The sequence below is a fragment of the Colias croceus genome, chromosome Z, assembly GCF_905220415.1.
Source record: "Colias croceus chromosome Z, ilColCroc2.1".
NCBI lineage: Eukaryota > Metazoa > Arthropoda > Insecta > Lepidoptera > Pieridae > Colias > Colias croceus.
The window spans coordinates 11,590,565-11,715,379 of record NC_059568.1 but is presented as its reverse complement, the minus strand read 5'-3'; the positions used below and the strand labels follow the sequence as shown (position 1 = coordinate 11,715,379).

At 33.9% G+C, this 124,815-nt stretch overlaps 3 protein-coding genes and 1 pseudogene across 3 annotated transcripts; 3 read left to right on the top strand and 1 right to left on the bottom strand.

Annotated features, from left to right (window-relative positions):
• Positions 1-8,805: 8,805 nt before the first annotated feature.
• Positions 8,806-9,974, bottom strand: LOC123705541 (annotated as a pseudogene).
• A 13,538-nt stretch (positions 9,975-23,512) lies between these two features.
• On the top strand, positions 23,513-24,576 carry LOC123705076 (CRISP/Allergen/PR-1-like). Its single transcript, XM_045653672.1, has one exon. The coding sequence runs from the start codon at positions 23,517-23,519 to the stop codon at positions 24,549-24,551; it is 1,035 nt and encodes a 344-aa protein (XP_045509628.1). The 5' UTR covers positions 23,513-23,516; the 3' UTR covers positions 24,552-24,576.
• Positions 24,577-26,116: 1,540 nt separating this feature from the next.
• LOC123705074 lies at positions 26,117-54,222 on the top strand. Its single transcript, XM_045653669.1, has 11 exons — positions 26,117-26,238; positions 27,087-27,286; positions 31,645-31,749; positions 32,608-32,778; positions 32,903-33,151; positions 34,149-34,294; positions 37,724-37,870; positions 46,343-46,494; positions 49,765-49,863; positions 50,258-50,425; positions 53,931-54,222. Exons 1-11 carry the CDS (start codon positions 26,139-26,141, stop codon positions 54,056-54,058), a joined length of 1,665 nt encoding a protein of 554 aa, XP_045509625.1. The 5' UTR covers positions 26,117-26,138; the 3' UTR covers positions 54,059-54,222.
• Positions 54,223-58,756: 4,534 nt separating this feature from the next.
• LOC123705174 lies at positions 58,757-121,387 on the top strand. Its single transcript, XM_045653837.1, has 23 exons — positions 58,757-59,745; positions 65,203-65,389; positions 67,089-67,203; positions 71,988-72,249; positions 94,743-94,899; positions 102,197-102,291; positions 107,874-108,037; positions 108,764-108,937; positions 109,018-109,138; positions 110,218-110,325; positions 110,586-110,732; positions 110,909-110,997; positions 111,308-111,473; positions 111,647-111,775; positions 112,211-112,337; positions 112,735-112,837; positions 113,228-113,313; positions 114,065-114,129; positions 114,482-114,630; positions 115,098-115,232; positions 116,670-116,784; positions 118,741-118,811; positions 119,899-121,387. The coding sequence occupies exons 1-23, from the start codon at positions 58,906-58,908 to the stop codon at positions 120,023-120,025; spliced, it is 3,732 nt and encodes a 1,243-aa protein (XP_045509793.1). The 5' UTR covers positions 58,757-58,905; the 3' UTR covers positions 120,026-121,387.
• Positions 121,388-124,815: the final 3,428 nt, after the last annotated feature.

Sequence of the window (124,815 nt, the reverse complement as noted above, 5' to 3'; positions counted from 1 at the left end):
AAGGTTGAAAGTAGGTAGATCTACCTAAAAGTTGGTAGAGTTGGTAACACTGACTGTCAGTTGCAAGTTGTAGTGTTGCCAACTCGAACTTTGAAAAATAACAATAAACATATTGTACATATTAAAACAAAAGGTTTTTTGAAGTGAAACTTCTTTATCGGGGTTGGGAAAAAATTTAGTGTTACATTTTTTCGTTACGCGTGACATTTTTCCGTTATGCGCCATCTTTTTCTTATCCTTACCACGCGTCCATTCCAGCCTTTCAAGACGTCCACTGCAGGACATAGGCCTCCCCCAAAGATTTCCAAAACGACCGATCACCAGCGGCCTGACTCCAGCGGCTCCCCGCCACTTTGATCAGGTCGTCTGTCCACCTCGTTGAAGGCCGTCCCACACTGCGACGTCCTGTACGTGGTCGCCACTCAAGAACCTTTTTGCCCCAACGGCCATCGGTTCTGCGGGCTATATGCCCAGCCCAGCGCCACTTCAACTTACTAATACGGTGGGCTATGTCGGTGACTTTAGTTCTTTTACGGATCTCCTCATTTCTGATTCGATCACGCAAAGAAACCCCGAGCATAGCCCGTTCCATAGCTCGTTGAGCGACGCGAAGCTTGTGCACCATGCCCGCGGTTAGGGACCACGTCTCAGATCCATAAGTCAACACCGGTAACACACACTACTCGAAGACTTTCGTCTTCAGGCACTGAGGGATTTTGGACGAAAAGATGTTGCGTAGTTTCCCGAACGCTGCCCAGCCGAGTCGGATTCGTCGATTGACCTCTTTCCCGAAATTGGACTTACCTAATTGGACGCTTTGCCCCAGGTAAACATATTCGTCAACAACTTCGAGAATAGAGTTTCCAACTGATACCGGAGTGGGCACAACATGGACATTTGACATGATTTTCGTCTTGTCCATGTTCATGCTAAGGCCCACTTGTTGTGAAACTCTGTAGAGGCCACCGAGCATTGTATTGAGGTCTTCCAGGGATTCTGCCATGACTACGATATCGTCGGCAAATCGAAGGTGAGTGATGTACTCGCCATTAACATTGATGCCAAGTCCTTGCCAGTCCAGAAGCTTGAAGACATCTTCCAAAACAGCGGTAAACAGTTTTGGAGAAATAACATCTCCTTGTCGGACCCCGCGCTGCAGAGGAATTGCCTTTGTGCAATGCTCCTGAACCCGGACTGACATAGTGGCGTTTTCATACACACTTCTCAACACTTCGATATACCGATAGTCAATGCGGCAACGCTGAAGAGACCTCAATACGGCCCAAGTCTCGATCGAATCAAAGGCTTTTTCATAGTCCACAAACGCCAAGCATAATGGCAGATTATACTCCTCCGTCTTCTGTATAATCTGCCGCAGCGTATGTATGTGGTCCATGGTGCTAAAGCCTCTTCGGAAACCGGCTTGTTCGGGAGGCTGGAAGTCATCAAGCCTGCGTTCGAGACGATTCGTGATGACTCTCGAGAACAGCTTATAGACATGGCTCAGCAGTGATATTGGCCTGTAGTTCTTCAACAGGGTTTTGTCTCCCTTTTTGAAGAAGAGGACAACCATACTGCTGCTCCATGCTTTTGGCGCAGTGCCCTCGAGTAAGGTGGAAGTGAATAACCTCTGTAGCACTCTGAGGATTGGTTTGCCACCCGCTCTCAGAAGCTCAGATGTGATTCCATCCTCACCCGGCGCCTTGTTGTTCTTAAGCTGTTTGAGAGCCATCCTAATCTCGTACAGGCTGATGTCCGGGATATCTTCGGTGTAATGTCGGGTTAGTCGGGCTCTAGGATCTTTCGCCGGACTCGCAACAGGCTTAGCCACGGAGGTGTAAAGGTGTCCATAGAACTTCTCGACCTCGCCTAGTAGCTCCGGTTGAGACGACACAATTTTGCCCACAGAACATATATACTCAGGGGATTTTGCCACTATCCGTCTTCAGCTTAGTCAACCGGCTTTGCTCAATAGATCCATCTCTTGCGAACAGTTTCGAGCCTTTATTTCACTGTATCGCTTCTTCAATGTTTTTCGTATTGAAGGAGCGGATATCGTGTCGCAAGGACTTTGTAATTCGTCTATTGAGCAGCCTATATGACTTTATTGGGGTCACCAATGTAGGGGCTTGTTATGTGCGGGTGTAATAAAAGATGATTAACTACGCAAAGGTTATAATATTTCGTTAACTACATATATAGACCGGGAGATACTGACACTGTTCTACAGGGTTCTTAGTACACAATGACACAAAGAAAAATGATGGTGTGAACGCTGGTACCGGCGGCTTAGTCGCGTGGGCGTTAGTCAAACTCGTCGGAAAATAGCGAAAGTCAAACGATTTGTAACACATAAATTTTAGAATTTACCGATAGCCCATCCGTGGGGTGCCGGTTTAAGAATAGCACCTCCCCATCTCCTCCCATGGGTGTCGTAAAAGTCGACTAAGGGATACATCATACCGGAACGGGCAGCAGCGTTCCGCGATCCATTACCTACCACCAACTGCGCTCGCCAACCCGCCTGCCAAGCGTGGCGAGTACTGGCATTATCCCCTCATGGATAGCACACCATCAACCAGGCCCCTAGTACCCGGCAGCCCCGCTATTCCTGGCTACGGTAGCGGCCATGGTAACGGCGGGGCAAGGGGTGCTAAGAATCACCGGATGAGATCCGGCTACCACTCCACACGACCCCTGGCCCTGGTAACATACAATGCACGCACATTGAGAACGGACGAAAAGATTGTTGAGCTGGAAGAAGAATTGAACAAATTACGATGGGATGTCATAGGGTTATCAGAAGTCCGAAGAGAGGGGGAGGACACGATAACGTTGACGTCTGGTAATTTGTTCTTCAACCGGGAGGGCGACCAACAGTCCCAAGGTGGAGTCGGGTTTATCGTCCACAAATCTCTCGTCAAAAACATCGTAAGCATTGAGAGTGTGTCGAGCAGGGTAGCGTGCCTTATACTCAGAATATCTCAAAGATATTCGCTGAAGGTCATACAGGTTTACGCACCGACCTCGGCTCACTCCGATGAAGAAGTGGAGATTATGTATGAGGACGTAAGTAGAGCCATACATACCTCGAAAACACACTTCAATGTTGTGATGGGAGATTTCAACGCAAAGTTGGGGAAGAGAGGCGATGACGAGTTGAGAGTGGGGCAATTTGGGTTTGGGCAACGTAATCCGAGGGGCCAGAAGCTTGCTGATTTTCTGGAGAAGGAAGGACTCTTTATGATGAATTCCTTCTTCCAGAAACCGAATCACAGGAAGTGGCCCTGGTTGAGCCCGGATGGAAGGACGAAAAATGAGATAGACTTCATTATGACCACGAAGAGACAAATATTCAAAGATGTCTCTGTGATCCATAGGGTGAAAACCGGAAGCGATCACCGAATGGTACGAGGCATCTTGAATATTAATGTCAAACGTGAAAGATCACGTCTAATGAAGTCTACGCTCCGCCCTTGCCATGCCCAGATCCAAGATCCGAAAGCTTTCAACTGGAGCTCCAAAATCGCTTCGCTTGCCTCGACAGTAGCGTCTCTGTGGACGATCTAAATAACAGGCTGGTAGAAACTATCCGCGCGGTTGGGTCCCACTTTAAAACCCGTAGAGTAAATCCGCAAAAACTCTCGGACCAAACTCTGAAACTAATGGCAGACCGGCGCTCTATGCCACTGCGCACATCTGAAGATGCTAAGTCATATAGGCAGCTCAGTAGACGGATATCTAAATCTCTACGGCACGACATTCGCTCCTTTAATGCTTCAAGCATTGAGGAAGCGATTAAGCGAAACCAAGGCTCGAAAGTGTTTGCAAGAGATATGTCTATTGTGCAGAGCCAGCTGACGAAGCTGAAGACAGATCATGGCGTAGTAGTGTCGGCCAAGCCAGAGGTATTAGGAGAGGTCGAGAGGTTCTACCGGCAACTTTACACCTCAGTTGCCAAGCCTATTTCTAGTCCGGCGAAAGACCCAAGAGCCCGACTAACCCGACATTTCACCGAAGATATCCCGGACATCAGCCTGTACGAGATTAGGATAGCTCTGAAACAGCTTAAGAACAACAAGGCGCCGGGTGAGGACGGAATCACCTCTGAGCTTCTGAGAGCGGGTGGAAAACCAATCCTCAGAATGCTACAGAGGCTATTTAATTCCGCCTTACTCGAGGGCACAACGCCTGAAGCATGGAGCAGGAGTGTGGTTGTTCTGTTCTTCAAAAAGGGAGACAAGACCCTATTGAAGAACTACAGACCGATATCACTCTTGAGCCATGTTTATAAGCTGTTCTCAAGGGTTATCACGAATCGTCTCGAACGCAGGTTAGATGACTTCCAGCCTCCCGAACAAGCCGGTTTCCGTAAAGGCTTTAGCACCATAGACCACATCCACACGCTGCGGCAAATTATACAGAAAACCGAGGAGTATAATTTGCCACTATGCTTAGCGTTTGTGGACTATGAAAAAGCCTTCGATTCGATCGAGACCTGGGCCGTGTTAAGGTCTCTCCAGCGGTGCCGTATTGACTATCGGTACATCGAAGTATTGAGAAGCTTGTACGAACACGCCACCATGTCAGTCCCATTGCAGCGCGGTGTAAGACAAGGCGATGTGATCTCGCCCAAACTTTTTACCGCTGCTTTGGAAGATGCCTTCAAACTGTTGGAATGGAAAGGACTTGGCATCAATATTAATGGCGAGTACATCTCTCATCTTCGATTTGCCGATGATATCGTAGTCATGGCAGAATCCATGGAAGACCTTAATGCAATGCTCGATGACCTCTACAGAGTTTCACAACAAGTGGGCCTTAGCATGAACATGGACAAGACGAAAATCATGTCGAATGTCCATGTTGTGCCCACTCCAGTCTCTGTTGGAAACTCTACTCTCGAAGTTGTTGACGAATATGTCTACCTAGGACAAACCGTCCAATTAGGCAGGTCCAACTTTGGGAAGGAGGTCAATCGTCGAATCCGACTCGGATGGGCAGCGTTCGGGAAGTTAAAGAACATCTTTTCGTCCAAAATCCCTCAGTGCCTGAAGACTAAAGTCTTCGAGCAGTGTGTGTTACCAGTGATGACCTACGGAACAGAGACGTGGCCTCTAACCCTGGGCCTTGTGCACAAGCTCAGCGTCGCCCAACGTGCTATGGAAAGGGCTATGCTCGGAGTTTCCCTACGAGATCGAATCAGAAATGAGGAAATCCGTAGGAGAACCGGAGTCACCGACATAGCTCGCCGGATTAGCACGTTGAAGTGGCAATGGGCGGGGCATATAGCCCGTAGAACCGATGGCCGTTGGGGCAGAAAGGTTCTGGAATGGAGGCCACGAACTGGACGACGAAGCGTGGGACGACCTCCCACAAGATGGACGGACGACCTGGTCCGAGTGGCAGGGAGCCGCTGGATGCAGGCCGCCGGTGACCGGTCGTACTGGAAATCCTTGAGAGAGGCCTTTGTCCAGCAGTGGACGTCCCACGGCTGGAACGACGACTATGAAGTCTTATATGAATACTTATAATCATCGTAATTCTAATAAATTTAAAATAGTTGAAACAATTACAAATACAATACTATTACCTAAATCGTACCGGTAATCGTATAGCTCTTCCACTACGCGTGGTATGTGTATTAGGCAATTCGCTACTTGGAATTTGTAATGGAACCTCAGTATCTGCCCCAGATGTCGTTTCACTATCATCATTGAAATAATATGCAGGTTTTAGACGGTCTACAGATATTCTAACTTTCCTGCCAGTCATTTGAATGTAAAATACCTTTTCCTCTCGACTCAACACACGATAAGGACCGTCGTATGTTGGTTGTAAAGGCTTACGCACTGCGTCGTTTCTTACAAAAACATAATCGCACTTTTCTAAATCGGGGTGTATAAATATGTTCCGTCTTTCATTCTGCCTAATAGCTACTTACTGATATTTCCTAATAGAGTCTCGTAATTTACTTACATACTCAAGATTGCTATCTATTTCTAAACTCGATTTTTTATCGTAATAATCACCTGGTAATCGTAAAGTTGTTCCGTACGTTATTTCTGCTGCGCTTATGCCGGTATCACTTCTTACTGCTTGCTGTTCTAAGTCCTAGCAACACAGTTGGTAATTCCTTAACCCAAGATGATGATATATTGCATAAGCGACCCGTTAATGCCGCTAAGCGACCTATGCCAACGCTCTACCGCCCCGTTACTCTGTGGGTGGTAAGGTGTCGTACGCAACTTATTAATACCTAATAACTTCATTAGTGTAGCAAATAATTGACTTTCGAATTGGCGTCCTTGATCGCTTGTTAGCCTTTTCGGACAACCAAAGCGAGAGATCCATCCTTCATATATTACACGCGAAATCGTTTCAGCAGTTATATCTCTCGTAGGAAAACATTCTGGCCATCGCGTCCCCCTATCAACTATGGTTAGGCAATACCTAAAACCTTCGGGTGAAGTGGGTAAAGATCCAATTGTATCAACATGAACATGTTCAAACCTATCGCACTGCGGAAACGATCCTAAGGGTTCATACGCACTATGCGGGTAGCCGCATTGCGGGTAGCCGTCCGGCTGACCGCAGGATGCGGTTGCGAATGCGGCCAGCCGGACGGCTACCCGCAATGCGGCTACCCGCATAGTGCGGTTGAAGAACCGTTGCGATTTGCGGTCATGTCGATCCATTTCAAAGATGGAAATGGAAGAAGTTGCAGCTATTTACTACATTTACACACGTTACGTATAGAAGAAAAGCAAAGAAAGAAGTACTGGGTGCATCCTTATTTGCAAACACGAGATGAGAGCAAGCATTTTGCAACCACGTGCACACACTCACTCAATGGCGGGCAGTCGCAGACTGAACCGCACAGTGCGTATAGCAACCGTCCGGCTGGCCGTCACTCGGGCCGCAGCTCTCCGAGCAACCGGAGCGGTCTGCGGGTAGCCGCATCGCAGTGCGCATAGAAATGAATATTACGTACATAATTGTGCTTGCGGTCAGCCGGACGGCTACCCGCAACGCGGCTACCCGCATAGTGCGTATGAACCCTTAACCTGACATTGTATGTCGATTAACCTTCGATCGTTGACATTCAATGCATGTTTTAGCCCATTGGCCAACGTGACGATTCATATTTGGCCAATAAAAACGATTTTGAATCAATTTGCGTGTAGTCCTTATTCCGGGATGACATAAATTATGTACACTATCAAATGCAATACGTCGAAATTTATCAGTCAAGTAGGGTCTAATTTTATTATAAATTACAATAAATAAAATATGTACCGCTTTCAGGTAACATAATTTTCTTTAACCTATTATTAGCGTCTTTCGAATTAGATAATTGCAACAAATAAGAATCCTGTTGTTGATCCTTAGCAAGTTCCGCGTAATCTATTACAGTGGGACAACTTATTGTTGCGACTCGTGATAACGAATCTGCAACGACATTATCTTTCCCACCAACGTGACTCAAATCCGTTGTGAACTCACTAATGAATATCAAGTGTCGTGTACGTCTGGGTAACTCTTTCTCGCTATTTACTTTAGAAAATGCGTAAATTAACGGTTTATGATCCGTATACACTGTTAATTGTCGTCCTTCGACCATATTTCGAAAATGACGAATAGCCAAGTAAATTGCTACTTAATAACTCCCTATCGTACGTACTATACTTGCGTTCAGTCTTAGATAGATTCTTAGAAAAATAATCTAAAGGTAACCATTCATTATATGCACGTTGTTGTAAAACTGCACCTACATGAGTATTCGATGCGTCCGTCATAAGTGCGAGCGATGCATCGGCCCTAGGGTGCTAAAAAATCTGCACCTTAAAAATACCTTATAAACCAAAACATAGGTTGAGTTACCTCGGCGATAATAAATACGGTCGCCGTAAACTAAGATCTAAAGTCATTAATTTAGTACCAAATGTCTTAATTACACTACCGTTTGCCGCGTATGGTTTATAATCACTACACAGTACACTCACTCGCGGATCGGTTATTTTTCGACACTGGTAAAATTAAAACATTGCGCAGCCCGGTGTCCACTAAAAACTTAATTTTACTCTTCCTGTCATAATATATGCACAGGCGTTTATTTACGGTGGAACAGACATCCGCCTCTGTCTGTACCGTATTTAGTTTTTTGGTCTGCTCTCCTGCTGCTTCTGCCACGTACACGGTTGAATGCACTTGCTGGCATTGTTCTTACAGCGGTAATGGTAATAATATACCTAACCAATTTGGTCTTCTCTGTTTTGATATTCCTGCACGATCGTGATTTTGAGATGCGGAACGATGCGTGCTATTACCATACCTTCGACCGCTAAACGATTTGCCTCTCAAGCCTGCACATTCCAGCTGGTTTATCCGCTGTTTTAGTTGTGCTAACTGCTCGAGAAGGTTTAACTGTACCGACGAAACTGCTCTAACTGGAACTGCCGGATACATTTTTAATTGTTAACAAACGATATCTATGCAATTCACTACAATAATGTTCACTTTTCGTCGGGAGTCACCAATATTGGAGTCACCAATATAGGGGCTTGTTATGTGCGGGTGTAATAAAAGATGATTAACTACGCAAAAGGTTATATTTCGTTAACTACATATATTTATCCGTATGTAATTAATATTCGACCTAATGCGACCCACCCGCGTCCCGACAAGCCCGTGACTGTCTGTGCATAGCGCACGAACTGTTTATATACGAGTTACTTACCGTGTGAACTTTCTTAGCGTTACACTTGAAATTCGATAGGTAACTCATAAATTGACTTGTCGACGCTACAACTTTGCTTCATCGGAAGTATTCAGTAGCAAAGAGCGTCGCTCTGCCAGGAGCTTGAGGGTATGGTCGGAAAGTTTTTGTGTTCGATTCTTACGGGGAATCTTGCAGTGATGCAACCCTACCGTACGAATCGTTTCTATGAGCCTGTTGTTCAGATCGTCCACAGATACGTCATCGCCTAGGCAAGCGAAGCGATTTTGGAGCTCGAGTTGAAAGCTTTCGGGGTTCTGAATTTGGGTGCGGAACGGTCGAAGAGTTGTCTTAATCAAGCGAGACCTTTCGAGTTTCACATCTATATTCAATGTGCCTCTAACCATACGGTGATCGCTGCCGGTTTTAACCCTGTTGATCACAGAAACATCATTGAATATATATGCCTCTTTGTTGTCATGATAAAGTCAATCTCATTCCTCGTTTTACCGTCGGGGCTTATCCAGGTCCACTTCCTATGCGGAGATTTCTGGAAAAAGGAATTCATCATGAAGAGTCCTTCTTTCTCCAGAAACTCAGCGAGCCTCTGGCCCCTCGGGTTGCGCTGCCCAAATCCAAATTGCCCCACTCTCAACTCATCATCGCCTCTTTTGCCCAGTTTCGCGTTGAAATCCCCCATCACAACATTGAAATGTGTTTTCGAGGTGTGTATGGCTCTACTGATGTCCTCATACATTACCTCCACATCTTCATCTGAATGTGCCGAGGTCGGAGCGTAGACCTGAATCACCTTTAAAGAATATCTATCAGATATTTTGAGGATCAGGTACGCTACCCTGCTCGACACACTTTCGATTGATATGATGTTGTTAATGAGGGGTCTGCGAACGATAAACCCTATTCCACCTTGGGACTGTTGGTCGCCCTCCCGGTAGAAGAATATATTACCGGATATCAACGTTATCGTGTCCTCCCCTTGTCTTCGGACTTCTGATAACCCTATGACATCCCAGCGTAACTTACTCAATTCTTCTTCCAGCTCAACAATCTTTTCGTCCGTCCTCAACGTGCGTGCGTTGTATGTTACCAGGGCCAGGGGTCGTCGGGAGTGGTAGCCGGATCTCTTCCGGTGATTCTTAGCACCCCCCGCCCCGCCGTTACCATGGCCGCTACCGTAGCCAGGAATAGCGGAGCTGCCGGGTACTAGGGGCCTGGTTGTTGTTGCACTATTCATGTGTATTTTTATGTGAATCTATTTGGGGGGAAAAATGCCAATACTCGCCACGCTTGGCAGGCGGGTTGGCGAGCGCAGTTGATGGTGGAGGAGATGATGCATAACGCTGCTGCCCGTTTGCATGACGTAGTTAACCCTTAGTCGCCTTTTACGACACCCACGGGTAGAGATGGGGTAGTGCTATTCTAGGCCGGCACCACACGGCAACCACGCGTGATTCGACGTATTTCTGATAAGTTGCATATACCTAGTAAATTATTTTTTGAAAAATAAGGTCATAAAGAAGTTTCACTCCTTACGTGTGTACACTAGTATACACGCACACATTTTTTTTTTAAATAAGGTCATAAAGAAGTTTCACTTCATACGTGTGTACGTGTACACTAGTCAAGAAGCTTATATCTAATACACTGGAGATTGCACTATGGACGTTGACTGACCCGGACGCCCATAGTCTGTACTGAACTACGTCGCGCTCATTGAAAATTGGAGCAAAGTATATACGAGCTCAGACCAATCTGAGTAGGTATGCACTTTGCTCGCTTGTATGTAAAGCAAACTGTGACATGCGAATATCTGTAATTGGATTGGCTTTAGTTAACTGCCGCACGAATTTGTTGGAAATATTTATATTTTTAGTTAGCTAGGTAATGTAAGATTGTAATTCCAAAATATTATCGTTTCAACCCCCCCTGTGAAGGGGGGGCGCGGAGCCCCCCCCTTTATTTTATATTAATTTTTTTAGTTTGAGGTTAATTTCACACTTTAAAGTACCAATTTAGTGTAGGTTACACCTCAAAAGTATAAACCTACGTAGTTTTTTTTTTGTTTGAGTGGGAATCGCCCTAAAGTCGCTTCTGGCACTCGCCGTTAGGTTAACTCTTGAACTTGACTCCAGAAGCGTGTTTAGGGCGATTCCCACTCAAACAATAAAAAAATGTGTGCGTGTACTAGTGTACACACGTAAGAAGTGAAACTTCTTTATGACCTTATTTTTCAAAAAATAATTTACTATATGCAACTTTACAGAAATACGTTGAATCACGCGTGGTAGGGATAAGAAAAAGATGGCGCGTAACGGAAAAATGTCACGCGAAACGAACAAATGTTACACTAATTTTTTATCCGGCCCGTTAAAGAAGTTTCACATGGACGTCTGGACTCGTATGTATTTTGCTCAAGTATTTTAAAGCAAAATGTATTTCGATTCAGACACGCTCTGAATGGGTATACAGTTTGCTCTTCAACTATAAAGGCAAACTGCGATCGAACTCAGAGCAACCCCGGTCTGGGTCAGTATACAGTTTGGCAATACGCCTCCGGGTCCGCACCATGTGAACCTTTTAAAAGGTACTTGGGCTGCAAGCCAATGTTTGGTAAAAATAGCCTGGGCGTTACGAGGATACGCTAGATGCACAGGCAATACGGTTTTAGCACTGGCGCAGAAAAAAACACGAAACTAACCAAACCCACCCCAACAAACTTAGCCAAACCAACAATTAAGGTAAAGGCGGGTTACTTCGGGCTAGTGGGGTATTTCGTGTGTTTTGCTTTTCGATTCTAAATTAAGAAATTCTGACAAGATATTTTAAAACTAAACTTTATTGTGTGTTCTATAAACATTACCCTACCAAAAAAACAAAATACCTAATTTTTCACGGCAAAACGGAACGCAACAAAACACACGAAACGACAGTCGGCCTCAAACAGCTGTGATAGCCGCGCGTGCTTACTGAGAGCGTAAGGTCGTACACGAAACTTTATAAGACCCCTACAAGATACAGGTAAGTCTATTTATCAAGATATTAAGTTAATTCTGTTCTGTATTTTGTTGCTATTGATCTTATATCAAGTTCGGGTAGTTTAATAGCATAGATTTCCTAAAATTAGCGAAATTTCGACTGCCGAATTAGCCAGCAGATTATTATTCCTTAGTAGGCTACTTCGTGTTATTCCCGAATTTGCAGTATTTTACTGATTAGTTTATAACGCGTTTGTTGTTCAGATAAACGTTTTATAATAAAACTAACCTAAAAATTAAATAGTAGAATAGTTAATTGTTCGTCCAGGGGAAATTCGGTATATAATTTTGTGAACAGATTTATTACAATATGACATTGAAGTTTCCCTTAACTTGGACGTTCCAGGCAAATTCGTCTCACTGAACATTTATGCAAAAACGCTTTTTTTTTGCTTTGTATTTTTAGTAAGTTAAAGTTGTTTGGTGTATAAGGTACTCATTAGTGTATTTATATTTTCTGATAATGATTTGCAGTTAATAAGTTCGCAAATATGTAAAATCGACTAACACGAAATAACCTACACAGTTTTTGGACGTTGCTGGTAAATTCGTGGGTGCTAAATTAAGTTTGTTTGTTTTTATTTTGAGCAGGTATTAACTTAAGTATAACTCCCGGCATCTAACTTTAGCGCTGACCGATTAGGAGAGGGGATGCGCAGAACGTAGGGAAAAGAGTAGTGAATTTTGACATCCCCCACCTAATCGGTCAGCACTAAAGTTAGATGCCGGGAATTGTAAGTAGGTATTGACACTTCTGCAGATCTAGGTACTTACACGAGACCAGGCACGTGCACTGCTAGATCATAGAGCATAGTATTTTTTTTTAGTCAGGAGACCTAAGGGAACGAATATCCTGAAATGTGTTTGTTTTTAATTACTTCTCAATGAAAATGGTCTTAATATAGGATAAACTATTTGGGCGTTATGGGCATTTCGCTTATTCTGTTTACACTTTGTACTGGCTAGGGCAGTTTTTGACATGGGATTTACTTTTAAAGAGCGGTTTAAAATTATCTACGTTACCCACTTGCTAAAAAACTTTTTAGTTAATATAAGATAATATTATAGGATACTTCTTAAAATTATCGTTTCATTTCAGAAACATGCAATATGGCAAAGGTGTACAAGAAATATTATACAGATGAAGAGTTGCAAAATGCTTTGCTTAAAACTATAAGCGGTGAATTAACTGCCTATAAAGCTTCCAAGCTGTATAAAGTTCCATATCAAACGTTACTAGATAAATTGAAGAATAAGCATACCAATCCTGCTGGACATGCAACAGTTCTCACAAAAGATGAAGAAGAATTAATAGTGAAATGGGTCCTCCATATGGCAGATATTGGGTTCCCAGTATCGAAGGAACAGCTGCTTCTATCGGTAGGGAAGCTCGTCCGGGAATTAAATAGAGCAAATCCGTTCAAAGACGGCATTCCCGGACGAGACTGGTATGAAAGATTCCTGAAAAGGAACCCAACTATCTCAATGCGAATGAGCCAGGCCCTCACTAACGCCAGAGTAGGTGCCACGGAGGAGCCATCCATACTAATATTATAAATGCGAAAGTAACTCTGTCTGTCTGTCTGTCTGTTACTCAATCACGCCTAAACTACTGAACCAATTTTCATGAAATTTGGTATGGAGATATTTTGATACCCGAGAAAGGACATAGGCTACTTTTTATCCCGGGAAAATGACGCAATCCCGGAAATCCTACGGGAACGGGAACTATGCGGTTTCGTTGGTTTTTCTTTGAATGCGCGGGCGAAGCCGCGGGCGGAAAGCTAGTATTAATATAAGTTTTAACCCTAAATAAAACTAAATGCTACTTAATATAATACTACCACAGCAGAGTTAGTAATTAGTAATCCATGTGATTGTATGTTACCTACCAATATTAATAAAACATACCTATTTATTATTATTTCTCTTAATTTCATTTTAAGCCCCTTATTTAAGTTAATTAAAATAAAGATTTTTCACAATCAATGCCTACAATAAACGTTTATAATACTATCACGAAATAGCCAACACGAATTCACGAATTTAGACGCAAGGCAAAATTTTAACACGAAATAGCACGCAAATGAAGGGTGGACAAGAAAATTCATTAAAAAAAAACCAATGGCTTTTTGATCGTAAAAATAACACGATTCTTTTCTCAAAGAACTATACGTTCTTAAATAAAAGCTTTCGTTCCGATACCGAACCCTGAAAAATTACAAATCCACCTGAAACTTGCAAGACCCTTAACATGCCGAAAATACCCACGCTTACGTTACTAACTTCAGTTCACCTATTTTATTACATAGGCCAAAATAGGGTGGGCTTTATTCATAAGGATTAAATGATTAATCATGCTATTTTAATCACCTAGCCCAATCGAGTAGGGCTATATAAATACAAACCAGCCATTGTCGGATGGCCCGAATTTTACAAATTGCCTGTAACATATACAATAATAATATATGACAATAAACATAGAATAGGCCTTGCCACGAAAGGAGTCCCGCAGATATGGCGCTGTCGGTGTTTAATAATGTTGCCAATTATTATCTAATTGTCACGAGAGTTGGGGAAAAAAAAATTGAAAAGGGTTAAGGAGAATTCTGCTTTATTGTTTGTGCATAGCTTCTATCGCGGGCCTTGAGCGCGGGGACCGAATCGAGAAATTCCGTAACGAAAAAACCTCATGCTCCCTACTCCAACGGGCGCGGAGGAGTGGCTTGAAGGCATGCTATGCCATAGCTTTACCGCGGCAGTCACAGAGTGCCACACGTCTTTTTTTAAATTTATTTATTAATAATTTAAACTTTATTCTATTTAGTGTAAAGGTTTACTATTTATACGCCATAATTATTATATAGCTGTCGATGTCGTGACCATATCGTAGATTTGATCATTTCATGAAATGGCCAATTTAGTTTGGCCAGATCGTTAAATCGTCAACGTTTCACGATTTGGTCATCCACATTTGGTCAGATCGTCGATCTGGCCAAACGTGGATGGCCATTTCACGAAATGCGACCATTTTTGTTTCTTTTTTAAAAAGCGATTCGCTTCTGGCACTTGCCGGCCGCTGCCGCGTCACGCTCGCTTTGCTCGATCGGCTCGTGCGTTGTTTATTAAAGTCTAACCCAACCTACCCTAACCTAACTGTTTTCTATTAAAAAAAACCATTCACTTCGGGTATTCGCCGGCTACCGCGGCACTAACTTAAATGACAATAAACAAGTTCTTAAAATATTTTGAATTTTTTAAATTTTAATGTTTTATGGACTCTAAGATATTTTATACGATCTGGCCAAATGTCGTTGACCAAATCGTGAAACGTTGACGATTTAACGATCTGATCAAACTATGTTGGCCATTTCATGAAATGAGCAAATCTACGATATGACCACGAAATAGCCATAGTAATTTCAGTGTGCGAAATGTGAATTGTCTACACACATTAATTATAATATATTATAACACAATCCTGCGATTCATTGGAGCCCATATTTATCTTTAGAGATCAAATCATATGGTGGCAACTTGTGACCTTTTTCCACTACATGACTGCCAAATTTTATTCATATGAAAGAAGTCCCCACGGCCCTGTCGCCTAAGGTAAGGTTGCCAATTTTATCTAATTAATATATCCCCAGAGTTCGTTTTTCGATCAGAGGTCGATTTGAAAAGGGTTACACAAAATGCCGGTTCATAGTTTGTCTTGAGTACGGATGATTAATTAATTACCAATGCATATGTCGTGGTCATATCGTAGATTTGATCATTTCATGATATGAGTGGCCATTTCACGAAATGGTCGCATATCGTGAAATGGCCAATTTAGTTTGGCCACATCATGATGTGGTTTGGGCAGATCAATGATAAGAAATCGTTTCACGATATGGCCAATTAACGCACGGTTTTTTCATGAAATGATCAAAATTATTTGATCATATCGTAAAATAGTTACATTAATCGTTGGTAGAGGCGCTGCAAGCTCTGTGTTTATGTGATAAGATGGCGGCCGCTGGCGAAAATTAAATTATTCGCAGTTAAAAACTTCATGATTCGTTTAATAACAATATTATGAAGAAAGTCATAGCAAAGAATTTACGACGAAGAGGTACGAGTACTATGGAAAATGTGGATATCTTATATGTATTTAAGAAAAAATGCAACTTAAATAAAATAATTTAAGAAACTACTACTATATTATTATAATTGTTTGTTTTTTAAAAAGCGATCCGCTTCTGGCACTTAAACAACGCACGAGCCGAGCGAGCAAAGCGAGCGTGCCGCGGCAGCGGCCGGCTCGTGCGTTGTTTATCAAAGTCTAACCTAACCTAACCTAACTGTTTTCTATTGCAAAAACGATTCGCTTCTGGCATTCGCCGGCCGCTGCCGCAGCACTAACTTAAATGACATTAAACAAGTTTTTAGAATATATAGTTATCCTGAATTTTTTTAATATTTCATGGACTCTTTATATTTTATACGATCTGGCCAAATGTGGATGACCAAATCGTGAAACGTTGACGATTTAACGATCTGATCAAACTATGTTGGCCATTTCACGATATGCGACCATTTCGTGAAATGGCCACTCATATCATGAAATGATCAAATCTACGATATGACCACGACACATACATTTCTTTTGTTTGAGGGAATTTGGGTTTGGAAATAAGTTTAAAGAAATTTTTTATAAAAAAATTATATACTTAAAGTTTTAATTAGTATTTTATATCTTTACACAACTTTGTTTTGATTGCACAGTGAATATTTTATAAGCGTAAATAGTATATAATATGTAGTAGTATCAATAACAAATACTTAATAAACAGGATATTGTAATAAGTAAAATTATTGTAAATGGGGAAACATCTTAGCCGCATCAAGCAACACACTGGAAGATCTGTCATCAAATGACGTTTTACAAGATGGCGGTGTTAGTTCCCAATTTCGCCACGCGCTAAAAGTTTTTAGTTTAGAGATTGTTCGACAGAGGCAGCACTGTGTTCAAATTTGCTTTTCGATGGCTTTGTTTTAGGTTGCGATTTTGTAATTATTATGTTTTAGAATATATATTCTGATAAATCCATCCAATAACAAACATCCATCCATTCATCTGTATTGTTAGCAACTGCTAGTTTTCCCCGGTAAAGGAACACTTCGATTACGTTGCATATTATATCTACCTATTTTGATGAAAACAAAAGAAAAATAATTGCGTTGATTTTGAATTACTTACAACAAAAATCGTTGTTATGTGATATATTTTGAATAGCAAGAGATAGAGAATTTAGTAGTGTGATTTTATAATACCTTCTTACTTCTCAACAATATCTCCATACCAAATTTCATGAAATTGGTTCAGTAGTTTCGACGTGATTGAGGAACAGACAGACAGAGTTACTTTCGCATTTATAATATTAATAAGTATGTAGGGCATCCAATCCCGCAGCATTTTTGTGATCTCGGTATTTGCGGGATTGATATTTCTCAATCCCGCGGGATCTCGGTATTGGCGGGAGATCCCGCAAGTGTGTATGTGGTACATTAAATTGTATATTAGTAAATATTATAGTGTAAGGATTGAAGGATACAAAATAAATAAAAATCAACATAGCTTTATTAGTTTTAATTATCAAATCAAGCAAGAAGTACGATTATAATGACATATTATTTTTTTTGGAAATGTTTTCGTAAGATACATTATGTACCTATCTAATGTATCATCTGCCAGGCTGCTGCGAATATGTGAAGCTAAATATCCGGCAGCTGAAAAAGCCCTCTCGGCTTCTACACTAGTGGGCGGAATGCATTTAAGTGCATTGTATGACAAAGATAAATATTTGCCTAGTGTACCTCCAGATTCATACAAAATAATATCTTTTTTTATAATGGAGTCAATATAATTGTCAGTAGTCGCGCGGCAGCGCGCGTAGGAGGGTGTTTCTTTGGTGCAGATCAGTCCCCCAAATCCCGCGGGATCCCGCGCATGTAATCCCGCATTGTGCGGGACTGAAAAATGATGCGGGATCTCGGAATAACGAGATCTCGGAATACCGGGATTGGATGCCCTATAAGCATGGACTTAGTATGGATTTAAATGCTAAAAAATTAAATAAAAAAACAGAACGAAATTATTTTTATATTTTATTACAGACTGTATAAATAAATAAACTAAAATAAATCAATCGAAATGTGCCAGTCCAATATCAGCCATAAAAATAATTATACTTAACGAAGAAAGCAAAGTCATGTTCATGCTTTGATTCTTTTTGAAATCATACTCATTATAAAAGTCTATGATAGATAATACAACACATAGGAGATTTAAAACGATTCCCACTGTAAGGAATGATGATTCAATGAATTTATTGGAAGGAATATTTAATCCAGCTTCCAATAACAAGCCCATGATAATTACACTGTAGCTTCCATATACACCCAAGGTTATAAAATGGCCAGTGGATGTTAAATCGTTGCATTCAGAATTAAAGAAAAATCCGAGCACCATCAGCAATAAAACAATGCTTCTTAATGACATCTGAACTAATCTGTACGACATATTTTTATAAATCATAAAAATTGCTTTAAGTAAATCAAAATGAACGTACTTTGAATAATTCTCTTCAATTTATAAGCCAAGCGAAACTTCAATACTATGACGGTTTATTTTGAATTGTCTATTGGTGAAAGAAGGATCGAGAGATTAGTTCGAACTGCAGTCACAGAATACATAATAGTAGCTAAACTGAGCTAAATGCTACTGCAGTGATATTTTTGGCGAAAATCTTGCATATATTGGCTATGTGCGAAGTGGGTGGTAGGGAACGGCAAATCGACCGTAGCGCACGACGTGGCAGAAATGTGAATTAATTCTGGGCTGTCATGTGTCAAATTGCTTTATTTTCATAACTTCCTTTATCATTTTAAGTAAAAACATAAAAATTAGCGATATGGGTCATAGTACATGCTGTGTCGTAAATTGTAAAAACAATGGGAAAAACAGTTCATGCAAGTTTAATTCGTTTCCAACATCAAAGTGGACATTACAGCAAAGACAAAAATGGATAGCTGCTGTGAAGAGAAAAAAATATTTTTCACCAGGAAGAAAATCGCTAGGTATAATATACACACTCACTTTTTACACTATTTTTTTCAATTTCGTCGAAAAACTAGTCGAAAATCAATATCACAAAAATATCTTATCATCTAGTTGACATCAGTTGAAATGATTTGACAGATGACAAGTCCTGAATAGTTGCGGCCACTAGGGGCGCTGTCATCGCGCACACAACGAATACCAACTTATATACACATAATATGTATAAATGTGACAAATAATTCTGTGACTTTTTTCTAAGACTTTTTCTTTAAATTCTACGATATCATATTTTATATCTATAAAAAGCTATCAAAATTATCATATTAAGCGTAAGATTTAAAAAACTTTCTTAATTTAATGACGAATAGGTAATTAAATTAAGAATATCACAAGAATATTCATGTCATAGCCATAAAATTTACTATTTAGTTGTTCATTGAGGCTGTGATGTGTAAATAATAATATAAGCACAGGAGATTGGCACGTCCTCGGGACGTCCATGGCTATCGATTTTGGTTTGGTATTCGTTTGACAGCTCGAATATTTGGCTAAACCTGTGGGCTAAACACTGAATATAATATGCTCACAATATGCTTCAGGCTTAGGCTACACGACATTGGCTAAATTGTGGCAGCGCAGTACTGCCATAAATTAAAAGATTGAATTGAATATAATATGAACCCATCTGGCGTTTGGCCTAGTGTTGCCCAAATGCAAGAACAAGACGAGACTTAGCCAGTCTTGGTCTTGGTCTTGCGCCAATACATCTGGTCTTGGTCTTGGTCTTGGTCTTGCGCCAATACACCTGGTCTTGGTCTTGGTCTTGGTCTTGCGCTCCCAGTCTTGGTCTTGGTCTTGGTCTTGCAGCAAGAGTCTTGCAAGTCTTGCAAGTCTTGCAATTACCTATTAGTCTATTACTATTTATTAAAGTTTACTTTAAATCTTAGAAAAACGTATTAGAATTGGAACATTGTGAGCTTGAATTAACATAGCCATAGTAAAGATCAAGCAGATTAATAAATAACTGAAGATTTGATAAGAAATTCGAAAAATCAACTCACCTATATGTCGTTTTCCATGGAAGTAACTGTTTCTTAATAAACATTTATGATTTATAACTTTGGAACAACTGTAGGTACTCTTAAAAAAATTCGAAATTATTTTGCATGAGTATACCTACGCCCTACGGCGGCAATCAAATAGTGTCAAATGTTATGATTTCGGCGTGGCGGCCACGATTGTTTTAGATTTCAAAAGAAGCCGCCAAGTTTTTCGGAAGTACATGTATCATAATCATGTACTTCCGAAAAGCGGGAAATTTCTTTGAGAAGTAAGTACAAAACCTTTGATGTCGCATTATCAAAGTGCCAATGCGATGGTTAAAACATAACTATGCATGCACTCAGTTTGATTTTAATAGATATTTTTTTATTCGCTATGTTTATGGTAGTAATGCGCATAGGTCCAGTTTTTCATATTCTTTGATACAGTTTTTTGCGTCTCATAGAATTCCTAAGCGTACCTACCTATACACCGAACTGTTACACCTAACTACTCAGTGAAATAGCGCTAAGTCCTAGCTGCAAGACGCAAGAGTCTTGCAGGCTATGTCTTGTTCTTGCTCAAGTCTTGCACGGTCAGTCTTGGTCTTGGTCTTGCTAAAAATACGCGGTCTTGTTCTTGGTCTTGGTCTTGCAAAAACGCAAGACGCAAGACCAAGACTGCAAGACCAAGACTGAATTTGGGCAACACTAGTTTCGCCGTTAAAAATAATAACTCGCTTAGTTAATACCTAATGAGTTATTACAAAAAATTAGCTTTATCCGATTTTTCTTGCTTTTTAAAAAGAAAACTTCGTAGTACTTAACTACTTAGTAGTTTTCATTTTTGTCGAGGTCATATTATTATGTAGGTTTTTCATAGTGATTGAAATTCAGTTCTTCCTAAAAGCACACCCCGGACACTCCATACAAAATTATCGTTTTGACCTTGTTTTGACAGTCACACTGTAGAGACTGCAAATGTGTGTGTTAACGCTTTATGGTTGGCACATTTTTGACTAGCGTAAAAAAAAATTCGCGTTTTTCTGATGAAATACATCCGTAAACAGCACAATATCTAACCATTTTCTACGAAAAACGATAATCACAAATCCAAAATAATAAAATTACTTTAAGTCAATTTGATTAATGTTGTCAATCTTCGTTGCGTATCTTCCCTGTAGAAAAATATGGACCATTTTATGTCTGATCGTGCGGGGTGAGGTAAGTGTTTAATTTTGGCGGGAGGCGGAGAGTGTCCATTCTGTAGCGTTTAGCTACTATTATGTATTCTGTGCTAAAAGCATTAGCGTTTAGCTACTATTATGTATTCTGTGCTAAAAGCTAAAAAGATGTGTTACGCATTGGTTACGCACATATTATATACATTAACATTTTTGACGCATCACACTAGAAGCATATCTGGTTGTAATGAATGTTAAAAAAAGGTTAAAAATGACATTCATTACCTAACTACGAAAAGGCTTCCACTCGGCGGCATTGTATACGAAATTCGTGCCAATTCAACCACAAGCTTTTCAGCAGTCTATTTCAAAATGACTATAGCGTTTGTTCAAATTTCAAAAGCATTGACCGGATCCGACGTTGTAATAGTAATTATGCTAATATACCTAACTAAGGGGAGTGTTCCGTATACAATTCTATGACGATTATTATCGTTCCGTTTTCTACAAGTTATTAAAATTTATCTTGACTGTATCTTATAAAAACTAACTATTGATTGATTCAGCTTATGAAATCGAATTGAACTTGCAATATTATTATACCTAGAGTGCTCATTTTATTGGTGATTATTTTTAATTATGTTATTATAACTACTTACGAATATAATTAATAATCTTCTGTTTCTTTCTTCTCCAACTTCTTCTCTGTCAATGGTAGGTTATAAAAGAAGTTTCTTCATACCATCCGCACTTTTGGAGCATAGACAAGTCTATAGTTTTTTACCGACTTCATTTTAGTAGCCGTTGTTTTGAGATACAGTTTTAACTGTTTTCTAAAGGTCTCTGCGTTATTGTTAATGTCTCTCTCATTGAAAATAAGTCTCTCATAAAACAATACCTACGGATTAAATTATATTACCTACACCCTTTGTTATAGAATATCTATTAACTTACTAAGGGAACTTATTAACTTACTAAGGGAAGTAGGACGGTATAGAAATGATAATAACTGGTTCTCATTAGCAACAAACTAACACATACATGCTTATTAATATAAGATTAAAACATAGCCAAGCGTTAGTTTTAACTTACAAGAATCCATACTAATATTATAAATGCGAAAGTAACTCTGTCTGTCTGTCTGTCTGTTACTCAATCACGCCTAAACAACTGAACCAATTTTCATGAAATTTGGTATGAAGATATTTTGATACCCGAGGAGGAAGGATATAGGCCCTTTTTATCCCAGGAAAATGACGCAATCCCTGAAATCCCACGGGAACGGAAACTATGCGGGTTTTTCTTTGAGTGCGCGGGCGAAGCCGCGGGCGGAAGCCTAGTATCACTACATAGTATAAAACAAAGTCGTTTTCTCTGTCCCTATGTCCCTTTGTAAGCTTAAATCTTAAAAACTACGCAACAGATTTTGATGCGGTTTTTTTTAAATTCAAATTCAAATTCAAATTCAAATTGCTTTATTTGCAGAATGTAGAACACAGATAATATAAATCCTTAAACATTCTGCTCGTAGTTGAGCGTGCAAATATATTATAAACTACATTATACAATATTATATACCACAGCACTTATAGATACACTTATATAAAAAAATATAGGTATTATTAATTTATGTCCAGGTATGATATCCATTAATTTTAAATTTCTATTTTTGATTTGTCAAGTCACTTAAATCATAAAATTGCTTTGTGATTAGCCAGTTTATTAACCTCGTCCGGAATATATGCACAGGTAATTTAAAATCGTCTGGTATTTTATTGAATTTTGTAATGCTTCTAAAAATTATACTATTTTTCGCAGTATTTATTCTACACGTCGGAAAATAAAGTTTGTTTTGATGTCTGGTCATAATTTGAGTATTAATTTATCCTTTTTTTCGTGTAATACTCGGGGTGCTTTCTTACATATAAGCATACATCTCTAATATACATACATGTCAATGTTAATATACGAAGCTTAGCAAATATGGGTCTACAGCTGTCTCTTTGTCTCAATCCTACTATGGCCCGTACGCATTTTTTTTGTGCTATAAACACCTTTTGTCTATCACAAGATTGCCCCCATGTGCCCCATAATATAAGTCCATATGAGAGGATTGATGACACATATGCATGGTAAGCTTAATAAGCATTTAATAGAGTGATTCCAGAGGAAGGTTTTAGTATATAATTTATTAGGTTTTAGACAAAGCGGGCGAAGCCGAGGGCGGTAAGCTAGTTACATATATTTTATTTTGCATGGGAATATCCATAGATTAAGCCATAGATTATGCCGTGGACTATTCTCTCCAAATTCTCTCATAGATTATTTACATGATTGACGCTTTAATATTTCTGATTGACGTATACTATTTTCGTTAACTTTTATGCTTATTTGTAATATTATTACATAATGCATATTGCATTAGTAATTTCGAGTATTTTTATTTGGAGATTAATTAATTGCGATTCTAACAATGTAACAATCAAATTGCAAGACTATTGTAACCATCCCGATTGTTCGTTGAAAAACCAACACACCATGTGCGTAGCTAAAAACAAACACAGTTCAAGGTTGTTCGCTTCTGGAATGACAATGTGGACAAGATACCAATTGCTGTTATTGCATAATAGACATAGGGACAATATAGCAATGGGGCTGGAACCGGGACAACCTCCAGCCGCGAATATGCGAAAAATGTATTGGGATTATGAGCTGGAAGAATTGGCAGAGACTTGGGCACAGCAGTGTCAGAAGCGACATGATGAGTGTAGGAATACTATAAGATTCAATGTTCTACAAAATTTAGATGTTAGGCCAGTGGTACCTCGAGTAACGGAAGCGCAATTATTGGCTGATGCGGTAGGGGCATGGTTTTCTGGATCTAGAGCATTGCATCCCGACTATGTGTGGTCATTTAGACTCAGTAATTGCAGTGCTCCAGGCGGCTGTAATGCACACTGGTATTCCGCGGCAGCGTGGGCATCTACGTGGAGATTAGGATGTTCACAAGCTCTTTGCACAGCCAAAAAAAGATCTTGTGTCCACTTTAGGAAACGGAGAACATTGTCGACTCCAACAGACGGCGGATACGTCACGCGAACGTCTACTTCAAGTGAAAACATTCTCCGTAGAACCAAGTTCACGCCAGGTAGATCTACAAAGTTTCAGGATTTTAATGTTTCGAATGATATCGATGAAAAAGAATCTCCGTTACACAGAGGAATGTTTGAAGTAGATGGGAAACAGAAGAAACGTGAAGAACCACAAATACTCGCTTTTACTGTTTGCAATTATGGTCCAGCTGGCAATATAGAGGGATTTCCTATTTACGAAGCCGGAACGACTTGTAGCAATTGTCCGCAAGGTACACTCTGTGGCGATCGAATGCATAGAGGTTTGTGCATTGTGTCTGGCGATCCTGAGGGTAAAAAAAGAAAAACCTAGCTTGGAATTTATTAATCTGCATACTGATTCCTAGTCTTTGTTTATTGTGATGATTTTGAATTGAAATCATTATTATATTTCCTCTAGGTTATTCCATCAACAAAATAGTTTAATTAATTAAAATGGGTATAATTGAAATTCTTCGCCGTTTTAATTAATTGTAAAATCAAGTAAGCAGTTTAATGTTATTTAATATGAACATTCCCTATTTAATATTTATATTAATAATATTAATTTGGAATCTCTGTAATTGCTAGGTACTTTTGTTATTTAAGAGGTAGGGAAAGTTCCAAAGTAGGTATTTTAAAAGTAGTTTTTCTCGCAGTTTATGTGTATAAGGATGTCATTTTACATTATTTATTTTTAACTATATGTTCGCCACGGATAGTAACACCAGGGTGAACCTTAAGTTCACCCCCGCGTCCGCGTTAAAATGTAGAAGCCCTAAAATAATAAATTAATTAAAATGTAAAATGTAGAGGCTAACATTGAGAGACACCAATAAAAAAAAGGATAGTAATTATATTTACCTACCTATTTATTACAATGTTAAAACTAATCTATACTATCTATACTAATATTATAAAGCTGAAGAGTTTGTTTGTTTGTTTGAACGCGCTAATCTCGGGAACTACTGGTCCGAAATGAAAAATTCAATATAAAAATTGATTACAAATATAAAACACGTAGTCTAGGAAAATTCACGGAAAATGTGTTACTTCATCGCTTACAAAACACGTCCTTTACACGAAATTTTATATTTCCAACACCGAAAATGTGAGACGCGGGCATCTGTATGCGAGGTAGTAGTAGACGCTTGCTGCTGCATAGCCGCTGTCATAACACTATTTGCAATATGCATCCAATCAAGCGAAGCAGGTGACAAAATATTTTAGATTTTACAATATACTGTAGACGCGAGTATGAGGAGAATGTGCGGATATTTGCTTTATGTTTTATGAATATTCTAGACGTGGAATTCGTAGAGTTTAGACTTTTTACATTTATACACATTCATTTAAATCTATAGGCAGAAAATTTACTAGAGAGACTAGAGAGAAAGACTATAATTTAGATAGTATTTTTGCCTGTGTAGTGGCCGCCGATGGGGTCACGGACGAATTCTACCATACCCATGGCCCCGTCCGCGTCGTTGATGCGGCTTGACGGAACACAGTGGGGTTTTGATCGGTAGGAATCCGACATAACACACGGCCCCTTCCCCGCAGGCTGTGGGTATCTCGCAAGATTTCCCCACTAAAAAAAAAGGTATTTTCGTTTCAATAATATTTAAAATAAAGACAGGCTCGTAAAGAGGGTTATTTATTTGTTTGTATGCTTATCTCCAGTTTATTTATAAAATTATTGTAAATGCACGAAGTTTTAAAAAACTATCCAATAAATACTTTTTGTAACTAATCCAAAGTCCACGTCATAAAGAAAGAAAAATATTATATTAATGTCACTTATGTTTATATTATGTTTACAAAACTCATAAAGGTAGAAATACATCTATTTTAGTAACCTGGTGTTATTGGGGAGAATACGCTACTTTTTATGTTATTATAAAGCTATTTGGCTCGGAAAATGTTGTCTGCGGCCAAAGTTCGCATCCATGGGATGCAGGATGAGAATTGGGTTATAAAGGACAAGATCAATCAATACAGGGGCCTCATCAAATTATATGGTAAGTGTTGTTCCCCATAACAATTACAGCGCATCTGCACACTCCATACAAACAGACTGATTTAATTACTGCTATCGGAGACTGCCTGCTTCCACAATTCATTTAGTTGGTGCGTAATTGTGTGAGCGGCAATCCGTATACAGGGGCTAATAACAAAGAGATGTAAATTCGGTATGGTGCCGTTTTAGAATGCCAATGTAACATAGCTAGGTACATAGTAAATGCTCATATCATTTCTACTTATAGCTTCTAATCATACATATTTCCTATATGCCGATTGAAAACTAGAATATATTATACCTACTTACCTTTATTTTTATCGTTTTTGAATTATGTAAGATCTATGAAAATTAGTAGAAAGCCGCTTATAAATGTCTTGTCATGAGTTGCTTTCATCATGTTGCTGGCAGCCACTCAACGCAACGTGTTGCACAGTTCACAAAGATTTTTGAAGTGTTCTCGCCTGAGGAGCATAGTTTCCTGCAAGTTTTGCTCAATAAATGATAACTAGGTACCTATTCCTATTGAATAAAAATATTTTCCAAAAACAATAAATTTTAAATTAGGTAGTCTGAAAATGTAACAAAATAATGTCGATAATTGTAAAGAGCTAACAATATATTATGAAGCTGTGATTAAAGTACATTTAATAACAAAAATCTTGAGCGCTCGACGCCACGAATTTACCTGAGCGGATTTCACAGATTTGATTAAGATAAAATTAAAATATTGCAGCGGTACATCCGCTGCAATATTTTAAATCATTAAATTTGAACCACGAACTAATCACTTGATATAAAAATTAAATCTGGAACACTGCAATGTGCAAGTTTCTTGTTGTTATGCAGAACGTGACCGTAAGATACATGAAGGCGATTTGGCAAAGCAGAAGAAGCGATATTGCCGCGATATTCGACAACTGCGCAAGGACATCAATACCAAGCGGGAGGAACTGGGTGTAGCCGTGTATGGTGATAAGCAATTTTTGAGAAATGCATTTCAAGAACACAAGCGCTTACAACTCACCTATATGAATAGTCAAGCTGACGTTAGTAGATATTTTTTTTCATTTTATCGGTAATTTTTCTATTAATAATACCTACGTGAAGCAAAAACTTCTTATACGACTTTTTACGAGAATTACGTTGAGAGGGTGAAATTTGGTGTGACACTTAGGAGAGCAGAATGCTAATATTTTTTTAACACATTCATTATAAACAATACATTAAATAATAAAATACCTACATATAGACCACACAGTTTCATGCAATTGAGATACACACGCCTCAGAGTTGAAATCAAATTATTTCATCGCACAGGGCAGTTTGAGTTTGTATATAATCAAATGTACGTGTACATACTAGAACGATCATTCAAATCAAATGCTAGCACGTTGCCTACATCAAATAAAGATGGTCTACGGCTTTCGCACTTTGGATTACACATAAGCCCTCAGAGCTTACAACTACTACCTACAGGTTTAGACGAGACTACAGGCTTCCCCATTGACGTTACTGCATCACTCCCAATAATTGATAAATCCTTGTAGCACTAGGCTATATTCGGGAGTCCTTTGAATTAATTGTATTGTTCCTTAGGGTTCAATTCTTCCTTTTACCGTTTTAAGTTAAAAAAATACAAATCAATTTAAAACAAGCAATTAATAAGACTTTCTGACTTCTACAATTAATGATATTATTAATTGTGGAAGTCAGATATTTAGCGAGATGTTCTAACACAAGCATTTAAATGCTTTAAATTATGTCTCAATGACTGATATAATAATTGTAAACATTTTTGTTACTGAATAAATATTTTTGATTTGATTTTTTTGATTTTGAATTAACAATAATATGAGTTTGAGTACTTTAAATTTTATTACCTAGGTACCACTATTAAAATTATAAATTAAAGTGTCATAGTCAGAACGACAACAGACGCGTATCCTTGTCAATTTATTGAGAGTGGACAGTGGTGGTAGAGTAAACAACAATTTGTTAGAAAAACCTGATTTAAGCTCCTGTCTGTTGTAACAACATGACTTCAATCGCATTATTTTTCATAATACGATAACAATGAAAAGTTCCGGCGGTTGTTTTACAACTAACCATTAAGACCCTATAGTTGGTTGTTGTTTATATACAATTCCTTTGGAGTTGCAATGAAGTCTTAGCGAGTTTCTTAAGATGTGTTTGAAATAAGTTCCTTAAAGAAACATTTCTTTTCATTGTTACATGGAGGTCAATATTATTATGTAAAGAGATTTTAATATTTCTTTATATGAGAATGCACAGTGTTGTCTTTGTAAGTTATATACAATTTGAACGAGGTAGTCGGTAACACAATCTAGTTTATTGATTCAGGCTCTGGACTGGATATTGTGGCTATTGGATTGTGAATAGATATTTGAGGCCAAAATATTTTGAATGGAACCATATAAATAGAAGGTTATACATACAGGTTTTATATCGTAGAGACCTCTGTACGTTTTCATAAGACGTGCTGTCAATAGGATTAATTAAAGCGAGAGCGAAATAACGGACACCCACTATTAGTTTCCCTAAGCATTGTATGTTCCTGTCGATTTCAGATAAGACTAAAGGCCGGTGTTTAGATTCTCCTGTACACAACTTCTACTGGGAGTAATATTCAAACAGTACTTCTTTAGTTAGTGCGTTATCTGTTTGTTATTGTTAAAACATAAAAATAGTTTTCTGAATTTAATACTTAGATTTCAATTTCGCCAAAAAATAAAGTAAATCATACGAACCAGCATTTTACATAAAACTGAAATTAATCCTTATATTATACAAGCGGTCCGCCCCGGCTTCGCCTGTGGTAGGTACATATGAAAAATAGATGTTGGCTGATTCTCAGACTTACCCGACCTCTCGGAGGAGTATGGCAACGATATATAATATGTTACACTGTTACAGTCAAAACCCTGAACCAGTCAATAAACTAATTTACCGGTAAAATTAACCAATAAGGTTATTGACTAAGGGCGTCGGTCAATATCCTTATTGACTGATTTTTTATTGACTATTATCTGAGAAAATCAGTTAATGACCGACACCCTTAGTTAATAACCTTATTGACTGATTTAAAGAGCAGACATTCAGTCAATATAGGTGAATGATATAGGTAACCAATGTACTGAATAGATTTTAACACTTAAATCTTTATGTAATAGGCAAGTAAAACAATAATAATATATAATAATAGTTTTTTTCATTCCCACTTTTACCCCTATATATAGGGTGTTCCACTATTGGTATACTAAGCGCGAAGGGACTTGTAGTTTTGCATACACTGATCACGTAAAAAATACTTAAACAACAAAATTACCTCAAAAATGTTTTGTTAAATTTTTCCCGAAAATTCATGTTTTCTTCTCTAGCTTCGCGCAGCCGGCATATACCGCTTCTCTAATGTGAACATTTTGTCTATGAAAACATGATAGCTCACGTGCTGATGGCATAGTTGGACGGGTTGCTTGTTATGGGTGTACCTACACATGAAGTTTTAAAAATTCATCTATTTGAAAAAAAAATGCGTCTGGAATTTTATAAGTATTTTTTACGCACTCAGCGTATGCAAAACTATAACTTCCTTTGAGCTTAGTATACCAACAGTGGGACACCCTGTATAATAAATGGATGAACCGATTTTTATACACTATAATCTATATCAAAGAACCAGCGTCCTAAAATATGCTGTATTTATGAACCGTTTGACATGAAATAAACACTAAATGTTAAATGAAGCTTACCACAATATATTAGTGAAACATCCACACATCCACACCACATCTAAATCGGATAAGCTGTTTCTGAGATTAGCGTGCACAAACATACAGAAAAACAGACAAAAAATTTTTTAACTACAGTTTTGGGTTCGGGAACGATTTAATAATAACACCTGCTAATTATTTTTACATATTTTTATGTACAGACATCACTTTTTTACAATTTTATTATATGTTTTGATGATGATGATTTTATTTTTAAGTACCTAACGGTGGTTTAATTCTAATTTCATTATCCTTTCATAACATTGTGTATCAAATATAGATGCAAAATGTTTGCATCACAAACAAAAGCAATACCTGAGATCAAATTATTATCCCTATACAACATGTCTCGGTCAAGCTTCCAGCTTACGCAAGACTAGAGTCTATTTACTCGGAATTCGGATACAATGGGTAATACTAAACTATGAACTTTAGTCAAAAATACCAATATTGATTAGGTTTGTTACTATAAACTATATAGTAACAAAACTTTTGCAAAAATTTAATGCGTTTGATTGTTTCAATTGTTTCAATTTTACGCTAATATGGTCAATCCATACTAATATTATAAATGCGAAAGTAACTCTGTCTGTCTGTCTGTTACTCAATCACGCCTTAGCTACTGAACCAATTTGCATGAAATTTGGTATGGAGATATTTTGATACTCGAGAAAGGACATAGAATAGGTTTTATCCCGGAAATCCTACGGGAACGGGTTTTATTTGAAAAAGCGGGCGAAGCCGCGGGCGGAAAGCTAGCAAATAATATAAAATGAAGAAATCAAGACAATTGGAAAAAGAATGAAAGAACACGCATTTAATTCCTAAGAAAATATTTCATTACAAAGGCGAGGTATATTTCCAATCAACAATATTTATTTTAATATCAAAGTTCATGTAAAAGCTCCATTTCTCGATTTAAAATATGCTACGAGCTAGATCTGTAACTGATACTTTGTAATTTAATCTAGGAAGCTGAAATAAAAACTCCAATGCAGAATTTTTAATTGAAGGGAAGGAAAATTATTCGATATTTTATTTATGTATAGTTCTGTTAATTTAATCCAAGCTTCGAATGTAGGTATTCATTTTTCGAAAATCTGTTTGCGGTAATTGATTTTATCTGAATAGTAGGAGATATTGGAGAGGCGTTCCGGTTGAAATGTTTTATAAATTGCACTATCATTGGAAAATAAAAAGATTTGACTCGTGCTTGTTAAATTTGGTTCAAATCTAGAAGCGCTTTTACTTTCGTATTTTTCAAGTGTACCCTAGTTTTGATAAATAATACTTGGTACTTTATATTTATCAAAACTAGGGTACACGACATGAAGTGTGGAAAGTTGTAATTTAGTATGTTCCTGCATTATAATCCAGTTATTAAAGACCGTTGAGCGAAACATGATTAATATTAATTGTAAATAGTTTTGTTGTTGAGGATTTTCGAAGCACCATTAATTAATAATACATTGGATTATTTAGATTTTTATGATAGAAAATAATAATTAATAACAGATGCAATATTTAAATACTTCAATAAAATTCATCTAATGTCCGTATTTATGCCACCTTATTTATAATAACATATTAAAAGAATTAAATGTTGATTTCAGAAAGTATTAGAAAGCATTCATCAGGAAAATTTCAATAAGAGGAAGCAGCTTGATCGAATTCGCTACACGAAAAAGAAAAAAATGGAAATGTTTCGGCTTACGCAGGTTTGTCGATGGCAATTTATTATTTTATCTCGTCCAATAATACGTTATCTAGCATAATATTTTATATGCCACAACTTAACTAACGCATAATTTTGTTTTTGCTTTTTGAACCTAGTTTTTTGTTTCTATGACAATTTCGTAGTATATATTTATTACGTAGAATCGTGTATATAAAACTGTACTTAAAATTGTACTGGTTTCATTCAGAAATGTAATCCGTTTAAAATTTTCTTTCGTATTAAATTTGGTACAGGTATTCTTATTTAAAATTGCCTGAGTAGAAGACCTTGTTCTTTATTTAGTCATGCCATTATCAACTGTGTCTTTAAAATCAGTATTAAGAATATTATACAGTTTTCATTATAATTGAATGTTAAATTGAAATATAAAATGATACAAATAGAAAAGACTATTGCAATAGCTAATAGCTTGATTAACACGCGGATTTACCAGGCCATACCATTAACAGAAGACGATTTAAATAAGTTTTAATTAGTTGTATAGGCAGCGTAGTGGAATATTATGCGAAAGCTGTTATAGCAGCGGTTTTAATGTAAGTAGCTTGAGAGCTAATTAATTTATAATTCTCAGTATTCTCTCCGTTTAAATTATTTCAGCGAATGTTCAGACAGTTTCATAATTTTTAAGGTCAGACGAGTTTACCGCTTCGCCGTTTTTAAAATCCAGGATTCATAATCACTTTCTCAGCATTTAGGATTTAAATTCTACATTCATTTTAAATACTTTAGTTAAACCATTTTTATGCTGCCTTAATGAAGTGTGCGTGCTTTGTTTTATTTAAACTACTTTATAAGCATATTATAGCGAAATGTTCCTGTAACATTTTTGTACCTACAGCTTGAGTCGGCGGAATTAAGAGATCGCCTACTGTATGAAGTGGGTGGTAAATTGCCAGCCGAGAAGAAGGAACAAGCGGTAGCTAACTACGTACAACGCGCTAATATAAAAAAGAATGCGGCTTTAGCCATAAAAGTCATGTACAAGAAGATTCTAGATATTCTTAAAAAGGTGACGGTGATCTTATAATTTGTACATTTTAAGTTAAGAAACTCATTGTACATTGGTAATTTATTTTGAATATTTGTGAGCCGAATAGTGGCAATGTGTAGTTAATTGAAAACACTAATTATAGGACTCATCGTACTTCACGGTAGTTTTGGAAGCGCTCAAACTCGACTGCAGAGCTCAAGGGAAATGTTTAATGGGCGCGACGGAAATGGGACAGCTTGCAATGGAGTATCTTGACGATAGGAAATTCGAATTTAGCAAACTGGAGAAGGAGATCAAAACAAATATGAAAGAAAGAGAAAGGACACTAAAATTGGTCCGGCGCGAAGTAGCTTATTTAACGGATTCCTTCCCTAACCTTATTCGAAAGGAGGTTAGTGATAGCATCAATAAAACATCAAGAAACCATTAATAATTATCTCATCTTTATCATTGCGGTTAAAATAGTTTAGCAAATGAATTTTTTTAAATTTGACTGTTACATTATATTCTAAAATTTATTATTATTAATTAGAAAAACATCCCGCCACAAGGTATTGATAAGTAATTATATACTTTAGTATCTACGACTAAACATCGATTTGATTTATCAAATTGATTTGACTAGGCTTAGGAAACTATTTGTATAGAATTATTAATTTGTATTTTATACTAATTCATCCACAAAGTTTGTCGGACAGCAGCGATTAAGACTGATTGACTATTGCAAAATTTTGTGTTAAAATTTTAAGATTAAAATTTCCCAATTGCTAATAGCCGCAAGCGAACAAACCTTAGATCATAATGGCTTAAAGCATACAAACAAACGTTCATCACTTGTTTACTCTATGTATGCGCACTCTAACGGACAAACATTGATATGGAGACGGTTTATGATTTTTACTTTTTAAATGAAAGCAATATTTACGTAAGCAATTTTTATTTTTACAAAAATATCGACGCGAAAAACCAAATAGAAATCGGATATGAAACGAATATGTTTTTCCAAAGTGCATTGAAAATTGTTTCAGCTTCAAACAATTCAAAGGGTTTGCGGAAAAGCTTTATTGACTTTATATTGAAATATCATATTGTTCATGAAAAAAATATATGTTGTTTTATCCAGTTACACCTTTGTAGGAATTGTAAACAAAAATATTTACTCTATATACTTATAATTAATTACTATAAATAATTGCAAGAACAAAAAATATACGACTGAAATATTCAGAATTTTTTTTCCATTTTTCACAATTTTATTTACACATCCGGCGCGGCGTCTTAATTTAGTTATTTCTAATGTTTTTTTTTATTTAAGAAATGAGTTTTAATCCTGGCTTACATGATATGCTTATCCAAAATGAATATTTAATTGGTATTTTTATCGCCAGGAAGCGACTAATTTAGACGACCTCTACGAAGATGAAGACGCTGGAAGCAAACACTCAGTGCATTGGGAATTGGAGGAGGTTATGGGCATTTGCAAACGTTTACAAAAAGCTACCCTTGTTCCGTCCTTTGACAAAATACTACTAAGGTCAATATCCCACTTATTGATGTACTACTATCTCGGTTACGAGTCAAAAGAGTCCTGAAATTTATGTACTCGGAATTTCAGAGCTCAATAAAAATAAAAAAAAATAAATTTGAATCTCCCTCGCTTAACAGCCTTGTAGAATTTTACACTCTCTGTAGTTTCGAACTAAACCCGTGTAAAACGTTCGAAAATTCAATCACTTAGCCTATAGCCTGTCTGAAATTAAGGTGCATTCACTTTTTAATTTTTCTAGATGACGAGGTTCCTTTTTGATATTTTTTAATAGCTCTTCGAGTATTTATTTTTAATATCTATTAAAAAAGACCTCACCGTTGTCATTCTTTAAACAAATATGAAAGTTTTTACGCCTTCAATCTGTAAGTATACCTTTTTTAATAGTAAAGTCAATTTAACTTTCGAATTTTGTGTAGGTTAGCTCGCAATAGCCTGCGGATAGCAATGTTTTCAAACACGTCTTTTTGTAAGCATACAATTCGTCCCGAATTCGTTTGAGAGCTATAAAGCCGAGCAGATAGAGGACTTAAAAAATCCACCATTGTATATTTAAAAAAAAAGCTTCGCCTAAACGATACGCTTTGTTCATATAGACGTAAAGTACGAGTATATCCGAAAATCAATATTCTTGATTATATATTCTGATTCTTGAGTCACGATATAAATTATTATATAAAAGGAATACATTTAAAACGATTTAACTTTTTTAGATTCTTGATGGAAATAATATCTAATGAAATAATATTTAGGTAATCTGTGATGATGTGTATTTCAAATACGGTATCTATACGTTTAATTTTAATTTAGAGGGGAAAATGTTTTGCCAATAATAATAAGTAAGTATTTCGTTCTCGTCAAACTTTTAATATGAATTGGAAATTCCGTACCTATGTAGTTAGAAGGCATAAAGCTTAAATTGGAAGTTATTGTAGAAACTTTGCAGCGGAGTACCAATTGAAAGATTTAGCGTAGATTTTTAGTAGATATAAAATTGTAAATAACTTTTTTGTAAGTTCTGTGAAACTTTTGATGAGACGTTTCTATACAAAAGACTCCGTGTAGAGCATGGCCTTGTACATGTTTGTTTAGATAATTTATTTGTACTCAGGAGTCAAAAGGTGCATACATATATATTATACTTATACAAGAGTGATTTAAATTTTATGAGAAAACAAGATTTATATGCTAACAAGAGAAAACGCGTCACCTTGCATTACGAAGAAATCCTAATGATTAGCGTCTACTTCTTTCGGCATATGAAACCTTACACAGTACACATAGTCAAAGGTTATTTGATTGAATAGAGTGCTATGCACAAAGACGTGCTTTATTCTTTGTCTTATTTAAAATACTGCATGTTTTTGTGCATAAATCAGTGTACCTAATAGAGTTAATTAATTATACAATTGCATAAAATGGAACAATATTTAAATATTTATTTGCATTTACGAATCTCACAACTCTTTTCTTGGGATTGCAAATATCTTCGAAGCTTTCCTGGTAAAGTATAATATGTAAGCCATTAGGTCGGATTAATATTGGAGTGTAGCGTAGTGTTGTGGCGTGATGCCTCACAGTGCATCAGTTTATCGAATCTATAAATGTGTTTATTTCATGGTTTAGTTAAGTATTTGGTACCTACAGTTATTTTTGAAATAACTATACCAAATGCCAATTCAGTGATCTTTTAATAATAATTTTCAGATGTAATATGTATATCTACATTTTATTATGTATCATTATTTCTATGTAGGTTAAATTTAGATTTAACCGTCTTTTATAGAAAATTTTACATAATATGATTACCGTTATTCCCGCTACAGCCAGGGCTCGAGTCGCGCGGCCGGCAGCATGTGCTTATCCATTGTATGGAGTGCCATATCGTATTTCCGCTCCTTACGCGCTCTTTTTGATTCGATGTAGCACAATCCGTTGTGTTTTCATCGCTCTACGGGGCGCTTAAACTGTTCTACACTGGTATACATTTTATCCGTTGTTAGAATGGAATAATACCTATATACAATTTATACATCCAGAAAATGTATTCATGACTTTGTAAGCGAAATTTCTGTGAAGAGCTATATTATGTGTATTTCTTTAGTTGCGTTGTGTTCGAGATGGGCAATTCCATAAATATTTTAAATTGTGAATAGATTTTCGTAAGCGGACCGTTTATTTATTTTTAGAAATTTAGAACGAAAATACAATTATGAAAAGAAGTTACCGCAGGGATATTATATATGTATATTTTCTTTACGTTCATGAAGATAAAACTATTATCTAAGATTTGACTGTCTCGATTGCTACGAAAGCACGCGGTCGCGTCCGCGTCCTCTACGTTTTGCGAAAATTGAATTTATAAAGCCAATGCCGGAAACTTATGTCTCTTATGATCAATTGAATTGGCTATTTAGCAGCCGATCGTCTAACCATAGTATATATTACGATTTAAACGCTTGTGCACGACCAATAAGTTTATTTTTTTACAGTGCAAGCTTTATTTCATATCACATGAATATCTCACGACTCACGTCTTCGTAAATGAAAACATATTCATGAAACAATAAGAATCTATATGCATATATTATCTTTAAATTGATAGGATTCACGTGTAGGTACACTTAAAAAAGGAAGGAAGGTAGGAGTACAATATACGACATGCGCCTATGTAATAATAACAATACCTCTTGAGAAAACTAGAAAATTCTATTCTATACTTTTCTTACAATAAGGTTCTTCAGTATTTCAAATATCTTAGAGCTTGCAATAAGTTTGTGTTATAAGACAGCTTGAATGATATGCATGTATTGCATTTATCTATGTAGGTACGTATATGAGAACGTAGGTTATTATCTGCTATTCTCTTTATGGAATACAGTACCTAATATCAATTTGTCGTCTATTGTCATATATTTTCATGCTTTAGCTATTAGGGCGGCCGTACACGGACCGCTTCAAGCAGTTGAGACCGACCGCTTGAAGCCGCGACCGCACGGTGAACTATAGGCATTCATTCATCGCCGTAGACATGACGGCTCGAGCCGTCGCGACCGCTTCAAGCCGTCAACTTCATGACGAAATTCCACCGTGCCGTTGGCGAACTTGAAAATCAATGACTTGACTAGTCAAAAAAATCAACCGCTCAAGCGGTTGGTAGCGACGGCTCGAGCGGTCAACAACCGACGGCTCGAGCAGTTGACGCCGACCGCTCGAGCCATCCGTGTACGTCGTTCAGCCGTTAACTGCTCGAGCGGTCCGTGTACGGCCGCCCTTAGGGTATTAAATTTAACATACAATATTTTTTTATTTTTCATCAAAATATATTTGGTATTTGCTTTTGACAAAACGCCGTTTAGTACCTTATCTTGATAAATTTTACATTTTACACTAACTCTAAAAAATAAATATTGTTAGATTGAAAGAGCAGCACTATCAGACGGAGCGGTTAATGATGCAGTTGACTTTGAATGGAACGAAGAGGGACGCCCTCATTGAAGACCGAAAACACGCCGTGCTGATGCTTGACTCCTTGAAGAATGTGGGACAGGAGAAAACCGCAATGTAAGTCGTATTACGCGTACTAACTTACACACTTTCAAAATGGGAATACTAAGTTATATTGATGTTATTAAACATACTTATGCATGCGATTTAATTTGATGTCCTAAATACATATTACACATATTGGAAACTGTGACATTAAATAAAATTAACCCGAACATTAATGCAAGATTAGAGAGAAATGACGGATTAAAATTATCTGTACTGTCATTCAATTTGTAGTCCATTTTCATTTCATCATCATACCGTCGTATACATGCCACCTACGTATAGTAAAAATAGCAGGGTGTATGCATTTTACGTTTGATATTGCACTATGAAATATCAGATCTATAAAGGGTAGGTGCAGTGCTCCATAGTCCGGAAAATACAATTATACTACGCTGCCGTGCAAATCGATTGTTGGATTACAGACGTTTCACTCAAGGGTGCCTTTTAACTGCGAGTACTTTCAGATTTACTTCATTATATATTTTTAAAGGTGACCTTTTTCGATTCCTGAAAGTGACTCGTGTGTAGTATATCCGTACTAAACTGTTGCACTAACTCTGTTAACTTGATGACATTTTCCAGAATTTCGAACTATACCTACTATTTTTAGATAACCCGTTTATTGGTGTGATCTAGTTTACCTATGATATTTTGACGTTTAGTTCATCGAAGCGTTTCGTGTAAAATGAACTTTGAAGTGCCGACACGTGTAACGGTACAAAGTGGACTATCGGAAATTCCTATTAAACGAAGTTAGCAAAATTAGTGTAAAATGATATGGTGCAGCTACGGCCCTAAAACTACGGGTAAATACCTTACCTCAGGTTTTATACCTTAATAATAGATGTATATTTATACAATACATATAAAGTTCTGTTGGCATAATAAGAACTTAAGGTTGTAAAGTAATTGTGGAAAAATATTGTACCGCTTCAGGCTGTATGATCTCAGCCTTCATGGCTTCACTATTGTGATCGCTTTATCGTGGATATTATTGAACTTATTTCATTCCTCGTTATCGGTTATTTCTGTCCATATCTATATTGATATTATTGATTTTTTATTTTAGTTTAATGTTGTAAGAATGTACGGATCCCACATTTTACTTACAATTACTTAATTATTGAATTATTGAAATGCAATAAATTCAAAACATAGACTATAGTTTACGGCGGGAACAATATTAATATTAATAATACGAGTTTGTGTTTAATTTAGAAATATTATGTTAAATGGAACGTAGAATTTTATATTGATAGTTAATTGCATTGAGAAAACGCAAACCTGCGAAAGGTGGTTTTAATGATTTTCAAAACTATAATTTTAATTATGAAAGGTAAAATAAATCACAAACCAGAGTGTTGGCTCGGGTAGAATGAGTTGTTATGGCGTCCATGCACGCAATGATTAACCCTACAGTCTTTATACAGTAGTCGCGTGGTCTACGAGTGTAATCCAGTGATACAAAATTGCAAATTTCTAAAAGTCTTATTGCTTTTTTTTATGTTATGGGGAGGCAAACAAGCGGGCGTACTGCCTGGTGGTAAGCAGGTTGCGTCGCCCATAGACCATAACAAAGGTTATGGTTGTTGCCTACCAGAGAGAAATAGGAAGGATTAAGGGATTTGGAAGGAGTTAGGGAGAAAGGGGCGAGGATGGGAGGGATTAAGGATAGGAGAGGAGAGAATGGGTTGGGGATAGGAAGGGATGTGGGCCTCCGGACCCCTCACTCACCGTACGACAGTAAACTGTCACTATGGCGCTGATATTCTGCGAGGGTGTGGTACCTTCCCCGGTGCGAGCGTGGCCCAGTTCGTGCCGAAGCATGCTCGACTCCCACTTACATATGCTTCAGCTATTTCATCCTTCGTATACTCTAAGTTGAATAATTACCTACTGCATGCACTCAGCGCGGTGAGAACTGAGAAGGGTGCGCGTGGTTGTGCAACAGGAGATCGCTACGTCTACGTTCGTATGCCGCGCGATCAACTACGTAAGTTTTTTGTTGTGACTGTTTCATTTATTTTTTTTACAAATATTATATTGTGATTTTATAAATAATGTTACCGACTTATAAATTATTAATTTTATAATTTATTTATTTATATTTGCAGGTTAAAATAGAGTTATTTAGATAATTATGGACAACAGATGAAAGAGACTGATCGAGGCTTGGTTGGCCGAAGACCATTGTCGTGATGATCTTGGTAGCGACTAGTTAATTTCAGATAGTAAAGAAAACCATGTAGAGAAGCAGCAAATTGCGTCTGGCACCTATTTAACAACGAAAAAAACGTCTTGCAATAAAAAATGTATGTCTGGATCTATCTAAAGGCAAAAGATTAAAAATTATGCGTTAAAAAAATGACTTTAAATTAAGGATATTTTCCTGTGCAGATAAGATGCGCACTAATAAACGCAACCACTGCGGCCATCCAGACAGCCCGGACTATAACCGAAATAGCATATCAAAGAACCAACTATACTAAAATTCTCTCTTGTCAACGTTAATACCTCCCATACGAAAATTAATAGATAATAATAGAATTATGTGATATTACGACTGAAAAAGAGGCTTTTTTTTGAAGTTGTTTTTTCTAATCATAAAAGATATGGATTGTATGTTTTATTGATTATTTTAAATAGAAAATATAAATTAATGAATATTTATAATTAAATGAACAGACTAATTTATTTGTGTACTTTTTTTGTTTTAAAAATGGTAATCCCTTGTAGACCACGCGACCTCACACATCACTTTTAGGTAGGTACGCAACTACTGTAGGGTTAACCTGAAAGTTATTTGTACTGATAGCCTTGTAGCACGTAGCCAAGAAGCTCTCCTATACGTACTGTTATTTACAACGTTTTTCATTGTACATTCAATACTGCATATTTTATTAACTTATAAATTGTACATCAACTTTAATATACAATTTGGTGGCAACACATTAACTAAATAGACTAGACCTGCATCTGAATATAAAATGGATTGCTACATTTCCGTGAATTTTCATCTGAAATCATATTTTAAAATTGAATTTACGCTTTTCAGAATACATTAAAATTTTCGTAACTTATTTAATATTTCGTTAAAATATTAAATTATAAGCTTTTGTCATGGTCACTCGCATTTAATCATTTTAAAAATTTAATCAATTTTCATTTGAAATTCGCTTTACGTTGCTTTTAATTTAACCGAAACATGTTGCATCCAAAATCCTCTGTTTATTCAATATTCGTAGGTATAGTAGAAACTTAGCAATCGGATTTCCTAGTGAATATTGCAACTGCTCTCTATGTTGTTTTTCGATACTGTTTGTATTTTATGTTTACATACACAGTAAATATGATTTGCAATGTGCTGTCAAACGATTCGGGGAATTTGAAATCATGATGTGTCTTTGATGTGTAGGTAATATCTGTTGATCATAGATTGATTTCGTATGTTCATATTATGATTTTTAAAGGAAATAATTAATACAATTGTTATAAAGTAGCAAAACAAGAGTTCGTTATATGTGTTGATTACTTTGGATAAAACTTACAGACTAAACGTTAACTAACACGAACACGAGACGTGACGTTAAATTTATTAGTGTCGCTTGAAGCGCGGCGGAAAGAGAAAAATATGAATTTTTTTCTGGGAAATAAATGATATTTTATTACCTAGTTATTATTATTATAGATACATATGATTTATGATCAATGTTTTGTATAATATGTATAGAGATAAAGCTTGATAAATAAAATGCAATAAGAACTATAAAAAAAATTATAACAGTTATTCATCGGGCCCAATAATTATAGATAATCGCGCCATTATATGAAAATATTTAACCGCATATACTTTAGTTGTTTACCATACACATAACAACACTGCTATTAGCTTATTTCGCAACATATATGTTTCGGGTTTACAAAAGGATTTGAAATTTCAGGTGAAAGGCAGGGATTTCAAAATATGGTATTGGGAGTTTTATAACGAAAAGTGCCAGGGGCAGTTCGGAGTAATAGTTCGGGGTGGCCTTTGAAATGTTCTCACACCCACACAAAGCTTTCACACTGATATTCCGGCAATTTATTTATTTTACACTTTATTGCGCAATCACTACTGTATAAACAACAAACGAAGTACAAAGAGAACATCCAATTTATAATGATCTGTTGCGTTCGCACGCGATAATTTTACAACTGCAATAAATAAAACGACTTGTTAATAGCAAATTATCTGCAGTCGTTACTTATTTTAAATGTAATTTAGAATACGTTTAGTCTATATTTTCGTTTAGATTGTATTAAAGACATATCTTAAAATACAAAAATGCAGTATACGTCTAATCTTCTCAGTCCCGAACACAGTTTGGTAAAACCAAAATCGGAAGTAATGAGAGATTCAATCCGTTAATAATCTTCATCGAATGCAGTAGTCTTCCCAACTAGAAAATAGTTCCGTAACAAATCCGTTGATAGAGTCCAGTGAAGATGAACTAGTTGAATTAAATCTAAAGATCTGTGCGGCAAAGTTAACTGATAAGCAGGCGGGCTGTGAACTCAGAACGAGACTTAACGGATAACTTGAACCATACATTCTTTTCAGTTTCAATTTCAATTAAATGTTAGTTAAAAGGAGTGCTAAATGAGTTTTCGAGGAAGCATGATATAATTCAAACGAACTATTACTTACTGCATGAATTTATGAACATTAAACAAACCACAATTGCGTATGTCGTAGGAACACCGAACAATATGATAAAAATTGTAATAGATGATGTCTAATGTAAATGCGATATTAATTGAGAATTATCTAACTGGAATTACAAAATACTTCACTATCATTTCTGTCTCGCGCTACGAGATACGACTCCGTAGACACTCGAATATCACTAGTTTACCGACATTTTTCAATACAGAATATGATTCCGTGGGATATCCCTGTCGTTGTGATTGTCGAAAGACGAGTTTCGATTAAATTATTATATTCAAGTTCAGTTTCACAGAGTTGTCTATGTACCTAATGTTATGTGATATGCTTTAATGCAGCTCAATGACATTTCGTTTCTAGGAATTAAGCTACGAAGGGCACTGAAAATTGTATATTAGAGCGTGGCCGGCGTTCGCTCCGTATTTCTGTTTGCGTTTTGAAATGCGCATGATGACAGCTCTTATTAACTTTACTGGGAAATTGACGGACGGGTTGTGCCCGAGCAATCCGCGTAGTGTATGAAATTCGTAGAAATATGGTATTCAATAAATAAGGTAGTAATCGGGATGAAATGAATTTCGAGAAATATGATGTAGAGATGGCATATATTAGTATTCAATCTTAGTAATAATATTTTAAAGCTAGTTCGTTACATTATAATATAAAACAGTAAGTATGTCCCACGATTTGTTTAAAAATAATTATATCAAGTAGAAACAAAAATGAAGCGGGAACTCTTGAATATTTGGAGTCAGGGTAAAATTTCGGGAAGAGGGTATAATTTTAGGGGAAAGAATTATGTCTTTAGCACACCGTTATTACGATCACCAACGAGATTTTTAAGGTAACGTGATTACAAATATTTTTAATCATTCGATTGATATGTCATTTAAGTTTAAGGTGGGTATATACAAAAAAAAGTAATGCAATTTTAGTTTAAAGTTATAACAACTTTAGGATTAATTATGTAATATCTAGAAAAGTGAATTTTAAATTGTTTTTATGAATTATTTTATTGAACTAAGTACTATCTATTATCTCTCATATCGAGAATATAACATTCAGAGCGAATTTAGCCTATCGATCGTCGTTGCCCATTGGTATGGAATCCCGAATTATGTACAGTACTCCAAAATTAATAATGCGCATGCAGATCTTGTTGCTAATTATCGTATTTCCAGAAACACCCGAATCACCCCGAATCATTGAATCGTAAGTGTCCTAAACAATGCACTTGCATCTTGCACCTTGTTCGAAAGAAATAGGAGCCAATTCAGAGTCATACACAATCGAAGACAATTCGGGCGGTAGGTGACGGTAGCCTGTCAGTCAAAAAAATAAAAAATCCGTCAGTCGTCTTTATATATTGGTGGTGACCGGACGTATTCTCTTTGTGTGGAATTATACAGAACCCTTCTTGGCTTTGTTTTCAAATGTGAATTAAATTTTGTTATCTTATTCAAATAATAATAATTTATTTTGTAAAATAGGTAGTTACTATACTTACATTTTTCATGTATTTTTTAACATAGAAAAATACCTAATTTTCATATATAATAATAAGTACTAGAAAAAACATTAGAAAATAATTTTTTATAGTACCTATATTACTTAGTAGATACATAATGAATTCTACAACAAATAAATAAATATATGCCTAACTCGGCGTATACTATTTTCTTTCAGACAAATTATTCTTGAATGGATAAATTTAAACGTGGAAAACCGCTTAAGTCACAAGCACGGCAAATGGTATTTAATGTGTACCTGTATTTCTTAAAAGAAGCCAATGTTTTTAAAAGAGACCATGATGGTTATTTTAATGAAGTTCAGAATCGTGTCACAAAAGCTACAGGAATTTCACGACAAACTTTGGGTAATATCTTAAACGAAAAAAAAAAAAAACCAATTGATGAAATTTTCCACACCGAAAAAAGGAAAACCTAAAAGTAGATTTCGGCTGGGACTTGATGATTTCGACTACTGTGTAATTCGTAACATGATATATAATTTTCAGTTGACGCTCAAAGAACTACAAATAATTTGAGAAAAAAGTTGATCGAAGCTATTAATTTCAGAGTGTGCAGAGACTTTCAGACTGGTCTTGAAAGAAATGCAGTTTAGTTTTATGAAATCTGAGAATAATAGACGACTGGTCATGGAAAAGCATGATATACGTTTGAAAAGAATCAAATATTTCATTGAAATACAACAATTGAGAAATTCTGGTCGAAACATAGTATTTATGGATGAGTCATACGTACATACATCACATACGAAGAGTTAAACCTGGCAAGGTAGCAGCAAAAAAAGTATAAAATAACCCATTTGCAAAGGAGAGCGAATAATTATTGTTCACGCAGGCAATGATTAAGACTTCGTACCAGGGGCTCTAATTTTACAAAAAATGTGTCGACTCAGAAGGTGACTATCATAAAGAAATAAACGCGGAACGTTATCAAACTTGGCTACGCAAACAATTGATTCCCAACTTGCCTCCTAACAGTGTGTTGGTAATTGACAACGCCCCATATCATAATAAGCTGTCTGTAAAACCACCAAATTCAAACACACCTAAACCACAAATGATAGCTTGGTTACAACAACACAACATTCCGCATGACCCAAAAAAACTGAATCCCGATTTGTATGACATTATAAAAAGACATAAAGAAAAATATACAGAATTTGCTATGGACCATATAATGGAGGAACATGGACATAAAATTATACGATTGCCACCATACCATAGCCGAACGAACACGTAGCCAAAAAAAATATTGCAATGACTGTCACGTCAGTAAAAGATGATAAGTATATTAGAAAAAAACAATAATGTAGGACCAGAAGAATGGAAGTGTGTGATAATGCCGTTAAATGCGAAGATCAATACAGAAAATTTGACCAAAGCATCGATCGTTTTTCCGATGAAATGATTATTTTCACAGGTGATAGCAGTAGGGAAAGTGAAAGTGAAGAAGAGCAGAATGATAATGAAAGTTCTGATGAAAATATGATGTCAGAAATGCAGATACTCCCTGATTCTGATTAATCTTTTTGTAATTATAATTGTGTGATGATCAGTGTAGTGTTTGTGCAGTATAGTAACTATTATAATGATAGTTAAATAATATATGCACATACACTGTCTTGTGCACACGGATGGTGGGGCGCGCTCCCGACGCGATCGTAGTTTAATTTAAACCTATGTTTTAAAACCATTTTTTTCTTCTAATATAAACCTTATGTTATTTTAACCTTCTTTATTATAAAATTTTCCAAGTGAATCAATCCAACAAAGATATTATATTCGCAAACGTGTGGTTACCCTCGCTATTTACTCACATGGAATTATCTAAACAAATTTCGTTACTTATAAATCAATATTTCTCTCTTTTAGCACATAGCATATAATTCTACTTAATTATGCATAAAGAAACTGCATTTAACCACTCTATATACATATCGTCTTCGGATACTCACGGAATATGACAATTGCCGCACAGTAACGAAGATTTCTATGTGCATTATCACTTTGGGAGTACTGTATACACTTGCGATTTGAAATACAATATGTAATACTGGTTCTGCAGAAATATCCACACAAGACACACATTGAAAGGTGAAGAAAATTGAATCTGCAAAATGTAATAAATTTATGTTTTTTTTAATAGCTTCGACATCGATTATAAAACGTATTTTTTACGCCTTGTTTTTGTAACATTAGGGTGAAGAAAATAACAAAATTTATTTTACTTAAAATGTTTTTAAAACAGGTATATCAATGAGAAAAAACAGCTTAAGGCAGAGTTCGAAGCCGAAGATAGAGAGGGGCGTAATTTGACGAAGGCTTTAAACGAGAAAGGTCAGCTGATAATCGAAATGAAGACATCGTTACAGCAAATTAATCAACTTTTATCAAGCGTGGGTATGTGCTTTTAATTTTGTTTAAAAATAAATAAATGAAAAGGTCAATTATTCTAGACGTGACAGTGACATCCGTATTGCTGACAAGTACCAATCGTTGTTCATCCGCGACAGATTTTACTTGCGGAGGTGTCTTCCGAGCGAGATTACATTGTAAGGAATTGTTCATCATGGTTATTTATTCATACCGAGAGATTTATGCGTTTCCCCTGGCACCAAGAAAAGTGTGCGCGAGATAACTAGATTGTTGAAGCACAGCAGAAAAATAGATTTTATATCAATGTACTCCAATATTTATTTCATTAGTGCTTCTCTCTTTCTCGTTATATCTGTAGTCGTTAGATATATTACACGACATCCGCGCTCCGTACTTCTCGCGGAAATCAAACTTCCGATGAAGTAGAGTTTGTCAACGCTGGCGTCTCGGCGCGAATAATTTTCCGTTGCGAGTTCGGAACGAGCAGGAATTACAGATTAACGTGTTTAAGTCACGCTGCCGTACATTAACGCGTGGATAAAATCTGATAAACTGTTCCAATCGCAGTGACTTAATACCTAAAACCCGATTTGGCTCCAGCGGAATTTAGCCGCAGGCAAGTAGTATTTTGAGAACATTGCGTTATCGCTGGGAAGTGTTACTGCACATTTAGTGACACAGCTACACACGGCCGTCAACTAAATTTATCTACGATAATTGTCTGTTAGTAAGAGTTTAACAAAATCAATTTATTAATAAAATATTGTGTATTGTGACGAAGATTAAGGATCTACAATTATGAACCTATTATTTAATAAAGTTCATAATTGAATCCTTTAGTATCGATTACATAGAAACAATAACTAAGTATCTATTAATTTTGTTCTAAGTATTGCTCCATTCTTACAATTTAGTTTTAATTCCTGCACGTGAAATATAAAGGATTTAAAATGATTGTTAGAATAACGTGGAAAATAAGGTAGCAATCTGTTCTATGCTTTACGCAGAGATGGAACATACTTATATGTGCTGCGATTGCAATTTATTTCGTAGAACGTAGTAACAAATACTTGTGCCGTGCAGCGTACATACGTTAGACAAGGTGACACAAAATGAGAGCAAATAATACTCACTCAAAATGCTAGTATAAAATTTTTAAATAAAGCCGCTTAAGCCACGTGTCCACGAAAGCAAAAAGGTATGGATTAGCGATCACTTCCATTAGCAAACGGGATTCACGTTGTTACAATTCTATTAGACGTTTTTACGGTTTACGGTTCGTATAAGTCTACGGTGTTAATTATTCGATTACACCTACTGCATAATAGAGTTCAAATCCAAAAGTGGAAAAGTGTAGATAAGCTAAAGCAGAATAAGAAATGTAAGATAAATTTATTTTCAACAACGTTTGAAACGCGTTGTAGGTACATGTTCAGACACAAATAAAGGGATGTGCCTCAGACTATTAGCAATTAGAAATCCTAGAGAGGATGAAGACACATCGGAGATACGGTTACTGCAGCCCACATCCGTCTTCTAACACTTAATGCCTGAGGATAGGAAGCTAGGAAGAGTTCATTTAATTAGTACTTACATCGTTACATTCGATACCTACAATAAATATTGTAGGTATAACAGTTTCTCGTTGATGCTTTTAATTACAAAAGTAGTTAAGAAACATTTTTAGTCAGATGAGTTAAATAATTGCTATTATGTATACATTTCTTTTCATTGTTCTTTTATAAAGCGAAAGTTTATGTTAAAACAGTTGATTTATTTTCTGAATATAAAACATTTTTATATGCACACAAAAATTGTAAAAATCCATTTCTTCATGCAAAAGTCATAAGACTGTTATCAAAAAACAGTTGTTTTTGTAGACCGTTAGATCTGTATAACGTTAGAGCTGGTATTTGGGAGCGGTTTAATCACGCCGAATACGCATCAGATGCGCGATTAATAGCAAATGTTTTGTCACTTTCAAGAGTCTCACTCCGCGCGAGATTGAATGCCGCTTTACAGAATAGCAAAATCTCGTCCACTATTGCCCGAACGTTCAAATTATCGACATAGCGTACCTAATGTCGATTGGTTAAATACCGATGTGTCCAATTTGAAAGCAAATTAAACGGACGATATGAATCGAATGATGCCGACATTGATATTTAAAATATTCTTAGGTCAAAACAAAAAAAAAATGTATGCGTGTACTAGTGTAGGTACACACGTAAGAAGTAATGAAATGGTCTTTATGACCTTATTTTTCAAAAAATAATTTACTATATGCAACTTTACAGAAATACTTCGAATCACGCGTGGTAAGGATAAGAAAAAGTTGACGCGTAACGGAAAAATGTCACGCGTAACGAAAAAATGTTACACTAAATTTTTTCCAACCCCGAAGAAGGTTCACTTCAAAAAAAAAAAATGTGTGCGAGAATTAGAGTACACACGTAAGAAGTGAAACTTAGGGATAAGAAAAAGTTGGCGCGTAACGCAAAAATGTCACGCCTACGGCGTAACGCAGAAATGTCACGCCTACAGCGTAACGCAAAAATGTTACACTAAATTTTTGTCCAACCCTGATAAAGAAGTTTCACTTCAAAAATATGAGTGAAAATTAGTCATTTGGCTTTGTTAGGATTCGAGTTGTAATACAGAACTCAATAATAAAATAAAAGCCTTGACGAGTGAGTACATTTTACATTCCGTTTAACCTGAATGTATCACTAAAGTTTGGAGTTGTGAATGTAACTGAGACTCAGCGCCAGATCTTAGCAAAGCGTGGCAAAGCTAAGATTTTTCTCTAAAGGCAAGATCCCGACTATTACCAAGAGATCCGTATTCAAGTCGCTTTTTTCCTTTGAGAGCAACGATTCTACATTAAAGCCACTAGAAATTATTACCATTAAATACAAGGTTTTTCGTGTTAATTAATTGATCCGATTGTTTTTACACTTTCACACTTAGCATTGTTCAGCACAAGTTGCTTATAATTTTATGGTGTCGTCCATATCGTTAGGCGATAGAGAATAACAAATTATAACGAACATTGAAGGTTTGTAAAAAATACTATAATTACCCACAGTCGAGTCATATAAAAGTTGCTGTATGCCATAAGGTTACAATTTAGCGGTAAAAGTCATTTATGTACCGTGTAATCACTTCTGTATCCTATTATTATTATTGAAGGCAACCTGCATGAAAATGTTTGAAAATTACTTACGAGTTCAAAGCTCATGTAAAAAACTGATATGAAAAAAAAGCTAAAAGATGATAATTATTTCGTTACAGGTGCTCCAAACGCGCCTCGACCATTCGGCGACGTGCCACCAGCCATTCAATATGCTTTCGACGACATGGTGCAACCCGTCCCAGAGGTTGAGGCTGATTGTTAGTGGATTAGTCATTTACTTAATAGATAATATCTTAAAGGATATATATCGAGGTTAATGCCGCAAGCGTGTATATTGCCCAGATATTATATTGTGCAAATGCACGTGCATAAGTACCAACATAATCCTAATTCTAAGGAAGCAATAATATCATTTGCAATTGGCAATTCCTCGTATAGAGATAAGATCTCGTGTTCTCCAAAGCACCAATTATATCTAACCTCTCACTGTTATAATGCGCTTATTATAATATCTACATTCTTCATATCTACCTATTTAATTAAAATCTTTCTGAATGTCATGTGATAAAGAAGTCGACCTGTTTCTATGATAAAAAAACAAGTGCCAAAAACATCGAAACTAACAAAATAATTCCTACGTAACATTTCCAGTCGACAAACTAATACTGACCGCTCGCCAGAAGCTCAACGTGCTCATACAAGCTATTTCGAAAATGGAGGTCACGAGTGAAGTTCGAGCTAATGCCAACTTGTTCTACCACAACATACTCGCAAGGACCATGCGAGATAATTACAAAGAAGAAGTTGTTGCCGAAGGAGGTTGGTTTATTTACTTTCCAGTAGTTTTTTAAATCAAGCGCTCGCAACACTATTTCCAATTTTCATGGGAAAACCGCAAAAAATATAGCAAGTAATTTTATTGTATAGCTCGCCCCTGGTAAAGGAACTTCAAACACTTTTAATGAGTTTTTCCGTTAATAAAATAAATGAAACTTAAAATTAGTAACATTTTCCCTATAGTATTTGTATAGATGATGGTCTATTGTGGATATTCGAGAGATCTGCCACACTCTCAAATATGAATATCCCCCTGTTCCCGCCCCCCGCTGTACCCTTTCAGCCAAAAAGTGTTGTTAAATCGGGGGCTATTCGATGGGCTCTTCACTCGTTTAAAATCTGCTATCCTTTGTTTTTTGTGTACTATGTGCGGTTCTATAACCCTATAGTTACAGGCATTTTTAACGAGCGATCAGTTAATGATAAACTATTATACTTCATAAAGTTTGCTATTAATTAATGTCGGTGTCATTAGCGTCATTGTGCTGATTTCATAACCACGGAATGCAAAAAGTCCCAAGGTTAGCTTTTAAAATCATTTATTTTAATGCACATAATTTGACTATAATATAATCTCGTATTAACTTAAAGCGTCAAATGAGTCTGACGATGGATTATATTTACAACTGAATATCGGATTGCATACATTACATTTACCGTATTTACCGTGCGAGACGCCTAAGGCGATTCGCTAAGCTTATATTGTGCCGATATCTTCTGCAATCGCTTCACGGTGCATTTACATCAAACGAACAAAGAGGTAGAGCAAGAGGCTTCTGTCGTGATCATATTTTAGTACAAACGAAAACTCGTATTCAGTGTGGTTCAGTATTAGAAAATTTTAAAGAATCTTTTCGTACTCAGGACAACGAAAGAATGCTCTACGCCTGTTTACACTAAAATAATTTGTTATAGGTAGTGGGTTTAGAATGAGTATTCGATCGTTTGATGTAAATGCACCGTAAAACATAATATCTACACGTCTTTTCAGTTTTCACATCGACATGTTACAGTTTTTAACCGACTTCAAAAAAAAAGAGGAGGTTATCAATTCGGCCGGTATGTTTTTTTTATGTATGTACACCGATTACTCCGAGGTTTCTGAACCGATTTACGTGATTCTTTTTTTGTTCGATGCGGGATGGTGTCGAATTGGTCCCATAAAAATTTTATTCGGATAGTAGTTTTTATTTTACCATTTTACCCAGTAGTTTTTATTTATGAGCATTTTTGTCTGTAGGTATTTGTAAATTTTGCAAGTGCAAGTTTGAAGTCGGTTGTTTTTAACGCAGTTATCACTTGTGAATTAATAAAAATAACTCCTTCAGATCATCATTCATGCCAACTACATCCTAGTAGGTTCCTAATAATTTGTCAGTACAAATTTACTTGCTGTTTAAGAAACACAACATCATAATATTATCAGTAATTATGCTCTTTTCACTGTACAAGCGATAAATTTGGCTGAACAGGAGGAACAAAAATAATAGCGCAAAACAAAGAAAAATATTATTTCGTTCGCTAAAGTTAGATTTAAAACCGTGAACTTGTGAATATCTAGTGCGTGAATATATCCTTCGTGGTGTCATAAATTATTTTCCTAGGTTTTTAAACGTCGGTATTTACCTATATTCCTTCCGGTTGACATTTTCCATTTTTTTGAACTCGTACACCTCGATTTTAATGAGATGTATTTATAGACAATACAGCCTTCAACGGCAGTATTTTATAAAATGCTCGTAATTTAAAAGTTTTGGGTATAAACATTAAATACGTATATCTATACTTTTTTTATTACATTAAAGGCAAATTCAATGAAAACAATTACAGCCTGAATAAACAAATAGCAAACCGATGCATTTATAATAATAGTAGGTACATTCGAAATATATTTTTTTCACTGTGAAGTGAAAATTGGAAACTTTTTGTTCAGAATTTAATCTAAAAGTCTAAGTTATAATACTGATACTGATTTACTATAAAATATACTAATGAATAGTTTTATTTTTATTATATAGGTAACAGTCATTAAAATTATTTGTTAAGAGAATTTTATTTAATTAAAAACAATGTTAACTTAGATTTTTTACTTCTACTGCCTACGCTCTCTTTTTTAAGTAAATATCACGGAAAAACAACAAAAAAATATCTATAAGATCAAGGTTGCGTGATCTAAATGTTTTATTTTTAATTAAGAATGTAAATAATAAAAGGAGGCGTAGTTAAGGGGCGAACGAGTGCAGAAGATATTAGCAAGTCGCCTTAGCTAAGCCGGACACATACAGTTTCGTGAAGTGTGTCTTGTGAAATATTTTTGAAGGCGCGATGAGAGTAAAATTTTAAGGTCGCGTCATGGCGATACTGTCACGTCATGGAGTTAGTCGACGATTTTACTATCTTCAAAAATACGTACAAAATAAAAAGCGCATGTACCATTCTATCATTCCGAACGGAAATACACCTATGACGTTTGGTTCGGTTTATTCGGTTTAAATAAACGATAGCCCCACGGAATTCTGAATCTGAATTCTCGATCAGGAAACCTAACGTGTACGCCCGGGCTTAAAGTTATATAACAACGTCTATTTTCAGTTGTCATTTATTTAATGATTTTTTGTTTGTTGTATTTGTCTCCGCTTAGACACTTAGATTACAATAACATTGGAAATCTACAACAAAAACACGAATACCCGGGCCATGGAGTGGAGGCGTCCAACAAGTTACATTTATTTTTAGATTACCTATGTAAAGTAAAACATTGTGTTGGCATTCTCGGACTTTCGTGACATTATAAGTTTTCAGATATTATTGAGACTACTCTTGTTGCAGTTCAATCTTTAGGTCTGTTTAATAAAATCTATTTGTGGTTCTTATATTTAGTAGCTCTATAAGTATTTGAAATGCTTTACAAATTTGAATCGCAAATTTAATTTCGTATAATAGTTATAATATGTTAATTGTATTTAGGTGTTGTGGGGAGAGTTTATAGCTAAAGCAAATACAGGAAATTGAACGACATAATATTTCTGTTTGTTATGCGTAATATTGAAACTAGAATTCGTAGAATGTGTTCGACAACTGCAGACAAACCTAACCATTCTTATTAGGAAATGCAAGTTGTATGTGAATGTTGAATATGTAATCTTATTATTACCATCTCTTATTGAAATTGAGATATTTCGAAGAAATAAGATACAATACATAAAATTCGTCCCACACGGACTTTCATGGATCTTAATATTCAAGAACCTTTGGATATTTCTGTACTGCTGTCGTCTTCATTTCATTAAAATGACCTATAACTTATAAATGTCAGCTCTATGTATGTAGGTAGATTATAGATACAGTATCAATATTATTCAGAACTGATTAAGATTAAAATGTTTCAATATTTTGCTTCCATCTTGTTGAATTCGTGACCCGCATACAAATGCATACTGAAACATTTATTACAGGCTTGATACGAATAAATCGTTATTGTTTTCAGGCTTAATTGAGTTCGAAATGGAAGACCCGAACGTTCCGAGCCACGCCGTTATTAAGCTGAGAAGTAAGCAACTGGTGGAAGCTCAAGTGAGCGAGTTTGATGTACCCGATGTACCGGCCAAGAAGTGATTTGAAGTAATGCGAACAAGTTTTAATAGGGCCTGGGAAACAATTTATAGTGTGTCTTTATTAGAAATCGTCATATATATCAAGTTGTATTTGTATAACGTTGCTTAAATTATGCGTTCTGTATGTGTAAAAAAGTATGTGCAATGTGCATATTGTGTAATGCAATAAATTAGTAATTTTAACGACTTGATTTTTATTTAAAAATTGTAGAGTAATAGTATAGAGTTTTTGAGCTGGCTATTACTTCTTTCGGTCAATTTGATACTGATATCTGAAGAAGTCTTATTAAATTTTGGAAATAAATTTCCCTTTAAATATAAAATCTTGAAGGTATTTGATCACATCTGATAGCAATAAGAGGCAACTAACTAAGTATATTTTTTTAAATACATGAAAAAATATAGTAGTTTCAACTATAATAGATACATGAAACAGATTAGGTACCTATGTTATAAGAGAAAACTGGTATGTAGAAAATTGGATCGAGATTGAGACAATGATTACACAATTAGTGATCTCTTACAAAGCCGAGATGTATGGGGGGGCGCTACTCGCTACTCTATAATAATGACATCCGCACAAAGGATGCATGTCACGTACTCCAAGAAGTGCTGAGGGTGGTGTAAAATGTCAATTACCACCTACACCTTGTTTAAAAGGCACAATGGAAACACACGTCAGGCCGTGTCACGGTCATGGCTGTGTTGTGACGGGAATGCTATTTATTACAAAAATTACTTTCGCCCTGTTGAGTGCCTGTTAATGAACCTAATGGATACTCTTTGTCAGGCTTTGTTTAAATTTCAAAGATTTCAACAACATGGGGAGACAGGTTGTTTTGTCTTTTAAGTAAACAAAGCCGTTTTTACGCGTATTACTTGTGTTTTTCTTTGGAGTTCATTATGCAACTGCATGCAAGCTCACGGTCTATATTTTTAATATAAAATCTTGAAAGGAATCCGAGGTGAGATGTCTTTTAAAAATTGTTCGAATCCTCTCTCATTAAATATTTTCTGAATAATGATAAGTATTTGAAAAACGGTTATTTAGAAATTCAGTGGTAGCTAGATACAGGAATAGGATTTAAATATGTTGATAGTCAATCGAGGCCTGGACCAACATTTCTATTATTAAAAAAAAATAGGTTTTCGAATTTTCTAAATTCTACTACCCACTTCAAGTGTAAATGTGTGTACTTACAGCATACGTTTTAGCACTATTTAAATTACATATATGGAGATATATTTGAAATGAACTGAATATTGTGCTAAATAATATTTCATCATATTATAGTTACAGCTTGCAGGGGCATCACAGTCTATACCGACAACTTCATATTGTCGATAATCAAACGATCGTTCTGTCTCTGCAGCTATGGATACACCTGTTAACAAAGCTTACGGAACACTATATTATCCATACTAATATTATAAATGCGAAAGTAACTCTGTCTGTCTGTCTTTTACTCAATCACGCCTAAAATACTTAACCAATTTGCATGAAATTTGGTAGGGAGATATTTTGATACGCGAGAATGGACATAGGCTACTTTTTATTGCGAAATATGTATGACGGGCGAAGCCCGGGCGGTAGAACAATGTTATCAAAGTTATGAGAACCAAAAACATTCTTTGATTATTTGTTTAAATAAGTTTGTATCAAATGTTTCATCCCACAATAATCCAACGCTACTTAGGGGCTTAAATCGATCATATAAATCCTGCACATTTCAATTGTATTAGGTACAGAGATAATGAGCTTATCTTTCATCAAGGTACCTACCTAAATTCTAGTTCACTATAGTCTAATTGCTTTGGTACAGGTGAATTTCCTGAGTGCGTTACAGGCGCTGCTAGCAATTACATACATGTACTACTATGTACTTTAGGCACTCCAAGATAATCGTGAAAACAATTTAAGGTTTTGATTATAATAATGATAGTATTATTGAAATCGTACTATGCATCTCTCTCGCCTTTACAGTCGGTACAGCTAGGATAGTTTAATAAAATGTAAGTCGATTGCTTGGCTTTGAACTCCGCGGCTGCATCATAAATATACATATTTATTGTTATATCTTTTTATTGCATAATATATTTTGAATCTTCAGCTTGTGGCGTAACTTAAAAATACTTATCCTGTGTAATGGACGATTGCGACACAAAATAATTGGTCATTTGTACGAAAATGACGGTTCTTAAGAGATTTTCAGTTACTTTGAATGTAATTTGTTGGGAAATCTTATTTTGTCTACAAATACTTAATGACAACGGTTAATATCTAGTGAAAAAATTAAACTAGATTAATTATATATTTGATATTGTTCCTTCAGAATTGTCCTACAGTGTATAATACTATTGCATTCATCAGATCATAATCAGTCAACTGAAGTTTATTTTCTGAAGCGTGCCTAATATTTAATAGCAAGATACATGAGAGAGCTTGTAATTAAAGCTTCCATATTGGATTTTAGAATTAATATTTAATAAAATACATAATATAGTATAATAATTAGATATCTACGTTCGAAAATGAATACTTATATTGTATTTTAATAAAATAATTAAATTACATGACGTCGAGTTATACCTCAAAAAACAAAACAAAGCACGTAGATTCTTACAGATATGAAACAATAAGAAAATAATAAATATGAAGTTATAAAAAGTAGGTACATATTATATTATTAAAATTAAATTATTAAAAGCGTATTGCATTTACAAGACCATTGTAGTGTTCCTCTCAACTCAACTGTGATTGTGCAGTGAACGTAAACATCAATCGATACGGTACATACAATATTCACGCCGTACTTACAACCACGACGCACTCGAAATCTCGCCCGAAACATCTAAGCCCGAAACGAATAAATTGAACTTGTCGTTTAATATAATATCTACTTTTAAACACACGAAAATCAAGCGAAAATCTGTTGCGCAGCTTTTTGATTTACAGTGTAAACGCATAGCTTGGAAGTTTGTATGGTTTTTCAAACTGAAAATTTCAAGTACGAATAATTTCACAAGGTTTCTAACTACCTACGTATGGAGCGTTCATAATAATTAGATGTTATGAAAAATGTCTGACGACGAGCCTTAGTACATGCATCTTCTTTTTACTTTTATGAAGAACGAAAGAAGCGGCTAAACTTAATAATCGCGTAACATGTTGCAGTAATCGTCATTGACAATGACAATTATTCAAAGTGCCGCAAGCGCCACAATGATTCCAGAACAATTTGCAGCTAATAACATATTAAGCGGCTAATTATCCATTCAGATGTTCTTAATTGTTAAACGTATTGATTTCTGTTGCGTTAAAGATTTCAATACGCATTGTGATTTTCTGTAATTGTAGTAGCATGGTTTATTATTTGTATGACAATAGTCCTCAATATTTTTTCGGTTCTGTAATATTTTCGAACATTAAAACATAGCGCCTTATAATTTTTCCATGTCTGAAACTCCGATAAGTGCATAAAAATAATATATGCTGTGATGCGCAGGCTACGTCTACACAGCGAAAAGATTATAATATGCTTTTAAATCCATTTAATATTTGTTCGCTATATGGAGCAAATACCGCGGCTTCGCTCGCGTGCTCTACACGTTATCACTTCGCAGTCCTGTAAACGAATTCTCATCTCTATTACATTCTCATTTAGTTTTGTCATCTTGATAAAAATAATTCCTTTACTCAAGTTTAGTTTATTTCTTTAGTAGTATTTATAATATTATAAATTAACTACAATAGACACCTTAAGCAGACGGCTGATTTCCATTTTTAGCTAAGATGTTTGTAGGTAGCTTAAATATAGTTATTAATTATGTAACGTAAATATCGACGGTAAATATTATAATGATGCAAATTATATTTCGTTAATAGTGAGTTAATATAAATCGGTCACTAAAAACCATTTAAATGATTTCCTCTTATTCAGAAGTTGGTTGAAAACATGTGGCTTGCCGCCGCTGCGGTTAACAGTATTGTTTCATTTATTTCTATCGTCACTTTTATCACAATGTTAATTATACAATAATTACACATTATCGATTGTGGTTACCGTTAATAATCACAACTAACTAGGTACTTTTTTCAGTAAAATGTGTTTACAAAATACGGCTTGTCTTGTTAGAGCGACACTTCATCATAATAAAACAGTAAACACCTATCATTAACAATCTTAAAGTCAATATTTGATAGTGATGATGTAGGAAGCGACGGTGTGCCGCGACCGAATAATCGCGCTATTATATTGAAAACATCTGTGTTTTAAGCCTTGGGTTATTAAATACTTAAACATTTCAAAACCAATATCGAGAACTATAGATAAGAAGAAACGAGCGAAGATATATTATCAATGATAATATCAAGAGTATAATATTATAATATGCACATCGCTGATGAAATATAACGTTATTAAGAAACATAGATTGTACGCACTCGTCGATATATTTTTATAATACTTGGAATAGATAATTATTGCTACCATGTATTTTTTAATATCCATGTTTATTCGCACACTTGTCACATGTTTGCATCCTGGACATGTAGAGTGAATTGTGAGTGAAATTTCTTATCGCATCGATCAAACACGTCGTTAAACGTTATACCTACTAAAATAATTTTATTTCTTATCCTCAGTGGACTGTTCGCCGCGCATTGGTTTTGTTGATAGTGTTATCGTAATATGTTTCCTTCACTATGATAAACGAATCGTACCTGTGTAACGTCAAATGAGCTACTGATAAAATCTTTATACCCATAAGAAATACTTTAGTGTATCGTGACCTACATGTTTCGGTGTTGTTTGCGTGGGCTAGTGTATAAAATTAAACTGTGTGAATATGGATAAGTTCAAACAAAAACTAAAAAAAGATAAGACGGCGCAAAATAACACTCAAGATAAAAAGGAAATGTTAGTGGCTGACGTGAAGTGCATCAGAGAGAACCTCAAAATAAGGGAAATTTTACGGAACGTAAAAATGAATCGAAGCATGCGCTTAAAGGCGCCACCGGGAAGCAAAGTCATGAATAATAAAGATTTTACGGACAATGAGGATTTTTTCGAAGAAAACCTTAAAGAAGAAGACGATAAAGAACAGGAGCCACCATGTGCTACGAATCCTGATGTAATTATAACGCATACAGATTTTTCTGATGATAACATCAATGGCTCAACTGAAGACATCGAAAAAAGTGATATTGAAAGTGAACAGATAGAAGAAAATAGTGATAGTGACAAAAACATCCCAGAAGCAATATCCGCCAGTATAGAAGATAATGATATAAATAAGTTGGAAAGTTATGAGCCCATCAGGAGGAGTGATTCTGTTATCCCAGATAATAGATCTATTCAGCAATTATTAAATGATATGCCAACCAACAAAATCAGGGATAGAAAGTTATCTCTCGATCAATCAACACTTAACCGACGAGAAGGTTTTACTCAATCAGAATTAGACTTACACTCATTGGGTAAATCCCCACTAGAGCGGAAATCCTCTTTCTTTAGGAAAAAAATGGATAGCTTTTTAAGGAACACTACAGATCTATTTAAAAGGCAGTCTTTAACCGGAAAATGTCAACCAGTACAAAGAAGAGGTTCCATGTCTGTTTCTATGCAGTCATTGAATGAAAATTGCAGCAGTTCTAACGGGGATTATCAAGATGAATCTGTGCAACAAGTAAGTGTTTTATATTAATCTTGCATCTTATTTGAGAAGATAATAAGATGGCCAATGTAAATGATAGTTATCCAACGCAGTCGCCCTAGGCTTCGTTCGTTTGACATCACGGCCATAGTTTCCTAATATACAATGCCGCAAGGCGAGATAATTTCTCCCACAATGAAGATAATCTTAGTTATATTTATTAACATTTTATCATTATTATATAAATAAGATTAGTTGCCCTCCCTCACCATTTCTTAGTTGGTTAGTTTTGTTTTTAACTGTTCTTCTATCCAATGTATGAAGCAGAAACAAGCATTACATTATTAAGATAAAGTGACAAAACACAGAGTGTATCGAATTATTAAAATAAGTTTTGGCTTGATGCACGTTTAGTATAGGTACATATATCTTTCATTATGTGGATATTTCTTTTTTACAACATTTACTTATTTTTTTTTATAAATTTTAAGGAATAATCATGATACACGTACCCATTTCTTACCAATCATAATAATTGTAACAAGGTCTACTGTAGTATTTGCCTGTAGGTTTATTTCTAATGAGTACTTCATATTACCAAATATAGATATTTTGTACGACAGAGGTATTTAGACGGCGGTGTCATATAAGGGAATTTACAAGAAAATAGATATCACCCGAAAATAACACTTAACAATTTTAGATAAAAATAGTATATCATATCTTAACATAACATCGCATATTATATATATATTAAATTTACCAACCCACTATAAATTTTATATTTGAGATAATTTTTCAAGAAAACAGGCATTCATTATTGATAGCTGTATCATTTTATTTCACAATTTGTACTCCTTTTAAAATTAATGTTCGTCACACCAAGGCCAATTAAACAATCATGCGCAATTGGTTTTCCGTTAATTGAAATAAAATAGGTTTTATTACGTAGGTATACGTTATTTGTATAGTTGATAATTATTGAACATTGTCTTGTTATCGATAAGGTCGCGGTAACTCAGTACTTGTTTAATATTCATGTATTTTATGAGTCACAATAATTATGCTGCAACTCTATGTTAAAACTAAACACATTGGTGCGGTTTACATCAAAATATAGCAATAATTATCATATATTATATATCTATAATTCTATAGCATTTTAGTAAATAATTTTATCAAGAATGCATACTCGTGTCGCAGTTTACTAAGTAGATATTAATCATAACTAAACAATTTCATATGATTGTTCTAGGTTTCAAGGTTAATAAAACAAGGGTTCAATTTAAATATAAATCATTGGTTGAGGTAATATTTTTACCAGACGTGCGATAATTTACTTTAACTTACCACATCATATGTCTCCACTGCAGAGACACAGGCCTCATAGGTAGTATACCTTAATTATATAAAAGAAAGTTGTGTTTATTTGACCAGTTATAAATCAAGAACGACTGAACGTATATTAATGGTTTTGGGTTTGTTAAATTTATAAATTTGCTATAGTAATTATCCTAATCTAAGCAGAAACCAAACCTCTGCTTGGATTAATATAATAACTTTAAATTTGGAAAGCTTACAAATGATATATTTATCCGGGTGCAGCTGGAGTGAGCAGCTAGTAACTAGTAAAATATGGGTCGTTTATTACACAGAGGGTTTAATATAAATCACCAATATTTTAGCAAGTTATTGATAAACCCTTTGCCGTTGCGGACCGTGCCTTTTGAAGTATTATCCGAGTATCTAAATCAAGATCTATCAATATACGGTGTGCAGTGACTAGAAATGGAACTCCATAGAAATACCTAATAGATTAAAAAGAGCAACTATGTAGTTTCTTGCCGGTTCTTCTCCGTAGATACTGCTTTCCGAATCGGTGGTAAATGTTAAAAATATGTACCTAATGACGTTTCAAAAGTGCTTCTAGAAGAAGTCTAATTGAATAAATAAATGTTTGAGGGTGAGTTTGAGTTACCTTCAATTGAACTTACTTAAATATACAGTCGTCTATTTTCTCTCAGTTTAACTCCTTGTCACGAGTACAATGAGAAAGAATGGACTTATATTGCCTCAAGATATAAATAAAGAAAATATTTAGGGTAATAACCCAAAAAAGCAACGAGAATCTACAGCATACAACAACGAGCGATCTGAAGAATGAATGTTAATCTCCTTTAAAAAACGTCCAATTACGTATTTTTATCGTTTAATACCCATCCTCGTTTTTATTTTCGTTTTACAGATGAAATGATGGGTTGTTATTTGTTAACATGTTTAATGATGTACCTGTAGTTTGATACGAAATACTCCAATACACTGGGGATCGTTATATTTTTAGTACATACTAAGATGTTCAGAGACTAAACAATACTCCAGTACTTTCGAAGCTTATTGATAAGTAGCCAATTACGTATTTTTATATTATACTAAATACCAACAAATTACCCTTAATATCTGAAAATATATCTAAAAATAAATTTATTCCACTAACAATTTATTTTTACTAAGAAATTATTTTTACCAAAATAGCGTAGAATAGAAGTAAGAAAATCTTAAAAATAGGTGTTCATGAGAAAAGTAGAGGAATTTATCATAATCTATACTAATATTATAAAGCTGAAGAATTTGTTCCTTTGTATGTTTGTTTGTTTGTTTGAACGCGCTAATCTCAGGAACTACTGGTCCGATTTGAAAAATTCTTTCGGTGTTAGATAGCCCATTTATCGAGAAAGCCTGGGCTATAGTATCATCACGCTAAGATCAACAGGAGCGAAGCCACGCGGGTGAAACCGCGCGGCACAGCTAGTTGTTTATAAAATACAAGCATATAGTCTAAGTAAATATTTCAAAACATGAAAATAATTCATCATGACCAAAACAATATTGACGCGTTACTCAACAAAGTAATTATGGATACGATTTAACACAGGCGGGGAAAACTATTTTCAGCGTGTCGTTTACTTACATATCACTGATCTTTAGAAAAACATGTTCAAATTAGATATATTTTCTGCTCTACCTCTTATCGTATGTTTTTACAACATTTTTAAAAAACAATTTGATAAAAGGTCGGCCATTATACATATGTATACCTCTACATATAGGTAATCAGTAGGTACTCTTAGTTCTATTCCGCTTCATTCAAACGAAATTCTAACCAAAACACAATAGCGGAGCAAATGAACGTCGGCAGTGGTCATTATGCATTGCTGTTACCTATGCCGATAAACCTTCACAGGTCTTGTCTTTGCAGCACGCTATTCAACGTTATAAATGGAATCGACGAATTTCAAAGAAATTTGTAATCTAGCCTAATCAACATAACAAATTCTTATCATGTACCTAATAGGATTAGAAAACTGTATAGTCCTATATTTATTTAATTTTTTTTATGAATAAACACATTCACTACAACAGAAATCACTATATTCGAAAATGCCCGCAGTTAAAAATCTTTTTAAAGAGTTAGTACTCCTGCCACTTCATTCTTTTTACATGTGTTTCTATGGCCCTTTACATTTTTTTTGTAATATGATTAAATAAAAAAATTTACAAATAGAAATACAGATACGAAAAACATCGCTACAAATAAAAACAATCTGTTAATTGTAATGCTTTTTTGCGCTTTATTTTTCTTTAAGAAACATCTTTGACGACGCGGTTGGCGCAGTGGTAAAGTAACTGCCTACTGAGCCGACGGTCCCGGGTTCGATCCCCGGTCAGGGCAAATATTTGTGTGATGAACTCAATTATTTGTTCTTGGGTCTGGGTGTTATTATCTATATATGTATTTATTAAATATTATATGTATTTATCGTCGCCTAGTACCCACAACACAAGCCTTAATTGAGCTTACTGTGGGACTAGGTCGATTTGTGTAATAATGGCCTATAATATTTATTATTATTTATTATTATCTTATAACATAATATATAAACATCTTATAACATAATAACTTTGTTTTAAAAGTAGTGTAGTTCCTGTTACTGATTTTAAATTCAACTGCTTTTCGAAGTGTCGTACAACTTTCTTGAGCTGTACTTAGTAGACATTAAGTTTTAAAACTTGGGCACCATAGCATCATGCCGTGTGTTACTTATCGATTATGAATGACGTCTTTTAATATAAGGTACACCTTTCTGCATAAGTGTAAGAACTTATGTAAACCTCAATATATTACATAATAAATTTATCTTTTCAATTATAACAGTTTTGACAATTATAATCAATATGTTTATATATGTTAACATGTACCACGGGCGAAGCCGGGGCAGCCACAAGTAAATAAAATATTATGATGTCCATCTCTACTGAAACTCTTATAAACTTAACTAATTTACTAAAGAAAGTTCTAATATTTTGTAAATATGTTAGTTGATCTGTCGAATTATATGCCGTTTATTTCAGCGTAGGGATAAAATTCGTGAATGAAATAATCGTTTTGTTTCTTTCTTAATTTTTTTAAAGTATCATTCAATAATAATATTAATGCCCCGTTTTTATTACTCAGATAGTTAAATAGAAATGTGTTCATCTTATTAAATCTATGTAGCATAATAAAGACGATTTGTGTTACGAAAATATACGTCGATACAAGGAATTCCGAAAACTCCGTGCCGCCTTTTTTTTATTTCGTGTAAATTCTGTTTATAGTTGGTTACTGCTGGCTAGAATCTACCTTCTAGATCGTCTATATATAAAGATATTTATAAATTTTATATACCTACTTAGGATTTGACACCTTTTCTCTACTTTGCTCTACATATACATTATAATATGCGAATTTGTTTGTATAGAATAATATCATGAAAATATAATATTATGTACTTGATAGCGGGATATCATTGTGTGATTGCATCACAGATAATGAAACCTTTCGTAAAATTATTAAAGTAAAGAGTACAAAATAACCTAATAAGTATGCCAATTAAGATATTTTTTTTTTGAAGTGAAAACTTTAGCGGCGTTGGGTATAAAATCTTAAACTCGCGTCAGGACACGTGGCCTGATCGAAAAAGCGTGACGGGTGTTTTTTTTTTTTTTTAGCCCTTATATTACATGCGTATAAGACGGATACCATTCCAAAATATCAAACATGCTGAACGTTAATAATCAAGTTTTCACTTCTGCCGGCACTCCCGGAGTGCAACCCGTCTTTTTTTATTTGAAAGCCTTCCTGTGGTGCCGTAGAAATTTGGTTTAGTTTTGACAATTCAAGGACGAATTTAATTTTTTGTTAAAAATTAATGACTAGAAATTTTTTTTTTCGTACTCTTCGAGATTTCAGAATTTATTAATCAAAAATGTAAACTTGCAAACAATAATTGAACAATTGATTCTTTACCTGTCGGGTGATTTTCAAAATTGCAGTTTAGTTGAACATGAACTGATTGTTGTTTCACATCGGCCGTAATTAATACGCGCTATTACTATATTTTATTAACAATATTTTAGTATATCAAATAGCAATATTTTGTGCGATTAAAGGAAATGCGACCGAGCAGTAGTACAGCGAGTCTACAATCTTCTTCCACAATAACGAGGAGTGCGTCGAGTTTATCGATTTGTCAAAATTCCCGCCTCATGGATCAGCCATCAGAACCGAGCCTTTCTGGCAGCCAGCCCGCCTTCACCAGTGAATCTCTGGGCGACTTTTCTTCGAACAGCGTTCATAGTGAGTACTTATTCGCTTTTAAATAGTGTGTGTTTTACGAAAGTGGATTGCGGTGAACATTTGAAATGAAATAGCAAATGAATATTATCTTATATCATTCAGTGGTAGTTCCCACATCGTCGATCGCTGTATACGGCCGGCGATTAGAATCCAATAGATGCTATTAGGTAGCGGTGTAATGTACCTACAGATTGTTCAATAAATTCAATTACTGGATGTTGGCTCTAATAATGTTATCTAAAGAGATTATGTGTACACATCACTTCGCATGGAATTGTTTACTTGAATTTTCGTAGGTATCTGGATCGAGTAACTTATATCTTAATCATTAGAAATTTCTATAGAATGACCTTTTATCAGTAACATTTATAACAGGCCCCTTTCCCTCGGATTACGGTGATTTAAAAGACAAGTGACAGGCGAGGGATATGTATGAATATTCCAAGAAGACAATGAAATTAAATTCCTCAGTGTTATTATACTTGCCCTTGACATTATATCTCTAAATGGTAATAAGCGCCTCAACTACTTTTATTTATGACGACGTTCAGTCCGTTTTTCTTGAACCCTATTTTCCAGTTGCAAAGTTAATTCCTAGCATCTACCCTTCTACCACTCTAACTTCAACATAACCACTAAGATTGCATAAAAGTAAATAACATTCCCTAACTTCTATCCCTTTTATTTCAATAATCTCACATACTGTTTCAGTTCCCACTAAACGGACATTTTTTATTTAAATGAAACTTAGAGATAGTTAAATGGTAATTCCACTTTTTGTTACTTTTCAATCCGTTACCACATGGTTACCACTCTTTAAAGTAATGACAGAGCCTTCCGTGAGTGATTACTAGCTCTTTAACTGCGAAGGTTTTATTCTGTATTCCATTTTTACAAACTCGTTTATTCGCTATTAAAGTCTATTAACTACTTTTATAAACTTTTTCTTCGTTCATTTCTGTATGAATAAATTATGTTGCATCGGTGTAATTCCAATCGAACGAGTCTCCTTTATTTTATGACATATTCTGCGCTTATATTGAATGGACAATGTAAAAGGCAAAAAAAATTCCTTTGTTTTCTGGGTCAAAGGACTTTTATAAGTTAAAATGCGGACTGGAAATAAATATCACTGCTTTAATAAAAATCATATTGAGCTAAAAATCAAAGCTGAACTTTTGATTATGATAGTGCTGATTAATTATTATTAATGCAAAAAATATTACATTGGTATTGGTTTATTTTAAGTACAAATTATTTTTTTATACACGATATTTAAACCTAGCCATAACCGCGGCGTCGCCCGTCCCTGAAATCCAGTTTTCAACGACCGTGACTTCACGTAAAAAACTAACCATTTGATGATGACCCTGTTAACGTTGATAATTTGACCAATAAACATAAAACGGTGCTTTTAATTATACGTATAATAACTTTGCGTAACCAATATAGACTTGCTAAACATAAAATCGCATCTGACCTTTTTGTGGGCTGACTTAGTTACAGAAATCAACCTTTTATCTCTTACTGTTTCAAACAGGTTTTCGTTAACTTTAAAAACTTTGATTTGCTGCGAAATAGAATTTAATTTTGTGTATCTTAATTTAACCTGAAATTACAAAAATCAGCAAAAATGTATTGTGTACTAATAATAATAATTTGTTTTATTTTTCTAATGTCTATATATTTCGGGTTTCAGGTTTAAATGAAGCGTACTTACAGGAAGCTATGCTGAAGTCTAGAGCGATTTCAATGAGTTCTGGATTAGATTCATCTAATAGTCGCCTTCGACGGAAAGCTTCAAGATCAAACAGGTTTGTATAAGAAATGATATATAATTTTTAATTTGCATTAAATTATTTTAAAGTTTCTAGCTTATCAGTTAGCCCAGCAATCGTTGTTTTTCTATATTAAAATGGACTAAAAAATAAAAATGTAGAAAAAAAAGCTTTTCCTATCGTGCTCTCGGCTAACAAATGCTCAAAGGAAAATTATAAAAAAAATGAGTTGGAACTATTATTATGGAGGAGTTTAATTACAGAAAAACAGTTTATACTAAAGATATAGGTTATAATTAATTATTAATTATAACCTCACCGACGTATATTTTCGTAACATAATTGCAAAAAAAAATTGTATTCCGTAGGTAGACCACAAATTATCCGTATTCCAGCATATTTTGCTAATGATCTGATCGTTTCTATGATGCTTGCAAAATAATTAGCTATTCGGTTAATTTTAATCCAAATTAGCCAATCTGCCTCATATAATCGATACGACTAATATTCATTGTTTCAAAATAGATACGAACACAAAATTGATGGCTTTCAGTGCTGTAATTTGATTTTGCACTGAAATTACCACAAACATATATTTGTGTTTAGCATGTTATATACAAAATAAATGCTTTTTAATGTCCGTTTTGACACGAAACGCAGGCATCTACTGTCGGTCACCTTTACATTACCTCTGTGCCTCTGTTTTGTATTCCTAGAAATATCTGCAAACCTGAATACCTGATAGCTGATACTGTGTGTAGGGACACACCATATGCAATTCGCTGACCAAAGAAAGCTCATTGTGTATGTGTGTGTCCACATTGTTTCCCCGACGCTTTTTACATTTATTAAAATTAGTAGTGGTCCACCCCGGCTTCGCCCGTGGTACATATTTCGCAATAAAAGGTAGCCTATGTCCTTTCTCGGGTATCAAAATATCTCCATACCAAATTTCATGCAAAAGTGAATTTCCTGAAACTTGGTTTCATTAAAATTTCACTCAATTAAATTGAACATTATCTATAGAAAATAAAATGATCATACAATAATTGAAAGAACTATATTAATTAGTGTATGGGACACTGAATAATTTTAATGATGAAATACATTTTGTGGTTAACTGAACACGTTATTTTGTTTAAGGGGAGTCCTTTCAGCGAAGCGGAGTAAAATTGGTTTGCAAGATCAAATTTTTCATGTATTTGCAATTATATGACGCTTCTAGAAAAAATAATCAATACACTTCAAGATATTTCCTAAAAACTGTGCTAATTTGTTACACAACCACGTGTATTTTGGTCGATCATATAAAATCATAAAAATAGGCTAAAATAAAGATCGAAAACGAATTATTTATTAATGAAATTTCTGATTTTGGAAATAATTTTTATATAAGGATATGTATTTTGATGTACTGCAGAAAACGTGCTAAATTTTGGTTTTCTACTGAAGCCCTGTAATTATTAAATACATATTATATCTCAGAACTTAACGTTGCCCAGCGTTTTCTTTACAAACCGCGCTGCCCGCTACCCCGCCAGTCCTGATCAGGCGCTTGCTAACGTAGGACCTGTGTCAAATTATCTCCGCTCGATTTTACGTTTTGAGTAACGATAAATTATTGAAAATGGGTAACAAAACAAACAAAATTCGGAAGAAAGCAGTGTCAGTATCAAAAAAAAGAGTAAACTATAAGAAACGGTATGTAAATTGAGTAATATGATAAAAACGTAGTTACTTGATGACACAGAATAAAAATATCAGTTGGTCATAAAGTTTCACCTCGTATGCTTTTATTTCAAAACGATAAAAGCTGCGTTACTGTGAAATAAGAGTTTAGTTTATAATAATTTGTTTTATATATATAATACTAGTGGTCCGCCCCGGCTTCGCCCGTGGTACATATTTCGCAATAAAAGGTAGCCTATGCCCTTTTTCGGGTATCAAAATATCTCTATACCAAATTTCATGCAAATTGGTTCAGTAGTTTAGGCGTGATTGAGTAACAGACAGACAGACAGAGTTACGTTCGCATTTATAATATTAGTATGGATTATTATTACGTAATTGGTGTATTATTTGCATAATTTTGGGGTATTATTATTAATTACAGTTGTTTATTTTAAGGAAAAAAACAATAATGATTATTACTCGTAGTTAAAAAATAATTGATAATAGTCAAATAATAATGATTATTGACTTATAATAATTATTAATCACTACAGTAAAAGTTCCTTATTGGCGGGGTATATATTATGTTCCATAAAATATATGCCTCGAATACAGAAACCGTGAATACGGAATGGTAATTATTATATGGGATTATAGGTTCTACGTTATACGTTCCTAGGTGACGATTGAGATTTTTTTCGTGTCTCATTTTTTTTAGTTGACATTATAAACTAGGAAGAGTGCAGTAGACGTTACTCGATCACAATTTTTGTAACGAATGTGAAAGACGAAACAATAAAACACGCAAAGCGGCTTTTACTATAAACGGAACTACATTTAAAAATATACTTTATTTATTGAGTTATAAGGTTGCTTCCATTCTGTTTATTTACGCTCCTTCTATGTCTCGTTTCAGCACCATACTATGCCTGATTAAATAAATAGATATTAGATAATAAATACAAGGGGAAGTGGGAGGCGGACACGCGCAGGCTCGCTCGCGCACCCTTCGCACATCTTACTGCCGCCACGTGATCGTAGTGATGTGACTTGACCAACGCTGTACTCGATAGTTTACAAGAAAAACTATATTTTAACATATTAATATTTGACTTTAATATTAAAACTCTTTTAAAAATATATTAAAAATAATTTTGTGTTGTGTTTTGTATCATACACTTTCTAATATTATGAATGCGAATGTATTATAGTGTAAATGTAAAGTATGTAATGTTACGATATTATATTTTAACCGCTAAATTGATTTTTGAAGGTTTTGGTAGGTATAGAATTGATATATATTTATATTGTTTATTATTTCATTTTAAATTATTAATTAATTCTTATTTTTATTTAACATTAAATACTATTATTATTTGATTTATTATTAAAAATAGTACTAAACCCGATCTTTTATTTTCTTAATTTTAATAGTTAAGAAGTCCACACGTTTTTTTCAGATATTTCAATTATACATTTTTTTTAAACTACTTATAATTAATAGAAGACTTTACATTATTATTTAAAATTACATATATTTATACTTTCTTCATACATTTCTCCTTTAATAACATATTGAACAATATATTTTCTTATGTTACATATTTATTTACATAACTTATCGATAGCTCAACACGCAATTGATACCTACCCATCCCTATTTGTCACACACACATTTATATAGTATCTATAGCTCATCTGCCTTCGATGCGCACTAAGCAATTTGTGCAATACACGCGCTCTATACTATTCTAATATACTCTAAGCTTCTACTGGTAGCAGCAAGTAATATTTATTAGTTACACCAAGTACTTCCATAATTATGTTGTGCTAATTAATAAATTCCTAGTACCTACTTTATATCTCAGTTTATAAAGTTGTAAATGCTTACTTTATTTACTTTTATATTTACAATCTGACACAAACACTTTTACATTGCTTACAAATAAAAATTGATCACAATTTACTTTTGATATATTTTACACTGTGGCATAGCGCACGTTACGAAAAACAAACGACGCGAGGAGCGCGAGGAGCGCGAGTCACGCGAACGGCCCCCCACACTTCACATCCTAAAATCTTGCCTCGCGTTGAAATACCTCGCGTTAATTTATACAATTCCAAGCGCCAGTGTTTGTTGACGTCTGCTCTGTAAGAAACAACACATTATGAATCAATAACATAATTAATATTCCGGTAAAATTATTATGGAAAATAGATTATGGAAATTAAAGGCGTCATACCTTTGAATAGCATTGAACACGTTAAAAGAAAAACATATGATCTTTTGTCATATAGTTCGCCATTCCGTCTTCCTTCATAAATACAGACATAATAAAAATTCTCTTAAAAAAATATATCTATTTTTTATGCATCGTCTAAAAATATTGCAAGATGTATTTTAATTATGAAATAGTTTAATTCCTTGCTACATGGCTTGCACTACTACAAGAGTTACAATTACGTATATATAACACCCATTTCAACCGTAAATAGGTTGCTTTGCGAACTAATTTTTATTACTTAAAATAAAGCCCGGATAATTGAAGGCGAAGTGTTTCCCGCTTTATTAAATTAGAAGCGGTTGAGTAGAAACTGAGATATAAAGTGGATGTAGAGTCAATCTACAGCGTTCCTATCTTAAGCGAAGCGCGAAGCAATAATACTCTTTAATGTTTAATGTGGTTTATTCCTAGTTTAAACGAGTAACCGAGCAAGAAATGAGCATAGGGCGGTCTCTTTATTCATACTATTTCGCTTTCGCAAACTGTTATTTGTCAACTACCTATCCATGGAACTTGACTGAGTAATATAAAGGGACGGAAGTATGATGTAACTTATTATTACAATTACATTTTTATGTTTCTCGTATATAATAGTATTTCAATTCATTAAAAAATGATCACTGATTACTTCACTGATCACTGATAATTAAAATGTTGAAATGATGCATATAAAAGCTCTTTTACCGATCAACTTTTCTATTCGGGCAAGTAGATCATAGATGGTGGTTCTAATTTAATTATATTTATTTATTTAATTAACCATTTATTGTACCACACTATTTAACAATACAGTATGTACATAACATAAAGGTTCTAACTTACATAAGCTAATATAATTTATAAAAGCATTTAATTTTTGTTTAGAGTGACATGGGTTGCAAGTGAAGGTCTCACGAATTACTTCAGAAGAATAATACAAGACGAAAAGTCGAAAGAAATACAGAGCTGTCACTCATATCAGGATTTCTCTTGTATACCGGAAAATGAATCGTATGGCCAAAGAACTGACTCAAAGGGCCGCAGGTTGTCCTACCAACGAGCAGTGTCTGGTGAAGATCCTGTGCTGCCAACAAGATACCAAGATACTAGCTTGAGGAGACGCCATCTCATACTGGAGAATAATGAGGTAAGTGGAAATTAATACTCTAATGTTAAATACTTCTTTAAATTAATTTTCAATGAATTTGTCTCGTAGATGCACAATACAGTTACACGCAGTTAAAAGCCTGTCATCAAGGACGAAGGTTTTTTAACGTAGATACGCAGATCTATGATCACAGTTCCGCTTGATGGAAGTGATGATGTGGCCTTAGGTGGCAAGTCATGTCTACCAAGTTTGTACCTGTAAATTCACCTCTTGATAGTGACCTTATTGTACTTCTCTGGAAAATAGGTTAAGGAATAGGTACAACGTATTGACTATTTATCATAGAAATTCATGTTGGCTATTCGTCGTCATACAGGAATGTTTGAAATATGTACATTTCAGTTATCGCGTTACTGATTATTTGTAATGTAATAAGCCGTGGTAAGAAATGCGTAGGTAGATGGAAATACCGAAGAAGGCAAGCTGTTTCACAATTTTAGGTGGTGAAATTTTGCATAAAGTATTCACGACTCCCGGGATTGGACTCGTGGGTTAGGTCGGATTCATTTGTTTCATCCACATAATATTATGCCCTACTATCATCCATACAATTAGGTAATAATTTTCAATGCTTGCAATAATATGAATAACAGAGAACTAACATCACTCATTGGATCTCCATCCTACCCAAAATTAATTAAATAGTGTACCTATATCTTTTGTAGGTGAGAACACAAAATATTATCTTATCAAAAATGATGCTCGTCTTCACGAAACATAAAATAATTGCGCCTATCTTTAATTATATACAAGCGTAGATAAATGTTGTGGATGTAGGCGACGGATTGTGCGTGCTACACGCGATCGCCACATAAACCAACTTCGACGTGACGTCAGTTCTTAAGATTTTGTAAAGATTCTCAAAACGACACAACAGACAGTATTATAGTAATTACGTCGCTAATGAACTCTTATTACATACATTGGAAGTTTTATTTCCGTGAAAGTGTATGCAATTATGCATACTTGGGGTTCTTGAAATAATTATTTGTGTAAACACACGTAGAGTCATTTGTCATTAATTTCGAAGATTTTTTTTATCTGTAACCACATGGGTGATCTTCGTATATAATCAATTAAAATTGTATACCTGTGATTATAGGGAGATAGAAAGAGAGAAGCAGTGAACTATAGTTATCGTTCAAGCTCTGATATATTTACGTAAAACTTAAAATTATGATTTCGCTAAAATTATCCAAGCGCGTAGCTTTGGAAACTTTTAAATTCTTGAACATCCCGAGCAACTGCAGTAAATGTAGGAGTAATAATTTAAATTCAAAAATAGTCTGCATGCGTGTAATTCGAAGCTTCATCTTCGTATCCTTTATTTTACCAATGTTGCAAAGTTTTTACGATTTCATTGACAATGTACTCAGTCTGGATTTTAGGAATATTTTGTACAAGCTCACGAATGCCGCAAGGTTACCTAATGTAAAAGTCGCGATATTTTCTACCTAACAATACAATATCGCGGCAACAATAAGCCAAGTTGACCTGCGATAAGGTATATAATAAACCGTGCCAGATTAATAAAGGTTGTTCATGAGCACTTATAAAAATATACATGAATAAAATTACAAGCTAATTTTAGTAAAGTAACGGTTGGCGACCCAAAGAGAATGTGGCACCTAGACAGGTCGCTTCGCTCGTTCCTGCCTCTTTTATTTTTATCCGTTACTAGGAAGCAATTAAGGCGTGATTTAATTTGCTCCTATTTAGAAGAATAGCAATTATGAAGCCACACTGTAAAATGTTTTAATATTAAAAAGTGCGTAATAGTACCTACTTGTATGGCAAAAATTGTGAAATTAGTTTCATATTTTTTAATGAAAATTAAAACGGCCTTTATAACCTTACTTGTTAGTTATTTACATTAGAAATATGGATAGACGTGATATTATGTTGAAGTGAAGATGACCTAAATAATAATTATAATTCAGGCGTAGGGATGTGACGACCCCATCGCCCCCGGTTGGCATGTCTACAAAGATATCCCAGCCGTGCAGTCATTCACGCCGCAGGGCACCTTGCGGCGAGGTGTCGGGGAGTGGCGACCCCGCGGGAACCGAGCGCTCCCGGGGGAGGCCCCTGTACTCCGGAGTGAACAATGACGAGGTTCAGGATCCCCCACCTCTGGCTTGCCTTTGTTGGCCGTCCAGGGTGGAGCTATAAGAGCTCGGGGGTGGAAATGTCTAATGGCATAATAGCGGGGAAACCCGCTCCGGGCCTGCGGGCCCGAGATGGTGAAACCGGTGCTGCACCTCTCTACACCGTCTGACATCACTTGCAATTTTTAATATTGAAAAGGCAGACGTCCATAGTCCCCATAGACCCAACCTACCGATCCATTGAATACCTCTTTCCATAACCCAGATTTTTAATTCCCATATTTTACAATAGTCCTGCATCGGCCGCGGACTGCCCAGGGCTGTATCTCTATAGTGCAGTCATGGGCAGGCTGCGGCTGGTTTCCCACAACACATTAAAATTCTCTAAAGGGCCTCTGCGTGTTGGACCGTAAGCCTCCCAAAGGACCGGGTACCTTCCTTCTCGTGGTACCCGTGTATTATGGAAATTATAATTCTGAACCTGTGATTGAAATACCCACAGTCAATTTTCTAGTAAATTGAATTACAATAACAAGACTCGGTGATTAATATTTTAACGATTGATAAATGGGTTGTCAACGGATCCTATCATTAATGGGAAAACTACATTAACTGAATTAGGCACTAGAATATCTAATGGCCATTTTGTTAGCAATGCAGAATTATATTTTCACCAACAAAATCGCCACCAACTGTCGTTCATAATAAAGAGCTAACAAGGTTTACTTTCAATGTGTCCATTTTTCCAGTTCAATTTACGCATTCCATAGGAAAATGCCAAAAATAAATGCATTTTCAGAATTAGCGACTGCCAGCTAACGCGTGTGACGTCGATTCACTAAAACAATGCGTCTATCTGAGTAAATTAAATTCCATACAAATGTATACAATTGTAATAAAGGTTCTTATTATAGTTTACTAATCAATATTGTTTGTGCTATCACAGTATGACACATACCAAATACTATATAGTACAAATTAAAAATATGTGTTTCATATTATGATATCTTTCTATATCTATGCTGTCACTAGTCTGGACATATAAACAAAAACTGTTTCCGAAAATTTGAGATATTGTTGATTTTTCCTTCATCGAAGAGGGCAATTGGAAACTTAGGAAGTTCAAATACCTTCTTTTTTTATTCTGTAAACTAAAAAAATAATGACTGACCATGACTGCAAAAAATATTGCTTAATTTTATAATATGTATATTATAATCACTGGTATGTACCTACTGTTATTGCAACGGTCAAGGAATTTTTGAGTTCCTGTGATTAGCCTGTTAAAACAAAAAACCTCAGCTAATATCATAAGTATAGACTGCGAACTATTTTCAAACATAGGTACTATCTATAAAAATAACTGCGTTAAAAACAACCAACTTCAAAAACGGAAAAGTAAGAAATAAAAAAGATTTGATATTATTAATTACTACATATTATTTTTATGTGCTATTTACTAAAAAGGTTTGATGTCGGTGCATGGGCTTAATACTAAGTGCTTAGTGTTTGGCACCGACTTCAAACCTATTTAATAAATAGCACATAAAAATAATATGTAGTAATTAATAATATCAAATCTTTTTTATTTCTTACTTTTCCGTTTTTGAAGTCGGTTGTTTTTAACGCAGTTATTTTTATTTAATACTTTTTAGTGTATTTTTCAACACGAATCAAACGAGCCCAAACTCGATAAAGTTGAGTCAATATATTACTGAGTTCCTATGGCCACCTTCCGATTCCATCATCAGATCAGCTCCATGTCATGATAATGTTTCATCGCTATCCAATTTACATTCGTATACAAAATTTCAGCTCAATCGGTTACCGGGAAGTGAATCAAAGTTACTTGCTACATTGAAATTAAGTCATCGAGTACAGACAAAAATGCTCATAAAATAAAAACTACTAGGCCTAGCCGAATAAAATTTTTATGGGACCAATTCGACACCATCCCGCATCGAACAAAAAAAGAATCACGTAAATCGGTTCAGAAACCTCGGAGTAATCGGTGTACATACATAAAAAAAAAAAAAAAAAAAAAAAATATACCGGCCGAATTGATAACCTCCTCCTTTTTTTTGAAGTCGGTTAATAACCCAAACACTCTAATACTTCCCTTTGTTATGATATTCCATCATATCTCGATATATCCTCAAAGCTCGATCGGAAAACGAGGTGGAATTCCACAAGTTCTTTCGACATCAGCCCGCGTTCTATGATGTTTTAAAGCAATATTTTTCCAGTGTGGAAAAAGGACAGCGCCATATAGGTCGTCTAGCGTCATCACTTTCCCACGCTGGTAAAATATAATACTACTTTTACGTTACCCCCCAGAAAGGGTCCGGTCTAAACACAAAAGATATCACATATTTTACAAACAATAAATTAATTAATTATTGGGTATGTTCTATCATTGAAAGTTAAATTTAAATTTATTTGTGAACACTAAATTGTAACGCCAAATTTCATTCACTTTTACGCGATGTGCGAATCCTTATTACATATCTCAATGTCTTTATGTGTGTGCTCATGGGTTTATGTGTTTTTATGTAGTTAAATTGCTCAATAAAAACTGTAAAAAAGTATCAACGGAATGGTTGAAACCACACACACACACAGATTTTATTCAATTCTTTCTTTCTTTTATGTTTTGCATTGTATTCATTCATATTGTTTTATTTCTGTTTTCAAGCATTTTATTGCTTACTAGGAGTGTTCCAATCACAAATTATTTTAAGACCTATTGTAAAAAAAAGAAAGAAATAATTTGAATTAATTAATAATTTATTTTCTTGAGATCCGTATTACTATTTGTCTATATTTCTCATTAAACTCAAACATTTATTTATTCAATTAGACTTCTTCTAAAAGCACTTTTCAATGGTCTGTGGTTTTAAATTTACCACCACCTTTGTCTTTTTCTTGTAAGCCATGAATGAACTGAGTATAGGTATAAAATCTATATCATTTATTATACATTTTTAATGAAGGTAAACTGTAAAGGTAATTCAAATCTGAGACCATTATGTATGAAATATGCTTTGAATACCTTTGTAAAACTGTTTCATCGCTCAAGCATCGCTCTTACAAATTTAGCAGATTTTCTTGATCTGATTTCTGCTTCAAGTACTACTTCATAAATCCAAGCGGACCTCGCAGAAAGGACGAGAGTTTTAGAAATGTACCAACTTAGCCTTGCACATCGTCCACGTTAGTAATTTAAACATAATATATGAATAAATTTGGAAACAGAATGCGTAAAGAGACGGAAAGAGAAATGTTAAAAGAGGAATTTCTGCAAATAAGGTCAGACTCGCATTAGGTACTGTTCCCTCACGACTAGCAGTGTTTAAAGTTTTGAACCAATTTTACAGATTTTCACATGTCTCGTAACAACGCATATTACTGGACTGAATATCTAATCTACTATCAGGTAATGTGTCAAGTCGTTTGCCTACATGTGCCAATACAAGCTTACAAAGGTTTATCCACCCAAATATCGCTTTTCCGGATCATTTATAAAGGAAAGGATTACTGAGGAAAGACGTCTTTATAAGTATTCCTGACAATGCGAGCTAAGCTATCCTATGCTACACTCACGTGACTCTACTAGCAGTAAGCTACAAAATAATACCTATCGTTAATCATATTGTCATATTAAACCAATATACCTGTATTTGAATATCTTCTCATATACTTTTGAACCTTTTCGTCAACTTATCGACACAATAATATGTCCAAGATTTATTTTAACAACTTTTTTCAATAATCGTATTTGTACATCGTATAGTACGTTTCGAATGAGAATAATACATTTTGTATGGTATCAACGATCAAGTTAAATTTATACAATGTATACATTTCACAACCCAGGGTTTTAAAGGCAGACTGCAATATGTGTGCACGTGTAAGATTCTATGAAACCGTACTAGACGCTGTTTGTAACTAATAAGAAATAAGAATATCACTTTATGATACATCTAGATAGCGTATAGAATGACAAAGTGAATTTCGGCATTCCCATTCAAGCGACGCACCTTCGTTCCACTGCACACAACGCCGTGTAACATCCATTCAACAAGGTTGCATTGTAATGAAAAACAAATATATATTTGTAGGTATGCCGTACGTTAAAATACTAACTGGAATTCGAGACGCAGTTAATTATATCTGTAACAAGCAATATTTCAATATATAAAACATAATTCATAAGACCCGCATATACCTACTAGGTACACTACTTTTGTCATAATTTCAAAGGTATCGTACAATTTTTTCTTTTACAAAGAAGTATCGAAAGTACAATAGGTCCTTAGAAAAAAACGACTTCATTAGTGAACAACATAAATAACGACAAAAGGGGAATTTCATACGATATCGACATGTCATAACTTTGCACTCAATTTTATCATACATAATCTAAATGGAAAATAAATAACACAAATAAAAGAAAATTACCTTCTGTATATTTTAAAACACAATGGCTATTGGCTATCAAAGTTACAAAAAGGTTGTATCTAATAATTACAACATAAATGGTCGTTTCTCTATATAAGTACAATAATGCATACAAATTTTGTTTGCAAAATTTCATCGAATAAAGCTAATTGCATAATTACAAAACTTAATAAAAGTTTAACTTCATTACGTATGAGAGTAAAATTTGGACTAGACTAGAATGAATCGAGGAAAAGTTGAACATTAACTGAATACTTTTTCGACAATTAAATTTGCCAACAGCAGTTAAACACGTGTCGTTTTAGAACTTATACTTCACTTCCCGTGTTGTAATTATAGCTGCATGACTATTCTAATTATAGAATGTTTACAAATAAGTTTGTTAACATTCTATAATTAGAATAATCATGCAGCTATAATTACAACACTGGAAGTTAAAATGCTTTCATATTATGAATTATGATTAGTACAAATCTTGTTCCCGCTATAAGGATATTCCTATACCGTGTGGCAAATTTACCTTGCACATCACGATGTGCAAGGTAAATTGATAAACACGGCGCTTTTTCAGTCTCGAACAACCCGCCTTGTGGATTAATATCGGATTCGTTATTTAATATTATCTATTCCTTTAAAATTATGTTTGTTCCAAACACAGTACCCATGTCCATCATCAAAATTTTGGATGGAATTGACATTAAGCTATGTTTGAGGTATTTTTATAAACCTTTAATAGATTCACGTGGAAAACTTTTGATTTATTATTTCCTAGTTTTAGATTCTGAATTCGGACGCCCGACGTACAACATTGTAGTTGTTTGAAATTGCAATATATTTTACTCGAATTTCTTTTCAACAAACTGAGAGCGGCTGCAGCGCTTTCAAATAAAAAGTATCAGCCAGAATATCGGTTTGAATATTAATTGTCTAGCTTTAATAAACGTTTGTTACCGCGTCGCAGCTCGTACCTAGATACAAATTACGGAAAAGATTTGGTAACTTTTCGATTTTGGTTGTTTATCTTTTTGTTATTAACACTATATAAAAAATTAAAAGATAAATAAATGGGAAGTTCTTAGCGATAAAGAGATCGCTATATTTCTAAAACTCTACCTATATTAGCAAACGTTTTATGAATTAATGAAAATTTTGAAACGCAAACTAAGTAGCATAAATTGCATAGTATTTCCAAGACACTTGATGTTCTAAATAAACAAAAAAATATACTGATAAAATTCTTTATTACAAAGAGACTTACGAAAATGCGCCTCACAGGAAATTACGGCTATAGCTTCCAATAGTCAGATTTCAAAGGTAAAGTTTATGAAAGCACTAACAGTTCCATCAATTCTATTGGTCCAGGAATTCTTAGTTAACTTCTATTCAAAGCTTATTGCAATCCGGAAAGTTTTCTTTAATTGCTTTTGAGTATAACGCATTCCTTGCTTTACATTCGCGAAAATAATAAGACTCGCTAGGCAAGGATGCTAACAAAATAAATAATTCTAAAATATTTTAACAGTAGGTACAGAAAATGTGTTCATTGCTATCACAGACTCACAGCGAATATACGTATTTTAATTTAACAGTCTTATTTTAGGTCTTTTTGTGAAAATAAAATTAACAATACCTATTAAATCTAATACGCACATGCTTCCATCCCCTTAGAGTTAGTTGCCTCTAAATTTTCAGTTGTCCATTGGCTACTAATGATTTTAACCTTAAAATAATAATGTCAATTCCTCTTAAATTTACTTAGAGCATTAATAAGTAAATTTACATAGAAGCTAAACCATCAATTACGCAAGAAATGATTTATTTCTTCGATTAAATTAAGAGTTCACTGAAATTTAAAGTGTTATTCTATGTTAAATGACACCTCTTTAATTTTTCACATCCGATAGTAATTATTAATAAATTTACCTGCCAAATCTCTCATGAAAAGATTTCCATTAATTGCAAACGCGGCGTAGGTGGGCAAGAGGTGGAGACTGCGCAGGTGCTCCGCGCACCGGACCCACGGTATAAATACGAGTGGAGCAGTGGGAACAAGCAGTTCCTCCGAGGGTAGGCTGGCAAACGATACTGCGAGGCCGCCCTTGGACAAGAGAAGAAATAAATCCAACCAAATCTTCACTTCTGCCATATCAGGCATATTTTCCAAAAAATCATTGCCCTTCCGATACTTTTCAGCGTATTCCGCTCCATTTTAAAAAACTTTGATACAATTTCGCAAAGTTTTAATATCGTTCCGGAAAGTTTTATATTTCCGAATAAAAGTTTTAAAGTAGATTCTTAATACCTCTTTCGTATAGCCGGTTTGTATTTCCGCAATCGAAGGTACTTTTTCGCCGCGTGTATAATATACGAAGCAAAATACTTTAACGTTCAAAATAAGAGTTACGGCAAGTTCGTCGCGGCACGAAATAAAATTTAGTTGTGGTGGTTCGCGATAATATCTGACTTTCTTGATTTGGACAAGGTGTTATTTCTCCATGTTTATAAACTGAATAAATTATACTAGAATCATTAATATTACGAGCTGGGCGCTGTGAGCAAGGCGGAAAAGGGCGAATTCTGATCTTGATCCCTAATCACCAAAAATTAATTATACAATGAAGCGAAAGAAATCAAAGTCATGATAAAGTTTAAGAAAAAAAATAATATGGAATAAGGTAAAAATGTTCCGTATTACTTGTGTTGTGTTTTTTGTTTCCTATTTTCTTAAGTTTCTAGTAAAAGTAAAAGATTAGCAGGTAGCGTATTTTATTTAAAAGCTTGTTATTTAGGTACTTTTTATTTTTTTGGTTTTATTTAGTTTATTATTAATTGTAGATTATAGTTAAGGTTCATCACCAGCCGACGGCGCAGAGAGAAGAAACTTCAAAACTATTTTACATAACACCTTTTTATTATTTTTACTTTTAAGCAGCCTTATCAATTACATAAATATTTATATATATCAGGTATATGTATATGTATATTATGGCTACAAAAGCGAAAGAATTAGTTTTATATTAAGACGCATAATGTGTGGTGTGAGGTGCGATTTTTTACTTTAATGCATGGAAATGCGAGAAATAACTAAAATTGATTATGTATCTTAACTTTTGCCGATACTATAAGACGTTATAAGACCAACAAATAAATAAGCAAAAGTTCAACTTCCAATGGTACAACATTTTAAGGAAATGAGTCAAACTTGCTTAACTTTATTAAAAATAAAATGTCTCTGAATAAAGGTATTCTTATTTATTTTATCCCTTAAATGAGAAAAGGTGTTTCTTTTTAAAAGTAATTTATGAGCCTTAAATCCAAATTGACAGCGGCGGGAAGATAAATCTAACATAAACAGGAAAAGTTGAATAGTACAACAGTCCTAACTTAAAAATTGAGATTATTCAAGAAAATCAGATGTCAGGACAAATTGTTAAAAGTTTTACAAGATTTCGCGGACTCGCGGCTAAACATAGTTGGCAGCGAACAAAAGCGGGTTTCCAATCTTCCAGCTTGGAACTTTCGTGAGATTGCACGGCGAAGGTAGTTGAATGGTTTTGTAATAACCTTAGACGAAAAAAACAAAAGCTGTAAGCTCCTTAGTTCAATTTCCTTTCTAACATCAATTATACCTTTATAACATCAGACTATTTCCGAAAACTATGCATGCCTGCATTCGGATTTGTAACGAAATAACGCAGCGGTTTGCGCGAAATGTATGTCATTACAATTTGTACTTCACAAATTAATTTTGCCTCAGATTCATACGACCGCGATTCGACTCGAAAATTACACTGTTAATATACATTACAACTAAACAAAGATGTAGGTATATAGTACCTATATATGTCGTGGCCATAAAGTAGATTTCCTCATTTCATGAAATGGCCAACATAGTTTGTTCAGATCTTTAAATCGTCAACGTTTCACGATTTGGTCATCGATATTTGGCTGATCGTATTAAAAATATCTTAGAGAGTCCATAAAACATTAAAAAATTCTGAATATTTTAAGAACTTGTTTATAGTCATTTAAGTTAGTTGTATTTGCCGTGGTAGCGCCGGCGAATACCAGAAGCGAATGGTTTTTTCAACAGAAAACAGTTAGGTTAGACTTTAATAAACAACACACGAGCCGAGCGAGCAAAGCGAGCGTGCCGCGGCAGCGGCCAGCGAGTGTCAGAAGCGAATTACTTTTTAAAAAAGAAACAAAAATGGTCGCAAATCGTGAAATGGCCTTCCACGTTTGGCAATGTGGATGACCAAATCGTGAAACGTTGACAATTTAACGATCTGGCCAAAATAAATTGGCCATTTCATGAAATGAGCAAATCTACGATATGGCCTCGACAGATACATATGCAAAAGAAGAACACGTTATAATCATAATAACATTTATGATTGATATAATTATTATAAAATGAGTCGAGCCATACATCAAATAGTTCAATTACTAATTCCAGTTCCAGGGCGAAATAAAAATGATTAATTTCCACCCTTGCTTTTAAATTCTGCCCGGGCTGCGCACGAGTTGACCGGGAATCAATACAAAGCTTTTGGCTAGTGAACATTTTTTTTTTAATGTATAAGTTGGCAAACGAGCTTGCGCGTCACCGTACTGAAAGCGATGATTGGCGCCGCCCAGCCGCCCATGAACAACCACAGACTCTAGAGTATTGTGGTTGCGTTGCCGGCCTTTGAATTATGATCGCTTACAAACTTTACATCTTTTTATCTCCTCTATCTATTGAAAATGGCCTTTGTACCTAATTAATGCTTTACTTAATGGACAAATAAAAATGTTAAATTTCCATTTTTTTCTTAAATTTCGACACAGTTAAATAAATAAAATCGTAGCGCCTGCCTGAGCTGCGCTGGAGCTAGATTTTTCTCTTATTATTAAAACGGCTCATGTTATAGCGGCTTTACAATAATAGATAACAGAGAAATAGAAATGTTAAATATCTAATTTTACTTTTAAATTTCGTCACATTGAAATAAACAATATCCTAGCCTCTTGCCCGGGCTGCGCCGGAGTTGATCGGGGATCAGTCATCAGACTAAGGCCTAAGCGTTAGTTAAACTAATTTCATGATCGGTACTGCAGAAGATTGCCGCTCACAAACATACGCAGTTAGAAACATTATCTCTTTTTTGTAATATTAGCTTACATTTTAAGACAATTATAGTCACGCTTGGCAATTCTGGGACCGTAGGTACTGTTAGTTCAAAAGGGAACATCAATATTCAATATCTATACATATACCTAATAATAAATCTGTAGAAGGGTCAATTCTGTGCATTGAAAATATTGAAAAAATAAATAGCAGGGAGTGTTACTGGATCGATACCAAAGTCCAAACCCAAATATGTGATAAAAAAAATTATTGTCTGTCTGTCTGTCTGTCTGTATGTTCAGGCATCACGTGAAAACTAACGGTTCGATTTCAATGAAACTTGGTATAATTATACCTTATTATCCCGGACATAAAATAGGATAATTTTTATCCCTGAAAAATACGTAGAAAAAAAAATTTAATTTTTCCGCGCACACGGAGTCGCGGGCGGAAGCTAGTTAAAAATAAATCTCGCAGAAGCAACAAAATGTAATCGGTGCGGTAATGGAGTCCTCTAATTTGGGAGGAAAGCGCGGGTTGTATGACCGCAGGTTTTCAGCCGCCGCAGAGCGTGCCGTCGGCAGCCGCCGCCGCATATCATTCGGTCCCGCGGTCTCTATTTCAGGGGAGTGCAAAGCCTCGAACAAATACGTCATGTTTATTTATTTATTATTACAGTTTAACAATTTACACATACGTATTCTTCGCGCTCGTACGAAATAACTTCCGGACTTACTCTTCAAACTGAAAAACAAACACGAAACAATTTCAAAGCTTTATAAATCGTAAATGGACCATAGTAAATGCGAAATAATTACAATGAAAAGTAAATTATCGGGAAAATATAAAATAATCCTCAATTTGAAAGTGCTTCTAAAAATAAACGAGATCGGATAAAGGAAGAGTCAGAAGTGACCTCCATTATCGTGAAGCGACGACCGAAGCTCAACCTCTTGAAATTTGAACAACGAGACCGCGATTTTAATTGTTTCTTAGAATAATTGAATATATACCTTTTTGATCAAATGAATTGACAAACAATAAAATAAAAATGCCTGTCGCAACATTGTAATAAAAGCAACTTCTAAACAATTAAGATTCTACCATATTTTATTTAAGCAATGTGTTTTCTTTCAATTTATGAATTAAATTAATTGATGTAGTTGAACTGGCCACTTTATCAGGACTCTTTTGCAACTTTCGGGTTAGAACTTTAAAACATAAAACTTAAATAATTTTTTAACGTTACCCATCATTTTCAGGAGGCAAACACAAACAATGATCATACTATACAGTATACTAAATCCTAATAGATAAATTATAGAGCCAGAAATTATATCATAAGGCTTATAGCAAGATATTGAAACTAGACATTACAATAGAATATAGTGTTATAATTGATGTCATTGTGGAGCTGTTATCTGAATTCCACAATACACCGACTTCTCTACCTATATCAGAATGTATGAACATAGTCCTCGTACGCATCTTCAATAGTTGTTAAATATGCATGCAACACAATTCTCGAATCTGGATAATACATTCTTAGATTATTAAAACAAAGTGTCTTTTTAAATTAAACATAATACGAATGTGACGATGTCTTAGTGCACCAAACTTGTTAAAACGATTTTTGTCATTTCATAACACCTACTGAGGATAAGAAATCAGTAAATCAACGAAAATTATGCGCTAATTAAATTCAATAAATTTTAATAATCAATACTTCATTAACGGATCATTAATTATGCATTGATATAAGCGTATTCGAAGACAAACAACTAGATATTTACCTACATTGCTCGATAGGCATACAATATTATGAATTTCTTAATCAAATAACAATTATAAGATAGATAATATTTCTAAAATATCAATCAGTACGAAATATAATAAAGAGTCTGCACTGAACAAAAAAGACTTATCAAAAAGAATGCCAAGTTATTCTAAAGTTGTTAAATCTAAACAAATGAAGAGATTAGGCGGTTAAGCAATAAAAGAGGTAATGGAAGCTTCACCAAATGTCTTCGCAAGACATTTTAATTTCATTCGTCGATTTGATATTCCGCTAAACGGTTGATCAAAGATTTAATTAAAAAGTTCAACAGAGTAGTAAATCAATTATATAAAGATTCCAGGGGCTTAGCGAATGTTTTCGTATAACACACATTTATACAATTTTCGGTAATCGGATTGGATTATATCGCAAATGTTTGCTTCGTTCTTATATCTCGATAAAGTTATTTTCATACTTTTGTGAGAAAAAATAACGGTATATCAAGAAAATTAAACATGAATAAAATGGATTAGTGATGTACAATCAATATTGTTGATGCATTGAAAGTTGTGCTGATCATGAGATTTTTTATTGATGGTGTAGGAAAATATTTGGCGAATAAATTTTATTGTTAAGTCGCAAGTTTTATTATTAAGAATCGACAGTTACAAAATATCGCGATATGAAACTATAGGTACCTATACCTATATGCTAATCAATACGAGAAAAAATAAGACATATAAATGGCAAAACATGCAGTAGTAGAGTAGGTAGAATTAGATAAAAAATATTAAATACGTTACAGTAGGATCGATCGATATTCTATGAGAGAGGTTACAAAAATTCCATCCATCTAAAAATCTGTCAAGATGTTTAAATATGCTTAAAAATAAAGTGACAAAACATTCCGTCATTAGGATACTTAGGAACAACAATTACTTAAAACTTACTTCGAACAACAATTTTCGACATTTTTTTCTAAGAGCCACCGTTTCCATTCAAAATTTCATCGTCATCATATGAACCCTCTTTTTTCACATGGCTTTCCGAAAATTCTGAAAACACAATTTTTTTTTTTACATTTAAGTTTAATTCTACTCATGATAGATTGTTTTTGCCATTTCTCTAGGCCTGCTGAAATATCATAGCAACAGAAACCTAGTCGGGGTTTTGTAGGCTATAATAATAATTTATCCATTGTGCTCGACCTAAACTTACTTAAAAAGTTTGATTTCCATTGTGAAAAATATTCGTACCTACAATAAAATGTATTTTTAAAAATCTCAAGATTTTGTTAAAATTATTATCATCAATATGGTCGAATGTCAATAAAAATATCTTAACAAAATAACATGATTAACAATCAGTTATAAAAACATGTTCCCTTCACGGTAAAGATCGAGAGAATCTTCATTCGAATCGTAAAGGACTGGAACAGACTTCCTGACTCTGTGTCCCCCGGAGTCTTCAAGAAAGGAGTGATCGTTCCTTAGGGTACCTTTTAAGCGTTATCGTTCCTTAGCTCGTTCCAATCTTGGGCCACTTTTTCGCCTACCAACAGGCGAGATCGTGGGCAAGCCCTCGATTATAAAAAAAAACATTGCTCAAATAAGCAAATTTCCATTAATTTAATTGGAATACGTAAAAATAAAATTGTAAAAATAGAAAACGGGAAAATAAAATCACTAATTAATTATATTATACTTATTATGTTACTTGTGCCGCGCTGTAGTTCCACGTCATTACAGAGGCCTATTAATAGCTGCCAATGTAATCCTTTTTTTTAATTATCTTCAATACTTTTGGTCATCCTTGTTACTAATATAAAATATTGTTTATTTGTGAATTTGCGAATGTTTTTTAATTTTTAATTTATTAAATTAAATTTTTATATTGGTATCTGTTATAATTACAAAATGAAATAACCGACTTTTTAAGCCGATAATTACACTTTATTAAGATTTACCTACACCATAATATTATAATCAGGTTCTGAAATATAAGCAAGTTCGAATTAGGCGAAAAGAAAAAGCGAAAGTCAAAGCAAGTTTGAAATGGTATCGAGGCAGTTTGTTGTCGACTTCAAAGGGGAAAAAATTGCTGTGAGCCTGTATTTTCACACAGTTTTGAGTGACTTGCTTTTGTATGCCGTGGAAACCTTCGCATAACACCATTTACAAAGGCCAGTCAGTCACAGCAGTTGTTGCAACAATATTTTGTACTCAAATTTTAACAACATTATTGTGAACCGGAATTATATTTCACTCTGTGGAAATTACGATATATATACACTGAAATAAGCATTTATATTCTTAGTATTGAATACCTGCAAATCGGAATGTCTTAAGCTGCTTTTATCTTGATTAAAAAAGACATTCCACATTTTTGTGATACAAAATCATGGAACGGTGAAATTGTCAAAGACGAAGGTGAAGCGTGGGTGAAGAATCCAAAACATCAAGAGTAAACTCATTAATTTGAACATTGTAGGTTTGTTTTATAAAAATAAGTTATTTTTAAAAAATCTTTGAAAAATCATCGTTGTGGAGCCGCTTTTAATTATTTGTGTTTTGTTGAATATCGGAAAACAAATTCTTTAAATCATTGAAATTTTAATATCTTTTCCTACAAATAACTATGTCATTAATATACACAGATAATAAGAGAGATTACAAATCCATACAGTACAAATACAGTCCACGTTAATCCTCTCATTAAATTATGTGTGTAGGTACTCTTAATTTGCAAATTGCCGATCAATTTAAATAAAATGTTGACAAACTTTAAATAGCTGTAAACATGATACATATTACAGTAACTTAATCTGGAGGAAAGAAAAAATGTTGGTATTAAAGCACTAAATCAAATTTCTAAGCCGAGTTTCATTAACGTAGTACCTACCTACATATTTGCAAAATAATCAATTTAGCTGCATATTTGCGAAAACATGGAACAAACAACAAGCAATCAATTTTTTAGATAATCCTTCTACCGGAGGTATTAGTAGGTACTACGATGCGTAATAACTTCCAGGCTTAGGATAAGCGCTAGTTCACACTCGGGTGAAATCGCAAATAGGTGTGTCGGCGTGTGTTGACTCTAGTCTTCATATCCGCTCATCTTCTGTGGCTCATCTTACCAATCACGGAACTTCGATTCGCTGTCAAACTTACCTGAATATACGTTTGAGTTTCTCAAAATAGAAAGGCGTAATGTTAATAATTTAAAACATGAACAGGAAAAGTAATTTAATATTAAATCCAAAAGTTTAATATTAAATCAAAAATTTATTTTTCGATATGATTAATACAATCTGCCTATTTATTAAATTAATTAAATGTTAAGTTTCATTAATAAGTTATTTACGTGACGCAACATTCATTAAAAACAACAAGTTTTCTGAATTTCAATGATGGTGTGTACATACTCAATGATATCGGATTACAAAAACTAAACAGTCATTGACTGTTTAGTTTTACCGTGTACCGTGTGTGTGCTTCCTTATTAGGGCGGCGCTAAGTTGTTTATACTGTAGAAATTGTTGAGGTATTCGATAGATTTGGTTTTTTTGGTCAAACCGTCAAAGATCCATTATGCAACGGCTGGCGATATACCTACGCAATCTGTGTTGTCAGTCCGGAAACGTAGTAACTGCATAACCCCGACAATTAAACAAACACAAAATAGGGCAATTAAATCTCTCAATTAGAATTAAAATAATGCTTCTTATGTCTTTGTACGTAATTACTTATTGTTGTTACTACATTTATGCTACATTATAAAATCAAACTGAATTACCTTATATAGTTCCAAATTGTAACTGTTAGAAATTGTATTGTCTACATAGTATTATAAGCACAAGACGGTTCACTTCATTTCACTTTAGCCTATCCCCGTCTATTGCACAAGTCTCTCCCAGAACTAGCTAAGTTTCCCTTTATTTCAAAATCAAAGCGTTGAATGTAATATTTCATGAATGCTAATTATAGCTGTATTTATTATGACTAAGCTTATTTAAATCAAATTTAACTGAGAAGGAAAATTAATAGTATTTTCATAAAGAATGCAGCAGTTATCAATGAAAAAATATTTGACCATTTAGTTATCACAATAAACAAACGGAAAATATGAAACTGAAAGGTATTCATTAGCTGTATAAGCGCCGCGGTACAAGAGTCAAGAAGCGAGTATCATTCACTGACTATTCATGTTACTGGCTTTTAAAAACTTGATGCTTTGGAGCATTTTATATAAAATTAAACGCTATAAAACACTTAGAGTAACATCATGAATTAAAATATATTTCATACATTATATTTATGTAATTGATAAGGGCATACCTGTACATAATTTTAAACATAAAAACAATTATAAAGAGCCATTGTAGAGCTTGATGACCTTTATATAAATTCGCTGTTTAGAGAACAAAAACATATTATACATTGAACATTTGAGAGTTCGACGGCATAATTTGTAAAATTCCACCGTCGGAAATTTTGATAACATTGTACTCATTTATAATAGACACAAAATTGTTGAATGAATTTCAGACATGGGCCTCGAACGTCCCCAGTGCCACTGTTGGAAAGCTCCTTAATGCTATTTTTACGTTATAATGTCGTAGCTGTTTGTGTACGACAAGCCGCAACGGGGCCCAACCCGTAGTTGTAAATCAATGACGTCACCACCCAGATTCCCCGGCCTTACCACCATACTGGGATATAATTATTATACTTACTGCATGAGCAACGTCCGGCGCTTATAGTATTGCAATAAACGGAACCACGTAGCAGTAATTTTATTCGAGCACTATAGCTTTAATATTATGTAGACCTCATGTTAATACAACAACTTTGTATCCAGGATTCAACTAGTGGAAATCATGGATCATTGCGTTAAATAAGAATGGGGTAAAGGAAAATGAAGTCGTTAAGGCGGGAGCGGGCGAGGAGCGAGAGCCCGGCGGTGTCTGGCGCTCACTCGCCCGTCGGCCGCGGCGATGTAAGTCACTGCAATATGCATGAGCGAAGCTTCGAACCGTCAAACTTCATTATATTATAACGAAAGCCTAAACGCCAAAGTGTCGATAAAATAAATTCTTACCTATGATACATACAGAGTCGAGTGATGTAGGCAATTTATTGGAGAAAAATTCCCAAATGATGTTGCAATCGTAGAGTACCTAGGTATTATGTTATATGGAAGTATTGGATCTTAATCAGAAAGGTGTATAGGGATTATTTTTCTTATGAATTTATTTCATTGACACTATTGCAACTATAGCAATATGTGTAGAACTGATAATAATTTATAAAAAAGATCACATTGGGATCTATCCTGTATAAAACATAACTGTTTAGAGTTTTACAAAATACAACAAAATAGTATTATTTTGAATTTGTAGTACATGGCTTCGAGGTTTAGAATGTGTTCATTTTCCCCTGTTCTGTTGGCTATGGACATGTACTAGCATAGACAATCGTTTTTTTCATACGTTAATACCATAACTGCTATAACTGACTATAATTAATAACAATTATTTTTTGTTATTGAAAAATTTTATCTTAGAACTTACCTACATGTGACTCTACAAATACATTTAAACTACATACAAACAATTCCTCAAATCTTTTTCTAGAATTGGTACCAACGAATTATATTCTTAAACTCGCAGCGTATGTCAGTTAGGTATAGTATTACCACAGACTAATAATAATATACTACGTATACAAGTATTACACTCAAATGTGGTATATATTCAGGAACAGTTAGAGCAGAATGATCACTCATGATCATCCACATAATTAAAATTCCAGGGTGAGCCTGAATTCACTTCTTAAATCATACAATAATTATATCGACAGTATTATCAATATTATACAGTCTATAGGATACAGTATTAATGAGAATTCATTTTATCCATACATCACCAATCAAAGGCACAAACAAACATTTGTATAAACAAATGCAAACATGTATTTCATGAAACCTATTAGCCAACAAAACATTCGGGTAACCTGTAGTGATCCAATTTATACGTTACGGCTATAGTGTAATTTTTGGACTCGGTTAGAGTTCGATAACCACTTTAGCACCGCCTCAGGCTGTAGCTGGCACGGGGCCAACATAACATAACCTATCCACGGCCTCAATTGACGTATATGCAAGTTACTGTCAATCCCTTCTATAAAACCTTCCATTTAATACTTCGCATGACAAACGATTCTTCCCTTCGCTTTTGTTATATATATTTAGTATTTGTAGTTTATGTTGTTTGTTTGTATATTATCTATGTTACATTTATTCAAAGGTTCATATTGATATTTGAAAACGTATTAGCAGTATTTTCATGCTGTGCTTAGTAACATCCAAATTGCAATCGTATCGTTAAATTTTCACTGCTTTTAATCAAACATTAGTCTTGACTATTCATAAATTTTGGTTTAAAGTAGACTGATCGTGAATGTAATGTCCTTATTATCTTAAATCCATTGAAATTAGAAATTTCAACAAGAGATGAGTTTAGTAAATATTAATAATTCAAAATCCTATTCATAATCATTTGTCGCATTTAATGAGAGTGCTGACAAAAAAGCCCTGTTCGTATTAATTATTATCCATCATCGTTCAGCGATGGATGTAGACTGTACTAAATACAATATGTTATGCGCACATAATTATTTTTTACCACGCGTTTCGGGATATAAAGTATGGAAAAGAATTCTTTTGACGCATTCTTTTTATACCGTTTGGACTTTGGGAAAGTTTTGACGGAGAAAAATGTTTCTTTATTAGAAAATTTCACTTTTAGTTCACCTATATAATTTTTTACAGTTAAGACAAGTATATCTTGGTAGCAAAAAAAACTTGTGCATGTGTCTAATGAAAAGGGGTTTTTGTTATCCAATTAGTCTTTTCATTATTGTAAGTGATACGTTAGTGTAGAACTTATTTCGTTGTGGATATTTATACAAAAGGAAAACTATGTGTTAGAAATTTGAAAATTAAATACCATACAGGTAGTGGAAAGGCAGAGTTTAAACTTAAAGTTCAAAGCCGATGGCCGAAGGCGATGTGATTCAACAAAACATAAATTTGAACTTTTGGCTCCGAGTAAATTTGTGCTGGAATATTGTGAATTTAACGGACGTATTTTCATTTCCTGAAATACTAACACATGAGTAATATAACTCAATAGATACTTTTAAATTTTAATAGCAAATTAGATGAAATCTAAGAATCGGGATATGTATTTCATTAGTATAAAAACTTACAAAAAACACAAACAGCAACATAGTCGTATACAATAAAAACGACGATGTACGGACGTAGGTATCACATTTGAATATATTATATCAAATTCATTTAATTGGAAAATAAGACGATAGGCATATGATATATATTCAGTCTATATGTACCCAGTACCATATCAAATGTAGGTATTGATGTCTGATAGACCCTTTCAAACAATTGTTACAATCTTGTTAGGTATGTAATTGCAGTGCATTAGACATCATTTCAACTAAATTGACGTAATTGTACGTAAATGCCAAGTGAAAGGCCAGCCATAGCCTTAACATGGTCTTAATCTATTCGGCTTTGAACTGAAACGAATGCCATAAATTAGTATTATATTAAGTATATGCTTTTGAAACAATGCGACCATATGGGCATTACATCTTTATTGATGATTTAGTAAACAACTTTGTTCACCAATAGCTATTATGGCAAAACCTTTTAAACCCAATTTATGAGTTATTACGTGTTCGTTTATTAAATTATTTTGCCAAATAACTTCTCAAGTAGAACGATGTTTCAGGGCTGAAGATATTTAAATGCCTAAATAATTCTATATTGTTGAAGTTAATATCAAAAAGCTGAAAATTTTTCAATGCTCCTGAAATAAAAACAAGAAATTTCGTAAACTCTAAGGTTTATTCTACCAATTAAAAATTTTATTTACCACAATTTACCTGAGTGTTTACTGCAATGAACGAAAATTTTCCTTTCATTCTTTTTCGAGAATCGATATGAAGTCGTAAATTTCTTAAAGTGCAGGCAGGTAAATACTAAATTTTCTCCGTGACCTAGGCTAATGTGTTTTGCCTGGAGCTGTCAATAGGCCAAGCCTGTGTTAAAGGCCGTGTTTTGACGGGGTTCGTATAATCTGTTGGTTCCCCGTCACCTTGCATTATAATAATGTGCATACATAATGTGTTTGTAATAACGCTATATATTATGCAGTTATCCATAGGTGTGACATTGACGTCATCCTTTTATAATGAATTAATAATGTCTCATAAGCCGGTCAGAGTGGTAGTTATGGTCTAGTTATATTTTGAAATGTTCGTCCTTACACAGATTTATGAAGCTTCTTTTGATTCAAATAACTATCAGACCAAATTTTAGACGAATATCTTTGTTTCTGGTTCTGTTTTGCTAATTGTGACTATTCGACATATATTTTCGAAACTAATTTTAAAATTATTTGATATTACATAGGTAGGTATTATATGACTCATTTTATTGAAAAACGCAATATTATCAAACTTATTAAATCCGTAACAAGAAAAGTAAACTTTAGAGTTTAAGCAAATTTCTTGTTTTAACATGGACTGCCTGAAAATGAACAATTAAATTTTAATGGTATTGACTTTTCTAAATAAGATAATGATTTTTTTTTTGGTTACCTATTGAATGTGTGCTTTTAATATTAAAGTACAATATTCTACATATTTCATTCAATACAAATAATGGTAGATATTGTAGCCGATTAGTCATAGTGCAAACTGCCTGGCTTTTCGTTGTGTGCTTTTCATAAAAATATAACAGTATATACAAGTGTCAATTAACATTGACAAAGTTTTTAAAATCTCTCTATCTCTAATATTGGCTACAGTTATCGTTTGAATATTTTGTAATTAGTCACAGCTTTGCATGCATTAGTACCTAAACACTTTCATAAGCTTATAGCTAATATTGAACGTCATACTGATACAATTTATATTTTTAGGCAAACTATGAGTTGCAAAACCTCCTCGCCGAGTTTTCGAAGAATGGCGTGCCTTCTTTGCAAGGGTTTGTCGCTGCCACTATACCTGACGAAGCTCTGTCTTACCTCATGTGGTCAGAAAAATCTGGCTGCCTCGAGTCAATATTCGACTGGAAAAGTAAGTACCTATATTATTTATGTTATTTTTATATTCTCATAAATTCATTTCATTCCAACTTATGAATATTGTTTCTACAATAAATACCAGTGTAATCCGAGAAAAACAAAACACTTACAAATTCCCCGTATTTCTGTAAGTCCTATTTAATGATTCTCATTAAAGATAACATTTTATGAATAAACATCACAAATAATATTCCAATTTCTCAATAATTTATGAAATAATCTGTGTAATAGTTTATTTTTATAAAATAAGAAGATAAGTAGAGAAGAAAGAGATCATCTTTTATTTTGCAAATATTATAATATTCAGTACCTACACTATAAATCCCAGAAAAGGATTTAGTACAGAATTAGCCATAATCTCCAAATAATCCCTCCAATACGAAAGCAGTTTAAAGGTACTTAGCTAATTACATTCTTCCGATCGTTTGGCAATAAATGGAACTAGCTTTAGAGGCCGAAACAAGTCATTAATAGTACGTGCTTGTTTACTGATCTATGGGTACAGGGTTTAAATAGTACTGCCGATCAAATCCTGCCGAATAATAATAATTTTACAAAACATTCACAGTGTCAAAAATTATAGTATTAAATGAGTACTTTTAAAGATTCCAAATTGCATTACATACTTTTAGAAAGTAACCTAAAACAATCGAGGAAATATTTATAATTCTTGCTTATAAGCCGAAAACTAACACTATCGAGGAAAAATAACACTACTTAGACAGTTTTATTAATGTAACTGTGCCTGACTTCTAAAATACCTAATCCCGACAGTTCAAGAAACTGTATTTTCTTTCCAACTATTAAAAGAAAATACAACTCACGCTTCAGCTGAAAACGAAGCTGTATAAAGCTAATATTATAAAAGTTTCGATACACAGAACTAATTGCGGATACTATTTTCGATACAATCTGTAATTGATACGTTCTCTTATACATCGGTATATGTATTAAGTTTATCGTATTATTAATTAATATTATTGCAGTCCCCTTCTATTGATTATTGGTTTGGTGTTGCCCATTTGGTACGTGCAGGCAATAACATAAATCAATCCAGCTTAATTTTACGCGTCCTGATATTTTTGGTAGAATAGCCCTTATTATTAAGCGTGTCTATTTTTTAATCTTTAGAATTTAAGAACAATGCGCGAAGGACCCTTTTGTTTTCATAAGGGTTAACGATCAATTCCAAGGCGCAATCCATCTTTATTCGGTTAACAAAGGGCTTTTCAAAGCCGATGTATATTACGATTTATATGAACAAATAGCGAGTAAATACTTGCATATAAGTATATGCATTAATGTTATGCATTCGTTTTAAGACTACTCCGAATATTTTAAATATATGTTTTAACAATCAATGAATGGTAAAATTGTAGTTTAAGCAATGATCATAACAAATTAATATGAAATATATCATATGTGGTAAGATACAATATACAGCCAATTATACTTAATCATAACCTCCGGTAAGCTAATTGTAGAGCATCAGTTTTAAATATTAATTTTATAAAGTGGTATCCGAGTAGTTTGGTTCAGATTGGGTCGAGCCCGTCCCGGGATCTACCACACCCTCACCGAAGGGCAGTTTTAAGTAACATATTATATAATAATCGTATCCAGATGCCCGTGTGCCAACTCCTAACCCTTACTACTCCAACTTTTACTATCCCTTAAGCCATGCCAGATCCACAACTTCTTTCCAGGAACACATCTATAACTCTCGCTAAAGTTTTTAACCTCTTAGTAAAGAAGAAAGTGCTTTACACAACAGAAAATTTCGTCCATTATCAACTTGTTCAAATGTACTTTTAACTTCTTCAATTATTGATGTCTACGGTGAAATGATGACAAGAAATTATTACTTACACAGAAATGAACTGATAAATTTTATACAAAATCAGAGCCTAATTGCACTTTGTGGTGATAATGGTTAATTTCTTTGCAGTTTCCATAACAGCTGCCAATTATAATCACTTTTCTCATCAAATATGTATTCAATATTTTATTTGAGAGCGCAAAGTGTCCGTTGTATTTATAAGTTAATAAGCACATAATATCCTGGATTTGTAGTAAACATTCACAAGTAAACTTAAAATTTACTATTTAAATGAGGTATGGTAGATTTTTAAAATTTCATTAAAATTAATTAATTTCGCTTTACTCTAACTTAAATAAAACCTCTTTATTTAAAATATATAAACCTTAAATTTATAATGCTGTATAAAAGCTCCTTTGCATTTTATTAAATTAAATACGTATACAATACCAACTGTAAAACATTATTGTTCCAAATGGTAAAACAGTCATCATAATATTTAATGTTTTCAACTATCATAATCTAAAAACTAAACAATTCAAGCGTCCGCTAAAACTGAAAGAAGGTAAGCGTTGCATTTCGATATTTAATGTTAACTCGAAAGTCTGTTACTACACAAGGCCGAGCAAGGTAGAGTTTCATTTACTATGTAAATAACGCAAAACAATGTTTGCGTTGAACGATTTCGGTCCATGGCCATTTGTTAAACACCTTTTCATTCGTTAAAATGTATGCTTTTATTGAACTGAACGCAGTTATCATTAATCGTAGGTTGAGAAGGATCTGTATAAAGAAAAAGGTAATTAGTACAATATGAGTATGTAATTTTTTAGTGGTTTATAGAAAATTTTAAACTATTTTTTTAAATACGTAATTGCTTGGATACACTATAACAGATCTTAGATCATATTCTTCTTCTATTCTATAAGATATAAAATAAACACTTTTATAAATGAAATGGGAGTCCAATGAAATCAAACATTAAAGTGCCAAGTATCAATGAGCCTGAGAAAACGAAAAATTCAATGTGAGAGTGAAGGAAATTATGAGATAAGATTTCGTCGGCGCGGCGATATCGTTCGAGAAACTTTTGTTCGAAGATAAAATCTATCTGTAAAACGAAATTACGTTCGACCACTCTTCAACTCATCTTTATTTTGTTAAATCTTCAAAATCCTTTTAAAAAGTTATTATTATAATATTATACATTAATCTGATAAATATTTTTTAAAGTTATCATAAATTCCTTTTATAACCCTTAATAATAGCATTGAATACAGATAACCTTTATATAAGAATTATTCTTTCATCATGATTTTTAAAAACGTTACTTCACCATTCAATGTTTAATTAAAACTATACCTAGTACCAACCTCTTTTTATCACACATTAATATTCAACTATTTTGAGAAATTTGATAACCAACCTCACTTTTAAATATCTAATTATTATTTAATTTACAATTTAGTGACTATACAAATTTAGATTTAGGAAGCATTTATTTATGCTAAAGTCACATCATTATTTAAGTAATGTTTGACTAAAAAGTAACTGAAGACAGTAGGTACATGTTCTTTGCCTCACGGTATCTTTTACTCTTTTTGATAACTGGGTCGTGCGAATTGAAAATGTTTTCCAAGATGCAGTTGCCACGCGTAAGTGCATTAAGCGGTACGAATCATGTACGGAAACAGATTCTCACACTTCCTATGTCTTAAAATGATTATAATTTACTTCGAAATGTTTCCTTGAACGAACTCAGCCAATAGCAGAATCTGACGATCAGTAATGTTGAAATTAATGCTTTTAATTAAGCTAATAGCGAGCTAATATTTCACACCGAATTATGATGGAGGCTTTAATTATGCCTTTTTAATATTTTTGAGTGTTAAAATGAAATATTCTTACAATTTGTCAGTTATATTTCGTTGTAAGTTAAAAAGTTTTTGTCCGTGGTCTATTATTCATTTCTTATACTTTAATTTCTTCTTTCATTCTTCTTTTAATTGTACGTATCAGAAAACTTATCTATTTAATACAATAAATATATATTTTTTTAAACATTTGTGGTGTAAGGTTTTATTTTAGTATGGTTTTATTAGGTTAGCAGTAAATAATAGGTACTGAATGATTTGTATAGGTACTGAAAACTGCAACAATTTCAATAGACCCCAAAAGTGAATGAATTCCAACATTTTCCACGAAATTATTACTTACTGCAAAAACACCATTTGTCGATTTCTGTCAAAATCAATTGTAGAAAATTGAACTGAACGTTGTTTTCTGCATCCATTTACTTTTACATTTTCGTTAACACAGGGAAAATTCGCTTTTCATGTATTTGTTTCAGATTAATTTATCAACTTTTAAATTGATGCCTCTAGGATATTTGTTTTTTGCGAATAATTAAATACACATCACAATGTCACAAGAATGGATTAATTTTAGTTTAAAGAGTAACATCGTAACTGAATTTAATAATTAATTTTACATTTATTACCCGTCATTTTGAAACCGCGTTCTCTTATTAAGTTACATCGATCGACAATTTTGTTATCATTTCTTTTATATTATAGTAGTTATTAAAAGCAGTTTAAAGTTTTGTTAAAAGCAGCCAGCAACTGAACGTTACTATTTAAGGATAGACAATACTTACTTATTTCACGTAAAAATTTTAATAAGATGTTTTCAACGATAGTAATCAATATCAATCCATCAACTTTCTGTTACCTTTGGTGGTAGAGTATTATATTGTAGTAATTATAAGCTGTTAAAAGTTTTGTTAAAAGCAGCCAGCAATTGAACGTTACTATTTAAAGATAGACAATAATAATTATTTTATGTAAATATTCATTCCATTATAATAAGATGTTTTCAAGATAGTCAACAATAGATCAACATCAATCCAACAACTTTCTGTTACCTTTGGTGGTAGAGTATTATATTGTAGTAATTATAAGCTGTTAAAAGTTTTGTTAAAAGCAGCCAGCAATTGAACGTTACTATTTAAAGATAGACAATAATAATTATTTTATGTAAATATTCATTCCATTATAATAAGATGTTTTCAAGATAGTCAACAATAGATCAACATCAATCCAACAACTTTCTGTTACCTTTGGTGGTAGAGTATTATATTGTAGTAATTATAAGCTGTTAAAAGTTTTGTTAAAAGCAGCCAGCAATTGAACGTTACTATTTAAAGATAGACAATAATAATTATTTTATGTAAATATTCATTCCATTATAATAAGATGTTTTCAAGATAGTCAACAATAGATCAACATCAATCCAACAACTTTCTGTTACCTTTGGTGGTAGAGAAAGCTCGGTCCCACATCACCGCTGGGAAAATATTCGAATGTTTATAGCAGGGATGAAAGTATGTCATGTGGTCACACGGTAATTAATTAATTTTACTCTGAACAAGAGAATATGTGCCTTTGAATTACTGCTAATTTTACTATACTTAAATGTAGTTCAGTATTCATTTGCTAACAAAACCCTAATACCTACATAGTTTGCATTCAATGTTCATTTGAAAATCATCATGAAATGATTAAATGACAAATAAGCAGCTTAACGATAAACCAGCGTTTGTTAATTAATGTCAGTGTGATGCTCGGTTTGATTAAAATTGTAAATACATATTAAGCAGTGAAAATGGCGATATGTTTACTATAAAGGCATTTAGACTTTAATCACGTGTGTTTATATTATGTTGAAACTAATAAAGAGGACGTACCTACACAGCAATTAATAACTATTTTATCAAAATATTGCAATGCATGATTTTATAATTTTGTCCAATTTTGCAAATTGTTTCTACTCTATTTAATAGTAAAACAATTGAAAATTTATAGTCAGCATTACACGCAACGAATTAAATAGGTACCATATTCCAACCTACATAATAGTTTTATGGCGCAGCAAATAATCGGTTAGCTATAAAACTAAGGGAATCTATAAAGAATGTCGAGACAGAAACGGAATGAGAACGAGTTTTATCATTAACTACGGCATATCAAATATCAATAACTGCATTAAATGGATATAGCTCGCTTTGACGTATTTCCTTTGTACATGACGATTGTTTTGTTTGCAATTTTAATTTACCTTTTTATTTGCGTATTTTCCCTATCAAAGGTAAAACGGCACGAGAATCATAATAAGTGATTATAAAAGTGCAGAGACAACAAAACGGTCGTTCAGTTAGCATTTGTTTTATTTTTTGTTACAGTCTATGTTCGTCAGAAATCACAATCAGTTCACCGGCAGTTGTAATGAATAAAATGTATGATTTAATTTAGTACGACAATTTGCACGTGCCTTGTTATATTATCTAATAATAAAAATCGGGGAATGTTTTTATACAATTATTATGATACGATAAGTTTTCATAAAAGAAGAGGTCTCAGTTAATTGTTCTCGGAAATTCGCTTGTTGATCTTTTGTTCGGAGCAGGATTGAATATTTCATTTATAAATTCAATATTTCAATTCTTGTAAAGTGTAGAGCGAAGTTCAGGTTCTAAACTGTGGGCGTATATTTATAGAAGCTTACAGAACACGGCTAGTTCTCATTGGATTCTCATTTCAACCAATCCGGTGCTTGCATCGATCTGCATTTTATGTAAATTTCTATTTTAACTTTTATTAAATAGTGATATTTTAGTTATCGGTCACATCGGACCTTCAGTGGTTAATATTAACGGTGACCCAGACGGTCAGGTAAAAATATTTTTGGGCCGAAATTGTACAGCTATCATCTGAGTTCTGTCAATAAATAATTATTGATAATTATTATGAGTGAACAAGAATACGATTAGTCAGTGAATGTTGTTATTTAACAAAGTTGGAAAGAAACTTAGAAAGAAATTGTTCGTAAACGTTACGTTATGGCTCACGCAAGAATTAAAGTAAATTTTTTGAAAAACACCCTATTTACGTTGAACAAATTTAACAACAACTTTTAGAATATAACTAATTCAATAATGAATATTGAATTATATTCTTTATTTATTGGCATATCTGCTGGTTACTAACTAATTAACTACTGACTCTACGAGTATAGTTTTACGTACTCAAGTTTTCTTTTTTTTCACCAGGTATAGGCGCGTAACATAGGCCATATTTAATTTTCAAATTATTATCGAAATCTAAAAAATAACGTACCTAATTACAATCAATAATACCTATATCATCCGATGAGGAAAACATTAAGCAACTATAATTGTCTGCTCGAGTACGTCACATTAATAACCTCTTACTTGTCGACTATAATCTTTATGCCTAACTTCACCCAGATACGATATGTCTTGATTTTGATAAAAACGCGACGAATCTATGCACCCATCCTCACCATCTGAAATTTGAAAGGCTCTTATCATATGAAAACTGGGTGATAGTTTTTTAAAATATTTATGATATGCCTTAGAGAATAGACAATTAATAGGAAATTTCTTCAACAGCGCTACCGGAAACTGAGCAAGCCAAACAGGCTGTCATACGTGAGCTGGTGTCGACGGAGGCTGATTACATCCAACACTTGATAGTGATTGTTGAGGTAAGTGGATACTTTATAGGAATAACAGGTCCTGATTGCGGCGATCCTAAACATACTTATAAAGTTTTAAACCTGTGAGATGAACCAATGAAGGAACCAAGAGTTATGTTTACAAAATAGTAACGTAATTTACAATTTTAAATTATTTCTAGTAAATTAAGTAAAGTAAAAGCGAGAGTTTACAAATAGTAATGGAATTTACAATTTTTGTGTGATTTAAGTGTTATCAAACTGCAGGGCTAACTAAAGGTTAATCTGTTGACTAAAGCGCGGTAGCTATAAGCAAGACATTTTAGGGAGATCGATCACACCCTTACTTCCTGCCCTAATGCCCTTCATAAGGGCCCAAGTAGGTCGCTGTGTTATGATTTGTGTCATACTATGAAATATTATCAACTTAAATTCATAAACTTGTACTCAAAACAACTTAAATACAAGTTTATTTTTTATAGAAGACTGATCACACTGATACTTAGAGTTTTTTTTTGTTGACTTTGATTTTTCTTATTTATTTGTCAAAGTTCAATAACTTTTAAGTTGTCAACAATGGTAAGGTACGGTACAACTCATTTAATATCGAAAGACATTTATCAATGTTCACGAAGTTCGTCAATTTTAATCTTTTACAAAAAACCTTCAAAGAAAACATTATATTTGTCTCACATTGCCATGGAAAGCAGACAAAATATTTAGAACATAGCTTATACACAATACACATGTTCACTTTTATTAGAATGCGGAAAAAAGGTTTCTCAAGTAGGACGCGAAAAATTGGGTACTCTTTGCGAACTTACTTGTAAGGGTCACCCGGGACCTTGGTTACTGCTGATGTAAGGAATAAATGACTTGCAAATTTGAAAAAAAGCAAATGTATATAGGTATGTACATTTTTAGTATTCTATTTCGGTGCCGAGACAAACCCAAACCTTAATTCAAACCTCTAAACTTAAACTTCATAACAAGACGAATAATATGAATAAATTCTCAAATACGATCTCTATTTATCTTATGCAAATTATAGTGTTGTAATTTTATTATATTAATATACTTCCAGAAAGGCTTTGTAAAGAGGAAACGTTAAAGTTTATCCAAATATGCAATTTCAACTTTCAAAATAAAGCTAAATCATAATAGTTTTGTTTTGTTCTATTAAATATATATTCGTATGTAATAATTAATAAAAATAATTCGTATGTAATATATCCATTCGGCTCCCACATGAAATAATTGACATTTAAAAGTGTTCTCTTAAATTGGGAATTTCGTTAATGATGTGGTTAGATATTAACTCGTGAGTATCTATTAATTTAATTATTGGAAATAGTACCTATATTTAAAATGTAAAACCATATAATGAAAACGTTATTCAATTATTATAATAACGTATTCTTACGTGGCCTAAAATGTAAAATATATTTGAGTTTTGTGAATATTTGACAAAAATTACGCCCATAGCATATTATTTACCTATAAGAAAAATATATTAATATATGATTCAAGATGGAAGGCCTCAAGTTATTAACAGACGGTTCTACCAACGTTTTAAGCTATATTCGATATATTTTATATTTCTTATAATTACATTATTGTTTATTTATTAGAAATATGGTGGGGAAAAAAAAATCATTTAAACATTGCATTGAACTTGAATCAAGATAAAGTAAAAAAATAATGTCTATTTATTGTAAATCAACAGTGATGCCAAGAATTTAATTTTCTCTCGTTATTCTTTCTACAATAAACGTAATAGAAAACAGAAATGCATCGTTGACGCTTATATCTCTTTTCTTTCCGTAGGTATGAAGAAAGTCTTTAATAAGTCATGGACTTCTTTTCAAGTTCTCTCTTTACAAAAGAGTTTTATGTAGTTACTGTAGTATTCTACTTTATTATTCTATTTAATAATCATACCTGTATAAAAATATAATGAAAATTTTAAAACTAGAAAAAGGGTTTTAGAAGAACCTAAGTCTAATTAACTTTTTAAATTTTATCCGGTCTAAGATAAATACAAAATTGTATAATTGTGCAGTTTGTTTTTATATTAGTATCTAATAAATCAACTTCAAAGAATATCGTTTTGTCTATCTGAAAAGTAGCTAAGATCCAAAGTGTTATTCAGCTAGTTCATACCATTTCAAGCGTAAACAAGGTACCACGTTCTAGCTATATTTTCAATATATGTTCCCAGTGACTGAGATCGCATCACACTATGGGGCATAGCAACCATTAATTTTATAAGAAAAGTCCTCGCACCATTCAATCCTCTCGTAGATAAAGCAAGCCTTCTTGACACAAGAGTAATGGCATTATCCTCCAAACTTCGAAAATCGGAAACACAAACAAGGTGCCTATGTACGAGGTGTTTCAGTAGCTTCCTCTACTTGATCTTTACAATTTATCCACACCGTTCTCCGATCATTAGGAAACTATTATTCATGACACAAATCAAATAAAGTTGTGATAGTAAATAATTTCTAGTTTATTGCAAATAAAAGCGGTCAAGTGCGAGTTGGACTCAAGCACCGAATATCATCTTCTAGCACCGCGTTTCGTTAATTCCTTTTGAAGTTTGGAGCCCGAAAGAATCGACATATAGTTACTTAATTTGTTTACTCCATCTCGTTCTTATACGAATTCTCAAAAGTCTTGCTTCTGTTAACTTAAAAAATTAACCTTTTTATCTGTTCTATTTAATCCAGTCATGGATATGCTTTATTAAATACCACGTGACTCTATCAAAAGTCGTTGAAAAAACCTCCGTTGTGTACCAGCAAATAAACAAAGACATTACATTGTGTAATCGTCCAAGATTATCCGATTAAAGTAGATTGTACCTGCTAGACCTAATGCAATGAAACTATTTTAATTTATAAAATGCACTCTCAGTAGGATTAGAAACGAAGCGGAAAACTATATACAGTGTGATCTATGTCTACCTTGTTGTTTAAGAGACATGACGCTCTCTGTATCTCTACAATACTCAAATTGCGGTAATTTCAAATATTTCAAGGGTTTACAATTGTACACATTTGTACTGTAAATATATATTCACTAAAAAGTGTTTTATATAATTTTGGATGCTATACCTACACAAAATAATATCGTCCAAAAGTAGTACCTACCCTAGTAGTAATTTGTTATCTCCAATTAGATACTCTTCACAACATTATTACATGGTACTGCCTATTATTATCAGTTTTTACAACTTGTCTAATTATTCATATGATGTCATGCTGAAATAAAATTTATGAAGTGTTTTTAAATTGTAGCGCAGACATGACATTTCTTCTCATTAAAGTTTTTTCTTTTGTTCTTTGCATCCGATATTTGTGTGGTTACGTACCTGAATAAAGGTCACCCAAACTTATATAGACAGAAAGATGGATATATTTTGAAGGCTTATAACGACTTAGTTCGTAGTATCAAATACTAAACTTTAGAATCACATCTTATTGAGCGCACCATCTATCACTGTAGGAATATTAATATAGTCTAAGATCCCACCGCAGGATCATTGCATTCATAGTTTTTTTGATGAACCCAAAATTTGAATGTATATTTATCGACTAAGTTTGAATGTATATTTATCGACTAAGTTGACAGTCAAAATTTGACCGCAAGCATGTTTAATTAAATTTTTTCTAATCGATTTTTGGGAAAAAATTTCGGTCACTTGTTTTTTAGTCTAAGTACATCATGACAAAAAGATTCTAAAAAATCACGGTTGCCGCTTGTCACCTGGCCGCATCATCTTGGCAGCCTGGTGCAAACAGGTATGATTTCGATTCGTTTTAACGTTCTTAACGCACATTAATTATGAATTATATCTAATTAAAGATATTTTTTGTATTAATTATCATATATTTACCTAATTAAACCCGGCCGCAAATACTGGACTATATATTATTTAGTCATATAGTTAAGACAGCTGGCCGCAGATGGTTAAGCAAAGCCAAAGATCGGCAACTGTGGCACAATATGGGGGAGGCCTACATCCAACAGTGGACTTATCCGAGCTGAATGGATGGATGGATGGATGAACAATACATTCCGCGGCGAAATATTTTTTAATAAATATTTTCGCCGCTGAATGTATTGTTATGACATGACATGTTATCAGCTAATATTTAGGTATACGGTAAGCCGGAAAATAAGACGTAGCATCGACCCTTTCTGTACATTTATAATGCATAAAGCTTATCGCGTAACTGATTTATTTGATATGCAGAGGGTTAATTTATAATATTTTCCAACATGTGCCTCGGTTCACGCATAGATTAATAAAAATTCGATTAGGTATAAGTTTAACTTCATAACCACTAAGTTATGAAGTTGTGCCAATAATTATCCTATAGTGGAATATAATGAAATACCTGCCATTAAAATCGTTAATATCAGCATAATATTATCAACACACTATTATTTTCTTACTTTACCCATATCTACTAATAATGTGAATGTGGTCCAAGGTGAAACAACAACATTTGGATAAATATTCATATGTCGATCCGATCTCGCAAAGGGACATAAGAAACAATGAGGAAACAAACATTATAAATTATGTATAAGCTTCTTGAACTTGAGAAATTAAATGAAGATTTTAATCACGCAATTTAATTACACGGTTCAATTTGAATCCATTTTTTAACGCCGAATACGTTTTAAAAACACTCAAATAGAACAGCCAGGCACAATGGAATTGAAAAACAACCACGAGCAAACTCAGCCGATAGGCCATTATAGCCTCCTTTATATACCAGCTTGACGAACAAAATGTGTCTCAAAAGTGGAATTAGTTTTCCATTGTGAAGATGTTGTCGAATCATTAAGTCGTATAGAAGGAATAAATAGAAAAATTATCCGCATATCACGTCACGTCCAATTATGCTCAACGGGCCGAGGTTGAAGGGGATCAAGTATTAGTGAAACGCAATAATACAACGCAAACCTGTCGGTATCCTGTCAGAATGAATGTTCATACCTTCCTATCGTGTATGTTAATCGATAGCCGTGTGTGGTATGGCGCCGCATGCAGATACTCACGTTCAGAATAATTCTATTAAGATTTTTAATCACGTTAAATTATTTAGCCTACGCAAGTTTATCTAGTCGTAGATCGCGGAAATAAATTGAAAGAAAGTTTGAAATAGGAAGCGCATCTGTCGTTTATCCTGGCTACAATATCGCATAAAACAGAGAGCTCGACCCAACCCCGTCCTGGTTTTATTGGCACTCCCCGAGTGGTAAAAGAAAAGCTAATTTTCTTGTACTGCATTTAAAATAAAAGGCAGCTCGGTAGTTCGTAAAGTTAATCTGAAATCGTGGAGTACTAAGAACTTGGTCGCGGGAAAAGTACATAGTAGCGGCCATACGTTAAACATAAAAAAAATAGAGGGTGTGATCGTTATCAATAAAATGAAAATATTTCAGCATTATTATGTATACTTAATTTATTTATATTTTTATACTTAATTTATTCAGCATTATTATGTGTACTTAATTTAAAAACCAAATTATCACGAATTTCGATGGCAAACACTTGAAATCGACCAGCGAAACCAAATATATATAATTTGCAGATATTCATAGCAGCCGCGCACGCTCTACAAGACAATGGTAAAATGCTCGAAGTAGATACTGAGAGACTATTCTCGAATATCCCGGATCTACTCAATGCAAACCTCACTTTTTGGAATTTGACGTTTTATCCAATGGTTAAAGAAGCCGTTGAAAATAATGAGCCGTAAGAATTTATTTTTCCCAATTGTTTATTCGCTCATGCTTTAAACTGTAGGTATCATATTAATTAATAGTTATTATAAAATTCTTCATCTTTTAATATATATAAATCTCGTGTCACAATGTATGTCCTCAATGGACTCCTAAACCACTTAACCGATTATAATAAAATTCACACACCATGTGCAGTTCGATCCAACTTGACAGATAGGATAGTTTAAATCTCAAATCGTTTTAGAGAAAGCGGGCGAAGCCGCGGGCAGTAAGCTAGTAGATTATAAGAAGCAGAGGTAATTTGGAATTAAATGAGTTAATGTTACGCAAAAACATAACCAGTATTTACAATTACACTGGGCCTGGGTTACATCGTTCATAATATTATCTACTAGCTTCCACCCGTGACTCCGTCCGCGCGGATGTCGATCTTCGCCTGGATGGGTTATTTCTCCATTTTGAGTAACTCTGACAATGACTTCTTATAAATATCTATTGGACCAAATACGGCTGGGCCTATATAAATAAGGAGATCCCTTCTTCTACAGAACAACGTCTATGGATAAACTGAAAAATTAAGATTTTTTTTTTCAAAAAAATTTCAATGTACAGAATTGACCCTTCTACAGATTTATTTATTATATCTATAGATACATATGTTGAGTATAGAATCCATTACTCTTAGTTTTCTTTTTTTTTGTCGTTTACATAATTGCAATATGACGTAAACTTTTAGTTACAAATCAGAATTGATGGCTAACGGCTTTTGCCGTTTCCACGAGGTATTTCAGCCATACGAGAAATATATGAACGAACAAGCCAAGATGATGGATTATTTCCGAAGTATACAAGCGGACCCTGAATTTTCGACGTACCTTACCTGGTGCTACACACACAAATCATGTAACAGGTATATGCACCTTTGTTATGACGTATATTTTCATAATGTTTGTGATTTACCCCCCCTTAAGCCTGGTTTTTCGGTTTTAGACTGCAGCTATCTGATCTTCTGGTCAAACCGATGCAGCGACTCACTAAGTATAGCCTTATACTTAGCCGAGTCGCCGTATATACGGGTGGAACTGATGAAACAGGCTCACTAAAAGCAATGGTAAGCTCACTTACTCATTCGGGGTGGACTTAGGAATATAACCCCTTTTATATTAGGCCACCAGACATGGTCACGCCGCAACCTAGTCTTAAGGCGCTTTTGTTCATTTTTATATGCGGGATTTCTGTTTGGGTGAACATTGCAAATTTTAATATTTCAACTGGATAAAATTAAATATTTAAAAGTAAAACTATTGAAATTTTTTCAGTGGAGAAAAGCTAACGTAAAAGCTGTATAGAGATGCAGTGTATACAATACAGATGTTATTGTTTACAGCTTTAGAAAATATACTGTACTTAAAGAGGTACAATAAATTCTATTCTTAAATTGGTACATAAATTATTATATTTAAATTACTATCAAAAAGAAGATGTATTATCAAATAGCTTCTCAAAAAAATACTGTATTTTAAAACTTACTTAGATTATTTTTGACAACATTTCAAAAAGAAAAGTACCGGTATTTTTTAGATTTCTTTTTTTAGTTTGAAAATCCGTCAAAATGACCTCATTCATACAGTAGACTGCATGTTTCCTGTTCTAATTCAGATACTTATTTATGTATTCTACCGAATGTTTGACGTCACATCGGTTTACGATTTTATTTATTTTCTCTTAAAATATGAGATAAAAAAATTAAATTAAATATTTTCAGTGGTCACAATAGCAAAATGAAGAAACGGTTTCTTCATGATTTCATGAAAATATGAAATGTTGTCAATTCGAACAATAAACACTTTGTTCCCTCATATAGAAAACTGTGTCTGTTTGCCTTTTTGGAGGGGCGATATAGTCTAAGCCCTTTGGGTAGTAATACATATATTGTACAGCCAATTTTTATTGAAAATATGCGTTACAAAGGTGCACAAATTAGATTAGCTACAATAATTTCAATATACTAATATTTGTGAAGCTTGCCAGTTTTCAGAAACTATTTTATAGGTATTAACAAAAGTAAGTAGTTAACATAAAATGATGAATACGTAAGTACAAAAAAAGGAAAATCATATCATATACACAGGACACACGATGTCTTTCGTAAGTATTTGATTTGACAACGTTTTTTATTTCACATAATAGGAAAGCTTCGTAAAATGTTACGTGACAGATTTGAATCGATCAATGCGGCAGCGCGAAGAGTTGGAACAGCTCGATGAGCTAACTTGTACTATTGAACCCTATGAATTGGTACGTAAACTACTTTCAATACAATAAACTTCATTTCTCACGTATAAAATTTTCTTTAAACTTATTTCAATGCTTTAGTCTGAGAAATAAATATTTTTCGAACAAAAACAAATTATTGTTATAAGTTATGTAAATACATTTGGTATAATTTATTATATTAGATTGCATGTATAGCATCAATCACATACACGTGCTCAATCTAAAGGCACTGCTGAGACTTTTATACGGGAGTTGTTTTTTACAAAAATTCACTATTTCAGGAATTTAAGGACGAAGAAATGGAGAAACTATTCAAATGCAACAGTGCCTTGAACCTGAGGCACCCTATGGCTCACTGTGCACTGTCGCACTACCGTAGTGTGATTTTAGACAGTGAGTTCCGCTTCAAAGACCACATCGGAAAAGAGGCAAGATATTAAAATAACATGGTTATGCGAATGTGGATGCATCCTTTTTTTGTAACTTAAGATTTGCAAGCGAATTACTTTTTGCGAATTTATTCGTTTGCCCTAGCTATTGTTTTTTCGAAAATAATAATGGAGTCAAACAATAATTATAAAGAGAATAAAATGCTTTCTTACAGGTGGAAGTACGCGTAATATTACTAACAGATTTAATGATGATTTGTAAAAAACAGTCTAAGGGAAATGTATTGCCATATAAGATGATAAGGTACGTCAACAACTAAATACCTAACTTTTTATATTTAGTTATTGACTTTACAATTAATGTAAATTAAATGAATAAAAAGTCGTCTATGATACAAGCTACATAAATAATGCTAGCCAGTTTTATATGGACGATTTGTATCTTTCTTTATTACCTTTTTATATTATGCTATAAGTATAAACCTATAGCATATAAAATGTTAATAAAAGCAAAACATTGCCATTACTTACATTAAGCAATTTGCAATTCAAATGAAACTATTTTGATGTTGTCGTGTCCTTATCAGATTCTTTGATAGCCATTTATTTTTTAGACCGAAGATATTTTTGGCGCGCCTGATTCACGCTCAGAGGTTAATTAAAAACGTGAATCAACTATACGGGCATTTGTTCTTATTAGTGGACGAATGTGGCTCTTCTATGGGCTGCTTTTCTCTGACAGAATCGTCAAAGGACCCAACCCCAGCCCAGAGCTTAAAGGTTAACAATCTACATACATGTTATACATCTAAACTCGTACACTTTCTCACAACGAATCATAATTTTTTTTTAACTTTTCTTAAATTGGTAACAAGATAAAGCAGATAAGTTCATATTTTTACTGATATTTTTATCGCATGTCAGGTTGCATAAGTATTTTATATTTATTACAGACATTGGAAAGCAAAATAAAAGAAGCTAAAATGTCGTATGAGATGAGTATATGGGCAGCGAGAAATCCCAACAGAGATCTAAGCGAAATGGACTTAGATACCTCCACAGATACCTCTATGGCCCACAGAGTAAGTTAGAGAATAACAGTTTCTTCAGATCGTAATATTTTTCTTATCGAAACCAATTAATAACACACAAATAATTTATCATTTGGAATAAATCAATTTCCGTGACTGTTCCACTTGAAACATAATTTAAAAACTATAGATTATAATAATATAGCTGTAACTCTCTCAAAATAAAAGTTTCCTCATTGATTAGATAATTTTATTCCGTATCGTATACTTAAATGAAGACTTCTTAATAGTTTGAAAAATTCACAATAACAGTTGCAACGGACTGGTTTTAAACACTCGTACCGCAAAGCAACTTATAATCTTGCTTATTTATGCATATAAAATATTATATTAGGAGAAGGTGAATAATATGTAAAATTAGGGCAATTCATTATCTAATAATGCTTCTATTTTACGTAAATATTCATACAAACTGCCAAATGTTAGATAAAGTCAGCAGAAGAGACAGCAATTGAAAACGAAGCTCGCGAAAGAGTAGCTACAATGTTGCATCGCAGCATGGGGGCTTCCACTGACAACGAATACTCTCAGTCCTTGACTGACTCCATAGAAGGTATGTGTATAGTGTAGAAAAAGCCTAATGAGATGTGGAATTTCAGATGTAGCAACAATTGACATAAATAAGTCCAAAAGATTATTATTGTGATTTGGTACTTTCAAGACTTTATTTTGCTATGAACACAACCATAAATAACACATGTTTTAAATGGTTTGTAGATATTATAACATAAACTAAAATTGCATTGTATAAATGTATTAAAATGATTCGAATTTCTAGTAAAAATAAAAATAATAATGAAATCATACCCGTCAATTTATTTAAAAAAGAAGATTAAATTAACATTCTCTGGCTTTAGGAAGAATTTGGAGCGTGTTCTTGTTATTTATTTGCTTTAACAATAAATTGAAGCCAGATTTAGTATCAATGTGATCCCATTGTGATTGTCAAGGTCCTCGAGCGGGTCCTTCAAGCTCTCATCGTCAATTCATCCACCGGAGCTCGACTGCCAGCTCGCGACAGTCACGATTGTCCAGCTTCCAACAGTCTCTCAGGTTATTTCTGCTTATATATAATGCTTAGCGACTATTTTTTGCCAACCGTATCTTCGTGAAATGTTACGTAATTTTATCGCCCTTGTTGTAAGTCAAGAACAGGTCGCGCTGCTATTAATTTTTCTATTACAGACTTGGATGTCATGAAAAAACCTAATAGCGACATATTTTATTATTTTTTTCTTTGTACCTATTTTATTTTATTATGCAGAGTTCCATCAAACTATTTGTGAATATATAGTGTATATTGTATAAGCTAGCAGTTATAATTTATTTGGATTGAGAATCTAAGAGCATACAAGATAGGAGATAACCGATGGACACTGCGAAAGTATGTTCACTTGCGAAATACACACGCCGTTAACAGTTCATATTAATCCGAATCAACAGCGCTGCCTCCCGCGACGATCAGCAGTTTGGGCCAAGCAAAGTCATATACAGAGCAAGCGCTTCCCTTGATCAGAAATATGACCAGCGTAAGTAAATGATTGTTTATTCATTTGTTAATCATGTAGTATAACCCACAGTGTGCCTGTGCCCGAGGAAAGCCGCTTTAGGCGGCTTCTCCCTCGTAGAGGACGCTCCGTCGAACCGCGCTCCCGCTCTAAGAGCCCCATAGCCCAGCTGGCGGGTAAGTCCCTGCAGACCGCTCCGTTGTAGCCAAATGTTTTCCTTTGATTTACCCTCTGTCACCTATCTTTCCTGAAGAGTTGTGTGGAGGCTACTTATACCTGTGTGTTCCTATGTGAAAAAGTAAGTTATTATTTTTGTTTTGCTGTTTTATTTCTTGCAAAGGTATGTATTCGTTTACTTTATTTGATTTTACTGTGTTTAAATTTGTGCCTTATTATTCTTGCATGAGATGATAGCCTATTTTCAGATTCACTGTCTATATCCTCTGTGTTTTTATTTATTTATTGATTATAAAGCAATGAGTGAATTTGTTTTTAATTTTATGTGTGCGTTATAAATGTCGTGTTGCCAGCAACTGCTTAATTTTCAGTTGATATTAGCAAAAAACGACGTAAAATAAAATGGAAAGAAAATATTTGGAAAAAAATGTAATTACAGTGAATTTAACAGAATTGACGCTACAGTAGTCTACTTAAAAAGCTTCATTATACGAAGATGTTTTTCATACGCGTTATCGTCTTCACGCAAGATATTTTCTTACAAAATATTTGAGGATCATCTGACCTACATTTTACCGGCTCGATTCGTTTTCAGCGATAACATCAATCACAGTGAACGTGGTGAACGAGTGTGACACGCCAGTAGCCGTGGAGCAACCGGTACGTAATTAGGTGTCATTACTGAGCCCCTTTCACACACTCACATTGTCCATTCACACGACTCGTTCACAGTCAAACTATTTCAGTAGGTACACTGGGTAGTGTTCACTTCTCTTTAAACAAATAGCTTTTTTCATTACTCGTACTTTAGGCAAAATTCCTCATAAAGACTATCATTATATAGATTCATTTATACCATAATAAAACAACTTACAACATAATAATATAATATAAAAGCACATAACTCAATACATTTTACAGTAACAACTTAACACTTATATATCATATCATTACATCATTTGATAATAGGTTAGCAAACCATATCAAAATATTTAGACAAGTCAATTTTCAGCCGCCGGAAACATCGTCTTCTTTATTAGCACCTTCGCCTTCGCAGCCAAGTCGACATACATTGAGTGTGCACGGCCAAAACAATGTCACCGTGCTCAGCAGTCAACCGAATCTCAACCAAGAGTCTTACCAATTAACAACAAGTGTGAGGTTAGATTCTATTGATTTTCTCAATACGGGATAGATATACATATACCCCAATACCCGCGGCCCCATCAATAAAGCGGCTCGACGGAACACAGTGCGGTTTTAGTCGGACAGAATCCGACATAACCCACGGCACCTTTCCCGGGGGCCACTTAAAAAAGGGGTAGACTGTTACCTATCCTTTTCCAATTTAAATCGCCTGTAGCTTCATTGTAACTTGACTTTGACTGACCAGTCACGTCACGTTACGGACCCGTAAAGTGTAGTAATAAAGAAAGTATTATACCATGGATTCAATTAAAAATGCGTGATACTCTTTATCTTCCTCTTTCTTTTTTCATATTTTCGATGGTTAATAATTTGAAAATTAATTGAAAATAATATGCGATCATAGCGGACATGAAAATCAATTTAAAAACAACTATACATTTCTTGCATATGAAGTGACTCACATTAAGTTATATTTGCAGTCAACCCGGATTTTCAGCATCCGAAAGACTGTACCGATCTCACCAAGAACTGTTACAACGAAATCGATTAGCTGCCTCACAATTTTTATCACCGGATAATCGTGGCATCAGTTACCCGCCGCCGAGCCCAACCAGGTGCTAAGTTTTATTGTTTTATCTCGTTTATCCTTTATGTTTCAATAGATATTTTTAAATTTATTATATAACTACGTTTATTTTTTTATTGAAAGACTATCAAAAGAAAGGAGAATGGCGAAACTGGGCCTAACTGTTACAGAAATCATAATATATTTAAAATTCATTATGTTATTTTTAGTAATTCTTGGTAAAATATTTACTTCTGATTCTATGGGAAAACAAATCTTTGAAAAAAAAGATAATGTGTTCACTACCGGCATTGTTATTTAGATTTCTATGACTACCGGTCTTATCAAGCAGAGATTGTCAGTGTTGTCAGGAGTAAAAAAGTCGAATATATCGATTAATACGAATGAATGTCTATATTTTATTTTTAATTTTATTGAATTCAAATGCTTTATAAATCAGAAGCAAAACTTAACTTATTTTTAACACATATCTTAATTTATTTAGATCATTCTATAAAATAAAAACATGTTTAACTTAATCAATAATAATTATAACATTTTTATTTAGGTAGCTGGCCATTAATAAAATGTCAAATTATTAATCATAATTGTGTCAGTGATGATTGATTTGTATATGTTTCTTGTTTGACATTTGAGTGAAGTTTTAGGCCCTTCTCCCATTACGATACGCATAGGCGATTCAAGTATCCTGCAAGTCTCGGAGACTAGTCGCCGTGGATTAACTCACATACATTTTTATGTAGGCTCGCACACTACGCTACTGGTATCCTACACGTCCGCGACTAGTATAGCACTACTCACCGTGTCGGTCGCTTTTGCATCGCGTCTCGACTCTCGCGCGTATCTCTTCGTTAGAAAGATAAAAATATCTAATCACCATGTTGTAGTTCTCGTTCGGCTACAAAAACTCTACAATTTATGTTTCTTTCAATATCATGAATCCAGTACTTCTTACTCTTACGTTGGCGTCTTCTATTTCTATAAAAAAGAAAAACTGCAAGAGCTTCTTCGTCACTGGAATTGCTGATTGCTCGACATAACGACGTAACTGTTGTTGCAATAAATAAATGAATTATTATTATTATTATGTCGGTCCACAAAAACGATGCACAATAATGATGAATTTAGTCATTTTTCAGTCGCCTAATATGCGAGCATCGGGTAGCCAGCAATTAATATCTAAGTAGTATTCTACGCGAGTATCGTATTCTAGAAGTATCGTACCTAATGGCAGAAGGGCCTTAGTAACGTTATATTCAAAATTGATCTTAATCAATATCCCAATATCTCTGCTATCCCATAGAAAAGATCTATAATTATTATATTCATAGAGTCTGTATATTTTTATCTATTTAATCACCCATAAATCATCAGTGTAACGATCAGGCCCAGAGTCCTATGGGAGTTTGCCATTCTCCTTTGATAATGTTCAAGAAACAAATTGTATTTATAAAAATTATTTCAGGAATTCGCTAAAACGTGGTTTAGCTTTCTCCTACTCATTCAAAAATCCTCCATTGTCCAAAATGGGCAATGTATACAGCCAATCACATTTGGATACACCCATCTATTCTAGCCAGGTAATTACTTTGTAATACGAGTTTTAATTCTAAAGCAGTAATTTGTATATGTGTATGTCGTGGCCATATCGTATATTTGCTCATTTCATGATATGATCGATCATTTCGTGAAATGGTCGCATTTCATGAAATGGTTGAATGTCTATTGGCCACATCATGATGTGGTTTGAGCAGATCAATGATAAGAAAACGTTTCTCGATAAAGCCAACTAATCGCGCGGTTTTTTCATGAAATGATGAAAATTATTTGATCATATCGTAAAATACTTAGATTACAAAATAAAGTACAGATGGAGCATGACAACCGCCCGTCGCCCTTGTCAAAGAAAATACGAAATCAAAAACAAATACGTCGCTGCACCAGTGCTATAGCGCATATAGTGTCATGCAATACGTCAAAAAGGGTTTGCAATTTTAGTAAAAAAATGCCGTCTTGTGATAATAAAACGCTGTAAAATTTGTTCCCGAAAACAAAAAAAAAAATAAAACATCGTTTCACAGGTTTTCTGTAGATTATTTGGCTGATTTATTTCTTTAATACGAATAATAATTGTACAGATATGAAGGAATACAAAACTTCAACGTATGTTGCCAGTATTTTGAAAATGAATTTGCCATTTTTATTGGTAAAACGGTAAAATGGTTAAAAGATCTTCAGGGTAATGCTGTTGGATTTTTCGATCGTGAATGTGATTATTTGTATAGTGCACTAAAGGTTCATGATAATTATTAGATTATTTTAATAAGCATAATACATTATTTTGTTACTTTTATAAAGCTTAAAAACGTCATACTTAGTCGTTTTCGCTAGCGATTTAATTTATGTGAACTCCATGATGGATATGATGAAAATAAAATGTCCCGTATTCTCGACTAAAAACTACCGCTATTCGTATTCATATATTATGAAAAATAAAAAATAATATAATTATTATAACTAGTTAATATTGAAACTTTTTTTATGTAGGTAATTTATTTAATAAAAAATTGAATACAATTATTTTGTCCATATATAACTTTAGTAGGCAGGTACTTTATGTAATAAAAGAATTTAAATAAAAACTAAAACTTGACTTCTCATTTATGTATATAGCCTACGTCACTACCGCCACTAACATAATAATTCAGATCATTGCAATGAAACCTCACAACTCAAAATCGGTCCAACGGTTTATACTGCAGGGCGTGTCAAAGAAATATTATACATACATACATAAACTCGAAAAACATAACCCTCTTTTTTCCGTAGTCGGGGAAAAATTTGGGAAATTTTTCAATATCTGGCAACAATACACGCACACAGAAGCACCGTGTACGTACAGTGCAGCGGCGAAATGACAGCACACATAGCTTTATTGAAAATGACGATAAATTATTCGGTTTAGTTCGGCAACGCTCCATCTGTCTTTTATTTTGTAATCTAAGGTAAAATAGTTATATTAATTATTGGTAGAGGCGCTGCAAGCGCGTACGTGTTTATGTGATAAGATTGCGGCCGGTGGCGAAAATTTAATTATTCGCAGTTAAAAACTTCATAATTCGTTTAATTACAATATGAAGAAAGTCATAGCAAAGAATTTACGACGAAGAGGTTTGAGTACTATGGAAAATGTATATTGAAAAAAAATGCGTCTCAAATCCTATACATAAATATATTTATATATCTTACTATGTTATTATAATTTTCTTTTTTAAAAAGCGATTTGCTTCTGGCACTCGCCTCACATGAAATGCGACCATTTCGTGAAATGATCGATCATATCATGAAATGAGCAAATCTACGATATGGCCACGACATGTACATTATAATATATATGTATAGGTACTTACTAATTACTATATAAGTAATTAGTCAATTAACTTGCAATTAATGTACACAGATTATTTTAAATAATCCACAAAGTCTTTATATTTTTTATATAAACGAGTTATACATTGCATTTTATAATTTCGTAGCACTTAGACCGGGGACCGAGCCCAAGTCCGAGCGAAAAAAGTGACAAGAAGTACAAACTACTAGGAAGCAGGTTAGTAAATAAATATTAACGAATTATTTGATATTTTATTTGAAATCTTTAGTTCTCAATCTCAATAAGTAACCAATGTACTTTATTTTCAGTACCTTTTGCATTTTATTTTTATTCGTCCAACATATTTCTTATTGTAATTTGTACCTACTATTACTAATGTTTAGATCGTTTATTTGTGAGCGTCCATGCTTGGCGAAATAGATCTTGGGTAATATGGTATAAGATTTTATTTAGTCTTATATATTACGGAAGTGATGAGACTTCACTTAACTTTGTCAGCTCAATCTTCAATACTTCAGCTTGGAACTCAAGATTGGATGGATGACAAAAAAGAGGCTGGCTGATGTTCTTCAAGAGGCAAGAACACTTACATTAGTAGCCATTTACTCAAATACAATAAAACATTATGTAACACAATCAAGGCTTACGTTACGACCATTATTTTTATTTTTTATTTTGATTTTTTGTTTTCAGCGCTTATATTTTTATCATGAAAACTATATAAGACACATGAAAGAACGCGTCTAAAAACGCGGTTATAGTTATAATTACGTAGGTGTTCATTCTCATGAAAATATTAGATTACAGATGACGTAGAAAATAAAACAATTTTCTTAACGTGAACGTTTACGAACGTAACGTGAACCAACGATCGTTTCATTATCATGAACGTACATAGTAGATGCATCATAATTAAAGATGGAAATACAATAAAATTATATGTACATTATGAATTTGGTTTGTTGCTTTCTTATTTCATCTATAGATGTTCATCATACCTACTTAGTTTTCTGTGCTTTATTTCTTTCATTCCTAGTTCTTCCTCTGTTTTTTATGGACATGCTACACCAAGACAGTAGACTAGAACAATGCAGGAATATCATTACACTGTTCATATTCATTCACTTAGAAAAAACGCCAGGACGTAGGTGGTAAACATAATATAAGTGTTGAGATGTGCGTCACGTGTTAGTTGTACAGATTGTGCGTAGAGGTTGTATAAAGTCTTGCAGCTTCACGTCTTCGTGCTTTATAAGATAGTACCTAATAGCACTGTTGACTGACTTTATTTTAATGAATACAGGAGTAAAGCTACAACGAGCACTGATCCTGAAGAATCTGCAGCCAGCTCGCGCGTTCAGACGCGCCAACCGTCGCGCAGCGGCGATGCGGAGGACAGTACATACAGAAGTGACGAACAGGTTGAATGAGGTTTGCAGGAGGAGCAATCCTCCTGATGCTGTCGTTGGTGGTGTTTCTAAACACCCGAGGATCCAGTATTGTGGCAACGGGACCGAGCTGTGTAACATCTAGACTGATGGAGTTATCAGTTATGCATTGGTGTGGCACTGGATAAACTGTTTATATAATTTCGATAATGTACATTTTATCTTGGACATTATTATACAATTGACTCATACAGTGCACGCGAGGTACATTTGTGTTACAATAAATACATGAACAATAAACAGTGTTTCGAAACTGAATACGAGAAAAAGTTCCAATGAATACCTGTATAAAAAGTGTTAGTAACCGCCATGCGCATAATAATAAATACAGTAGTAATATTAAAATAATAACTGTAATGTATAATGATGCTTACATTAATGTTATAGTGATATTTAAGTATTTATTATGGTTTAATTATTTGATAATATAAGGAATGTATGTATAATGCCACAGATAATATAATACTATACTATAACACTTAGAAATTAAATTAAAAGTACATACCTATAACATATTTTATGTTATACGATTAAAGATATTAGAATCAATATCACTTTCGGTATAATAATACAATCTTGTAATGACATTTTCTTAAAATCTGCCTCAGGTTTAATATCGTGCCAAATACTGAGAACAAATCAAGTTTCTACATAACAATATAAAAAAAAACTATAGTCGATAATATATAATAGGTAGAGTTTATATTAAAAAACCCTTCGATAAATAATATATTGCTAAAACTTTCGTCAAACATAACTGAAATGCACTAAATAAACAAGTTTAAAGTTAGGTACATAAATACTTAGGCAGTTAAGATTTTCCTTGATATGACAATTTGTATATATCTATTATTATTTTTTTGTAAATACATTAGCAAAAATACTCTTCGGAGGATAACACATATTTAACATTCTCTAGATAAATACAAAAAATAACTATAGAGGTAGTCTTCAAAATAGGTAAATTAACCTTTGTGTCACATAAAGACATCTTCATAGTGCAATTTTATAAACGAAACCTTAAACAAGTGATAAACGGGCACTATTTATGATCTGACAAATAATTGCTATTGATTATTTAATTTTACCTAACTCTCCAAATAAGGGTGAGTTTAGAAGATACGTACAGTTTTTTATACTTTTGTGGGATTTAAGATGGGGCGAATATTTTCTTAATTAAATAAAAGTGGTGGGAGGGATTCCTTCAGAAACCCGACTGGGTAATGACCACCTACTCACATTAGGTACCACGGCAAAATAATTAAAAATGTTACCTTTGTTTACTATGCATACTTTAAGTTATTTTTATTTTTGTTAATTTTAGCACTTACTTTAAATTAATTATAATTAATAGCGCCATAGTTTTGGATTCTATTTATATTTACAATATTGGATACCTGCCACTTAAAAAATAAATAACTTCAATGAATGAATTTCAATATAAGCTGTTCGGCCCGGCTCCGCCCTGACTGTATTTTTTTTTAATAGTTCTATATCCTAATTGCACGGGAGACAAATACCTACAACGAACCAAAAATCATTAATATCGGTTCAGCCATTCTTGAGTTACAAACATAACTATCACGATTTTCTTTTGTATATTCATATAAAGATTCATAGTTTTTTATTATTTTGCCGAGGTAGGTGAGTAAACCAGTTTTGCCAAAGGTCGAGACAAGCTTGCAATGTTTCAGTTCGCTTGCGAACTGTGACATTGCAACTTATTTTATGAAACGAGATCGACATTTGTCATCTAGTCTCGACCAATAACAATAAAAAAGTAACCTTTTAATTTATTCGTTACGTTGCATTATGTGGTCAACATAATATGTCTTAGGTGAAGCATTTAAACAAAAAGAAATTGATAAAAAAAAAACATTTAGTTTTCAAAATTTCCAATGAAATAAGTGTCAGAAAATCGTGAATATTAAAATATTTTCTTATTTATAAAGAATCCAATACTTTAATTAGTAGAGACTATGTACAAATTTTTACTTTAACAGCCTCTACGAGAAGATCTGTACTGAATAGATAAAAGCCTCTAGTAATTTTTATCCCTCCGGACATACTGACTGACACAGACTGACCGACAAGTCTTTATTCCAAATAAATCTTTTATTTCGTATTTTTTTATTACTCTACAAGATTTAGAATTCATATTTGCCCTTCCACGTTTTGTGGTACACCCATGTTAAAATAAATATAAAAAGAAAATGTATTATTTTAAGTACAATGCAAGTAGCATTTGATAAAAATCATAAGTTATATTAGAAGATTAGTCATTTTGTTGATCATATAACGTATAAAATTTCAGTCGGGGTTATCTTTACAGGTATATATACCTCGAACGAACTCGATATAAGTTCACAAGTTGTTTCAGATTACAATTTGTGAACTCTTATCGTGGACGTGAATAAAATTTAATTATGAAAATATTCATAATATTGGATATTTATATCCATTTTTTAATTACAATGAATGTTTACGTGGTAGTGTTGTAGTGTTGACAGTAGTTAATAGTGTAGTCACACAGAGTAAGTAGTTATTTCAGCCGTTTACTTCTTCAATATTGTACATCGTACGTTTACATCTTACTTACTTGATACAAAACATTTTACGCAACATATAATCACTTTGTAATGTTAGGTAATTAATTGATATCCACTTTAACAATCAGTGGAAACTTCACTTATAATATAAGTAAGAACCAGTAGGTAGTTAATTTTAGTGCCAAATTCTTAGACGTAATTAGTAGTAAGTAGTTTCTAGAATTTATGAATTCACGTATACGATTCAAATATATAAAAAATACTATGGTTAAACGTACTTTAAATGAACAGGTATGTTCCAAACCATTTTTAGATAATCTCTATAACTATGGTAAACCTATGAACATATAAATAGTATATAAATGAATTTATGTCTATTGCTCATTTGAAAATGTCTTGTAACGCAGTTTTAGATGTGTTTTGTCAGTAATAACAAGGTACCTTACCTTCATTTAAATATGTGGCAATCAGTTTCTATTAATGAGTTACGATTTTTTAGTGAGTACAAACAACATTTGAAATTATCTAAGAATCAAAAAATGAGGTGTCACTTCGCAATGAACGGGTTGCTAGGTGTAGACAGTATCATAATTATAATTTACACTTACCTACATGTTTCTCAAATTATGGTCGCCGGTAAAATTAGTAGCGCAAGCAGAGATTGCCATTATGGTAATTATTTTTCCAATTTAAGTAATATGTTGCTTACCAATTGTTGAAATAAATTTTTAAACACATGTTTTATATTTAATAATGACTATCTTCAAACAGAAACACCGCGATTTTCGTCTTATCTACTATGACGTAAATAATTTGTATATTAATGAAAACAACCAATTTTAATTAATTCCTGACGCACATACATGTTTTTTTTTTGTGAATATAACGATTAATTTTGAATTAAATGTGTTAGCCTTGGTGTTAGCTAATGAAATTTTGAACATTATCTATAGGAATGCCATATTTATAGAAATCAAAATTAATGTTACAGATAAATTAATTATTATTAGCCCATATATTCCTGTTAAAATTCAATGCATATTCATAGGAACAGTATACTCGTATAAGTAAGGTAGATAAATTAAATTAATTCACTTCTTAATAGAAAATAATAAAAAAACATGTATAAAATAACTGATAGAGTCAGAATTAATATATTACAAACTTGAAATTAATTTGGTGGGAGGGTTTCCTTCTGAAACCCGGCTGGGGAGATTACCACCTACTCACAATATATACCATAGCAAAGTAATGAGGTGATAAATGCTTTTAGTTTTTCGACAAGTTTTTGAGACCATATTTTGAATACATACAAATAAAATTTACGTAATATATACTCGCTATTTTCACTTGTAATATTATCTTCAAATATATTCAAATACAATATTTATTTTGAAACTGTTTTCCAAAATTTGAATAGTTTCATTATTTTGCTATGGTAGGTGAGTAAACCAGTTTTGCCACAGGTCGGGACGAGCTTGCAAGTGTCAGTTCGCTTGCGAACTATCACATTGCTACTAATCCATAAAACGAAATCGAATCTTATTGCACATTATAATGTAGTCTCGACCTATAACAATAAAAAATAACCTTTTCATTCATTATGTACTACGTTATGTGGTCAAGTTTTGACCTAACACTTATAAATAATTTTATTGAACTGGTATTTAGATTTACTAAAGAATATTAAAGTCTAAATTAAAAAAATCACGCACTGATTGTCCTTTTTTAAAATGGTTGCCTAAAAGAGATTTCTCTTTAGCAATCAGATGCCTCTAATAAATAAGTATATAGGTACTTCTTGTAAAAATTGAATGATAATTATATTATATGTTATAGAATATATTTTTATTTCTTTATAAAAATAAATATATTCAGTCATCCTGTTGATCTCATAACGTACTTACAAATTTCAGTCGGAATTTATAGCTTCATAAATCTTGAATACTTGAAATAAGTTCACAGGACGTTTCTTGTCGATTTGTGAACTCTTATCATGAACGTGAATAAATTTAATTGTGAAAGAAATAGGAAAATAAATTGTAATCGCTAATACACTCATACTATTACCTATCACTTCTTATGTACCTAATATGAGCTTGTTAAGATTTCTATCAATTAAAAATTGCATATTCCCTTGCAGATTTGAGACTGGTAAACTTGTAAATATTTTTTATTCGACTGATAAAAAAATATATAAACATGGTTATATTTATATAGGGA

Coding starts and splice junctions, on each gene's coding strand:
- LOC123705076 (XM_045653672.1), top strand. CDS start 23,517: ATGCATATTGCATTAGTAATTTCGAGTATTTTTATTTGGAGATTAATT.
- LOC123705074 (XM_045653669.1), top strand. CDS start 26,139: ATGTTGTCTGCGGCCAAAGTTCGCATCCATGGGATGCAGGATGAGAAT. Junction 32,779..32,902: donor TTCTAGATATTCTTAAAAAG/GTGACGGTGATC, acceptor CACTAATTATAG/GACTCATCGTACTTCACGGT. Junction 49,864..50,257: donor CCCAGAGGTTGAGGCTGATT/GTTAGTGGATTA, acceptor TAACATTTCCAG/TCGACAAACTAATACTGACC.
- LOC123705174 (XM_045653837.1), top strand. CDS start 58,906: ATGGATAAGTTCAAACAAAAACTAAAAAAAGATAAGACGGCGCAAAAT. Junction 108,038..108,763: donor GCCGTTGAAAATAATGAGCC/GTAAGAATTTAT, acceptor GTAAACTTTTAG/TTACAAATCAGAATTGATGG. Junction 114,631..115,097: donor CAATTAACAACAAGTGTGAG/GTTAGATTCTAT, acceptor TTATATTTGCAG/TCAACCCGGATTTTCAGCAT.